Source organism: Bubalus kerabau, chromosome 10 (genome assembly GCF_029407905.1).
Source record: "Bubalus kerabau isolate K-KA32 ecotype Philippines breed swamp buffalo chromosome 10, PCC_UOA_SB_1v2, whole genome shotgun sequence".
In the NCBI taxonomy this organism is placed as follows: Eukaryota; Metazoa; Chordata; class Mammalia; order Artiodactyla; family Bovidae; genus Bubalus; species Bubalus kerabau.
In genome coordinates, this window is record NC_073633.1 from 48,743,989 (window position 1) to 48,888,167 (window position 144,179).

The 144,179-nt window shown below is 40.7% G+C and overlaps 1 protein-coding gene across 20 annotated transcripts; it reads right to left on the reverse strand.

The window, feature by feature from the left end:
• Positions 1–2,633: 2,633 nt before the first annotated feature.
• On the reverse strand, positions 2,634–120,069 carry TRIM9 (tripartite motif containing 9). 20 transcript variants are annotated; one of them, XM_055537617.1, is made up of 13 exons: positions 119,248–120,069; positions 57,362–57,457; positions 54,796–54,918; positions 39,273–39,383; positions 38,003–38,156; positions 28,827–28,984; positions 27,022–27,160; positions 14,928–15,116; positions 12,398–12,439; positions 11,952–11,975; positions 10,896–11,145; positions 7,557–7,719; positions 2,634–5,311 (listed from the first exon to the last, which is right to left on the reverse strand). In XM_055537617.1, the coding sequence occupies exons 1-13, from the start codon at positions 120,067–120,069 to the stop codon at positions 5,249–5,251; spliced, it is 2,334 nt and encodes a 777-aa protein (XP_055393592.1). In that variant the 3' UTR covers positions 2,634–5,248. The 20 variants fall into 20 exon arrangements, with proteins under 20 accessions (XP_055393592.1, XP_055393588.1, XP_055393589.1 ...); XM_055537613.1 differs by having other exon boundaries at positions 2,635–5,311; positions 10,842–11,145; positions 28,827–28,972; XM_055537614.1 differs by having other exon boundaries at positions 2,635–5,311; positions 10,842–11,145; positions 14,928–15,080.
• Between the last annotated feature and the right edge of the window lie 24,110 nt (positions 120,070–144,179).

Consider the following 144,179-nt stretch of genomic DNA (forward strand, 5'->3'; position numbering starts at 1 on the left):
GATGCTCAGAATCTTACAGAAGAGACAGAACTGACATCACCACAGAATACGTGACACTTGAGTAGAAAAGTGTTCTTCATAACACTCCACATGAAAAGACCTTCATAACACGCAACAGGGGACACGCACAGTTTGGAGTGTTTTACCTTAAATTTTTGCTTTAACTCTCAAAACAATGTTTCTATTTCCACTTTAGAGACATGGAAACTGTGGGTGAGTTTTCAGTTTGCTCCAGGGCACGCAGCTGGCACACCTGGGAACCAGGACCAAGGGCCAGAATTCAGACAGTAACTGCCAGATGCTGTGCTTTCAGTCACTATGCCTGACCACTCTCAGGTGGTCTGACGGTGCAGAGGGTAGAGGTAACTTAATAATTCTATTTAACATGTCTTTCATCTCTATTGCACATAGCACTCTTACATAGTTTGCCTCGTTCGTGCTCCTTTCTTTGTTCAGAACATACATAGACGCATAGTTGGACATGCTGTTTGTTTATTTGGCTGTCCTTGGTCTTAGTTGTGGCAGGCAGGATCTTTAGTTGCAGCGTGTAAACTCTTAGCTGTGGCATGTGGGATCTAGTTCCCTGACCAGAGACCGAACCCTCCCCACTTACGGAATCTTAGCCACTGGACCACCAGGGAAGTCCCTGGACATATTGTTCTTACTGGAGAATTTAAGCCAGGGTGGAGAACAACGCACTGGTTTATATCTTCATGAAGTTTCTCTCATCATGGTGGTTTCTTTAGCTTTATGGTTTCCTTCATCATACACATTAAAAATTGTGGCCATATATCAAAAGGCAGTTTGTAAGTTGTTAATAGGTAATTGAAGTTGAACATTATTCAGCCATGCTTGCTAATGAAATTCTAATTTATCCTCATTACTTAGAGAATTTTATAAAAAAAATATTGGGGGGGGGAGGGCAAGAACACCAACCAAAACATTAACCCTTTCATATTTCACCGTAAATGCTTATTTCTACCTGGTGGGAGAAGGTAAAAAGCAACGTGGGCAAGATTCATACCCACGGGGGCTATGTGAGAGCTACTTGGAATTGTTGCCTTAGTGGCAGCCAGGTTTTCTACTCTCCCCAGCACTGTGGTCCTCAGGAAGGGAGCTGGTTAAAGTCCATGGTAGGAGGTCCAAGAGCAACATGTACAGGCAATCTTCACCTCATAGCAAGGGGAAGCAAACCAAAGCCCTTCCACTGACTAAGGGAATATGGGAAGAGGAAGAAAAAGTCAGGCCAGGAGTTTGGCTTCTCAGTCCTCGATGACCCTCCGCTTCTGCGCTGGGCTTTATTCCAGAGGACAGGTTTGGGGAGATAGGAACCTGGGCTGTTAGGTAGTGAGGGAGGCTGTAAGGAGAGTCCAGGTCATGTCCAACATGGCCTCTCACCCCTCTAGAGTGTACAACTCAGTGATTTTTAATATGTTTATAAGGCTATGCAACCATTAGCACTATCTAATTCTGTGGTATCTGATTCTGTACCTGTAGCTTTTCTTAGCACATCTGTAGCAGAACAGAGCTATTAGTTCAAAGGACCAGGCTGATGTTTCTGCATGTGTAATTAGGAACTTCCAGTGTTCACTCTGTTTTGATACTCCAAATTCTGCGTGTATCCAAAAAGCTGGTTCCTCAGAAAGACACGATTTAGGTAGCCTCAGTTATATGTGATGTAGCATGTCAGACCCCAGGTTCCCTAACCACCAGTCTCAGTGGAAGTAGCTGGCTCCTATATTTGAAGAATATATGCAGATATCTTCAGCATATTCATATAAATTATAAGGTAGTGTGATCCAAGCCCTTCTTTAATTACTATAGTTTCTTTGATTCATAATCAGATTATGACTCAGTAGAAAAGCCCTTCTTTCTCATCAGTGAGTTAAGTAGATGGGCAAAAGATAGGCACACACAGTAGAGACAGAAAAAGAGGATCTCATTTCCAGAAAATAGGGTAATTTCTTGCAAATCACTTAATCACTCCTATGAGGAAATAGGCAGGGGATCAGAAGTTCTATTAACCTTAGCACCAGGGAAAAATTAAAACATGGCTAAAGCATCCCAGTAGTTAGAGGAGAGAAAGGCAGAAAACCAGAAGATAGGGCCAATAGAGGAACAAAAACAAAGTAACAGGGTAGAGAGTGAGGAAAGAAGAGAGCAGAAACCTGGATGGATACAGAGCAGAAGCTCCAACAACTGTCAGAGGTTACACTCAGAGATTATAATCTGGACCGGATTGTTATGAAACCAGGTTCATCTTGCCTGAAGCACAGTGAACCAAAATGCTGAGGCTTTGGGCAAAGCAAACAGGGAAACAAATCTTAAACCCGTCTCCCAACTGAAGGCAAGGGGCTTGGGATATTTAGGGGATAAGGAAGGAGGCTGGGCTGAGGCATAGGGCTTGAGGGGCACGGGGAGGGGCACGTGGAGGGTATGGGGCACATGGAGGGGTGTAGGGGGGAAAGGTGATTGCCAAAAGGTGTGATAACGGTCATTCTGCCCAGGTGTAATGAATTTCAGCCCTCTGTTGTCAAAAGGTCACCAAGGGGGACACCTGCCTGCGCATGCCCAGTTGAGGGGTTGGTCGGTGGTCCCATCCAGTCTTAATAAGCTCAGTTCCAACTCGACACAGCTGATGCCAAGCTCCTGGAAAATGACTGCCACAAACATATTGCAGTTTAGGCTGCTCACTGCTTGGAAGATTTGCAAGTCTTAGAACAACAATCTAGATTAGTGAAGGCAGGTGAAATGGATTTAAGCCATGCTTTCAATATGTTTTTAGATCATGTTTTTCTTTTAATATAAACCCAAGGCAGTTCATTTCAAAAGGCTAATAAACAAGGGAGATGAACAATGTTGTAATTATTTAAAAACAATCGTATTGCTTAGCCACTCTAAGAAATGGTGAAGGAACCAAGTTAGAAAAAGTCAGTGACACTCTATCTTGCAGGACAAGTTTGCGGCTCTTCTAGGAGCAAGTTTGTTAAAGTAAGTCCCCAGTGTTTGGAGGCATACCCTTAACGGCATCAACTATTAATATGTTATATGAAGTTAAGGCTGAGGAGGTCAGTACCACCAGGAGACAATGCCAGGCTCCTGAGGAGATGGGATGAAGTACATATGCTTTCCCCAGTCCTGGCGGACCTTCCAATGACACTTTGCTGAAGAAATATTGCTCTGACAAAGGTGAACTGTCATCCCAAATAGGCAAAAAAACTGTGATATTCTAAAGAGACATAAAATGTTCTCTCATAAAAATCATTTATTGGTACACCAGAAATATCCATTTTTTTTCTAGTACAGGAGCTATATGCTCTATAATTGCAATTCTGTGTAAACTACGTGTTACCAGTCACTAGAAATCTAATTAGCAGGATGGATTTAATAAAGAACAAGAGTAACTATGAGTCTACAGCGGCCCAGCCATCAAGTCTCATTGGAGAGTAAATCAAATATCAAATTAGTGTTGGCCTGCAACAGAGTGGTTCTGTAGCCAAGAAAAACCAAGGTGGACGCAAACAGGATAGCACCCATTCAATAAATTAGGTACACTTAATTAGAAAAACACCACAGCAGATAGAAATAATCTAAATAAAGCACAAAAGTAAACTATTAGCTATTTACATATATTACTTGTTGCCCAAAACTTTAATTTGCTAGCTTTCCCATCCTACTGCTTTCCTTTTGTTACTTTTTTCTTTTTTTCATGGTGAATTTCTTGACCCCCTGGCAAATATTTAGACAACTAATCAGAACTTCTTTCAAGGTCCAACATTTTCTAAAACTTCATGTCAAACAAAAGAATCTGAAAGGAAGCTTATATAGGTCTATCTCTACATGGAAGTAATACGTTTATTATTCTGCTATTTTGCTATTCTCTCTGTTAAGAGCAGAGCAGTGACCTACAATTTCATTTTCCTTCCAAACATTATTTGAACTAGTCCAGAAAGGTGGGTTGTGAATGGCAGCTGAGTGAATGGACAGTTCACCTGTGACAGGCACAGAAAGTGAGTCTAAACGGAGACAAGAGCATTAATCCTGAGAATGGAATGCTGTGAGCTGCAACTTAAGATCCCCCATTACAGAGAATGAGAACTCCTCCTTCTGGTTGTTACTTTTTTTTTTCACATTAGGTTTTTAAGGCTTAGTATCACTGCAGCATTAACAAATACGAAAGCTGACATCATTTCTACTAAAGAAGGGTTTTGTGATGAATGGCAGCAGGTACCATAATTAAAATAGCACAGTTGGAAAGGCATTGAGTTGGTATGTTTCTGGTGCTATGGCCAGACTGTATGGATTTCTAGCATCATTCTGGGGGATCTGAAAGATCTTTGTCAATGAGCATCTTTGGCCCTTTTTATTTCCTTTCTAGTACTAGTAACAGTTTGCAATAATTTTATTTTTGGTTTGTTCTCCTAGGACAATATAAGCTCCAGGAGGGCAGAGACTACACCTGTGTATTCACTATTGTGTCTCCAGCATCTAGAACAGTGTCTGGTCCATAATAGGTTCTCAATTAAAAACTTGTGATAAATAAATGAACCAAATCATGACGTCCCCTGGCCTGCCTATGTTTAGAGACTTTCCAGTTTCAATCAGTGACCAGGGTTTCTGACCCGTCCTAAGGACCCAGATGGCCTTTGAGCCTACACTGCTATGAACCTCTATGCAGTTGTGTAGCTATCATTTTTGTGCTTCAATGGATAGTAAAACTTTTCATTGCTGAAAAGACTAGCTATGCAGAGGTAACACTGCATGAGAGGTCACAGGGCAAGAACACTCAAGAACATTCTAAATGGCAAGCTCCAAGTTCAGCTCATTCTTCCCTACCTCTTCCTACCACCTACCTCTTTGACAGAGAGCTTAAGAAAAAAGTTATTAGGAGAATTTTCTCTTGGCAGTGCCAGTTCATAACTCACCAATGACACAATCAGAAGAAAAACAAAAGATAACTCACCTACATAAAAATTAATGTAAATAAAAGCAAAATCTGGGTTTGGAAACAAAGTGACATGGTGGGCTGTCTAGGTCCTCTGTTGGTTAGAACTGCTGACTATGGAAGAGAAGCAGGCTTTACAGCAGTAGAGAGGCTGGGGGGAAGGGTGTGCGTGGAGGCGCTGTGGGTATGAGGACCAGCGTTTCTCCTCCTCTCTCTCCCTCCAGGTCTGGCTGAGCTGAGCTCCTTGCGGTCACTCTCAGGCGGGAGGTAAGAACAGGCAGCTGGCGCCTCCACGGCACATTCTTAGGCTATTGATGCTCTGCTGGAGTAGAAGTCGGGGACTTGGAGCCCCGTGTGAAGCGTGACCTAGGGGAAGAGACTGTGAGTCCTGGAGGCACTTTAGGAGCTCCCCCCCCACCCAACACACTGCACCCTCTCCCCACTTAGGAACAAGTGGGCTTGTTCCTAACTCAGAAAGGGATCTGTTCACTTTTCTGTAACATCTGTTCTAGTAGACATCACAGAGATCTCCAGCAGAATTCAGCCTGTGCTAAGAACCTGGCCACCATGCTGGGCTCCCTGATCCTGGAGACACTTGATAATATGATTCGAATCTACCTGCCTCTTCAAAGAATTCTGGGGAGATTGCGTTCCTTATGACTGAAGAATGAGGCATTGATTTGCAGGTGGCAAACCCTTTTGGCCGCATTGCAATGGTCACTGCCATATCCATGGATAGAGAACAGATGAGCAGACAACCCTTCCCCTATTATTTGTCCCCTAGTTATTTCAATTAGGATAAGCCTTTCACTTTGGGATGGTTGCCACTAGATGATTGCCAAGAATGAGGAGACATGGGCACTTAAACTATTTCACTGATTTCTATCTAACCTCAGACCTCAGTGGATGGCTGCACCAATTAGGCCAGAACCATTTCTTGCAGTGCTGTCTGTCATCTCTCTCCACCTTGTCCCTGTCTTCCCCAGTCTAAGAGTCTTTCTCTGAAGATACTCAGAACATCCCAGAAACCTCTAAAGATCATTGAGTACAATAGTCTTTGCAAGGGAAACAGCTAAAAAAGCAGAAAACTTTGAATGAGTGTCTTCCAAAACACACTTCTAGGGAAAGCTATGGCTTTCTTTGGTCCAATGTAGAGCCAAACTCTTGATGGATTAGATTTCAGCCTTCCAGAAAAACCCATCAAGTTGCAGCAAGAGAGAAGGGCAGAGGTCACTGGGTTGCAATCACTTCTACTGCACATACTTATAAACAACGATGGCTTTTTAAAATAGCTCCCAAGATGGTAGTTCTGTATACAACAAAAATCATGAGCACTGTGTTGATACTTAGGCCCTATCTATTTTTCGGCAGCCATTTGCTGAGTAAAGTTCACAGCCAATGTCAAGTTCCAGCTCAAGACGGAAGTGAGCGCTCCCATCTCAGCAGTGGCTGGTAGGGCATGCTCTCGCATGCCCTGATCTGTTCTCCCACGCCCCCCATCTGCCCCAGCTGTGGTTTGCTGGCCCTTCTTTGCCCTGGCTGTTCCCTCTGCCTGGAAAGCCTTACCCAGCTCACTCCCTCACTTCCTTCAAGGCTCAGCTTACCTGTGACTGCAATAAGGCCCACCTATGCTGACCACCCTGCTTAAGACTGCCACTGCCCTCTTTACCCTGGCACTCTTGGTCCCCTACCCTTTCCTTGTCTTCTTTCCACTGCATATTGCCTTGCTGTTGTTGTTGTTTAGTCGCTAAGTTGCGTCTGCCTCTTTGCGACCCCATGAACTGCAGCACGCCAGGCTTCCCTGTCCTTCATTAACTCCCTGAGTTTGCTCAAACTCATGTCTACTGAGTCAGTGATGCCATCCAACCATCTCATCCTCTGTCGCCCCCTTCCCTTTTGCCCTCAATCACTCCCAGCATCAGGGTCTTTTCCAATACTGCCTTCTAATATACTATATAATTAACACAGCAATTGTGTATTATTTACTGTTTCTCTTGTAACTCGAATGCAAGCTCTAAGAGGGCAAGATTTTCATTTTTGTGTTTTCACTGATAAACAACAATACTTACAATACTTCAGTAGTGCCTGACATATGAAAGGTACTCAGTAGACATTTATTGGATGAACAAATAAGAAAACCCTGTTGTTTATATTTACAAAGAACCATTACTAACTTGCAGGCAGGGACAATGTTTTCTCTCCCTAACAGAAGTGATAAGACTGCAGTGGAGAAGCTCCAGATTTCTAAGCATCCTGTTAGCACCTCAGGCTCACACTTTCACTTCTCAGGCACTCCTGGGGCTTTGCTGCAGTCATTTCATTCGCTTTCAGGCCAGCGGGTTCAAGAGTTTCCTTTCCACTAGAGAGGAATCTAGGGCTCAGGAGGACAGTCATTAGCCTGCCACAAGAGAATCCCAGTTTCCCCCGCTGCTGTTCACCAAACTGTGTCTAAATATAACAAAGGGGCTTATGCTGGTCTGGAATTATCTCCCTTGTCACGTCCGACCTGTCCCGCAATCCCCTCTCCTCCGCGTCTTGGTCTGGGCCCTCCAAGGTGGGGGACTAAGCTCACCACCCCGCGGGCAGCCTCACAAATGGAGCAGCCGCTCACCTGCACGTTCCTGTTCAGGCTGACTGCCGGGAAGAACAGGCCCTCCACGTTCTCAAACGCAATGGGACCTTGCTGTTCGTCGTTGATAAAAAACGTCAAGGTTTTTCTATTGAAGTCGAGGAGGACCCCAATCGTGGCCCCCTTTGTGATCCCTCCCTCAGTTCTGTGGAAAAAGAAAACATGGGGTTTAATTTGCCCATCCTCCTTCTAGAAGCTCCCTGTTTGTATGGTTAAACCAGTATTTCTTAATCTGTTTAAAATTATCATTCCCTACCCCCGAAGCCTTTTAACACATTTTTCCTCTTAGTGACCCCTCCTCACATACAATTTTAATGCCACAGATATACTGTTTATCTGCTTATGAGCTGTATGTATAGGTGTGTTGTGCCCTGCTCAGTCGCTTTAGTCATGTCTGACTCTTTGTGACCCTATGGATCATAGCCCTTCAGGCTCCTCTGTCCACGGGATTCTGGATTCTCCAGGCAAGAATAATGGAGTTGCTTGCCAGGCCCTCCTTCAGGGGATCTTCCCACCCAAGGATCAAACCCACGTCTCTTATGTCTCCTGCTTTATATAAAAAGTCTCCTGCATTGGCAGGTGGATTCTTTACCACTCACGCCACCTGGGAAGCCCATGTATATAAAAAAGTAAGATCTGCTTGCCCGCTGAACCAATTCTCATGGCCCTGTTGAGAATGCACAGGTTCACTGTGCTGCTCTGCTGTTGCTAAGAGAGAACCCCTTCACACAGTCTCCACATAGAGACACAAGCATCAAAGGCCGGGAACAACAACAAAAAAAAAAGCCTTTAGGCTATCAGAACTTTGCCTAGAGCTGTGTCTCAAGTTGTGAATTAAGCGTCATTCAATCCAAAATGATTTAATTTGAAAGTCAAAGTAAAGAGGCACTTAAGCTGAACCTAGAACACATGCATGAAAAATTAGATTTGGGGCCTCATGCTATCCATTAATCAGAAAAACTCATCCCAGAAAGATGGGAATTTGGGGCATACTGAAATTGAATTGAGAAGCTGGAGGCTCTCCATAAAATGGCAACATTGAAGAAGAGGAATCTCCTCTCCGTAAGGTGAAATAATTATACTCTAGGAGCTGGAGTGATTGTCATTGGAAACAAATTGTGTCTTATGCTTTAACTGATGGTTTCACAAAAGCCATTAAGCCTAGACAATCAGATCTGTCCTTTTCCTCCTCACTGAGATCCAGCAGTACTGAACTTCAGCCTCACAGACATGTGAGAGTGTTCTTCTTTTCCCCTTGGGATGCAGATCACAGACTGTGCACAGTCGTTAAAAATGCCAGGGTATCAACGGTGTCTTGGCAATTTCTCAGTTTCAGCAGTGACGGCCCTGGTGCCATGCAGTTTACATGCAAGGGGACGTGTTCTGCTTTAAGAAACTGTTTCTCTGTATAGTATGGCAGTTGCGTTATTACCCCTTCATTCCAAAATAAAGAAGTTGAAAGGGAAAGGTAAGTGGGGTACATGGGTGATGGCATCAGGGAGCTGGCGACAGAGGGTCCCTCAAATGTGAATCCCTGAAGGTAACAGCTTCTCTACACATAGTAGGATTCGAGACCAGGCTGGAATGGCATGTGTGTGTTGCAAGTGAAAAGGGAAAAAATGAGGAGTCTTTTTCTTTCCTGTTCCTGAGAAGCAGGAAGATAAAGAGAACAGTGAGCAGGCCTGAGCAGGCCTGAACAATCCTAGCTTTTTTTTCACTTTAACTGCTCCTAACTCTGTAACTAAGTTTGCTTCTTTTGCCCCCTAACTCTGCAGGAGCTACACTTCACACCTATTTTTCCTTTGACTGTATGCTAGATATATCCCCTATCTGGTGTTTACCCTTATAACACCCTTCCTGTTGTAGTTACACATCAGAAAGAAGGCCACAGAGCCATGGAACTGCCAGACTCAGGTACTGGGTAACTGACACCAGCCAGTATGACTGCCTTTGAAACAATGCAAGAGGAAGAAATCAAGATCCTAACACCTTTGTTCCCCATCTTATAGAAGCCCCTAGACTCCCCATGGTGGGGGAGGCATAAGCCTACTGTGTTCCCCTTTCCACTGGCTGAGAATTTGGACCCACCTTTCTATTTCTTCCAAACTCTGTCTCTGTATTTTTCATCTGGCTTTGGTGGGCAGAGAAGGCCATAATTTTGGCCAGCAACATGTGCTCACTTCAAGGGACAGTGAACGAAGCACGACTGAATGCAGATGTAGAGAAACTACCCAAGGAAAGAAGTGGAGGCCCTAGGAGACCTACTTGCTAGAAGAGAGGCAGTGATGAGCACACAGAAGAAGCCGAGACAGTGGAGCCCACTGCCTACCACTGCACGACTCACTTTCCTTCTGACTGAATATAGCTGTAGACCCCCACACCCCCATTCCAGACACCAATAAGAATGTAACTTGGGGATGTATTTGAGAATAAGGTGGACCAGGTTCCTAAAAGACACTTCTCTACCTAGGAAATTTGTGAAAAATACATTTGAGGAAGAAAACACAAACCAAATGAAAAAGGAAGTCTAGAGAAAATATTATAGGTATAAGTTAAATTATAATTGCCTAGATTTTGGTGGTAAAGGAAAACTGAAAACAATTCCTGTGTTCTTTTTCCCCAGCAAACTGGGTGCTCTGAATCCATATAATAATAAGAGGGTTCTTTAACTATAAAACTATCCAAACTGGCATCCATAAGATTTAAATATATCATAAATTTAAACAAACCCATAAGATTTAGTTTAAATTAAAGTGCTCAATACCACTTAACTGTGGCACTGATAATGATAAGAACAGTGGCTTCTATTTTCAGATGCCTCTGATGGGAGGCATTTTTGCATGTTTCATTTAATCATGGGAACATTTCTGCATGGAAAAATATGATTTTCCTAATTGGTGGATTTGGAAACTGATGTTCAGAAAAACTGAGTATCTTGTATACAAGTGCTTTTCTGGTAAGTTTTAAGACTGTGTTTTAGAATCCTGGAATGTTTTTCTGTAATGGATATTCATGAGGATTCTTAGTTTGCAGCCCTAAGTGGACTACAGCAATGAGGGGTCTAAGAAAGTGCTCATGTCCCTATCATTATGCAAAAAGCAAAACACCAGGATGGACTTGGCTAAGAGCAGTAGAAGGTCTACTTAATAAAGATGGCCTGCCCGACTTCCTTCATGTTGTCTATTTAACAGGTCTCTGAACTTGGACTATCGTTCTGGACCAGAAGCCAACATGAAGAAGGCTTGCTTGCAGGGGGCTGCAGGGTACCTGTTGGTGTGCGAGTTGTTGTGCATGAACCAGCTCCGGTTATTGTCCACATACATTGCCCAAGCTTTGTCGTCCTTTCCTAACATCACATCCTTCATCACGTCGATGCGAGCCACACCGAAGGCAGGGTCGGGGTGGTTGTCGTAGCGATCCACTGTCAGCTCCCAGTAGTGGACGCCCTTGGAGAAACCGGTCTTCCCCAGCACCACGCGGTCATCATAGCTACTGCAGGTCACAGTCAGGTTGTCATTGGAGAAGATGATGTCAGAGTGTGCCGAGCCAGGGTCGAAAGCAAACCAGGCCACTGGGGACAACAGAGGGGAGGGTGGTTGGTTACTAAGACGGACCCAACGAGTTCACACCGTAATTTACTCCTGGGCAGGAGAGGAGTGTTTTGTCCCATTTTCATGCTTCCATGCGGGAAGGAAGTGTCCAGAGCCAGAAGGGGCCATGAGTGAGCAGACAGGGGGCACGTCCTGGGACCTGGGGCTCTCTGCACCCAGAAACAGATGGATGACACACGACCGATTCAGCAGGGGTTACCTGGCTCAGACTGCACTCCCAACCAGGTGATCCGGGAGTGAAGTGGCATCAAGTCCCTTCACCCAGTGACTGGCAGAACAGTACACCAGAGACATAAGGGAAGAGGGATGCACTAAGAAGCCTGTGTAACCCTGAGACGGGAAGGCTAGTAACTAGAGTCCTAGATGGAGGAGGGATAAAACACACTCAGTGAAATACGGAAATACTTCCACAGAAGTGCTCAATTTAGTTGTTTTGAAAATTTCCTCAGTGTTAGTGAAAACTCAGAAGCTTTGGAGCTATTAGCAACAGAAACTAATTCTCACGAGTGATTGAGACTTGGATGTAAGACTGGTTGCTTCCTTCATCACAGATACAGTGTGAGTGTTATTCTTAAAACGTAAAAACTATTGGTGATTAGGTGCAGATGGAATGATGTCTTTATATACAGTGCTGTGCCCAGGTTCTAAATGCTACCTACCAAGAACCTCCTCCAGACAGACGGAATTGCTGATTTATCAAACCTGTGAACCACCTCACATGCATTTTGGTCTTTGCTATTGGTAACAGAGTAAGGTTATTCCATACCTGCCAACAGCTTTTTAATGTCAACTGTTGTCATTCCAAGTGAAAAGCATGGGAGAGAGAAATAGGAGGCAAAATTGACACTGATAAGAATACATGTCTCTTTTGATAGACTAACACCAAAAAAGGGCTAAGTTTAAAACTGCATACACTACAGCCATTGGTCTGATTAGTACCTTTTGCCCACAAGTTTTCTGCTTATAATGAGTGCTTGCATTGTTGTACAAGAAATCTGGGGGAAAAGTAATCTTCTTTGAGGTACAAAATTTAAAAATACAGGCATCTTTTTTCATTTTTTCTAAGTATGAGAGAAATTGCTATAATGGGATTTGAATGACAATTCAACAATTTTATTGACATAGAATAAGCTGCTACCATTTATTTTGTGAAGGGAATGGAGCATACCAAGCACATAAGTAAAAGATAACAATTACAATAGGTATACTTGCCTAATTGAGAGTAAGATGCAGATTGTGTCTCAAAATTGCATCCTATAAAGAAATACTACACATCAAAGCTATGAAACAACAGCCAATTCAATAAAGATTATTTGTATACACGTAAAAAGCACCAGCTGAGTAGTTACCAGAGACCTGATTCATGAAAAACCAAAGCCCTTTTTATGTTAGTTTACTTGCTGGAGTAAAAACTGCTTCTCTGCTCTTTCAAAATGAATAGTAGATTTTTTTTTAATTTAATAAAGTCTCCAATTGTTTCTAAACTGCAGAGCTTAAATTTTTTATCATCTTCTAAGTCTAACCTTTTCCATTAAAGTTTTCATATTCAGAAGAAAACGAGAAAAATTCATCCAGTTGAAGTGGAGAAACCACTGGATCTTGATAAAGCTCCATTCTACATCACTATTTCATGTTCTTCTAACTCTGGTTGTGCCAAAAGGCCTTTACTGTGACTTGGGCCTGAGTCAAATGATAATTATAGAATTAAATATGTGATGTAATCCATATGTTATTAAAGACATCTGGTAATTATTAATAACGACATGAAATAAATGTAGTAAAAACAAAAATGACCTCCTCTCTTTTGTAGATTGTTTTACTACATCATCCTTTTCACCTAAGGGAGGGGAGCCAGCATGATGGCTGATGGGGGTGGAGTGACCTCAGAGATACATTAGAGTCACCTGTGCAACTCTTGCACCCACCTTCCCCTTCCTTAATATTTGGATACTCTTACCTCTTCCATGAGAGGCTTCATCAGGGTGGATGAAGCATTCTAGTCTTAAAATGTTCAAAGGCGTGTGAGCTACAATTTAAAGTGGTGTCAGTGACTGAAATGTGTTTTTGATGAGCACTAGGATATCTCCTAGAAAGGATCATTTAATTTTTTTTTCAACTCAGGCCTTTATGTGCTAAATGAAGGATAATACACTGAATGAAAAGAATTTTAAAAGAATTAAGAAAGCACCTTAGAAGGGACTAATGATTGAATTAAAAGCAAAATGTAAAGATTATGACCTTACTTTTGGTTACTTTATTTTTCTCTGAAATGGATTCATTTGCAAAAATGGTGGACAACTTGTTTAGTTTCTATCAATTATCATCTCAGTTCCTATTCACAGGTGAGAACTTAGTGAATATGGAACACATGGAGTTTTAAAACTGTAGCTCATCCAGCTTTGGAAATAAATCTGCAGAATGTGAATAGGGCTTTTAAATTTTTTAAATGAATCATGCCTTGTGCAAATCTTTGTCAAAACAAGCTTTCTGAAATCTTTTTACACGACTTTAAATACACCATCGTACATTTAAGGTTCAACGATACAACAATGGTGTCAAATACAGCCATCAAATATCCCCAAACCCACATTTCATTTTATTCTTGAGACAATATACATTACAAAGACTATAACAATATTTCAGTACATTAGACACAAGTGGAGAGAGTTCCATAACAAAGCATGTTTAAAAGCCAATAGTGCACAGAGAAACAAGAAGAAACATAAAAGCACAAAGAAAAACAGTCATTTTAAAGAGAGCTTGAAGTCCCTGCATCCTTTTTGCACTGTCATGCTGTGGCCTTCTTCATTCCAGGATGTGGGATGAGCAAACAGAATAAAATAACAAACAAAAGAAGCCTCTGGAAATGTAAAATGTGCATCATGTGTAGCCCTGATTACAATATAGTCCTGAAGAGATCAAATAGGTCTGCGTCTTAGATATTTTAAGATTCTATTTTCTACACAGAGTTCACGGAATAGTATCACCAGTGCAACTTGAAAACTGAAACCCTGTCACAACCCTCTCAGCTGTGGGAAACTTCCGGAGGCCTAACTTCTCAGTAACTCCCATCTTTGGGCCTTAGGCTAGTTAAGGCTTTCTGATTTAGCTGGTGATTGTCCCTTCCCTTTGTTTAGAAAAAAAATCAGCCTTGAGTACACTGTCTGACCAGTGAGCAAGGCTTTTGCAGAAAATACTTTCACTTTCTGCTCTCTGGTTTGCCTGCTTTGCATGATGCATTCTGCTGTTGGCAAGTTTTTTACTTTTTTCAGTAAAGATCTCTTGAGTCTATGTTTAATCAGACCACTCCAGGCTGGATGCACTGATCCAGTCTCCCAGACATAGCTGGTTTCCTGGATACAGCAGGGTTGCAAACCTCCAAACTAAGGCCACAGCCTCCCCTCAGCCAGCACCTGTGCGTGCTACGCCATGGCATGTGATGACAGAGCAGGGTTCCCACGGTGGTGGTGCCAGCTTGTGCAAGAAGAACCACTTCACTCATCGCTTTTCAATGCCATTATATACACTGACCACAGCTCGATGTTAATCCTCACAGCACACAAACATGAATGCCACAAATCTCCCATCATCCAAATGCTCCTCATACCGGAAGCAGGCCACAGACATAGAGATTAGCTCACTGCCCTCCGCACGCACATGAACAGCAAGAACAAAACAGGTATTTCCGAGATGCCTTCAAGGCACAGAGATCAAGAGGAAAGGTCAGACGAGCTCGGCTCACCCGGTGCATTGAGAGACTGTAAAGAGGAATGCAAGCTCAGCTGGTGGGGTGAGGATCGGAAATCAAAGTAGGCTCTCCCGGGGAAGCTGGGTTGTAGATTAAGGGTGGAGGAGAAAGGACTCATTCTACGGAGCGGCAATCTTTCCGAAGGCACTGGAAAAGGGACTGTCTGTTCTTCTGAGTCTGTGTCTAAACGTAAGATCAATGCAAACTAGAGATCAGAAATCTGCCTCCTGCCGTGCACGCTTCCCCAAGACCTGCCTCACGAATGCATTTTCACAAAGCCTCATCCACCCCATCGAGGCCAATGTGGTTTAGGGAATTCTCGGCAGGACAGAACTCAAACCAGAGGATACTTCAAACATCACAAACGATTGTCTTCATTTTCCCTTGATTTTTACGGATACAGAAAGTATTGGAAGTTTCCTTTTAATTAAATATCTTTAGAGCTGAACTTAGAAACTTTAAATTAACCCATTAAAAAAAATAAATTAACCCATTGATGACCAAGAGATCCATACTTTACCCTCTTCACATTTGCTGGGTATTACTATTTGTACAACAATAGTCTCTGAAAAGGTTTCTATTTAGGAGGTGATGGTTTTTACTAACTCTGTGCTGTTCCATATGTTCCCTTTTCTCTCTTAATATATATATTTCTGTTTCTAAATGGACAAAATGGTTTTTCTACACCAGCATACTCAAGACTTGCTCTTTAAATCAGAGAAGGACAGTGGGCTGAACAAGTAACCAGGGAAGGAGCCTTACCTTTGTTTCTGAATTAAGATCAGCCCTTAGGGGTGCCCTTGAATATCTCTGGTTCTCTAAGAATAAACGACCACGGGCAGTGGTGAGGTACATTGGTCTTTATTGGCAAAAATGTCTCTATTTTCAGATAGTCAGGTCTGGAATGAAGATGGCTATTATACCATAGTAAGGACATATCAATTGCTTCATCTAGTTTTAGAATTTAAAGTAATTTAGAGGTAGTTTCTCACCTCTAAATTACTGAAATCATTCCTTTCTCGTTTGTTAATAGGTGGTTGTAGGCTGTAGAGTGATCTAGTCAGAGACACGTTTTACCAACTGGGGACATCTTAGAACTCAATTTGATAGTAACAATTCAGGAAATACAGATAGCATGATGGTAGTATTCTAGTTCCAAAACCACAAAGGAAATTTCTTCTCATTGAAACAATAATTTTGTTTTGGTGGCTAAAGTGTTCCTGGGAATATTTTTCTGGTTTGAGTCTATTAGCATGTTCCTCTGTACCAAACATATCCTTATTCTATCAAAATTCTATTCCATGCATGCTCAATGTAGCATATGTGTGCAGAATGGGATCCTATTTGAGAAGCTCAGAGCAGGGCATTGGCAGGTTTCAGTTCAATACTGCCAACCCAGCCTCATTTTCATTTTTGAACTTATAACATTAAAATTAGCTTTTCAGGCTACTTTTTTTTAGTTTGGGGGAAATTTTTTTTCTTTTCTTTAATAAGAAAAGTACAAACAAGGTTTTCAGGGAAAAGGAACTGCTATTTATGGAGCTGAGGCATTGTGTTCCCAATAATACATTCCAATTTTCTTCTACCTAAACTTCACATGGATGGAGTAAATTGGCATGTGTGACTATTTCTTGTTAAGAAATGATTTATGATATAATTATCTCAAAGGAGAATTAGTCTTTTAGTTTAATAGAAAAAGTTGAAAGACAATTGCACAACACCACAAACTAATATGGGCATCTTTTAGGGGGAGAATTTACAACTGTATTTATCACAGTAAAATACTTTTAACAAGAATTTTCTTAGAAATGTATCTTTCACCAGGTGATAACAATTAATTCATTATATTTAAAATACTTGTTGCTCCAATAATTAAGGAAAAGGACATATATAATAAAATGAATTCTGGAGTATACTGAACCCCCGAGTAATCATCTGAAAACCAGTGAAGAAACGTGTACTATATCCAGACTCAGGAAGCAAATCCAACCCCATCATACTCACCTCTTCTATTCTCAGCACCAGGAAGAAGCACCTAGAGTTGGTGATGGGACCACTCTGCAGGATGGGGGCTGAGGGCAGCTATGGTTATTCATGGGGTTAGTAACTGAACACTAGAATGGTTAGTTTTTCTATCCTTTTATGTGAACCATTATTGATGACCCAATTTTCCTTGAGTCCTCTTAGTCTTGAGCCATGTTCTCTATTCAGGCAAGCTTACTTAATATCCATGTTACCCAATCACTCCATCTCTGCTCTGAGTTTTTCTTACCTGTGGTCTCCCATACCCTACCAGCTGGGCTCTTACCTTGTACTCCTACCCCATTTTCTCTAAGAAGTTTAAAAAAAAAATGTCCTACTGCTTCATGAAAACTGTCCAAATGAAGCATGAGAGAGAGAAAGAGAGAGAGAGAGAGCACTTGATCCCAGCAAGACGCTTTGTGCCTTTCTCCCTCGGCATAGGGTGCAAATGTCAGGTCAGTTGCCTATAGGTCATCTAAACCACTTGATAATACCTTAGGTTGCAGGAGTCTTAGAGGGAAGACACTTATCTTGATATCATCTGAGCAGCAATAATAAGCTTCCCCTTGAAATCCTCTAGGTTAGGGATCTCATGGCCTCTGGGCAGCCCCCTCCTGTTGTAGTTACTGCTTACATTGTTCTGGATATACCACTTTGGGAGCCCTACTTCTCAAGTGTAGCATTACTGAGGCCATATTCAAGAGCAGTCACGGTTCCCTTTAAAAAGAATCACTTTTCTGGGATAAACAGAGTTGATTTCCAATCTTTCTTCTAAGGTATGGATCTCAAATCTTTACTCTCCTCATCACGCCCCTCTGGACATGTTTAAAGACATGAACCAAAGACAATAAGACAATATTGAGAACAGTAATGCTACACCCATGTTTAGCCAAATCACACAACTCACACTGAGCATACACACAGCTATGGTGTGTATTCTGTTTTATACCCTGGGATGCAGAAAGGATGTAAACCGACTTCCTTACCTTCCCTCAAAGCACAACTACTGAGATCTGGAGAAGGCTTTTCAGCTATTAATATTCTATTAGTCATGACAAAGAGGAATTGGGTTAGTGTTTTTTTTTTTTTTTTTTTTCAGAATACATGATATGAGGCTATGTTTTAGGTCATAGCTAATATTCAGGATAATTATTATTAATTTTTAATACATTGGTCACTAGAGAAAGACAAATAGCTCCTTAAGTATTTTAAATTTCTTATGTTTCATCACATGTAGTGATCCTGTCTGCTTTGCTTTGGTAAGCAAAAGCAATTTAGCCAAAAGAGCAAGGGAAAACAGAATGCCAGCTGAATACTGGTGTAGCAATTTTGAGCATATCAGTAACTCTGGGAGAGGGACTGTGTTTATAATGGGAATGTGTCAGGACACACTTTCCCTCAACTTGGTCAATGAGCATCATTCTCCTCTGGTCTTTGCCTGGACTGTTTTCTCTTTCCATCTGGAACTGGCTGATTCTGGAGTTGGGGCCTCTGCTTGAAAGAAACAATCAAGAATTATCAAAGCAAAGATTGGGGATCAAACTTATTATTTACTGAGTTTTGGGTTTGAGGCAAAAAAAGGATATTTAAGTGGTGTATCTCTTTTTGACTTACTGAATATTTATTTTATTTTTTCATTAGCAGACACTGTATTAGAACTGAGTAACTAAATGGGAAACATTTAGAGAAAATCTCTTATACTATTGATTTTTACACTTTTGAAGACAGAATTTCTTGACTGATTTCAACATATACAGTGCACTAGAGATTTCTATGGATGTTGCAGACTCTTTGGAAATGTGTAGTCTTTGAGGTGTTAATTTTGGAATTCAAAGAGGAAAAGCAAATTGACAGGGGTTCCTTATGACAATGTACATTAACCCAGCTTCCTTCATGCTCTTGTAGAATTCTTGGTTATCGTCCTGTCTGGTATGAAAAGCTTCATAACTTACGCAGCCTTTGGATACTAGTTCAACAAAATGGTGGTATTTCAGAGCTAAATAAGGCAAAATATGTCACTACGAGTTGCACAAGCGGCATTCAAGATGAGTTCCAGTTCAATTATAAACAAGCTGTAAAATAATTTGTTTTTTTTGGGAGGAATTTAAAGAGACCAAGAAATGAATGAAGAAGGCGAAGTTTCCTTAAATGATCTAATAAGCACCCCAAGTCACAGTTATGTCCCACTGGTACATAATTTACAATGAAAGGTGGTATTTTAATCTTAAGTGTGGCATTAATTGCAGTTGAGAAGTGAGAAACAAATCTGTTTAGAAAAGCTCCTTTTAAAAGAAGAAATGAAACACCCTCTTTCCACCCTGGGACAGTTGCACACTCTGTCACCAAGTCCTCCATTCCAATTTAGAACATCAGGTCATTATTTATAAGGAAACTATTAATACAAAAGAGTGGATGCAGAAGATTCCAAAGGACTAAACTGCTCCCCAGATGGTCAGATACAAAGTGCATTCCCCAGAAGCAAAAATAGGGTTTGGATCCAATTCAGTTCTATGAAAAATCAGGAAATTCCCTGGATGTCATACATGTTGTCAAAATTAAAAGGAACAAAATCTCTTTTTTCTCCGGGCTTTGAAAGCTATCATTATGCCTCTCACTTTGGATTTTGTAAAATCTACCCAAATTTGTTCAGGTATGATTTACCTACCTTGAAGAATTTGTCCTGGAAATGCATATTCTTCTAAGTAAACACAATTTTGGGGGGAGGTGGTGGGCTGATGCTCAGAGTCAGAAAGAGCAAAGCACAGGCAGACAGGAAATATCTCCAGTGGACCATATACCGTTCTTTATTTGATCCTTTATTAACTATTCCTATTAGTGTTGAATTTTCAGTATCACAGGCAGCCTCTAAGAACCATTATACCCCCTGGAGGATACAGGAGGTGGCTACACTTGTTCATAGCATTTGCTGAAATAATTAACAGCTTTCAGCAGTAATTTTGAAGAAAACCAGGGTGTATTAATTGTAAAGAATTTAGAGATCATCTGTTCTAAGTTTAAAGTGTTAGAGACAAACAACCCCCTGCCCCCCAAACAAAAACAAAACCCTGAAGTCCAGAAAGATTAAGGAACTCATTTAAGTCACACTACCAGCTGTGATGTGATTGGATAAGGACACAGGCAGATCAATTCCTGGTGGATACAATTTTGGGGGTGGTAAGGTCATTGGTCTCTTTTGTGCCTTGGAAATGTATAAAATGTAAGGTTGATGCTATAGGCCATGGGGCATGTGTTGGTGGTCTCAGGGGTGACCCAGCTTTGTGTAGATGATCTAATTATCATTCTCCAAACCCTGCATTATACTGAGGATGAATCTTTCTTATCTATATATAGAGTAGTTCTTGGGACTGTGGTGGATACAGATTGAAAGGCAAACACATTACCCTACCATTTGGGATTCTGGCCACATGGGATGGGTGGGCTGAGAGTAGGTGAGGTTCTTTTTCTCCCACAAGGTTACATTTTCTCTTGTGGGATGGGGGATGTCTTAGTGCAGCAAGGTTTAAGAGTACAGTAGCTACCCCAGCCCCCAATTACTATAAAGTATCTGCAAAGAGGTTGTGAACAAAGGCATCTGGGGTCATGCTGGGCCTACATTCTGCCTACATTCTGCCTGCATCACTGACTATTCTCTGGGTTATTTCCTATGATGTGTGGGAGAAGGTGCTATCACACTTGAAAGGGAACTGTGATGCTGAGAATCTAACGGGGGAGAAAAGGGCATTTTAATCTTTATGAATAACCTCTTCTATGTCCCCTTTTTAGAAAGCAATTTCTAAGATATCATTTCAAGAATCCCAACCCTTTAGTTGTCATTAGATAAAACAATCCTGGAAAGTGCTGGGCAGGTGACTCCTGTGGATGTTCAAGAAAGAGGATGCTTGAGAGCACATTTTCTCTGTGCTCTGAGCTCCTGTATGTGGGCAGTGCTGGAATTTACAGCCTTATCTACAGCCTGATTCTCTCATGATCACTGATTATTCTTCCCACTTGGCCTCACAGTCGAGATCTGGAGGGCTGAGAGCTTCTGTGAATAAGTAGCTCTTTGGTTTCAACCTGAGCAGGGCTCCCAGTTCCAGATCTCACTTGGTGGGGTCCTTCCAGGACCTCAGAGATGCAGCTCTGACATCCTTTTCCTTCCCAGGCAGCAACTGGTCACTGCTAGCTGAAAAACGTCCACAATGGGGAGAATCTCAGCCTGGGCAGGTATGTGTGTGTATGTGTGTGTGTGTGTGTGTGTGTCTGTGTGTGTGCGTGTGTTAAGGAATGACAGCCATTCCCACATCTCTTTCTTAAAGCAGGAATATTATTCTTTAGAACAAAACTCTAATGTGACTCTTTGAAAGTGTTAGAAGTCCTATTTCTGCCTGGGGTTTCTGGATGAATACGTGAAGCAGCTACACAGTACTGCTTCCACAAGCTGTTTTCAGATGTTTAGCAAATAGACTTAGGATAGTTTTCTCTCTTTCCCTCCTATTGGTTGAGTGCAAATAGCACTGTTTTAATGTCAGCATCAAAATGTACTGTGCTGGGCATTGGAGCTGAAAGGCTCAGGCCTGACACATCATTTATCCTCTCCTGGGCTCCATTTTGCCATATGTAGAGTGGGAATAATAAGAATAATATTTTTCTCCCAGTGTGTGGTAGGCAGAATAATGACCTGCCAAAAAAATGTCCATGTCATAATCCCCAGAATCTGTGACTATGTCACCTGATATGGCACAGGGAACTTTACAGATGTGAATAAATTAAGGATCTTGAGATGGGACATTATCCTGGACTACCAAGGTGGGCCCAAGGGATTTAATCACAAGGATCCCTTATAAGAGGAAAACAGGAGGATCAGAGTCAGAAAGAGATTGGAAGATGCTATGCTGCTGGCTTTGAAGATGGAGGAAGGGGGCATGAGTCAAGGAATATAGGTGGTTTCTAGGAGCTGGAAAAAGAAACAGAACAGATTCTTCCCTAGAACCACTTCCAAGGAATGCAGTCCTGCTGATGCTTCACTTCTAGCCCAGTGAAACCCATGTAAGATTCTGACCTCTAGAATTGTAAGGTGAAAAATTTGTGTTGTTTTAAGCTACTAACCTTGTTGTAATCTGTTAAATCAGCAATGAGAAACTAAAACACAGGGTAAATCTGGAATGCTACAGCAAGAGGACAGAAGAGAGGTTTAGACACTAGTGATGGGTACAGAGGTACAAAGTCTATACAGTGGTCTTAGAATAAACAGAAAAGAATCCTTATGTTTTCCTTAGGCCCTTACAGAAAATGGATAGCTTTTATACAATTCCTCTACTGAATTTCAGTATCCTAAAAATATTTGCAGACTTTCATGTTGCTGTCATTTTTACAGAATCTTTTAAAGGATAATGAAGAAAGTTCTTAGAAGCTCTACACAAAATGAAATAGGGCTTATTATCATAGTATTTGGTGAGGGGAGGGGGAAGTACTTATATTCCATAAAGCCTTCTGAGATATACTTGAATACCCTGTTACCAAGAGTTCCAGAATACATACTGACTTTTAAATGTACAATGTGGAAATCATTCTAAAGTACATTACATACTTTCTGGCTTTCTTAATCTGAGCATATGCCCCAAGAACATTCGCTTTTGATTTTTTGGATTTTTCAGTTTTTCCAGTTACTTTCTTTGGTCAAGGCTGCCAATAGCTTCAATTCACTTTTATACCAAATTCTTCTCTCTGCTAATGTGATGCCTCCAATCTGTTGCACTCTTTGCAAATGAGTCAATGAACTCAATGGAATTGTGGGTAAACTAAGAGTAAGTGAGAGCCAAGTGACGCCAAGGGCTCTGCTGTGAGAACATCACAAAAGCTTCTGTATCTTTTCTTTTTTTTTTTTGCCAATCATAGGTCATTGTTGCTTATATCTTGATTCTAAGATGACTACCCACGTTGTAGGGTGGATATCTTAGTTCTGGAGAGACGAGGGGGTACCGTAGTTTTTTGCCACTCTGAGCCAGGTGCCATGAGATTCAGGAAGGAGGAAGAATAAAGCCCATAAGCTCTAGGGCAGGGCCATGCTATGTGCATCTCTGTGATCATGAAATCGACATGCTCAGTTAATGTTTTTGAGTGAATGAGGATTCCTTTGCAAAGTCAGCTCAAGGCATATTTTGAAGTCTTTGCCTTGCGTACAGTTATTCCTTCTGTTTAGATTTCACTCTCTCTCTCTCTGAGAAGTCTTTCCTTCCCTTTATATCATATTCATTTTCCCTTCAGTATGTTGTATTTCATGTCACTATTAGATGCAAGACAATCATATTTTCTATGAAAATATGAATTAAAAACCTTCTCTTAGAAACGTTTTTACTTTTAGAAGCTGCTTGTTAGTTGAAATTAAACTCTAAATACTAGAATTAAGGTGATATTAAAAATGGAATAGCTCATACATTTCTTGTGTAAAATCTGGAAGCAATTTGCAAACAGATCAAGAGTCTTTAAAATGTTCATATTCTTTAGTAATTCTTAGAATGTGTCCAAGGAAAATGATCTTTTTATGCAAAGGGTTGTATTTTTTGCACAGAAGGTGCAACTCTCTGTGCTTTAATTTCTTGAAGGATTGGTGAGCTGCAGCTTCTTTTCTGCTGAGAAGGCTGCATGAAGTGGCCCCCTGGCTCTGAGAGCTGAGGAGAGTCAGGGAAAGATCTTTTACCAGCCAGATAATAGTATTAGTGAACTACTTGAGTGCTAGGAATATTATCTTTGGTCTATCTTATTTTTTTCTCCAGATTTTAAACAAAGGGGAAAAAAGTACAGTCTGTTTAGATAGGTAGGAGAAAAGTAGGGGGAAATAAACAAAAATTTTCTGTCCTATTCTCACCCACGTCTAAATTCTTTTTGGCAGGAGAATAGACTTCAAGACACAGAATAAGCCTGAGGACTTTATTAACGGAGCCTTGTTATATAATATTTTAAACAAATAATCTTTGCAGATGGTTTCAGAGACTGTGACATAGCCATCATGGATATTAAATGAATCATTTAGAAATACATATATAACCAGGCTATGGGCCTTATTTTAAAATTTCATTAAAATTCTTAACTGCCTACAGTTAAGCTTATTCTTCAGTCAGGGTACTTTGGTTTGGATCTGCAGCTGGCCTTATTCTCATGGCAGTTTTAAGTCCATTCCCAAGAGCTTTGCTTTCAGGGAACTAACTAAGCTTGAATTCATGTAATAATGTGTTTTCCTTTCCTTGTCTCTTTTGATTACACATTCTTTATAATTTCCATTGCATTAAATTATTTTTCATTGTTTTCCTGATTCCCTTACACAAATCATGTCCTCCTTATGGTCCCTTTTCCTTTTCTCACAGTGTTTATCGTAATTTGTAAATATGCAATATTTGTGTGTCTATTTCTTTAAGGCCTGTCTCTCTTCCTAGACTGTGAACTCCGTGACATCTGGGTGACCTCTGCTCAACATTGTATACCCATATCATAGCATACAGCAGACTCTTATCAAATAATGCCCAACAAATAGACAAATATATTTGCTTTGAAAAAAAAAAAGGTCAGAATTCACAACAAACAATGTGGACATTTACTCTCCCCCACATAATATTTTACCTTTAGGTCAGCAGAAGGTTTTGTGATAGTTCAAAGGGTTAAGTGACAAGTGATTTCAACCTTGGACTAAATGCATGAAAATACAAGTTAGACTTGCTATCACATATGAAATTGTACCCTTCTGTGATACAGACTTTTTATTTTGAACCTTGGAAAGGGGTTAACTCTTGCTAAAAAGAACATAAAAGATTTTGTTAAAGTAGAGAGCAAACCAACCATCGCATCACCCACAATAGCAGCAAAGAAAAAAACCTCCAAAGTGAACCTTTTCAGGAATGGTAGGAAATGAGATTAATAAAGTATAAATTCAGTTAATGTATCGAAACTCTGTTAACAGCATTTTCTCATTGATTTCTAAAAAACAAAAATGAGGTATAATTCTTTAGGTCTATATTTTTCTCAATGGTTACAGACTGATCAAATCTCTCTTTTTTTAACAAGCTATTTGTTTTTTTCTTGCTTTCTAAATCTTGTCTTACTGTCGTAATGAATTAGAATGAGGGAGAAACAAATAGAACAAACCAAAGTTATGGAGAAAGTATGTGTGTGAACTTTATTTCATCATGAGAAAATCACTTCTGTGCAGTAACAGAGAATACTGACATCTACAGGATGATAGGGTGTTCTTTGTATTTAGATACATACCTTATATTTGTACACAATATATAAAATTCATGGAGGAAATTAATTTCTACAGTACAGTTTCTTTGTTGGAAGAGGACTTGTTCCGTTAGTTTCTTTTAGAAAATGACCCCCAGTTCTGTGACTGTGGTACCAAGGATCGCAGTTCCAATCCTGTAATTTATTAGACACCATAATCTTATGAACATTAATCGAAACTTAGAAACTACATCCTCCTGCAGGATGAAAAGAGAGACGTAAGTGCTCAGGCTGCTATGCTATAACTGATTTTAGCAGAATAGTATGACTTCCATGATGCATTATGAATAGAAATAGTTTTCCCTTAGGTCTGGTGAACAAAGATTAACAACATTGCTACAAATTGTCTGCCTGCTCTGATGGCATGCACTTCACTCTTTAATCAAACTGCTGTATACACACATGGGAAACCAGGCCATCCCCCGTGAGGCCCTTTTGCATGGCACCTAGGAAGGCTCCTGGAGGGCTTTAGCACTTAGCTTTGGGAAGGCAATTGCTCTCAAGCTGGTAATTCTCTTCCCAGAGAGAAGCTGCCAAAATGAGGGTCCCAGAGGAGGCTTAGCTACCACATCCCTATAACCCAAGTCAGGGTAGGTCACGTGGGTTTGTCCCTTTCATTGAATTCTTCTCTTTGAGTAGCATCACTCAGACACACAAGTGCTCCCTAAGTGTGGTTTTCACAGCTAGGGGCCTTGCAACCTTACTGTGGGATTTAAGTTGTGCTTGTTTTTAACCATGTGAACCATTTTAGAGGGTGACCGGCACATGCTGAGGTTTGTGGGAAGTGGGAGAAAATGCCACCACAGTTCTTTCAGCTAACATTTTGAATGTGAACAAAATCAACATAATTAGCTCTGCAGAGGGAAGTTATGGAGGATGCCATGGGACGGGGGTGGCTCCTGTGATTAAAATGACACCCAGAAGGTCTGAAAATGCTTTGGCACCGACCACAAATTCCTCACCATAGGTTTAATCTCATGTGTGACGACTGCTTTTAGAGTGAAAATGTGAAGTGGCTCAGAGGTTATACCTGGCCATCAAATCCAAGCCCCTCTCCTGAGATGGGTGGCTTGTTTCTGATGACCAAGATATTTACAGTATAGCCAAGAAGCAAAAGTTCTCTAGAGATGGACCTGTGCAGAGGGCCCAGGCAGGCTAACCAAGCCTAGAGGGACTGGCAGAGGTGAGAATGGCCAGGTAATGCCGAGGTGCTGGTCTCCTCCTGTCTGGTGCCCACAGGGAGCCTGGTCCTGGTGCATGAAGGTTAACTGGAGTGGCCAACAGGCCCTCTTGGCATAGCCCTGGGCCCCATACCCCTTGGAAACACATTCAGTTGGATAAATCCACAGCTGCAAAGGACCTTGGCCCCACCCTCAGATACGAGCAAGTGCTACAAAGCAATTTAGAATCCTCTGGGCAAAACTGGCCAGTGACGTGTGTCGTGGACAATGGGAGCCTGCCCTAGAGCCTAGGTAACATTCGCCTCACACACCGCGGCACATTCAGGCCTTCACTTGTCAGCTTCTTCCGCTGCAGCTTATTTAGAGTGTTATCAAAGGAAGCCGCCGGCCCAGGCCATTGGAACTGCTGCTGTGGACACTTTGGTCTGATCCCGTCCACACACCATGAGCTCTCTAAATGCAGGAGAGAAACAGCGGCTCTGTGCCAGAATGCAGGGCTAGTCATGGAAACACTTGCGAATGTGGGCAGTGGTGGGGTTACCTCCGGGCTTGCCAGCCATTCTAGATGCCTCGCAGTTCTCGCTCTGAGGGATACTGCTGAAGGGCCTTACCCTCGGACGTCTGCAGGACCAGCGTCTTGCTGTACTGGCTGACTCCCGTTTTGTTGAAGGCCTTGATGCGAGCATTGTATGTGCTGTTGAAGTGAAGACCATCCACGGTGCACATGGTCTCCTTTCCAACATACACTTCCTAAGGGTCAGAAAAGAACAGGCCACCATTTAACTCTAAACTGGGCTCAGACAGTAAAGAATCTGCCTGCAATGCAGGAGACCTGGGTTTGATCCTGGGTTGGGAAGATCCCCTGGAGAAGGAAATGGCAACCCACTTCAGTATTCTTGCCTGGAGAATTCCGTGGACAAAGGAGCCTAACAGGCCACAGTCCATGGGGTCACAAAGAGTCAGACATGTCTTAGCGACTAATACAATACTATGTTCTAAGTTATTCAGGAGGCAAGTGTTGCAGGATGGATAAGAGAAGGTGCTTTGGGTTCTGCCTGATCTGACTCATCCTGTGAAATACTGGGCTCTGAACTGACCTCTTTTAGCTTCAGTTTCCTTCTCTGTAAAACTGGGACAAAAATACCTATCTTGTGAGGTTGGTGTGTAGATTATATAAGGTCATATGTGCAAACTGACTAGCGTAGTGCCTTGTATTTAGCATGGGTCTGTCAGCTCACTGAATGCTAGTTATTAGCAAATAGGGCTTCAAAGATTAAAACTGGGTATTTGGGGTCACAGGAGTCAGACAAGACTGAGTGACTAAACCACCACCACCACAGATAGCATTATCCTTATTAAGCTGACATTTATTCAGTATGTTATACCTACTGAGCTCTTTATTCACCAGTATGATTTATATTTAAAAAACAGGTTTGGAAACATGAATGTGGTCTGTCTGGTATGTTTATAAACCACTGACAGCTTCAGGAACTGTCACAAAGATGACATTCAAAGCAAAAGAGTTTCGAAGTGCAGGAAGGGAAATCATGACTTTTCAGATTTTTCCTCATAGTACAGAGGGAAGAGGGAGGAAACAGGGAAGGGAGGAAGAGTGATATTTCAAAAGCTTAAAATAAATCCTAGCATAATGCATCATTAGCATAGGTTAGGTGTTTACCTCCCTCTTTAGCTGTACATGTTGCAACATTATGCTGATGTAATGAGTAAAGATAATTTGAGTCCAAATTTGAGCACAGCCTCAAAATGACATCTCCTTAGGGGGATGCTAGGAAGACTGGTGGCTGGGGCTTCAGTATGCTAAGAATTTTATACGAATGATCCAAGTGGCTCTTAACAACAATGCATGAGGCACACGTTATCATTAAATGGCAATCCACTTCAGTACTATTGCCTGGAAGATCCCATGGACAGAGGAACTTGGTAGGCTACAGTCTATGGGGTCGCAAAGAGTCGGATATGACTGAGCGACTTCACTTTTACAAATGAGGATCTGAAGGCTCAAAGAGGTAAGAAACGGGCACATTCCCACAGCTTTAGGGGTGCGGTTGGGACTGGAAGGCAGGCAGCCTGATTTCAGAGCTTGCAGGACTGTAGGTACTTTCTCTTCCGGAGGGGCAACTGCTGTTCCGGGACTCCTTCATCCTTCTTTGATGGGACAAGGATGAAGGCCTCAGATGAAGGATGTGCAGGCCCTGCTGGGTTGGGTCTGAGGCTCTGAGGTGGGTCCTCTGTGGTCGTCACCAGTTTGGTTAAGAAGAAGTAGGTTTGGCAACCCACTCCAGTATTCTTGCCTGGAAAATGCCATGGACAGAGGAGCCTAGTGGGCTGCAGTCCACGGGGTGGCAAAGAGTCCGACTTTGCGATTAAACCGTCAACCAGCAGGTTCTCCACTTACCCGGAACTGACCGCCATTGCCGTCATCCAGCTCGAGAATGTATCCTTCCGCAGGCACCGTGGACAGAGGCGGCTGTTTCCAAGACAGCGTGGCGCTGTTGTTGTGGGTGCAGCAGTCCTCCAGCTGCAGGATGGGAGTCGCTGGGACTGGAGAGGAAGCTAAACAGAAATTAGTGTAACCCTGACTTCTGTGGAGCTGTCAACACTTCAGCATCTAGGAATTTCACTAGGAATGCTCAACACCCACTTGTAAACAAGTGGCTGGACTAAGTTCCTACCCTGGGGAGCGAGGGGACCTGAATAGGATCTGCCTCACAGAGCCTCCAGGCGTGGCCAGCGTTTCTTCACTGGTGCCTTTTCAAGCTCACAGCAGCGTTTCCTACCTTAACCAGAGGGGAGACGACTGCTGTATTCTCATCCCCTTCAGCATGGAAGGCCTCAGCCCTCAGGGAAATGTTTGCCGAGTAGTCCGGATTTCCCATTTTGCCCACTAAAGCCTAGTTCATCCATAACATGGTTGATACATGTATCGTAAAGTTACTCTGAAACTTAAACTGCATTTAATAAAATGGGGACTGCCTATGCCGAGAAACAACTCTGAAACCAGTACGTACATGTCTAAGTTTCTTTCATTTTTTATTAGTGATTCCACTTAAGATTTTGTGCACATAACTAGCTACAACTGTGGATTTGTGAAAATTTGGTACCAAGGGATACAAAAGTGATTTCTCAGTTTTGAAACTTTTGAGGAATTTGACAGCATTCTTTCCAGGTAGCTATGCCTTGAAACGGAGAAGGCAATGGCACCCCACTCCAGTACCCTTGCCTGGAAAATCCCATGGATGGAGGAGCCTGGTAGGCTGCAGTCCATGGGGTCGCTAAGAGTCGGACACGACTGAGCGACTTCGCTTTCACTTTTCACTTTCATGCATTGGAGAAGGAAATGGCAACCCACTCCAGTGTTCTTGCCTGGAGAATCCCAGGGACAGGGGAGCCTGGTGGCTGCCGTCTATGGGGTCACACGGAGTCGGACACGACTGAAGTGACTTAGCATAGCATATGCCTTGAAAATAGCACTAGCCCAAGTCTGTTTTTGTGTTGGTGTTTAGCAGTCAACTGTGAGCCGGAGAATACTATGGGAACAGATGGGGGCTAGCAGGGAGGGTCAGAGTGTCCTCCTGACCTTGTGAAAATCTGTCACAGTGTTACTAGTCTCAATACCCCCTCCCGCTTCTGTGCTGAGTCTTGTATGAAAACTGCAGATTAATAGAGCCTTCAATCACATAGACATACAAATATCAGGGAATGAATAATCCTAGTTCCTAAGGTATGAACTCAATTGATGAATCTGGGAGCAGTGTTTTCACTAACTGCTTAAAAATTGTTTTCAGCACTAAAACATGATTTTATTTTTGTAGCACTTTTAACATGGGAAAGAATGATTTGGACCACATCCAGGGACATTCAGATGAACAAATGTTAATTGTGGAATACCTGGTATGCTGTACCAAAACTGAACTCAGAGTGTCATGCCCTAAATTAAATCTGTTCCTTGCCAGTCACCCCAACTAAGAAGAAAGTTACTTTAACAGCGGCTTAGAAAAAGGTTTTATGGTGGATAACCTAGAAAACAAAAGTAGGGACTAGAATATAAGAGATGTAAAGGTGAAGCAGGTCTATTATACTTAAGAAGGCTGATACATTACAAGAAAACCATGTCTAAGTTAACACATCAAACATAATTAAATCAAAATTATGACCAGTGAATTGGAGGTAATCAGTTTATGAAAGGGAATCCTGTTTCGAGTTTCAATGGCACAAGAATGGAATCTTATCAGAGAACAATGGCTTTGCAGCTTCAGAGGTCCCAGAACATCTAGACTTGGAGGAAATGCACTGCTTTGGGCTTCCCTGGTGGCTCAGACGGTAGAGAATCTGCCTGTAATGCAGGACACCCAGGTTCAATCCCTGAGTCGGGAAGATCCCCCGGAGAAGGGAATTGCTACCCGCTCCAGTATTCTTGCCTGAAGAATTCCATGGACAGAGGAGTCTGGTAGGCTACAGTTATGCGGTGGCAAAGACTGACTAACACGACTAACACTTTCACTTTCATTCACTAAATAGACTACAGGACTGGCTGGAAAGAAGAGGCAGAAGACAGAACTCCTTTGAATGATTCTAGTGACTTTCTGTGCATAATAGATATCATCTAGGAACCTGTTCCCCTGGAGGAGGGCATGGCAACCTACTCTGGTAGTCTTGCCTAGAGAATCCTCATGGACAGAGGAGCCTGGTGGGCTACAGGCCATGGGTCTCAAAGAGCTGGATATGACTGAGCGACTAAGCACATCACAGGAACCTGTTACTTAACTAGAGGTTAATTTAAGGTCACTATTTCAGTTAGAAACTTACTTTGTCATTTAAATTTTTTCTGTAGTAAAAGAATACCTCTTAACATAGTAACAGTGGAGTAAAATCTGACCCTGAATACTCTTTGGAAGGACTGATGCTGAAGCTAAAGCTCCCATACTTTGGCCACCTCATGTGAAGAGCTGACTCAGTGGAAAAGACCTGATCCTGGGAAAAATTGAAGGCAGAAGAGGGTGAGAGACGATGAGATGGTTAGATGGCATCACGGATTCAATGGACATGAACTTGGGCAAATGCTGGGAGATGGTGAGGGACAGGGAAGCCTGGTATGCTGCAGTCCATGGGGTCATGAAGAGTCAGACACGACTTTTTGACTGAACAGTAACAACAACAAAATCTGACAAATTTAAGCAAACTGTTCTTCAAAGGGTTTCTAGAGACAGGCAGTGAGTCTCCCTGGGAAATATTTGCTCTTAACTGTTGGTATTGGTTAGGGCCTTCCATAAAATAACAAGTCCTCGGACTTTCTTTATTTCATTATCTGCCTTATTAGTCTTCATTTTCCCTTTTTTCATGTTTCAGGCAAGTCTACATTTCACCAGTTTTAAAATCAACAAATAAGATCCAGAAAATGATTTCAACTTGAATCACACAAATACTTTCAATGTCTCTGATAAGAAACTCAAATTTCCCACATAGTCATAGATATAATTAAAAGATGCATTGAAATATATAGTGTCATGTGTAATTAAAACATGTGAACTTCATTTGTAAGTACTCAGTGGGATACACTTTCAAAGGCCAAGGAGCTAGAAAAAAGTCTAACCAGTCTCTAATCTTCAGATCTTAACACTATCCCAAATTTAAACAAATGAACAAAAAAAAAAAAAAAAAAAAGGCAAATTAAGAGAGAGAGAGGAAGAGAGAGAGACGGAAGGAACCGGGGAACATCTGCATGTGTCTAAATCTATTTCTCAATGTGCTGAGAATTATTTTTTCCTTTTCCTTATTTACCCCAAAGTGACATTGCATATAAAAGGAAATGTGATAAAATTACAGTCTTGTTAAAAAATACTTAAGGCTGGCATTTCAGAACAACAGATTTTATACTGGGTGTTGTATCTTTATTACCCCTCTTCAATTTATTAGGTATAAAATAAATGGCCTACAAGAATCCAGAGTATTTTCAAATTGATTTATCTCTTATGCTTTGGAAATGGATAGCATTATAGTTGCTGGGCTGAACTCTGAGAGAAAAGGTTTTGTTTTATTGAAATTCCTATAATTGGAGCTACAATAACTATCTTAACACATTGATGATCATTCCTGGATATCTTTATTTTTCCTAAATAACTAGCTTCCCCTGACCTGATGAGAATTCTAGTATTCAGTATCCTCTTAGCCTGTAAAATCAAGCTTTGGGCTCAAAATTCTCTTAGATACAGAATGGTAGCTGTTCTTACTGACTTCCTTGGGGTCTGGTGGAGCCTCATCTCAAAATTAAATTCTGCCGCTGTGGCCTGTTAATACCAAGGTTTTCAAAAGTCTTACCTTTTTAAGGTCATTCTAGTTCAAATTATCTCTCATGATTTTCATATTTACTTACTTTTCTCTCTAATCCTTCAGACTGACAGCCCTCACACCATCCAGAATTCCTCTGTGTGGGTTCACAAGAGTGTGGTGAGGACAAGGGAGAACAGGGAGCTGTGAGGAAGCCACGAGAACACGTGTGAGGTGGAAACACTGCTGAGGCCCAGACTGTGGGGAGGGGCTTACATGTGTCCATTCAGTTGATTTTCAACACCAGCCCACAAGGTAGGTACTGTGATGATCTCTATTTGTAGACAAGGGAACTGAAACACAGGAAGGATTCAGGGCGAGGCAGTGGCAGAGCTGGGTTTTGACCCCCAGCAGGTTGGCTCCCCGGGCTGGATGTTTACATCACTGCCTCTCCAGTCAGGGGCTCAGTAATAGTGAATTAGAGGGAGAGTGCAGGCCTAATTCCAAGAGCAGTGTTTCTTCTTAGTTCCTAGAATGTGAACGATAAAGCTTCTCAAGAATTGCTGGTATAGATTATAATAGTTCACCTTAAGAGCTGTAGCGGCTGGGAGAGCAATTTTACTGTCATCGTCTCTGAAGGTTCCTTTGTGGACTGTCATTCCTTTTTATGATGGTTGAACAATACAAATAGCATCTGAGGAAAGTTTAGACTTCAGCAGAAGAATGGGCTGTTTCTGGAAAGCTGGCATTAGTACTTTGCTGAGGATAAACTTGCACACAAGGCTTTGAGGACACGAATTCCAGGCCCCCAGAGCATGAACAGATTTCATGCAAGTTCCCACATGTGGGGGCTTCCCTGGTGGTTCAGTGGCAAAGAATCTGCTTGCAGTTCAGGAGATGCAAGTTCAATCCCTGAATTGGGAAGATCCCCTGGAGAAGGGAATGGCCACCCTTTCCAGCATTCCTGCCTGGGAAATCCCATGGACAGAGGAGCCTAGTAGGCCACAGTCCATGGGGTTGCAAGAGTTGGGCATGACTTAGCAATTAAACCACCACCCCCCCCTCCATGTATGCTCATTCCCATCTCTGCCAAACCTCTGGGTGTTTTTTTTTTCCATAATCTATAGGAGAATCTGTTTAGATCACATTGTCCTTGCCCATAACCTTGGTGCATATTCAGGGCTTTTTAACATTCAACATGAGTTAATGGAGATAAATGTGTCCTTAGGTGAGTAGAGGCACTCAAGAGATTAATATCTGTTGGTCTATGTGTTAAAAAGGCTTGATGGACTGTCAGGTCAATGTTTCACCCTGGGTCAGAATGAACACCCCGACATCTGGTGTTTTATTTCAGCACTAACTCATGAACCTTGGGATACTTTGTGTCCTTAAACAATTCTGGGGTGATAATATTTTTCTGGGAGAGAGTATGTATCTGGAATCTATTCTGAGCCAAGCAACAGAGCCCCTGATAGACTGGCAAAAAAGATATTAAAATATCCTTCCCATGACCAGGTAAAAGTTGAAAATAGCAATTTAGGATTAAGGAAAAATGTATCTATTACTCTATAATAAAAACAGAAAACAAAGTTTAATTGGTTGTTGTCTACAAAAGAAAAGCCTGAGAGATCAAACACCACTCCCAGTAGTCTGGAAAGAGGGTAAGATGATTTTCTAATCAAAATGCAACTGGAGAAATGCCCTTACATTTTGTGATGTTTGAACAGAGAGGGTACCAACATTCTTCACTCAGATCTCAATTGCTTGAGGGTGATATGGAATCCAAAAGAGCAGATCAGTTAAATCCTTAGCTAATAAGAGACTAATTTTAGACAATGCATTTTAGTTGAGTAGCAGATGCTGTGAGAATATTTTAAAATGAGCAAGAGACCTATCTTCTCTGATGTTAAAAAAAAAGGCATCTGAGATAAAATTTCAAAACCGGAGAGATTCTCAAATTTTGAGTCAGGAAGTAGACAGATATTTTAGCTGTAAGTTTGAGTCAGACTTACATGCCTATTTCAAGTAACTTTGAAAATATTTTAAACTTTCTACTAATCCACTTAGCACAATTAGAAATTATATATTGAAACCAACATATTGTTAGTCTTACAATGGGAGAGTCCCTTGGACTGCAAGGAGATCCAACTAGTCCATTCTGAAGGAAATCAGCCCTGGGATTTCTTTGGAAGGAATGATGCTAAAGCTGAAACTCCAGTACTTTGGCCACCTCATGCGAAGAGTTGACTCATTGGAAAAGACTCTGATGCCGGGAGGGATTGGGGGCAGGAGGAGAAGGGGACAACAGAGGATGAGATGGCTGGATGGCATCACTGACTTGATGGACGTGAGTCTGAGTGAACTCCGGGAGTTGGTGATGGACAGGGAGGCCTGGCGTGCTGCGATTCATGGGGTCACAAAGAGTCAGACACGACTGAGCGACTGATCTGAACTGAACACCATTTCAAGTGCTATTTAAATTTAGCTATTACTACATGGACATGAGGGTGCAATTTCTTGAGAGATTTTTCCTGACTGTGAAGCTCAGTTTGCTAAACTGACTATGAATATCCTAAGAAAATACAAAGACCAACAACGCACTAGGCATGGTTGTGTATATGCTAACAGACATCAAAGGGGCAAGCAAGAGAAGTCTTAACTGCAGGTAACTGAGTTCTGGGTCATGACCTTTCAGCTTTTTCTCTCCTTTAAAAGTGTGACAGATAAAAATTATTCAGATTTTAAGGAGGACTGGGCTCTTACTGAATTAATTAAATTTAGTGAACACAACACACACACACACATAAACATATAAATTAACTCCTCAGAGGGATACTTATCAGAAGTAAATTGACATGAAGTATTAAAAAGAAATGGAAAAGGGAACAATCCAGTCTCATACCAAGTGGTCTACTGTATTAACATTATAAATAATGGTTTTGGATAATTTTGTATTCTAGGTTTTTGCTGTAAGAGTGTTCTGCACTTTGGCTCTTCACATGCGTGGCATTCTCTGCTGTGTGTCCAGTCATGTCCACAGTTACGCTTGTGTGCAGCCAAGTGGCCAAGTGATAATGCTTTAGGAGTGTGGTCTGTGTTGCTACTTCCAAGGAAGCCCGTCTACTGCAAGCCAGTTGTCACCACTGTGTCAACTGGCCTGGACTGCACCATGGCAGATGGACATCTCTCAGAATGGACGCGGGAGGAGAGGGCTTTCAGCCGATTAAAGCATCTGAAAGCCCTGAGGCCTCGATGCTCTACCTGCCCCTCCTCCTGCCCCTTCACCAAGGCTAATTGGATTGACTCTTTTTTATTTTTCTTCTCTCTTTCACCAAAAGCCCTTACATTGCCCTTTTGTGACACATTTTCTCCTCTGAGCTACTTGTGACATAACCTTTCAATGGTTCTACCTTGTTGAAGGAACTGGGGACAAAAAGAGGCTGATCAGGGGGCTCTGCACATTATTGGGATGGTGACGCACCACAGGCTACCATGTAGGTGTTACATTTTTTTTTAAAGCCTGAAAGCATTGCTTGAACAAAAAAAAATTTTAATTTCTCAAGATTAAGAGAAGAATTCAGTTACTTCTTGAAGAAGTGGCTTAGTAAGGCACTAACGTTACAGCACAAACTGGAAGTTGTAGGTGTGAGTTCTGGAACCATGCTCCATGGGTTTGAATTCCGGCCCTGTCAGTCACTAGCTGGGTGAGCCCAGGCAAGTAACCCAGTCTTCCTGCACCTCAGTGTCCTCAGCTGCTTACTAGGATTGGGAGAATAAAATGAGTTAATCCATGGAAAGCATTTTGTAATCCATGGAAAGAGTATGTCTGATTTGGTAGGCAGCCAGTAAAAGCTAAATGTTTTTGTTACTACAACACAGCATTTTTATTTACAATCTATACACTAGTTACTTTGAAAATTAATAAAGGCATTATCCCAAAGCAATACATATTAAACAAAAAGATGAGGAAACTGAAGATGAAAGAGGACAAAAACTCATTAAGAGGATGAGAGAAGTACTGTGCATTACCTGGGACAGGAATGTGTGTAACTGCATGTGTAGTATAAACCCCTAACACCTGCGGGGTTATATGGTTCTAATAAAAGGATGTATGCGGATTTTTCTTAAGACACAAAAATTCTAAACCATTGGATTCTAAGTTATTTATTACAGGGATGCTTAAGTTGGGAGAAGCACAGAGCAAATCAATTACTTTAGTTTTAAAAAAGATCAGAAAATGACAAAGTTATGGAGATGGAAGCCAGATCAGTGGGGATGGGAGACTAAGAGGGGCAGATGAGGGAAAGCATTGATGGAGTAGTTCTGTATCTGGACTGCAGAGGTGGTTACACATGTGATGTGACGGCACGGAACTACACATACACACACCCTGTACTGACGTCAGTTTCCTGGTTTTGATGTTATGTGACAGTTACGTCAGATGTAACCATGAATGGAAACTGGATGAAGGGTATAGGGGACCTCTCCTTACTATTGTTGCAACTTACTCTGAATGTATAAGTTATTTCACCATAAAAAGGTTTTAAAAAATCAGAAATATTTTTCAAATGGGATATTACTTACACTGCCATAAAAATATTATTGCATGGTTGGCTTGAGTTTTTACTTTTTCTTCAAAGAGCTATATTCCTTAAGATAATTTTAAGTACTTATATGTCCCCTCAGCAGATACTACAAATCTCGAGATCTTGCCATACCCCTTAATTTAATATACCAAAAAATTTAAAATGTTAAAGTTTTTATTACATACTTTCATTTTCCTTCTGTACCCAGGCTCTCATTTTCCTGACCAGTATAAGCAAGCCAATTCTGATCCTCTCAAATTCCTGCTAATCCACAATCAACTGTCTGCCACTATCTCTATCCCTGTAGAAGCAGTTTCAATGCTGAACTCCCTTGATTTATATCAGTATATCAGAGTTACCGTCTGTAACAAGATGTTATTTATGTACAGTGATGTTCTCTCTCTTTCTTCCTGTAATGCTGAGCATGTGAAATCTCTTATGTCTCTCAAAGGCGAGCATTGAGTCCTTCTGATTTATCTGACATTCCAGCTACAAGGATATACATTTCCATTACACAATAAGATGGGAGCTATTCCAGATTTTTGTAACACTAACCAAAGGGGTGTGTGTGTGTGTGTGTGTGTGTGTGTGTGTGGACTTTCTCACCTCTCAGCTGATTTATAAACCTGGTGGCTGCCTTTCGTTTGCTGCAATCTGCAAGCTGCCTTTACCCTGCTTCCAGCAGGGAGTTGCTCTGACTGGGTGGGGCACAGGCACGCACCTTTCATCTGCACGAAGTCGAGCTGGTGGATGGACTGCAGCAGAGGGCTGTTGTCCAGACTCAAGTCGAAGTCCGTGGTCATCCTGGGAGTGAGCGTGCCTTTCCCCCACTGATCCTCAGTCAGGTGCACTCTCCTTATGAGGGCGTCAGAAATCTATTCAAACAAAGAGCATAGCCTAAGAAATACAACCCCACACTGGGCACCCAAACTGCTCTTTGGCTCTCCAGTGTGCCCCACCAAGCGCCTTGGGACCCACATCCTTCCTGTCTCTATGCAGGCAGAGAGGAACTTCTGATGATGAGAGTAACCTGTGATTTATCATGAAAATCTGAATATTTCTGGGACTCAGAGGGATCACTATATATAACTAGAAGCTGTTAATTTCTCTATTATATCATCTGGATACATGATCATGCTATTTATGACTGATTAGCTAAAAGCCAACAACATTCAGTAGTGATATGTTAGCAATTAGTGAAATCCACTAGCACCAACAATCATAGGTTTCTGATATGAGCTATGGGTATCACGTCAAGACCTAAGACCTAATGACTTTTATTAAGTGGTTCAGAGAGGTTGCATATTATCATCTGTAAGATAAGATTTCCTATACATCATCTTCATGCATGATCTGATTCTTTGGTAGAGGACTTTTTCATTTCTTATATTTAGGGCCCCCCCCCTCCATCATTCTTGGCCAGTTTGGTAGAATGTTAGTTGAAAGGAAGCTACATGTTCCTTAATCAGAGGTCCATTAATCACTGGGATCAAAAGTTAAGTAAAATTTAGCTGACATCACAGCATGTCATTAAAACAACACTAAAGAAATCATGAGACATCCAAACAATGAAAAAATTTCACTCTGTTTGGAAAATCACTGACTTGCCAGAAGGAGGTGTAAAGAAGGTAGAAACATGTGTATACTTACATTTCTGACAAAACTGTCCAAGATATTAGTAAAGGGACCCAGTTCTTACACAAGGTAATAAGTTTGCTTTGGAGGAACTTGGAGGGAATTATGTTTTCATGATCAAACATAAACAAAAACAAGTTTAAAAAGCCTTTTCAGTCTTGTAGCCCATGATGGTAGAGTCTTCTGAGAAGCCAGTGAAGTTCCAAAGGCACCCACATCCATATGGCAACACAAAGGTGGGTTCCATTGTGGAATGCCCCATATCCAGCTAGGTCTGTTGGGAGTCTGGCCTTGGCATCATAGAGTCAGTCTCATGGAACATTGAGAATCTGAAGCAGAAACTAGTTGACATTTACCTGCAAAAAGCCACTAGGATCATTTTCCTTAATCACCTCCAGGCAGTATTCCATGAGACCTGTGGTCTGGCGCAATTTCACTGTGCAGTGAGAGATCTGATCTCGAACCACCTAGGATTGATGAGACAACAGAATGGTCCAAAGTGGCAGAGTGTAGAAAAGAAAGCAAACTAGGACTTTGGAAAACTTCTTCAAACCAGAATCCAAGAGCATCATGGAGTAGAACTCAATTTATGAGAATATTTTGTGGCAGTGTCTGCTGGGAACAATGGCTCTGGAAGACAGATTGGATAATGTCTCTTATGGGGATGGATTTGTAACAACTGGAGCCATCAGAAAGGCACACGGTTGTTGGACCTCTGGGAAGCTGGTTACCTTGGTGCCTCAAGGGACATCTTGGTTCCATCACAGGTCTCCATCACTCCCCTCTCTGGGAGCTGCTCTAAGTGGGAGGTCATGGGAGGGTCTGTTAAATGACTGAGTGGCTGGAGGTGCAGCTGCAGCGTCTGTTCCGTGACACAGACACCCACCATCTTTGCTTGCCCTCTATTTGTCCCTTCTAAAGAGCAGATATCACCATCTGAACCCAGATCCTCTCTTGTTCTGATTCTCTTTTCCCTGAGTGGGTGGTAGGATAAGCCTAGAAGTGGTTGCTGAAAGACAATGAGCTAATGACAGCAAGTATGCCAGACAAAGATAGATACAGAATCAAGTTATAATCGACTTAGCATCACTCATTGCCTCATTTGGGAAAGCAGTTTTAAAGGCTATTTGCTCAGCGATGAGTCTGCCTGACCTAGAGAGGTATCTCTCTGAACATGCAGGTTCTGCCGCTGGGAAGTTATCTTTGCCGTGTCAAGTGTATGACACTCCTTGAAAAATTTCTTTCTTTAGAAATGCTTGTCCTCTGTGTCCCTGCTCAGTGACCCAAATCCTGAAGCAGATTTTGAAGCACAGAATTGAACACGGGCTTTCTAGGAAACTATTACTCACCTTCTGTATTTGTACTATTTTGCAAAAGCCTCAAACCTCCCCCCCCAATCCCCCCAGCATTCTGGATTTTATGGGTAATAACTAAAATGGGTTTTAATAATAATTATTTAAAAACTTTCCCTTATTCCTTGTTCAGTTTTGATGATAAATTTATTTTCCATGAAAGATGATTACATCCTGTTTCAAAAACAACAGGAAAATAGGTTTAAGAAAAGCAAATAGTCTCACTACTCCAATGCAAATTTTTAAAGAATTCTGATGTTTCCTTTTAGTTTTTCTCCCTTGAGCTAGATTTAGTTATAGTTGCAATTATAGTATGTGACAATTTCACCTCTTTCCCATTTACCCCCATATCACGGGCGTTTTCTGTGTTGCCACCATCAATAAATGTTACTGACTACAAAAATACTCTATTGGGTGGGTTCAATTTATTTAACCTATTTTTGACAAAGTTCTTTCCAATTTTTTGACAGTTAATTCATTCAATATTGTTGATCTCATTATTTTATTGTAATAAAATATATATAACATATAACTTAAACCATTTTAACTATTTTTAATTGGAGAATTCTGTGGCACTAAATAAGTTCACATTGTTATACAACCATTACCACCAACCATCTCCAAAACTTTTTCTTCTTCCCAAACTGAAGCTCTGGACTTATTAAACAGTAACTCTGCATTCACCCCTCCTCCCAGCCTCTGGCAACCACCATTCTACTTTCTGTCTCTGTCAACCTGACTACTCTAGGTACCTCATACACGTGGAATCATACAGTATTTGTCCTTTTGTGACTAGTTTATTTCTTTTACGTAATGTCTTCAAGGTTTATCCGTTTTGTAGCTTGTGTCAACACTTTTGTCAAGACTGAATAATATTCCATTATATGTATATACTACATTTTGTTTATCCATTCATCTGCTGATGGACATCTGTGTTTCTTCCACCTTTTGGCTATTTTGAATAAACTTATGAACATAAGAACACAAATATCTGTGTGACTGTCTGTTTCACTTTTTTTTTTTTTTTTTAGGGAGGGGGTGGTTCATATACCCTGAAGTGGAATTACTGACTTGTATTGTGACTCGATTTTAATTTTTTTTTTTTGAGAAATCACCATACTACTTTCCACAGTAGCTGTATCATTTACATTCTCACCAACAATGCACAAGGGTTCCAATTTCTTTACATTCTCACCAATACTTATCAGTCTGTTTTTTTTTTTTTTTCAAATAGTAGCCATTCCCTCATGGCTCAGTTGGTAAAGAATCCACTTGCAATGTAGGACACCCCGGTTTGATTCCTGGGTCGGGAAGATCTGCTAGAGAAGGGATAGGTTACCCACTCCAGTATTCTTGGACTTCCCTTGTGGCTCAGCTGGTAAAGAATCTGTCTGCAATGTGGAAGACCTGGGTTCAATCCCTGGGTTGAGAAGATCCCCTGGAGACGGGAAAGGCTACCCACTCCAGTATTCTGGCCTAGAGAATTCCATGGGGTCGCAGAGAGTCAGACGCAACTGAGCAACTTTTACTCTCTTTCCCATCCTAGTGGGTGTGAAGTGGTATTTCATTGTGGTTTTGATTTGCATTTCCCTAATGACTCATAGGGCTTACCTGGTGGCTCAGAAGGTAAAAAAACTGCCTGCAATGTGGGAGAACTGGGTTTGATCCCTGGGTTGGGAAGATCCCCTGGAGAAGGCAGGGGAACCTATTCCAGTATTCTTGCCTGGAGAATCTGCACGGACAGAGGAGCCTGGCAGTCTGCAGTCCATGGGGTTGCAAAGAGTCAGATATGACTGAATGACTAAGCACAGCACAATGACTCATAATCTTGAGCATCTTTTCATGTACTTATTGTATACCTTCTTTGGTAAAAAGTCTGTTCAAGTCATTTGCCCATTTTGAAATTGGGTTGGTTGTTTTTGTTGTCTTTTGACAACAAGAATTTGCAAATTTTCATGAAGTCCAATTTGTCTACTTTTTCTTTTGTTGCCTATGTCTTTGATGCCATATCCAAGAAATCTTTGCCAAACCCAGTGTCATGAAGCATTTGCCCTATGTTTTCATCTAAGAGTTTCATAGTTCCAGTTCTTACTTTTCAGTCTTTGATTTACTTCAGGTTAATTTTTGTACATGGCTTTCAGTAACTGTCTAATTTAATTCTTTTGCATGAAGATAGTTTCCCACCATCATTTGCTACTAAAACTACCTTTTCCCCATTGCATAGTCTTGGAACCTTTGTCAAAAATCACTTGACCATGTATGTGAGAATTTACTTCTGGGCTTTATTCAATTTCCAGTGGTCTTCTGTCTATCTTTATGCTAGTACAGTTCTTTTTGTACTTTTGTAGCTTTGTAGTGCATTTTGTAATCAGGAAGTGTAAGAACTCCAATTCTGCCCTTCTTTTTCAAGCTTGTTTTGGCTATTTGGAGTCTCCTAATATTTTGACAGATGATTTGTTATTGCTTTTTAAAATAAAAAATAAAATGTAGGATTTAAAATCTCTTTATTGGAATCTGTGAAAGAAACCAACTTTGATGTGAAGATTGTTTTGTGATTTTGATTGGGGGGAAAGATCACTTTTAAATTCACTGGTTGATTTATTTTCTCCTAACATCTAGTATGTTTCTGTCAAACTAACACCACTGTCTGTTGGTCTGGGCTCAAATGATACAAATTATTATATTATATTTTCATTTTATTATTTTACTTTAATATCAGGAGGTAAAGAAAAGTTAAGTTTCTGCTTCTGGGGGAAAAAGAAAACATCCGTAAGTTAAGCACTTAAAAAAATGCAATGCAGGGGACCTACAGCTATTACACTACTCATCTCTGCTATATGACGCTGGACTAAATTGTTCCCAGAAAGTGTTTTTACATTTCAGCAGCCAGTGCCTCAATGCTGCTAGGTAGCAGAAACCTCAGCAGTCACCTTGCCCTAGGACTATATAGGAGTGACTGGTACTAAAATTCCGAATAACAAGCACAGGCTGGATCTGAGCACTGCAACCCAAAGTAAGCCTCCTTTTGAGGCAAAAAAGACTGAACTGTGTTTACTTGCCAGAACATTCAGCTCAATGATAATTTTATGATCAAAATGTGCTGAAATAAATATATTACTCAGGTCTCGTAAAATTCTATGTCTGCCTCTATAAATTTCCTTCTCAAGTAAAGGTTTATTTGGTGCCAAAGGAGCTGTGGGAGTGTTGGGGGCTCTGATTACTCTTAAGAAGCTTCATTGTTGTGCTGCCAAAGAGCCTGTGAGTTTCAGGGGTGTTTGCTGTTGGCTCCTGTATTCCGTGGTTCAAGCTTCTTGGAAGGACTCAATATCCTGCTTGGCTCGCAACTCCCCTGTTGCTACAGTGCATGCAGGTCCATTTTTAAAACATTTTAATCAAACATTTTGCTATGATCACAGTAACCTGTGATAAAATCCACTGTTAAAAATGAATCAGTGGGGTTCCCAGAAGTAGCATTTTTGGGTGTTTTATAATTAACTTTTAGTTTCTCAATTAATCTAGCAAGATTTACCATATTATGGAAATCAGCCAGATAATTAAATCTTTTAAGAGTATAAATATTTTTTTCTGTGAGTGTCTTCATTCAGCTTTCTTACTTGCTACCTTCTTCACTCTGTGTTATTTCTATTCCTTATTAGTACTATTTACTCCTATATTATATATTTTTTAATGAAAAACAATTTGTAGGAAGTCAGGCCATGTCACTTTTTCTTTGAGTTCTATATTTCTTTGTAGTGGCTCTGATGCTCTGGAGAAACCCTTGGAACCGTGTTTTCAGCCGGCTGGATTTGAGGAGTTTCTAAGGAAATGTATATGTTGCAGGAGTGACATGAATCAGTTCAGTTCAGTTCAGTTGCTCAGTCGTGTCTGACTCTTTGCGACCCCATGAATCGCAGCACGCCAGGCCTCCCTGTCCATCACCAACTCTTGGAGTTCACACAAACTCATGTGCATTGAGTTGGTGATGCCATCCAGCCGTCTCATCCTCTGTCGTCCTCTTCTCCTCCTGCCCCCAATCCCTCCCAGAATCAGAGTCTTTTCCAATGAGTCAACTCTTCCCATGAGGTGGACAAAGTACTGGAGTTTCAGCCTCAGCATCAGTCCTTCCAATGAACACCCAGGACTGGTCTCCTTTAGAATGGACTGGTTGGATCTCCTTGCAGTCCAAGGGACTCTCAAGAGTATTCTCCAACACCACAGTTCAAAAGCATCAGTTCTTCAGCGCTCAGCTTTCTTCACAGTCCAACTCTCACATCCATACATGACCACTGGAAAAACCATAGCCTTGACTAGATGGACCTTTGTTGGCAAAGTAATGTCTCTGCTTTTTAATATGCCGTCTAGGTTGGTCATAAGTTTCCTTCCAAGGAGTAAGCGTCTTTTAATTTCATGGCTGCAATCACCATCTGCAGTGATTTTGGAACCCAGAAAAATAAAGTCAGCCACTGTCTCCCTATCTCTTTCCCATGAAGTGATGGGACCAGATGCCATGATCTTAGTTTTCTGAATGTTGAGCTTTAAGCCAACTTTTTCCCTCTCGTCTTTCATTTTCATCAAGAGGCTCTTTAGTTCTTCACTTTCTGCTATAAGGGTGGTATCATCTGCATATCTGAGGTTACTGATATTTCTCCCAGCAATCTTGATTCCAGCTTGTGCTTCATCCAGCCCAGCATTTCTCATTATGTACTCTGCATTGACATACTCCTTTTCCTATTTGGAACCAGTCTATTGTTCCATGTCCAGTTCTAACTATTGCTTCCTGACCTGCATATAGGTTTCTCAAGAGGCTGGTCAGGTGGTCTGGTATTCCCATCTCTTTCAGAATTTTCCACAGTTTATTGTGATCCACACAGTCAAAGGCTTTGGCATAGTCAATAAAGCAGAAATAGGAACTAGGAGATAGTCTTCCAGTCTTCATGTGTATTAAGGCCTAAACCAGCTCTTAGAGGACAGTTAATTAATCTGTGGTCCATAGTTTCAGAGGCCTTCAAAATTTTATCAGCAGTCACCATCTGTTTTGGATGGCAAATCCTATTGATCACTTGCAGAGTTTTATTTTGTTAAGTGGCAAATTTATAAAGGTCATTTTTGGGGGGTCAGGATATGATACTGTACCTATTTGGAAAAGGAGAATTTGAGAACAGACTGTACGTATCTTTGAATGCTTAGACTTTTTAGTAGCAGAGAGTAACCCATGACAGCTTATATAGTACAAATGTGAAATTTTGTTCAGTCTGTCTACAACTGTATTTTCCACTGCATCTTGAACATGTCAGTCTCCCATCACTCAGCTCAGGTGATACAAAGAGCAGCTAGAACTGAGATTAATTAAGGGGAATTTCATTATTTTATCCAAATTTCATCTGTCCATCTTACATGTGGCTCTTTAAAATTTTTCCTTCAAATCTTTTTAATAAATACTTTTCTCATAGTATTTTCTCTTATCATGGGGTCTGCAGAGAGATCACTGATGAATTTTTACTCTAAGTAAATACTAACATTCTCTCAATATTTCAAGACATTCTTTCTTAATATATATTTCCACCACTGTTTAAAACAATTTCCTCTAAGTATAATGCAATTCTTTTTTGTTTTTCTAAGATATAAGTACTTTCAAGAAACAAACTGGAAGAATTTATTCTACACAGGTCCCTTTGGTCAGTGGGGATAGTTTTCTCTGTGTTCCATAAGGTCCTGTCGCAAGATGACTAACTGATACTTGCAATTGACTCACAGGTGATTTTTGGTGAAGTACTTTGACCAATAGATTCATCTAGTAAAATAAATAATTCTCTTGATTTTCCCCTAGAGTAAAATATTATCTCCTATATTATCATTACGTTCATTGAAACTTACGGACACTTAAATTAATGAAGAGCATTTTAAATTTCTTACACGCCACCATTCTCCCACATGGCTTATGGAAATATGCAAAGATTTCCTCCATTCTCTTGATAACCATCTTCTGTAGTAGTATTATTAATTTAACCACCTCAGCGACTAGTCATTTCAAAGACAAATCTGATGCTTTGAGTTTTAATCCACAAAAGGATCATTAGGCCTATTAAGCAAATAAAACACATGCCTGTTTTTTGTAAGGCTTGAGATTTTAACAGTAAAACTGTGAGCTTTCTGTCTCAAAAGTGTGAATGGCAATAACCTCATCAATAAGCATTGAGTGGAATATCCAAAGCATGCTCTTAGTGCATAGAATACTGTATCCTTGTACAGAGAAGTTAATGAAGGAAGAAATACAAGCCATTTGGAGAGAGAAGCATCCTGATGTGGCCCCACCCACACAGGAGAACATTTATCATTTACCGCGTCCCACAATACAAGTGTTGCATCCAGTATGGTGGTGTTTTGTAGGATGTGAGAAACGGTGGATTAGTCCATCATCTGTGAAGTATGCTTTAAGTGTCTTCTGGAGCTAAGTGTGTCTTTCATATATGGACTCAGGCAAAGTACATTGCAGAAGTTCTGTGACTGCCCTTCACTGTCATTACCAGAGTGGGTCAAGGGTGTTCAAAGGCATGTCCTGAACCGTGGTGAGCTCCAGGTGTATGCAGTGGCATTCTGGTGATTCCACGGGCAACTTGGGCACTCTGTTTCTTACAGGCCCTCTACAGCTTTTGTTTCTACATGTGGGAAGCAGAGGACCATGGAATTCGCCAAATGAATTCCCAATTAATGATAGGCTTATCATCAATAATAACTGTGGTTAAATTATTAGAGTTGGCCCCAAAAAAACTTCTGCTGAGGGCAGTCAAAAATTTTAAGTGTTCCAGTATGCCTAAATTTTTTCAAAGTCTTCACTGTAAAGAACTAATGGAACGTCTTGCCAGTAGTTTTATTGTAACTGAGTGGACTTTTTAGTTTGTTGCTTTTCTTTCTAGTAATGACTATAACAGTCAAATCCTACCTAATTATTTTTAAATTCTTTGTGAGCTTGGGCAGACCTTTCCTTCCCTCCTACCCCTCTTCTTCCCGCCTCCCTCCCGTCTTCCTTTCCTTCCTTCCTCCTTCTCTCTCTCTCTCTCTAAACCTGATCAAAGGATTATTTACCTATTATGAAGCATTGACAAAATGGCTAAAGTAAGCCGATAATATCCCTAGTGTAAATCTGTACTCTTAATAATATGCCCATACGATTAATTCTTTTCTTTTTTTGCTAACATAATGGGAACAAACAGCCAATACATGGTAAATAATAACGAAGATAATAATGACAATCATGATAATGAGTCTAACAAAACCCAATTGGATTCAAAATCAAGCATTCTATAGACAATTACAATTGGGACATGAAGTTCCTCTATAAAAGTGGAAGCTCTAATAAGCAGTCAGTTTTATCATTTTTATCATTATCCCTCAGCATTCTCACTGAGTAATGTCACTGGTATGTTAACTTACCAACCACACATGGAAATTAAAGATTAGATTTTTTTCAGAATGTATTTGAATAACTATAACTATTTTTTTTTTTCTTTAAGAGGATCTAGACTTGCAAGGGACCAAGAAGACATCCATCACTTAGTACTATTCAACACACAAATTCATTCCAAAATATTGGAGAAAGAACACTTGTAAGATGATTGTGGAGTTATTTCAAATCTGAATGTTACATAAATAAAAATAATTCTCAGATATTTCTTTGGGCTTATCAAAAGGAAAATGACATTTGTAAAGTTCCTGAAAAGAGCACAGATCCCATTAATGGCACTTTTAAAATGTTGACACAAATTCCCTGTGAGGATCACAGACAATGAGGATATTTTAAAGCCTTATTTAGCCAAGGAAGACCTGGGAAGGATGTTGACACAACACACACAGTTCAGACATGAAACCTAGGGGCCCAGCTGCCTCTGCTGATAGAGGGAATATTGTCCAAGGCATTAAATGTGATTTAGTAATAGTTTTTGAAAGCTCAAAAAGCATTTTTTCCCTCCAGTAGCTTTCTGACATTTGATTAGTTTATCATATCCTGAAAATTTAGGTATTTGGCCCCCAGTGTTTTTTCAAACCACAGAATAGTATTACTGTAATTTAGACAGTGTTCCTAATATAAGGTCACATTTGTATATGCCTCAAAGTCTTGTTTTTAGCTTTTAAAAATAGCTAACTTAGTGCACTATTTTGTGTGGTAATGAATTATACTCAAGTCACCATTCCTAGGTTCAGAGATAATTAATCACACTAGGTTAATCCTGCAATAGGAACTCTGGTATTATGGAAAATACCAGGAGCACTTACTTCCTCCGTGTTCTGAGTAAGACTATATTTCCCGTCTTCCAGTGACTGCTGTTCAGTTTCTAAGTCGTGTCCAACTCTTTGAGACCCCATGGACTGCAGCACATCAGGCTTCCCTGTCCTTCACTATCTCCCGGAATTTGTTCAAACTTATGTCCACTGAGCTGATGATGCCATACAACCATCTCATCCTCCATTGCCCCTTTCTCCTCCTGCCCTCAGTCTTTCCCATCATCGGAGTCTTTTCTGGGAAAGATATCCAGAGATAACAACAACAATAAAGCTCACATTCTGATGACTGTGTTTTAAGGGCTTTACAATGCCCTAGGTGGTGCTGACCACGTCTAGTCCTATTTTCCACACAGGTGGAAGAAATGGAGCTGTAGACGTGTCCATGGTTAGAGACCCAGCAAGTGATACAGTGTTCACACCCCGTTCTCTTATGACCCAGAATCTGGGCTCCTCACCACACGGCTCCATCTTGCCTCAGAACCAGAACTGCTCCATCTGCTCAAGCAATCGGTTCTTTCAGAGAGGAGCCTGAGTGGATTATAAAGACTGTCTTTATGCACATGGCTTTCCAGCTCCCCTAGCCTTTTGGATGGCTCAAGAAGAGAAAGTTGCCAGAAAAACACACACACAACTCTCCTCTTTGTCAGCAAAAAGCAGGCCCCCAGAGAACTCTGCCAAAGGGAAGCGGAAGACCATAAGATTATCCCCTCCGGACTGTGAGTGATGGGCTAGCCAACAAAGACAGAAAGAAGTACTGTGCCTGGCAAGTGATGTCTATAAAAGGCCAGTCTTTTCTCACAAATCTGAGTAGCAACTGAAGTGACAAGAAAGGAAAGAGGCAGGAGGAGAAAAGCAGAGGGAGGGAGATGTGGAGGCTGGCATCAGCAGTCACGGTGACGGCCGCACTGCCTGTTTTTAGAAGCAGTGACAGATACAATCAGCTGAAAACAGCAGAGAAACAAATCACAGAAGGCAGAATACAGAACAGCTTTGCTGCCGTGGGAGACAACCAGCCACCTGTCTCTGGTTTCTGTCGCCCTTTGGGATCTAGGGCAGGGAACTCCACCCTAGGCAGGGTGGAATGAGGGCAGGCAGCTGCCTCTGCTCAGAGGTCCCTGACCATGCAGGCCACCAGCACTGATGGACCGAAACTGGCCACGGGGTCCCTGCAATGCGCTACAGCTGTCCCTGAATCATCTCCACCTGCATCCACGGCACAGCCTAGGCCGGTGGCTTTCACGCCCCTCTGTACTTTTTGATTGGGATAAATGGCGTTCCCTCAGTCCTGGCCCCCCGCGTCTATCCAGATGGTCGCCCTTACATCTCTCCTGCAGAGAAAACCAGGAGTCACCACTATGGTCACCCTTGACTTAACACAAACTGCTAACCGTGTCCTGTTTAAAGATGTCAGGGAAGCATCTGCCGTGCTTCACAAAAGAGATGCCCTTTAAGGAAAAAGTTAAAACTTTATGGCTACACATTAAAACGGCTGGTCCACTATCAGAGGGAAAATCCCAGCTGTCCGGCTCATTACCCGTAGACAGCTGTGAGTTTAGATACTCTCTGTGGTTCAAATGACATTTTAAGTTCCACTATAACAATAAAGATTCTGGCTTTCTGAAAGGTGCTAAAATGAAGGGCTGTAGTGATCATCTTTTTAGTAATGTCAGAGCAGGTGATGGAAACAGAAAACATCCATCGGTCCCTATGACTAACTGCATAGAGCAAGACTAGGGTGCACAGTGCTGACCACCCTCTCCTTCCCTCATAGCCTGGCCACTTCCCGCAGGCAAGCATGCACACCACCATCAACACATGTCTCCCAAAGTTTGGGTTCCTCCAATGCCTGCTTTTCCATGACGCTCTCTGTGAAGCCGGGGTCCAGCCCCGGTGGATCCAGGGAATTCGAAACAGGGACGGCGTCGGCGAGGATCAGGAAACAACTGCTTAATTAAACTTTAATTAAGGATATAAAGAGTAATAGAATAAGGATAGCTCAGTGAGGAAATTCAGTGGAGAAAAGAGGCTGAATAATTCAGCCAGAAGATGAGAGAAAGAACGACATGGGGGAGACCAAGTTTCGGTGAACAAGGCCCGCACCTTATTTTCCAAAGTAGTTTTTATACCTTAAGTTATGCATAGAGGATAATGGGGGAAGGGGTAGAGTCATGCAGTAAGCCAGGCTTTCTTCCTGCAAACTTATCATATGCAAAAGTTTAGGTGATTTGCATCATCTTCTGGCCCAGAGGCCTGTTAACATTTTCAGACCCTTTCTTCAGAAAACTTATTTTTCTCTAAAGGTGATTAGTCAAGCGCCACCCTCCAAAAGCATTAGATAAAGTTGCATTCCTACAGAGCAAAGGTGTGGTGGGCTATAATAAGAAAAAGAATTAACTCAAGGGTCCCAGGTTGCAAACATTAAAGTTACTACTTACACCAATTATATTAATCAATACACTGCCAGGGACACAGCAGGTAAGGGATATGGAGACTTAGCAGCAAACATTGGCCCAACAAGTGAAAAACCCTTCACCAATACAATTTCTAATCAATCTTTTAACTGCTCAAAGGAATCTGTATTTAGACAGTTTAGAACATCTCATGCCTCTCACAGTTGGGAGGCTCTGAGCAATCACATATGGCCGGAAAAACCTATTCAGGCAGGCTAGAGGATTTCCAAAGGAGTTTGTAGGTTGAAACACTGTCACATCCAGGAATTATTAACTGGAGCTGTAAGCTAACTCTTTTTTCAGAGAGAGGTAGTGGGGGACAGCCCCCCGTAGTAAAGTCAGAGGTGTAGGTGAAAGCACAAAGCAGAAAGTAGGCAGACTCTGGTTTTAGGGGCAGATGCTCAAGAATTTCCAGGGAGACTCCTGAGGCTTGATCCCGCCTTTGCGTATGCCAAGCCTCCTTCCTCATGACCTTTGCCATGGGCAGAGCTCGCTCCCCGCACTGTGACCCCTTCAGCTGGAAGTAACTTTGCCCTTCTCACAGCTCTAATGACATGGGCAACCTTCTCCTGGAAACTTGCTCTCTATCTGTGCTGGAGTCATTTGTGGGTGTGACTGATCTCATCCACAGGACTGTTGCTGCTGCTGCTTCTAAGTCACTTCAGTCGTGTCCGACTCTGTGCAACCCCATAGACGGCAGCCCACCAGGCTCCCCCCGTCCCTGGGATTCCCCAGGCAAGAACACTGGAGAGGGTTGCCATTTCCTTCTCCAATGCATGAAAATGAAAAGTGAAAGTGAAGTTGCTCAGTCGTGTCTGACTCTTAGCGACCCCTTGGACTGCAGCCTACCAGGCTCCTCTGTCCATGGGATTTTCCAGGCAAGAGTACTGGAGTGGGGTGCCATTGCCTTTTCCCATCCACAGGACTGGAAGCCCCTAATTCTGAGTCATCTTCGTGTCCTTCTTCCCCTAAGCCCAGCACTTGGCTCCTAGCAGGTGTGCATTACGTAGGTGCTGGCTGACTGGGGACAGGATTAGGCATGTCCCCACGTGCCTTCTCTCTGCACTGTACTACCCTACAGCTGTAGGGTGCCACGGTCCAGAATCTGGACTCTGCTGCCAGGTTAACAGGACAGGAATTCTGGATCCCAGGACCAGTTCTCAATAGCATGGTGCCATGGTTTCCTCATCTCTAGAGTGTTAATAGCAGTAATAATGACCTCCCAGAGTGGGGAGGAACAGAGGAGTTGATCCCTATAACACAACTAGTATATTGCTGCTGCAAAGCAAGTATCCCCAAATGTTAGCTCTTACTGCTATGAAAGCCAGGGCTTGGTCACCAAGGATGCTCATTCTGTGTTGCTACCTGGTTAACTACAGAATCACAGTCCACAGTACTTCCAGATTTTAATTCAGATAAAAAATGGTGACTTCAGAAGAATTTTTCATTCAAGCCTCATCTGACTATCTTAGATAAATAGGCTTATGGCTTTAAATCTATCTCCCAGGTTGTTACAGCTAAATGTAACATCCACATAGCACAGCCTTCAGAAAACGTTTTTTTCTGAAGTATCTTTAATACTGCCTTACTTATCTCTCTCACATTTTAGGAATGACTATGTATGTTACCATGAAACACATCCCATGGCCCTTTATAGAATTCAAAAGAAAATAACTTGATCATAGACCCTAAGGGACAGGAGCCTGGAAATTGATAAGCTAGAGAAAATCATTCAAGTAAAACTTGGCCTCATTCAGTACTTTATGAGACAAGTACCACACAGGTCATTGGAAGGGGCGGGGAGGCTCCTGAGGAAAGCCCAGTGCTCCCTCCATTATCTGAAGTTCAGTGTGAAGCCTTCATGGGGCTGGGGTTGGTGTGATAACCCTTGGGGGCTTGTGTTCATTCTAAGACAAACCTGAGAAGGTCTTCCAGTTAGATTCACCATCAGGAAACAGCGACTGCCTCCCTGGAAGGAGCAGTAAGATCCCTAGCTTTGGTTCACTGTTCAAGCCCACGAACTAAGGCTCTCTCAATGTTCACTCCCTGGGTACTTTTCTTTCCTAACTTCTGGTTCAGATTCCAACTTCAAGACATGCAATTTTCCTTGACAAAGAATCTGCTGAGCCTCTCCATGATGCAACCGCTCTGTTTTGTCACATCAGGAACGCTCAAAGGGACATGGCCCCAATACAGCACGAACGAGGTCAAGCCGACCAATGATACAGCACCAACAACGTCAGGCTGGCCAACATGGCCCCGTACAGCACCAGCGAGGTCAGGCTGGCCAAATTCACTGTAGGGCCCAGCTCTCATGAGTCCATTCTGGCTTGGACCCCATGGTCACAGGTCAGCCTCCTGTCTGCCTCCATGACACAGGTAAATTCAGAGTGCCAGGTAGGTAAGTCACAAAGGCAGTGGAGAAAGGTTTCTATTCCAGCCACATTGCCCTGGTTTTGGGGAAGGGAAGAAGCCTGTATGTAGATCCAAATGTGTACTGGGGAACTGCGGGTGAGGAGCAGCAGACGAGGGAACCTAAAGAAGTAAACTAGTGTTGGGGTTTCCCTTGCCTTTGGATAGAACTGTTAAGCTTCCTTGGGGAAATGCTTCTCTTTTCATGCTGCCTGGCTCCCCATCTTCACAGTGGAGTTCTCTGGGTCCTGAGTCTTGGAGCATGGTGGGCACAGATTAAGGACTAGGGAACTCCACTGCTCAGGACTCAACACTGCCATTTGCTGCACGTCTTGCTGAGCTCTCATGCCCCAGATAGCAACTGGTTTCTTGCCTTATTTCTAGTAACCATGAACTGGGCACTGGCCCGGTCACCAAGCTTTAGCCCCAAATCTTGTAATGTCTGTTCTCTTAGTTTTTCATTTTGAAACTCTCCCTTGGTTCTCCTACTGGAATTCCACACTTTTAGAATGGGACCTCTTCTTTTTCTCCAGGGACTAAAGCCTGCTCCAAGCCTGCTGGGGATATCTGCTACCTCCTGGGCTGCTCACCAGCCACCAGCTCCTCCAAGGCTGTGTCCACTCTAAGCTGTACAGTATTGAAGCTCCCTGACACTGGTTGCCTGACCCCAGCAGAGAACCTAAGGTCAGACCTCACTTCTGCCTCCACCCCAACCACAGGCCAGCACGGCACACTACCCACCCTCCACCCACTGGCAGCCACCCTGAAGCTTGTTGGGCATGCATGTGTTCCTGCTGGCTACTTCTTGCTTCCTTCTGCTGGGTGCTGCCCATCTATGTCTATCCAGCCTGCTCTTATGTGTTGTTGCCCTGCTCCAAGGGGGCAATAGATGGGGAAGCAGATGTCTCCGGGAGGACCAGTCCTCCTGCCAATAGGACCCCAGACCTGTGATCAATTGATTCACTGTGTGATGACCAAAGTCTGTACAGCTGTTCAGTTACATAGTTTGCTTCACAAGTGAAGACAAATCTTGTTTGTTTTCTGAAAAGTACAGATTCCATTTCCCAATTGAAAAAATTGCCTCTGCATCATCATTCTGGTCATTCTGTTTAAAATTTCAACCCCCATTTACTTACTTATCTTGCCTTCTGTTTATTCCTTCTAGTAGAATATAAGCCCCATGAAAGCAGGGATTTGGATTTGTTTATTATGTTTGTACCCAGGATAATTTCTGGCCTATAAAAGTCACTCAGTGAGTATCAGTGATGTAAAGAAAGGAGTGAGTGCCGAGTGAAGGGGCCTGCCTGCTCCTCATTGGCCACCCAAGGCTGTGGGCATTCACCCGGAAGCCTGGCCTCCCGCCCCCCACAGGGTGCAGCGCTCACCTTTAGCTTATGCTCATGCTCCTTGTTGACGCGGGCAAGCAGCTGGGCTTTCCTCCTGTTGAGGGCATCAATGAGAGCATCACACTGCGCCACCAGGCAGGCCTCGAACTCCACGCTGTTCTCCTGTGTGAGAAAGCACAGTATTCAGCGGCGAAGTGACCGCGTGCCTCGGGCTGCCAGAGACAGCAGAGCCCCAGTCCACTTGTGGGGGGAAGGCCCCACTGAAGGGAAGGAAGAGGAGCCCTGCCCACAGTGCACACATGCATTTTATAAATAACAAAATAAACTTTATTCTGTAGTGGTAGTGTTTCACTTTAGATTCAAAGAGGTAACTGTTACTTAATACATTTGTTTTTAGCAAGAGGAAATCATCTCTGCAATTTGAATTATATGAAGTAAAATAAAGTTTTAGTTTGTAGAGTTGAACATGAATTGCTTTGAGGGCTGGCATATGGCCAGCTGTGCATGGTGGAAGGTGGCATTCACAAAGGCTGGTTGCCGGAGGGAGTCGGGTACTGTTGAGGCATGAGAGGGAAAGAATCACTGAATTTAGAGGCAGAAAGAAGAAAGCAGATGGCAATAGTCTTCAATATTAAACAATAATACAATGACAACAGAAGTTTAGACGAATAGTCATGGGCAAAACACTTGCTCATTTCATTAAAAAGAGCAAGTAATAAGTTTAGGTAGGCAGTGAAGAATCACTGGTATATGTAACAGGCATCAGCCTGCTGTGAAAGTCAGCTTGTGGGAGAACAGTAACCATGCTCTAAATGGATCATAACTTTCCCACGATGTTTAAATTGAAGGCTGGATCTAAATTTTTTTTACGTGCGTGTGCAGTCGCTCAGTCGTGTCCAACAGAGTGACCCTTTGGACTGAAGCCTGCCAGACTCCTCTGTTCATAGGATTTTTCAGGCAAGAATACTGGAGTGGGTTTCCATTTTCCTCCTCCAAGGGATCTTCTGGACCGAGGGATTGAACCCGATCTCCTGTGTCTCCTGTACTGCAGGCAGGTTCTTTCTCCACTGAGCCATGCTACAGACATTTTTAAAAGCAATTCTCTCATTAAATTATAAGCATTCATTAGAGGTAATCCTTTCAATAAGTTATATATGTAGCTTTGATTCTCAAACCATAATCTGGAAAACAATTATAATTTACAGCCAATGAGAGCTAAATACTTGTTACATGTACAGTAATAGCATTGAAAAAATAGTACTCAACTGAGTAAGCTGTAAAATTTGGGGGGTTAGAAATGAAGGAACAGCTTAGCCTATCAAATTTAAATTAATTCTCAGTCATCCAGAACTGTGTCTCCTAATATAAGGATCAGTAGTTAGGTATTAGGTCACTGTTTCAAATGCAAGGTCTTCTTTGTATAAGGCATGCATTTACAACTGCTTGAGCAATCACTTCTACAAATATTAAGTTTTGGCTTTCATAGTAATTTGCTTTCGAGTTCTCACAGAAGACCCCTGGAAATCATCACTGCAGAGCTCTCTAACCAAGCAGGTTATTATTGGTAGGGAGGGGGAAGCTGTTTCAGTAAAGGCTCTGATAGAGTAAAAGAAAGCTCTGCTCTAATGAAGAGGTGACGTGCAGGGGTGAGCCTGGGGCTGCACACTTTATGCCAAAAGGAGCAAAGAAGAGACCAATTGATAAACTTTGTTGTTTTGGAAAGCAGAAGGAAATATACAACTGTTAGGTTGTTAACAGGGGCTTGCACGTCAACAAAGGGCGAAAAAAATCAGTGTGAGGTGCTCTAGAAGGCTGGCTTACATTTAAAAAGCCATTTCTGCCTTGACATAGGTTAGATATTAACTCAGAAAGTCAAGCTACTGGAGGCCAGCGCTCAGGTTATTTGTGTGAGGCAAACCTGAAAATGTAAGAACATTAAACAGTGCAGAAGGTCATTATTTTAGCATTTCATGCAATTTAATGGTTTCTCCCCTTCAGCTCTAGTAGGAGTTCACAGGCTCTCAAATGCCAAGTGATTTGTTGGTTACTGTGTCCACATAAAGCAATCTGAAATTATAGTTACCATGGGATCATGGTTGAAAAATATTTAAGTATCTAGGTAGAGGAGAAGCATTATTATGGGATAGGAAGGAAGGAAAGAAAGACATAAAAAAGAGAAAATGTGACCTGTTTGTTACTATTAGATAAGATATAATTTTTGCAAGGTGCTTTGGGAACATATAGATTTAGAAAACTCAACAATAACGACTGAATCCACAAAGAAATAGACATCTTTCTGAATGCATGGCAGCAAAGAATTAGGAGCTCAGTGTGGAAGATGGGAACCTCTTGGAAACTGGAGTTATGTCCTTGGCTTGTTGGAGAAATGTATCCATCTTGAGAAGGGGTATATTTGAAGTTGGTCTGTATGTGTGTTTGCATATATTAGAACAGAAAGAGCAGAAAAAAAATAGGTAGGAAATTTCCTAGGAAACATGAAAATAAAAGATAAGACAAGTAAACACCCGCCCCCGCCACCACATTCCAGGTACACAGTTACATCTTAGCACATGGCTTGGCTTTCTGCCTTGGTTGCTGCCAATACCTGGATCTGCTGGACCATGTTGCGCAGCTGTACCAGGAACTCCTTGGCTTCTTTGGCCCTGTCTGACAGCCCGTTCAGCGCCTGGGAGAGCTGGCTCTGCAAGAGACAAAGAAGGAAACCATAGAGTCCTCATTGCAGGAGGCAGCCATACAGGGTGGTTTTCATCCAAGAGCCCTCACCCTTTCAGATTCCTCTTGTCTCAGCTGGGCCACTGAGCCAACACCTGTAACCTGAAGATTCTGGAAATAGCAGCATCCCTACTCCTTCTAGAGGCCCTTGAGGAGTGTTTCCTCTGAGGCAGTGAAAACTTCTGGCCGCTATAGTCAAAGGCCCTTACCAGCTGATATCTTCCTAGAAGCCCCTCATCTTATTATTACTTAATTAATTCAATAATGGTTTATTTAACTTTAAATTAAAAAAAAATAGTGATTCAGGTGATCTGATACTTATCAACGCTATTTAGCCCAAAGTGCTACTGGGATGAAAGCAGAAAAAATGAAGAGTTAACAGGATGAGGGAAGGAAGGGTGAGAGCACCTGTGATGCCCGGGGTCACTTATATGTAATGGTGAATTCAAAGGGCAGGATGAGGCTCCTTCTCATCAACCTTCTCCCAAGCACATCTTCCTTCTCCCAAGCACAGCCCACCCCAGCTCCTCTCCACACTAGCCTCCTAAAGTAAGGTGTACTTTCTTCTTCCTTTACACACTGTACAGGGGACCCACAGCTGCTTGATGAGATCTAAGTGGAAGCTGGCTGGAGGCTGGAGGGCTGAGAAAGCTTCTGCTTTTCTGCTGACATGGGACCAGTGTGGCTGGTGCAGCCTCTTCCCTTTTGTTCCCAACTTTATGGCAGATGCTTTGGAACTCTCAAGAAGTGAAGATCAACATGGGAAGGGAGGATGGTGAAAGGAGACAGTGCCAGGTTCCATCGGCATCTTTTAGCATCTGAACCAACACTTGAAGTGTCCTACCACCAGGCCTCTTGTTATGTGGGGGACAAGTTACCTCCTATAGTTTAATCCTTATACAGGAGCTCACCATTACTTGCAGTCATTACCACTGTACTTGATACAAAATTCTTCCCCTAGCAGCTGGGGCAACATCCCTCCTGGAAATTGCAAACTCCTTTCCCCACATCACCTTCTTTGAAAACTAATGCCTTTTCTCCTCCTTGCTAACACGATGCATTATCCACTCATCTTTTTAGTAAAAGGGTGGAATCTTAAAATTGTATTTCTTGGTCATGTGGTGGTTTTTTGCTTATATGTGCATGACTAAATAGGAAGTCAGTCATTGAATCTCTTTAAAAATGTGCATGCTGCATGTCACTGTGGGGTGGGAGAGCACAGGCTTCAGAAGGGTTCAGATACTGTCCTTCCCTAAGCATGACCTTGAGGAAGTGACCTCTGTCAGAGTTACTCCAATGGAAAAAGTGGGAAAAATAATGTTTAGTGGTTGGATTATCGTGAGGGCTGATTACATTCATCAATTTGACGGCTCCTGCTAACAAAGAATCATGGTAAGGGAAACCACTTCAAACTCATAAATGGTGCCAGTGACTGGCTGTTCATATCTCACACATAGCTCTACCTCATCCATAAATAAGAATACTATGGTTTTTGGTGCTGTGGGCATTGCATGAGGTACTGTATATAAGCCCAGAACCCTGCTGGGACATGGTGCATGCTTAATAAATGATGGCTGTTATTAACTCTTATTCATTTGTTCCTTCCTGCCCATAACCCTCTGTGGACTGACTAGGGTGGGATTTGCAGGGCAGATTCCTGGAACAGGATCTGTTGGAGGATACCCTTCATTGCTTGTACTTTGATTGAGGTACTCAGACTCTAGGAGTCTAAACCAAGACAGCCTAGGAAGAAAAGGAACAAAGTGAGCTTACAGTTGCTGAAAGGGCTACTCAGTAATTGAATATTAGGTCTCAGCTGCACAATGTGCTGTGCTGTGTTTAGTCATGTCTGACTCTTTGCAACCCCATGGACTGTAGCCCGCCAGACTCCTCTGTCCATGGGGATTCTCCAGGCAAGAATACTGGACTGGGTTGCCATGCCCTCCTCCAAGGATCTTCCCAACCCAGGGATTGAATCCTGGTCTCCTGCACTGCAAGCTGATTCTTTTATCATCTGAGCTACCAGGGAAGCCCACGAATACTGGAGTGGCTATCCCTTCTCCAGGGGATTTTCCTGACCCAGGAATCGAACTGGGGTCTCCTGCACTGCAGATGGATTCTTTACCAGTAGAGCTACCAGGGAGGCCCCAGCTACACTATAACTTGGGGTAAAAATTTTCTTCTCAAGAACTTCAGGAGCCCAAGGGATGAAGAGAGTTTCATTTGGAACAGAGGGCAATAGAATGACAATCATGTTCTAAAGGAGACATAATGTTACTGTGACTTTAGAATTCATATTCCCTCTTTTCCTGAATGAGTCAGAGTTTGCTGGGCTACCACAGTTTTCTTCTCCCTTTATTGTAACCTATGCCTTAGTTATCACATTTGGAGGTTTGAGTAGAGAAGTCAAATTCATTCAACTACACAAAATTAGAGCCACCTGGTTTCTTATAGTCCAGCCTTGTAATTCAAGCCATCTGTATAATATAAGTTAGACCTGATGCCCAATAAGAATTGTTGATCAGGTGCGGGTACATATTTAGAAAAAAATTATACTATAGTACAAAATTATACTATAGTAGACAAAGAGTGCTGGCCTCACCTACTCCCTGGATTTTATATAGCAAAGCAGTACGTAAACTGCAAAACTCAGATTTCCTCCCTTTGTGTCTATATTCAGGCCTTCTTCCTGGTTAATGATTGTTCTGGTATTTGATCTGCATTATAAGATAAATATCTAGAAACTTTTCTCTAGCTTTGCCACCCTGTAGAAATGGAGCAAAAGACAACGAAAAATCCTGGAAACTATTTATCACTAGAAAATGCTCTTCTTCTAAGGATTTATATGTGTATTGCTTTTATAGGACAGTCTTTTGATCATGTTTATAAGCCACATCTGATGTAAAAGAACATTATTTATTTATTTTGTTTCTCAGGAGCATTTAAATTCCTGCTCTATGCTAACAGAGATGTTCTGTACTCAGGACCACAGAGCAGCCCTGTAAATTTATACCAGAACACAGAAGATGCAAATATTTAGTGTGTGTTTTTGGCTGTATATGTAGCCATCAGAAGCTATCTGTAATGCCTAAGCAATAACATTCTGGTGTCTTGGATATTTGTTTTCTGATTTACTGAAAAGGTATCATGATCAGAAAGTGAATAGGAGTGGGAAAATGATGTAGCCAAAGAAGCACTGACAGATTTCCAGTCCAGAGCTCTGAGCATGCTTGGAAGAACCAAGATCGCCCAGAAAGATGGCAAGTTGTTCTGAGCTTGGAAGAGAGAAACAAAGAACTCCACCCCTTCCCTCCTTCTCTCCTGCTTTCCCCTTCCAACTTCTTCTCTGACTGGCTAGCCTAGCCTCCCAAAGGAGTATATGTTAAAAGAGATTGGAGCTCAACCTGGGAGCCCCTGTGGAGCACGTCTCAGGACCACAATCACTTAGGCTCAGGAAACAGGTAATGAATTCAGTGCATGTGCCCAGCTGCCAAGCTTTCCCAGACAGAAAACCACGTCTTCTTTCCTTTTCCTGCTGTGAACATTATTCATGTAATTTCCCCCCTCAGTTTATTAATACTATGAATACTGGATGGAGACAAATTAGAACAAATGAAAGGAAACTTCAGATCCTAGCTGTCTAGGATCTGAAACTACAGGCACGAGATGGGTCACAAAGAGTCAATCAAGAATCATACAAAATAGGTGAGGTGGCAAACACACAAAGGCAGCTTGGTGGCCCCCAAAACAACCTTACTCCTTCCCTGGGCACCTCCGACGTAGTACACCCTGCTGCAGACTGTGGCCCAGCCTCCTGCTTCCTGGGTACCAAGGTCAACACAAAACACAAAAATGAGGATCAATGCAATGCTATTCTGAAGGAAAGTACTCCCTCCCAGAAAATAACAATTCTTCTTGAAGAATACTGATTTTTGAGTCTTACTATATTATTGATATTATATAATTAAAAAGTAAAAACAAGAAACTCAAATGTTGTTAACATATTGGTCATTTCTTAGATACCAGGGATCTTGATGAGTGCTTTTAACAGATGTCCTATTCAACTCCAATCACTCCCCTGCCAGTTTGCAGAGGCTCAGAGGTCTAGATACTCCTGAGTTAGGGTTTTGCTACTCACATATGGAAGAGCCAGAACTCCATGATTGGAGACTGGCTGGGACCCTCTTGCCTTGATTTGAGAACAATCCCGAAAGGTCATCCCTGCTCCAGAACTCCCTGCAGGAATTGGCTGAGGCCCTGCAGGTCAACTCCTCCCTCTGCTCAGTTCTGGCCATCTCACTTCCTTGTAGATGGATCTATGGAGACCACTGAGCAACTAACCATCGCTATTCAACTCTCCGAATCTGTGTCCAGGGCATCCCATCTGATAAACAATTTTCTAGCCTTCAGTTTCTTCATCTGCAATATGTGGTTAATAGCAGTATCCGTATCATAGGATGGGGGAGATTGGTGAGACTTATGTACTATATAAAGTTCTATACAACACGTGGCATATTGTAAGCATTTAATAAGTAGTAAGTTTTTACAATGAGAATTATGTTAAAATACACATACATAAGTCATTAAAATACTTAGTCATGTCACATGTCCCAGTTTGGGGTTTGGCCAATTACAGTTATCCAGACAGCCGGGTATATTGTAGCATCCACAGTTGTTTGTTCCCTGCGCATCCTTGCCATGGGCCTTGGAGGACCTCCTGTAGATGGAGCATGTGTCCTGCATGTGTCCCTGCCTTACTGTCACCCTTGGCCATGTGATTTACGTTAACCTGAAGAGGCCTTGTGAATTTCTGCCAGCTTTTTTCCTCTTCCTCTTTGTCACACAGACCCAGGGGTACACTGATGAACTGGCCCTCATCAAACAAAAACAACAAAAGAATTTTGATTTGTAGTGTCTGCCAATACCCATGGTTCATATACATAGTTGATTTTAGGTCACCAACATGGCATCACTGAACAGAGCTGGGGAGAGATGTGCATCATCAACTCTTTAGAGCTGGGGCTGTTATGAGCCAGGTCAGAATGCCACAGGGCACATCCCATATGGTGGCTGGGGGCCTTAGAAAGAAGACATGTAGAATGGAACTTGAGACTATTTCCCATGATATAATATGAGCAAGAAATCAACCTTTGGTTTATAAGCCACTGAGATTTGGGGACTTGTTTGTTATTGCAGCAAAACTAACTAATACAGATAGCAATTATAATTTTCCATTCATGATTTTAATTTAATCAACCTCCCATTTTACCATGGACCAGTCACAGTGATTCATGCCAGGAAAATGATGATAAAGGAGACAAAATCCCTCCTTCAAGGAACTGGCACTGCATTGCAAATACCACCATTCTGATCTTAATAATATTACATTTAAAGGTTCTCTCCCATAGGCTTTCTAATGAAGCAGAGGAAGACTAGAATATTCTAACGACTAACAACAGAAGTGTAGCCTTTTCACTTATAAGGGAAAATGAAAAGCGTCTGCTTTCCTAGCAAGACTCAGCCAGTTCTGGCCGGAGTTTGAATTTCAGAGATAATCTACACGGACTCTATCCACCAAACTTCAAATATTTCTCCATCTTAGACAGAAAACTCTCAAAATGGAGATGCAAATCAACATGGCAGGTTTTTTCAGCAATGAAATAGAGGAGCCATTTTTTGCCTCAGAGCAGAGCAAAATAAACTGTTGCCTCACCCCAGTGTTCATAGTTTCTTGGTGGAAATTGATTTGCCACATCTCTATGGTTTTTGCTTAGAGTGCTGGAAGCTGTGAAAGAATTCATGCAGCAACTACTGTGACTGAAGGCTTGAAACTTTAATCAAGTGGCAGGCACACAGGCTGGAAGGTCAACACCACTCTGCTCACGGCTGAGCACGCCTTTCTGTGGATACTCTAACCCGCCACAGGCGTGTTGTCAGGCAGTTACTAGGTATTTACACCCGAGGATCAAAAATATGCCTTCCTTGGGCTAAGTCTTTGTGCAAATATTGGATTTTACATCCTGGAGATAGATTATAGGACAGCTCTCCTTTGTGTGTGTGTTGCCTTTTCTCCTAGGTAAATTCTAGGGCCCCAAACAGCAGACTCTGAGCCCTTTTCTGGAAAGCTGTATGGATCCCCCAGCTGTCTTCACATTCACTCTGTTCTGCTGTGTTCTTCCAAGTGGTGTTACAGCATTCTGCTTTGTCTGATACCACCAGGGAACAGCTGAAGCAAAACACATCGAGATCTATAAGTTGTCAGTTCTTAATAGTATTTAAATGTTCCAGATAGAAACTCTCAGTTCTACAATAAGGACTTTTCACTAAACAGTTTAAAACATGGTCTTAGAAATATATATGAAAAGGTAAAAAAAAAAAAACCACTAAACTATTTTTCATATAGAAATGCTTTGTGCTTTTCAGAGACTGAATTGTTAGGTGCTCAAAAGAGGAATGACTTATTCTTTCAAGTTTCTTGGCAAGAGTAAGACTTTTATTTAAGAAATAGCTTTTCCCACCTTATTTTAAAGGCAGAACATGTTCATTTCACAAAAATAAGAAAAAAAGAAAAATCAGAAAATTAAGAGACTTAGAAGAAGAAAAGGAAAACTTCAGTCACCAGAGACACACTACTTATTAATAGCCTTGATAATAAACTCTTGATATTTATCTTTTAAAATTTTATACTCTCATAATCAAATATGTATGTCTCCATACAGTGTATATCAACAAAATGGACATCAGGTCATATACTCACTGATATCTTGAAATCTGTCCTTTTCATTTAATATGATATAAATATTTTTGCATCTGACTAAGTAGTCTACTGCATATCTGACTAATAGCTGCTGCTATTAGTCACGCTAATCGCTAAAAAACACAAAACACTTTGGTAACATTTACTACATGGCAGGTAAAGCTTTATACATCTTAACTCATCTTTTTTAACAAAACAGCCCAGCAAAGGTAGATACTATTATTATTCATATTTTTTATAGGTGAGAGAATGAAGGCAAGGGAGGTTAATTGTCCAATGTCATAAAGTTGCTAAGAAGCAGAGCAGGGATTCAAACCTAGGAAGCCTGCAGCCAGAATCTGTGCTATTCACTGATAAACTGTAGGATAACCCAGGGTGTAGGTACATCACAATTTATTTAAAGAATCTCCTATTTTAGCATACTTAGTTTGTTTCCATCTTGTTGCAAAGGGCTAAATGAAATTCATGCAGGAAATATGTGAATACATTCTTGATTATCCCCATTTCCAAAAGTGAAACTGCTTGATCTGCAAACTTTCCTAGAGAGTTTTAAAAGTCATTTTATCAAAATGTCCCTTTATATAATCATCTAACTTACATTCCTGCTGAAGGTGATATATAGGCAGATATTCTTGCCTATATATCTCACTCCAAATATATAATTTGTATTTACCTTTGTAATCTGGTAGGCAAATAATGGAATCTCATTTTTTTAATCTGCATTTAAAAATTACCAGGATGGATGGGTGAGTTTTTTTTTTTTTTCCTTAAAAAGCTTCTTATTGATATTTTCCTACTTAAGGTGTAAATTCCCACCGGTATTATTTGTGAAGCCCTTAGTAGAGGTCCTAACCTATGGGGTGCTACCTAAGTATGTATTACATAAACTAGTTTCTTTCCATTGCTGATGACTAGGCAAGGCTGGCCTCACTGCACGTATTTGCTTACCTATAAAGCCTTAGGGATCCAACTGGACAGTGATCTGGAAAATTCAGGTGGTCCATTGAATAGGAAGTGAAATCATAGATTGTTATTAATAACTTGAGTAGATTATGGTCAGAATGTCTGATTCATAAGATCTCTACTGTTTTACATGTATAATTATTATTTTGTGGACAGATACAAGTACATGATAGCTTCTGGTAAACAGGCAATGAGCATAAGAGAAGAATATATTCTCTTTTTGTGGGAGAGAATATATATAATACAAAAATGATGTGTATAATATAAAAATTTGCAACATATTTATAAACAATTTAACTTGTTAATTGCATTATTCAGATATCCTAAATTTTTGTTATTTGTCTACTTGACTTACAATATTCTAAAACAAACAGGTAATCAAATTTCCCACAAAGATTGTCTTTGATCCCGTTCTCCTTTAGTATTGCTTTCTGTATTTGTGGCTCTGTTGTTTGTTAAATCATATTTATACCTTTTAACATTAGAGCTTATCCTTCCATGTTTCACTTAGTTCTTTTGATCTTGAATTCCATTTCATCTGATATTGCTATATTTATACCCTCCTCTCTCTCATACAACTTTGCTCTTCTTTTATTTCAAAACTATATTACTCAGCCATTAAAAAGAATACATTTGAATCAGTTCTAATGAGGTGGATGAAACTGGAGCCTATTATACAGAGTGAAGTAAGCCAGAAAGAAAAACACCAATACAGTATACTAATGCATATATATGGAATTTAGAAAGATGTCTGTGTACGAGACAGCAAAAGAGACACTGATGTATAGATCAGTCTTATGGACTCTGTGGGAGAGGGAGAGGGTGGGGAGATTTGGGAGAATGGCATTGAAACATGTATACTATCATGTATGAAACGAGTCACCAGTCCAGGTTCGATGCACGATACTAGATGCTTGGGGCTGGTGCACTGGGATGACCCAGAGGGAGGGTATGGGGAGGGAGGAGGGAAGAGGGTTCAGGATGGGGAACACAGGTATACCTGTGGCGGATTCATTTCAATATTTGGCAAAACTAATACAATATTGTAAAGTTTAAAAATAAAATTAAAAAAAAAACTATATTGGTTTTTAACTCAATCTAATTTTTTTTTCACTGTCATTGGGAAATTTGAGCTATTTACATTTATTGTATTCATTGATATAGTTGGCTTTATTCCACCAACATTATTTATATTTCTGTTTGTTATAATGTATTTTTCCTTTTTAAAAAATTTGTGGTTTTATCACATTTCTTTTAATATCTTAATCCCACTCACCAATTACTTTGGATGGTTTGCTGTGCTTTTCCATGTTACCTTCCCATCTTGTCATCACATGTCAACCTATATTTGTCCATTACTGAGTCAAAATTAACTAATAACTTTGATTCACCTTTCCTACTACAGTCCCCCAAATGCTTCGCTTAATGTATCTCTCATAAATTAAGAAATGCCATTCTAAAACCCCTTGGATGAAACTGATAATTGAAACTGAATTTATAAATTATATAGATATTAAGGAGATATAGTTTATGAAAATATATTACATTTAAAAATATGATTATTTGGAAGAGTTAGGAAACCCTAATAATACTCGTTTTAACAAGGTTCCTACTAGAAATATTATTCTTAGATGGAACTTGGAAAACCAGCAACATTTTTTCCCTTCTCCCTATCCTGACCTCCTAGACCCAGAATAGAATCTTTTCCATCTCTGATACACTTTCAAAGGTAAGTCACAGTGGTAGCCAGACCATAAAAGAAAGAAAAGGCTTTTTTTGCACATAAGTGCTTATAGTAAGGATGGCTTGGGCAGCTGTTCTTATGTTCTGAACATTCGATTTCAGTGTCTTTTTTTGCTAGTATTACGAGTTGCATGGGAGGATACAGCAGTCTCTATCTCTTTTTAAAAGTTTTTTTTTTTTTTGGTACAACATCAAAGAATAGCTAAGCTAAGCAAACCTATAAATGAGGTTGAAGTCACAAGTTTCCTTTAAACGTTACTGGTAAACTAATACAGCTGGTGGCATTCCCATCTACCCCTCAGCCTTTGTGACCCTTTGGGAGGAATAAAAGCCACACTGTGTCATCTATACCACTGAGCAGCATTGGGGAATGTTCACTCCAGGGGAGTACCTGTGCCTCGTAGTGTCGCTGAGAGCAGGGCTCAGCCACCAGATTCCAGGTGAGCTGGTTCAATCTGTGGATATCAATCCTATTTCTTGATGTTGTAGGCAGAATCATGGCTCCCTAAATGTCCACACCCAAATCCTTGAAACCTGGGTTATCTTATCTCACAAAAAGAACTCAGCAGATGGGATTAAGGTTTCGGATCTTGATTCTAAGAGATCATTCTAGATTATCTTGCTGAACCAGCCTAATCACACAAGGCCTAAAAAGTAGAGGATCTTCTGGGCTACAGTCAATGAGAGAGTTGTGACTATAGAAGAATCAGGTGTACCTTTCTACTTCAACCCGTTACGATCATCAGTTTATAAGTACCCTGAAGTCTCAGTGCCCCTGAACTTTTACTTATCTTGGAAAATCTACATTTCCCAGTAGGGTCATTGGGAGGTTGGGAAATGTTAATCACAATATCTGAATTTTTATTCTGACCATAGGACCCCATGACAACATTGAGGCAGATATTAACACAGCTTCTTTAAAAAGCTTCTTTAGAAAAAAGGGTGCACAAGGAGAGACCACTGCACATCCACTGGAATGACAAAACTAGGTGCTGGTGAGGATGGAGCCTCACACATGCTATTGAGAGTTACAATGGCAAAACCACCTGGGAAAACCGATGCTTTCTAGGAAAGTTAAATATACAGCTACCCGACATGACAGCATATGTCCACAAAAAAACTTCGATACAAATGTTCATAGCAGCTTTATTTATAACAGCCTCAAGTTGGAAACTGCCCAAATGTCTATCAACAGTAACATGGATAAATAAATTCTGTATATTCATACAATAGAACACTGCTTAGCAATGAATACATTCAAGCTAATGATATACATGAAACATAAATGAGTTTTAAAACATTATGTTGATTAAAAGAAGTGAGACAAAAAGATACATATTGTTATTTACGCAAAGTTCAAGAACAGAAAGAACTAATCTATGATGATGGAAGTCAGGAAAATGGTGACCTTGGTAGGTAGGAAGATTAGAAAAGTATTTTGTGAAATTCTTTAAGGGAAGACTATGTTTTATATCTTGATCTGGGTGCTAGATATATATATACACACACACACATATATATTAATAGGTGTAAAATTTATAAATATAAATATAAATAAATATAAAAAATTCATTGAGCTATAAATTTAAGGTTTGTATATTTTACTGGAGATATTTTATGCTTTTTATTTTAAAATGAATTTTTTCCCCAAGGATAAATACATCTTGTATATAATTAATCTGTTTACTAAGACCCCATGATGTGGGATAACATTTTTTTCCTAAAAAAAATTTAGTGTTTTTTCAACTGAATCTCTGAATTTAAATAGACACCTATCAAATCCTCAAGAATCTTATAACTGACTACTAAAAATATTTCACTCAATTTTCTGTAATACTTGATATTGGGAGCTGTTGCTGCCTTGGATGAAGACTGTCATCTCTCAGCCTTGCCTCTGACCATGTTGTCACTTCTCTTCTGTTGCAGATACCCAGCAGCACCTGAAATCTAGTCACATGGCATCCACTAACTCTGGTGTGTATTCCACTCACAATGGTGCCACTTTAATTTAAAAGATGTATCTGGTTTGATAGTAAGGTCCTACTGTATAGCACAGGGAACTAAATTTTGATAGTTCCTCTGATAAATCATAATGGAAAAGACTGTAAAAAGGAACATATATATATGTATAATTGAATCACTTTGCTGTATAGCACAAATTAACACAACTGTACTTCAGTAAAAAATAAAAAGATGTGTCTGGTTGAAGGTCCTTTAAGACGAAACGTGTGCCTAATCTGAAATGTGGTAATTTCTTACAGGGAGCAGGAATGACGGGCTATGGAGCAAAAAATGGAATGGCTTACACCATCTCTGTTGGTATCTCCACCAACACTCAGAAATGTTCTATCTTTTTAGGAAGGCACAAGTACCGTAAAGCTTGAAATACACATGTTCTTTATGGTCAACTTATGATGCCATAAGTTTGTGGGAATAAGAACTTGTGAACAGACATGCTTGGTTTGACTATGAGTTTGAGATGCACACGATCCTTTCATTTTGATGACAAATCCACATATTACTTCTCTGACAATCTTAACATTTAACTTATAAAGCTTAAATATAAAGAAATTGAATTACCCTTAATATAACTACTATGGCTTCAGTTATTCTGGAACAAATAAAACACAATCTTACTGGTCTAATAAATGATCCTCGTCATTGGCAAGAGAGAAACTCTTTGGGCTATCTTAAATAGCTTCTAAAACATACTTTGGTTGTTTCCCCCCAGTACTGAAAGGTTTGTTAGGATCCAGTATAGGTCAGTTTTCCATCCAAAGTAAAATCAATAGTGATCATCAATACTGTTCAGAAAAATAGATTTAAGCCATGTCTGATTTCTTTTCACCCTTTTCCTCGGCATCTTTGTCAATCCATCTCCAGGCAAGTGAATTGAAGCTCCAGCCTAGTGAAATGGGAATGGTTTCCATGACAACAGATTTTTGCTCTGCTAGTTAGAATCTAAGATTTGACTCCCACAGAAATAAATCTCACTATGGGAATTGGTTGATTTTATAAATGACTAAATAACTGTGCAATCATTTCCAAAGAAAAGCCTGTTAAAAGCAGTTAAAAGCTTGGGCGAGCAAGGGTGGGTTATGTGAGGTGACTGCTGAATCTGCCACTGGCATCACACAGACAGAGCAACGTGCACGGAAAAACCTATTCAGAGCTGCAGTTTGCTCCATTCTGTACCCGCCAAGTGTGGGCTGCACAGCCTGGCCCTCCTGTGAATTTCAATGATGTTTTCATCTGAGGTAGAGGGAACAGATTTGAGAGCACCTCACAGCAAATGACAAGTGTTCACCCCTAAATGTCTTTCCTTTTTTTCCCAGAAACTATTAGTTCCTTGAAAAGAAGAGATTTCCAGAGCTGTTCTTAAGTATAATATGAATTTAATTGCTTCTTATCTATTTCTCTGTTAAAATTAGGTGCTGCTTTTGTCTAAGAATACGCTTTTCTCTTTTACCATGGTTTCCCCTTCTTAGTAATATCATTTTATCAATTAAAAATAACTTAAATATATTACTTATTATATATATTAGAAATGTAAAGAAACATTCTTAGGTTTTTAATTTTCATTTCAATACTTAACATGACGTTATGTGTTTCAAATAAGGTTTTATAAACATATTTCCTAATAACGTTTATATAAATCATAATGGTTAATTCTGATCTGTAAGAAAAAATTATTATCAATCTCATTAGTTGCTCAGTCTTGTCTGATTCTTTGTGACCCTCAGGCTCCTCTGTCCAAGGGATTTTTCAGCCAAGACTACTGGAGTGCGTTGCCATTTTCCTCCTCCAGGGGACTATCCTGACCTAGGGATAGAACTCATGTCTCCTGTTGCAGGAGGATTCTTTACCTGCTGAGCCATGGGGGAGGCAGTATATAATTAACAAAGTGAATTTCATTCCTGAGCCTGCTAAGCCACATTTCCTTCTGAACAAAGGGACTTACTGCTGGAGCAGCAAGTTCTGTTGGAATGAGGTGGTGTCCTCAGCATAGAACTGAAGAGGGAATGGGTATGTGGCTTTGAATAAGGCTGCTGATTGTTCAAGACTGTGATGAGAATCCTCTGCAGAGTGAGAATTTGATAGCTTAATCAACCCCTCTCTCCCCAGCCTGTGATGCACGATGCTAAGCGGGCTAAGCGCCATTGAAAGTATCCTATAGCAACTCCTCAGTGCCCCACCTTGTCACTGTCCCCACCCAGCAGAAGACAGTGATGGCTAAATCTGGTAAAGTCTGCCTCTATGTGTTGTGCATCTTCCTGGTCCCCCTAGCCTACCCCCTGATGCCACAACTTCTCCTTTCTCCTCTGAAAGCCAGGAAGGATTAGACACCAGTCTGATCCTTGAGAGTGATAGGCCAAATACCCCATTATCCTTTCATTGAAATTCATTCACATTAAAATTTTATCTAAACTAAAGATTTCCATTTTAAATCTTTTATTTCTGGTTGTCAAATGAAAGATTTGTAGTTAAGGAAATTTTTGGTAATGTTGAGAAAAGCGGGAATAATTTTGGTGAGCAAAAGGGACCTTGAAATTAGTTTTACAGATGTGCTTGGCCACAAAGGCAAACCTAAAATGATCTTTATAGGATAAAATTTCTCTCCTCCCACCCCTCCCATTGGACAACTTCCTCCTTAGGGTGAGTGCAGCTCTCTGAGGCCTTTGGAGGCCTGTTCCTAAGGCAGGTACAGATGGAGGAACTGATGTCCCTTCATCTTGAACCTTTCCCAGGAGCTGAGACTGCTCTGCTACAGTCCTGCCTGCTTCTTCTAGACCTGGCTTTAACCTTCTCGGGGTGAACACAGGACTAGCCTCCTCCTCTGCCACTTTTAATTATGTAAATATCACACCTATATATTCCTGGCACAAAACATTTAGCTCATTGTTAATAAGGTTAATGGCTTAACTTGCTGATATGAGGTCCCAACATGCATGCATTATATCTCCTATAACGTTTCTATCTCTGAATTTCTAAGAATGTGATTACTTAAGATTTCCCAGGTGGCTCAGCGGTAAAGAACCTACCTGCAAAGCAGGAGACACAGGAGATACAGATTCAATCCCTGAGTTGGGAAGATCCCCTGGAGGAGGGCGTGGCAACCCACTCCAGTATTCTTGCCTAGGAAATCCCATGGACAGAGGAGCTTGGTGGGCTGCAGTCCTTGGGGTCCCAAAGAGTTGGACACAACTTAGTGACTAAGCACACACACTCCTGAGACTGCACACCTCAGGTGGGACTTGAACCCAGCCAGAACTCAGCTTGGGACTTGAACCCATGGGCTGGGACTCAAACCCACTGCCTTTTAATTGATATCACATACCTGGTCTTAGGACTTAATGAAGATAAGATTCTTTATGTCTCAGTACAGAAAGAATTCAGAATGTCATTACAGAATGTCCCATAAAAAATCAGTTTTATGGGAATTGTCTTCTTAATGTCTTCTATATAGAATATCATCTTCTGCCTATTTCCAGTTATATATTTAAAATGACAGAACTCCAGTAGGCTGATGGCTAATAGATTTAAGTATGGAGAGAGGAGAGGTATTGGGGAAGAAAGAAATCAGATGGAGTAGAAAATGTGGTCTCAAAAAAAAAAAAAAAAAGAAAGAAAAGAAAATGTGGTTTCATGGGCAGAGCACAGCAGAGACATCAAACTGATGCCAGGGGTATCCAAGAGGGGAAGGCAGAGAATGGTGGGGCCAATGGAGAGAAGAGAAAGGTAAAGCCTTGTGGAGAAAAGATAGAGAACAAGCTAGAATCAAAACACCAGACCATCTGGGGCCATGCTGAAATGCTTGTTAACTCATAAGCTTTCTTGGCCAATTCCATCTATAGCAGTTTTATGCAAAATTTGGGCAGGAAAGCAAATATTAAGATTTATACCTTTTATCTGTTTGTATTAGATGTGCATACAGAATTAGTAGAACTCCAACTACTTCTATGACTGCTTTTCAGTTCTCTGCTTGTAGAATGAAACTGAGAAGAGGTGGTGGCTCTGAAATGTGTCAAGGAAGGTAGAATGACATTCTCTAGAATTCCCTTCCCTGGACGTCCAGTTAGAGTGGGCCACAGGGAGATCCTTGAAGGAGATTTGGAAGAGGGAGGGAACTGTCATTTCATAATATTAGCACAGTGAATATCTAGCTCTGCCGAGTTGGATTCCCCAGTCATTGCACATTAAGAGCTTTTCAGGGTTCAACTGGATGTCTGGCAACTTACAGAAGGATCATCACATAGGCTGTCCCTGCCGTGTGAATGTTTGACTGCAGAGGTCAGGTTGGATACCACGCCTGTCCTGAGAATTCTCAGCTCACAGACTTTACGGACAGGGGTCATGTGCACTGTGATAGCCCAGGAAGAGAGTCACTAGTGCTCTTCCCCAGTGAGAATCATAGCGGGGTGCTGAGCGTGTCTCCCCCCATATTTTTAAGCGATCTTCTCAACAGAGCACTGATAAGACAGTTCACACATTAGTCTGTCTGCCTGTCCATCCATCAAATCCTTCTATTCAGTGTGTCCTATGTCAAGGTCATTGAGTATTTAGTAAGGACACAAACACCAACATGACCCCAGACTCTGCCCTGGAGAAGCTGGTGATCTAGGATAGTGGCAGTGAAGTGAAGTGAAAGTCACTCAGTCGTGTTCGAGTCTTTGCAACCCCATGGACTATATAGTTCATGGAATTCTCCAGGCCAGAATACTGGAGTCAGTAGTCAGTCCCTTCTCCAGAGGATCTTCCCAACTCAGGGATTGAACCCAGGTCTCCCACATTGCAGGTGGATTCTTTGCCAGCTTGGACACCAGGGTAGCCCCTAGGACAGGGGGCAGGCATGCAAACTTACATAAATGCCAAAAAATGTTATGGTGCTGTGAGCGGTGTACCATGGACTTAACAGAATGCAGCGCTTGGTTCTCCTGTGGCAGGTGTGGGTTAAGAGAGCACCAGGAGGTAAAAGCTCAAGAGTGTAGCATTCCCAGCAAGCAGGGCCGTGGAGGGGTAAGACGGCCTGGTTTGATTGGGAACTGTGAGTTGCTCAGCATGGCTGTAGCACAGCAGTTAGGAGGCGTGTTCCAGAGATGTCTTGATGTTTTTCTCTGCTTTCTGTAGAAGCAGAGCCATCACTGCTCATGTTGTTGCTAAATTTCTTAAATGAGTAAGCATAGGCATTTCTTGATTTTATTCTGCTGGCTTTCAGAAAAGGTCTGAAGTCTCATCTCCTTAGCAGTACAATTTCTCTTGAACCCAGTAATATGTAAGGCAAGCTGTCCTTTAAAATCCATTATAAGATTTCCCTGGTGGTCCAGTGGTTGAGAATCTGCCTGCCAATTCAGGGGATACAGGTTCAATCCCTGGTCCATGAAGATCCCACATGCAGTGAGGCGACTAGGCCCATGGGCAACAACGACCAGACCTGCGCACTGGGACTCGCCAGCCACAACTACCAAGCCTGCGCGCTGCAACGGCTGAAGCTTACACGTGCTGGAGCCTGAGCTCTGCGACAAAAGGAGCTACTGCAGTAAGAAGCCCCTGCACTGCAATGACAGCAGACCCGGCAGACCAGCATAGCCAAAAAAAAAAAATTCTTTTAAATCCATTACAGAATCCTATTTACCCTTAAGTTTTAACTGTTTGATATATCATTATTAAGGCAATGCTCCACTATTTCAGAAAGCCTCAAGGATTATTGATTTTGGCACCATCAACCAACAAAGGCAAAGAAGGGCTGGGCTGGACTCTTGAATTCACAAATCACACCAAACTCTACCTAGTTTAGCTAAGTACTATGATAGGCTTTTCTTATTCTTTTTTTTTTTTTTTTTTTTTTTTTCACTATTATCAAAAGGGATTTATTCCAGGGATACAAAGATTGTTCAACATCCTCAAGATAAACATTGTGATACACTACATTGATTAGATGAAGTATAAAAGTCATATGATCATCTCACTAGATGCGTAAAAAGCAATGGACAAAATTCAACATCGTTTTATGATTAAAAACTCTCAACAAAGTAAGTATAGAGGGAACGTGCATCAACATAATAAGGGCCATTATGGCAAACACACAGTTAATATCATACTCAACAGTGCAAAACTGAAAGCTTTTCCTCTAAGACAAGAAATAAGACAAAGATGCCCATTCTTACCACTTTTATTCAACATTGTATAGGAAGTCCCAGCCAGAGCAGTTAGGTAAGAAAAAGAAATAGAAGTTATTCAAATTTAAAGTAGTAAAACTGTTTCCATTTGCAGATGACATGATATAGAAAACCCTAAGTTCAGTTCAGTTCAGTCACTCAGTCGTGTTTGATGCTTTGCGACCCCATGAACCGCAGCACGCCAGGCCTCCCTGTCCATCACCAACTCCTGGAGTCCACCCAAACCCATGTGCATCGAGTCGGTGATGCCATCCAACCATCTCATCCTCTGTTGTCCCCTTCTCCTCCTGCCCTCAATCTTTCCCAGCATCAGGGTCTTTTCAAATGAGTCAGCTCTTCTTATTCTTTCATCAAGATTGAAAAGATTGATTATACTGGGTCTCATTGTGACTTAGCGGTTAGCAGGTATTCATGTTGTGGAGTCCTGCCCTTCCTAATCTTCCCAGACACGCGCATTACAGTGCTGCCAACACTGGTCAGAACAACTTGGGAACGGCCTTCAGGAAGAGGTAATATCCCTTTGTTTTTTTCATTTGCTCATTCAACACACACATACACAGAGTAGCACTTACTCTAGGGTAGACACTGTTCTGTCTATTGGAGACAGCTGGTGAACAAAATGAGTTACTGCCCTCATAGAATTCATATACTGCTGAGAGCAAAAGAGCAAAGCTCTATATCTGTATCTAATATATGACATTATATATATGGTCCATCTAGTCAAGGCTATGGTTTTTCTGGTGGTCATGTATGGATGTGAGAGTTGGACTATAAAGAAAGCTGAGTGCAGAAGAATTGATGCTTTTGAACTGTGGTGTTGGAGAAGACTCCTGAGAGCCCCTTGGACTGCAAGGAGATCCAACCAGTCCAGCCTAAAGGAGATCAGTCCTGAGTGTTCGTTGGAAGGACTGATGTTGGAGGTGAAACTCCAGTACTTTGGCCACCTGATGCGAAGAGCTAACTCATTTGAAAAGACCCTGATGCTGGGAAAGATTGGGGGTGGGAGGAGAAGGGGAGGATAGAGGGTGAGATGGTTGGATGGCATCACTGACTCAATGGAGATGAGTTTGGGTAAAACTCCAGGAGTTGGTGATGGACAGGGAGGCCTGGTGTGCTGCAGTCCATGGGGTCCCAAAGAGTCGGACACGACTGAGCGACTGAACTGAACTGAACTGATGGTCTCCATCTCTTTCTACCCATCTATCCATCCACCCAGCTATCCATCTATCTCTCTACCCATGATGTCAGGTGGTGACAAGAGCCTTGAAGAAAAACAAAGTGAGGTAGCGAGGACAGAGAGAAAGTGAGTTTGTCCATGGGCAAGCAGTGAGGACTCACAGGGAGAGCCTTTCTCAGAAGGTGCTCTTTCAGTAGAAACCTGAATAAAACACGAAAGCAAATCAGGTGACTATCTCGGAGAAAACTGATCCATGCAGAGGGAATGTGCTTAGTAGGTTTGAGAAGTGGCAAAAAGATGAGTGTGGGGGTTGGAGAGGGGTTCACAGGGAAGGGCTCGGTCACATAAGGCTTTAAAAGTAAGGAATTCTTGAAAGTAACTGATGGAAAGCCATTAGACAAATTGATATTCCTTATCAATTACATAAAATAGTTATTATAATCACAGGAAATTCTCCCCACAGAAGACAGTATTTTCCAAAGATGGCCATGTCTATATATTTGTCTCTTCCTAGATGTACTTCTAACAGTGTGACCCACCAAGAGAGGTGGTCTATGTTCGCTCTCCTTAGAGTTGGAGAGGGTCTTGGGATTGTCCCAGTCACTGGAGTATGACAGAGGGAACTTATATACCTTCCAAGGCTAGGTCATAAAGAGGATAAAGCTTCCTTCTGTGTGGTTTCCAATCTCTCTCTCCCTTTTCCTCCCTTGCTCTCTCCATGGATAATCACCATAGGAACTCACCTGCCAGGCTGTGAGGAAGCCCAGACCACTTTGAGAAGCTGATGCTGAGAGGCTTCCTGCAAACAACCAGTCATATGAGTAAGCCTCCTGGGATAGCATTCTCCAAACCTGCACAAGCCTTCAGATGACTTTGACATCAGCTAACATGTGACCGCAACCTCACGAGAGACCCTGAGCCAGAATCACCAAGCCAAGCCACTCCTGATTCCTGACCCATAGAAACTGCAAGAGATGATGAATTGTTTTTAGTCACTAAGGGGTGTCAGTAAGGGCTAGATCATGTAGGGCTTTGTAGGTCATCGCAAAGAGCCTGGATTTAGTTCTAAGCCTGATGGAAAGTCATTGGAGAGTTTTTAGTAAGGAAATGATAGGCTCTGATTTACCAGTTTCAATAACTATTATCATAACCAGATAACTACAGGAAACCCTCTTTGTCTCTGAACATTATATCTATCTTTTCTCCTTCTTCCTACCTCTTCACCTCATCTCTCTTACTCAGTTTCTCCTTAATGTCCCTCTCCCTTGCTGTTGCTCCTTTCCTTTCTCTCCATTACTCACATTCCTTCCCTCCATGGCCTCCTCAGAGCCACTCAGAGGAGCTGCGATTCAGCCAAACCACTGCTCTGGAGCAAGTAGTGAAGAAGAATTTGGCGTGGGTGAGGTGAAGGCAGGCAGGGCTTACCTGGCAGGCCTCTGCTGCACATCGAGGTTGAGATTCTTACACAAAACACCCAGGAAAAGATGCAGTCACCTAACTTGCCAGTGTGGGTGTAATTAGCAGAGGAGTATAGTGCAAATAGCTAAATCATACTAAACTTGGACTTTAGTAAAGTGTAAATGTAGGATCGCTGAAGAAAAGATGGAGCAATCAAACAATCCATACTTTTCATACAACAGGCATAATGATCCAGCTACTGAATTCTACTAATACTTTATCTGGCGTGTCATTAAATTAATTCTCTCAACATATATTTCCTCCAAATCATTAGGTGGAAAAAAGACCTATAAATGTTGTAAAGCAAATTGCCAACTTTCTAACACTTGAGGAGACCCTTTGCAAATAACAAAAGGGCCAAGGTTTATAAGAAAGATTAAGAATTGCTTTTTAGTTAATAAAGACTCTTTAAAACCTTTTTACTCCCTGTTGTGTGTCTGCTGGAATTTCTCTTCTCAGGGGAATTAAATTTGATCAACAGCCCAGTCCCTTAGTGTTTTAGCTATTGTTGTTATTAGCAACATTTAATTTGTGTTTAATCCCTATGGGTTTGATTTTGAATGGGAAGGAGACAGTGATTCCGTTACCTGAAGCAGCACAATCTGACATCTCATCACTCTTAAATTGATACGAGTCCTTGTTTTCAAAGGAGAGTTTTGATGTAGGCACAGAGGTTGCCAAGATTCTCTAATTCAGTTTAGCTACTGTCACTATGCACTCAGAGTCTATTACTTAAGCAGATTCCTCTTCAACCCTCATTTTTGCCTCCAGATACAGACATCATTGGCTATAAATCTCTAAGTGTTGAGAGTTTGGGTTTGGCGGTCACATCACTTTATTATCTACCTGCAATGCAGGAGATCCCAATTTGATTTCTGGGTCTGGAAGATCCACTGGAGAAGGGATAGGCTACCTGCTCCAGTATTCTTGGGGTTCCCTTGTAGCTCAGCTGGTAAAGAATCCACCTGTAATGCAGGAGACCTGGGTTCGATCCCTGGGTTGGGAAGATCCCCTGAAGAAGGGAAACGCTAATCACTCCAGTGTTCTGGCTTGGAGAATTCCATGGACTGTTTAGTCCATGGGGTCACAAAGACTTGGAGGTGACTGAGTGACTTTAACTTTCACTTTCCCTCATGGCTCAGCCAGTAAAGAATCCGCTGCATTGCAGGAGATGTAGGAGATGTAGGTTCAATCCCTCGGTCAGGAAGATCCCCCAGAGGAGGAAATGGCAACCCATTCTAGTATTCTTGCCTGAAAAATCCCATGGACAGAGGAGCCTGGTGGGCTACTGTCCAAAGGGTCGCAGAGAGTCAGACACAACTGAGTGACTTAAACACACATATCACGTTATTAGTGCACAATATAAACCCCATGGGCTTCCCTGATGGGTCAGATGTAAAGAATCCACTGCCAAAGTAGGAGATGTGGATTTGATCCCTGGGTTAAGAAGATCCCCTGGAGAAGGAAATGGCAATCCACTCCAGTATTCCTGCCTAGAGAGTCTCATGGACAGAGGAGTCTGGCAGTCTACAGTCCAGGGAGTCACAAAAAGACTGACACGACTTAGCGATTAAACAACAGCGACAATAAACCCCTAACTTCTCCCTGACACTGATGGAGAGAACTTGTCATTTATCTGTAGACTAAACAAACCAACAAAAAACTCAGAATTGAAAAGAATCTTGAAAAATATTTTGCACAAAGCACTGTTATTGCATATGTATGAAATGTTTTATTAATGATATTAAGATGAACTTTATTTTAGATATTCTCACAGTATTTATCAGACTCTTAAGGGCTCCAAGGTGAGTCAAGTTGTCAAGCCCATTTCCTCCCAAAGTCCTGAGGGGGATCCTCTGTTTTTTTCTGGTAATATCTTTTAAAGAGCTTAGTCTTTATGGAGGGGTGTGTGTGTGTGTGTGTGGTGGGGGGCTCTTATTGATGGGAAGCAATGCCCTGTGCACAATGACAATAGAGTATGAAGCTTCAATGAAAATGCAGTAAAGTTCATTTGACACAATCTGTAGTTCATAGTTTACACTCTTCAGGAGTGTTTCAGACAAACAAGCTCAACTGCAAAATTGATTAAAACAAGTATTCTTAGGGATGAGAGGGGTTATAGATTATCACCCAAAGATAAAGACTAATATTTAAGGGCAAAGCTGAATCTACAAGGGTCTGTTGTTTTAAAATCTTTAATAAAGGAAGCTGTCAATTTAGTCAGCCATGATCTTTAAAGATAGATGAGTGGTCAACCTGAATTTTATTTTATTTTTTTTTCAAGGAGTTTTTAAAATTAAAATTTAATTAAAAAAACTTTGTATTTTGTATTGGGGTATAGCTGATTAACAATGTTGTGATAGTTTCAGGTGAACAGCCAAGACTCAGCCATACATGTATCCATTCTTCCCTCAAATCCCCTCCCATCCAGGCTGCCATGTAACACTGAGTAGGTCCTTGTTTGTCATCCATTTTAAATATAGTAGTGTGCCATTATTTAAAAGTGGACATTTAATTTCCAAATATATGGGGTTTTATGGCATCTTTGATATTATTAATATTTCTTATTTAGATATTAATTTCTTATTTAAATACTTTCTTCTCTACAATCATCTTCTGTGTTTTTTCAGTCTTTTGACTTCATTGAGGCTTTCAATGACTAAGTCAAAGATCTCTCTTGGTAAATGTCACATTGTACTTGAATATGTGGGTTATTCCCAAATATCTTTTGATATTGATTTCTAATATAATTTTACAGTGATAAGAGAACATACCCTGTATGATTTCAATACCTTTAGACCATGAAATTTCTGTGCCTTGTTTTATGTCCCTGGATATGTTCCAGTTGATTTATAGTCTATAGGAATTTGAATAGAATTTGTGTCCTGCTGTTTTGTGAAAACTGTATAATTCTTAATTATGTTGAATTGGTCCACAGTGCTTTTAAGGTCTACTATATCCTTCTACTTTTCTGTCTATTCATGCTATTAATCTATGAGAGTTTGATATTGAAATGCCAACTAAAAATAATTTACTTACTTAAAAAAATAATTGTAATATATAGTAGGGTCTGTATTTTCCAAGTCTCTTGTAAATGTGTTATCATATGTTCACAATTCAAAAAATAAAGAAGAAAAAATATAGATCAGTGTTTACAGGCAACCATAAGTTTGTTCTCTAAGTCTGTGAGTTTCTCTCTGTTCTGTAAGTTTGTTTGTATCATTTCTTCTTAGATTCCACATATAAGGGATGTCACATGATATTTCTCCTTCTCTGTCTTACTTCACTCAGTGTGACAATCTCTAGGTCCATCCATGTTGTTACAAATGGCAGTATTTCATTTTTTTAACAGCTGAGTAATATTCCATTGTGTATCGGTACCACATCTTTATCCAGTCCTCTGTCAGTGGGCTTTTAGGTTGCTTCCATGTCTTGGCTATTGTAAACAATGCTGCAGTGAACACTGAGGGGCATGGATCCTTTTGGATCATGTTTATCTCTGGATTTATATGCCCAAGAGTGGAACTACAGGGTCATATGGTAGCTCTATTTTTAGTTTTTAAAAGAACCTCCATACTGTTCTCCATAGTGGCTGTATCAATTTACACTCTCACCAACAGTGTAGGAGAGGTCCCTTCTCTCCACACCCTCTTCAGTATTTATTGTTTATGGATTTTTTGATGATAGCCATTCTGGCTGGTGTGAGGTGATAGCTCATTTTAGTTTTGATTTGCATTTCTCTAATAATTAGTGATTCAACCTGAATTGTAAAAATTCATTATCTTAAAATTTAGTAATTGAAGTTCAGGGAGCATCTCAGAGTTAGTTAATCTTTCTTTAGAAATAATTTTGACATCGTTTTGAGAATATGATTTACGACACACAGAAGAGACTTTATTCATTTGGCTTATTACTTTGAAGTTACCTTAAGTTATTCCATTAGGTTTAAATGTCATCAATCCTAGGAAGCACCATCATTTTATGTTCCAAGAAGGAAGAAAAGCATTGCCAGTTAAACTATGAAGCAGTTTTTTTTTTCCAATGGCATTGATTGTAAGTCATATCCTGATTGTGGAAATGGAAAAATATGTGTGGTAGGCAGAATAATGGCTCCCAAGCATGTCCGCATTCTGATTCTTATATGAATATGTTAGGTATTCGTATAGATGAATACATGCAGATGGAATTAACATTGTTAATCAGAAGATGGGGAGATTATTCTGGATTATAATCACTAAGGTCTTTGCAGTAGAAGACAGAGGCAGAAGAGTCAGAGGGAGATGTGACTTCAGAAGAATTGTCAGAGGGGAGCAAGGTTGTTTTGAGAAAGGAGAAAGGGACATTAAGTCAAGCAGTGTGGTGGCCTCTAGAGGTTAGAAAAGGCAAGAAGATAGATTCTCCTCTAGAGCCTCCATAAGGAATGCAACCCTGCTGACACCTTGGTTTTAGGTGGGAGAGATCTGTATTGGATTTCTAACCCACAGAATTGTAGCAGGCAATAAATCTGTGATGGTTCAACTCATAAACTTTGCATAATTTTTTTATGGCAGGGATAGGTAGCTAATACAATGTACATCTTCTTGTACAAATTTGAAGATTATAATATTTATATTTTACTAGATATATAAATTTATGAGACTTATTCAATTAGTATTAATAAAACAACTTTAGACAAGACTGAAAAATTTAATTATGCACTCCTCTGCCATAGGGGACAACCTTCATTAGAGTGTATAAATTCAGATAAATATGTCCAGAAACCAATTTCATTACTGTGCATTCCACTTTATGTCTCTGACGTTTTGCTCACTTCTATTTATTACAGACATGAAACAGCAAACTTTTACAATGGGACAAAATAATGCCTATGCATTCATAATCCCTGATCCAGCTGAAAAATTAGAATATTTCAGAGTATTGAAACCTCTCTAACCAGATCAGAAATTAGTTTTTAGTCAGCAAATCTTTATTATATAATGGAATGAAAAACATTAATTTATATTTATTTGATTTCAACATTTTAAAATAAAATTTTTTGTGTTAGCCTTCAGTCTATCACATAATACATTCATTCTATACAAATGCATAGTTTGCAATGGTACTACTAATCCAAAGCTGAATTTCTAAAAACAAAACAAAATAAACAAATATATCTTTGAATAATCCCCAGTACCAGATATACTATACTCCAGATCCCAGATCTCATAATCTCATGTAAAAAACTTGACATTAAACAAATGAGTCCAACATTTACCTGGCAGTTTGAAAATGTCACCTCACATGGGCACAGCGAGCTAGCCTTCAGAGGGCACGGTACTCTGAATACAAAATAGATGACCTAGGCATTGGTTTAGAGCAACAGCTCAGCAAACTACCAAAGAAAATTATTGTTTTGTATCCTTATGCCACTATCCTTCTTTCTGGTTTCATAATCCCAGGTTCTTAATTGTATGTAGCTGGTCCAAGAGATTGTTTTTTCCTGGCCAATAGTGTTTTCTTCTTATTTCTTTGTTTCCTCTATCATTGTTGTCTTGTCATACATTATGTAATTTGCCCAAGCCTTTCCCTGATCTCCTTCAAATTGAAAGCCACTGTTCCCAGCTTCTGAGATCAAGAAGCAAATATTATTAAGGTGAAATAGAGATTTAAGGTAATGTTTTCTACCTTAATATTCGCCTGACTTGGCTAAGCTTCTGCCCATCACAGATTAAAAAAAGGAATAAATGAGCCCACCTCCCATTCATTAACAGGATTATTCTGGAGACTTTCACTTTTCAGAGCATTTATTGATAAGGCTCTTTGGGTAGCCAGCATAGTGCTTTAGATGTACTATATCTGCATGGCCATGGATGCTGTGCTCTAAGTCTTCCCATCCTTATTTAATCACCCTAAAACTCCCCATTCTTTGACAGAAATCGCTGCTCAAATTTTCAGTGGGAAGTAAATTGCTTGGGTGGTCTCAACAGCAAATGACTGAACTAATGAATTGTTCTATTATTGTTATTAGCCTGATTATTAGAAGTGGCGCTCATTTTACAGGATTAAGATGTTTCTGTTTTCTAAAAATAACTCAAAGAAATTTACAAATATTCTTTTCATTGTCCTCAAGAAGGTTATCATGCAAATCATATTATTTCCTCTTGAAGATGTAGGAATTTGTTTTCTGGAACTCATCAAAATTAATATTAAAACTTGAGTCACCTAATAGTAATATTCTATGTGCTAAAATCAAATACATTAAATTTAACATAACTTCTTTGTCACATTTAACATTTTTTTCTAAGATTTTATCTTTTAAATCTGCTTGCCAACTGTTCGTTTGTGACCCACTGAAAATATGACATACATGGGGAGAATAGCATTGTATAATATATCAGCATATTTCAGAAGATATGACAATCAAGTTTTATTTTTGTTATAAAATAAAAATCATGGTCTTTTAATCTGAATTTATCTTTCTTCTAGTAATACAATCTGTTGACTAAAAAAATAAATCGCCAAGCTTATAAAATCCAGCCATTAAAAAAACTGCTTTTGAGACCAAAACATGTGTATAAGGCTAAACCATCTCTCTGGAATTCAGTAAGAAGAGGTAGGTGGGAAAGATGTCTACAGAGTCAAGTTGATACACAGGATTATCCACTAAAAGATCAATTCAAGATAATTTGCTTAAAGGGGAGAAATTTGGGCCCTGATTCCAAGACAATTTAGTCTGATTTTAAATTGAATTCTAACAACTTCCATTATTTATTTTCAAAGTCGACAGCTCATTGAAAGTAACATTTTTATAAACAGATTTCAGCAAGAGGCAACAGCTGAGAACCTTTCAGTAAAGAGACTGAAAAGTGAAAATGGAGAAAAGTCCCACAGTAATCTAGGGGCCTGGGCTAGCACTTCTCAACCTCCTTCAGTAGGGCTGAGGGGTCCTTGTACTACAGCACAACACAGTCTTGCACTGGAACTCAGACCCGAAATTGACCTCTAGTCCAGACATAACCATTGATTATCTGTGTCCTGAGCTAGTTACTCAGGTGCTGTGAGCCTCACATGCACAGAATGGGAAGACTTATTCCTGCCTTGACTACTCTATCAATGTACAGGATGGGAAGACTAAATGAGATCACAGTATGTATTAGTGGTAAAGAACCCGCCTGCTAATGCAGAAGATATAATAGATGTGGGTTCAATCCCTGGGTTGGGCAGATTGTCTGGAAAAGGAAATGGCAACCCACTCCAGAATTCTTGCCTGGGAAATCCCATGGACAGGGGACCCTGGCAGACTACAGTCTATAGGATTGCAAAGAGTCGGACACAACTGCAGTGACTTAGCATGCATTGCTTGTATTAGTTAGGTTATTGATTCAGCTGCATGTGGATTCTTTCCACCAGAATAAAGACTGTATTTCTCAGCCTCTCTTGCAGCTGTGTGTAGCCCTAGAACTAACTTCTGGCCATCGCAGTGGTGAGAATGCAGGTGTGATGCTGAGAATGCAGGTGCAGTGATGAGCAAGCCTGGGTCAAGAGGACAATGGCAATAAGACCAAAGGGGCCTGGTTCCTGATGATATGCTCAGATATACTCAGCTCAGACTTCTACGGAAAAGAAGCAAATTTCTATCATGTTTAAATGCCTTCAATTCAGCTGCATGTGGCGTGTCTCTATCACACTAAATCAGGATGACCTGTGAATTCTGGATGGGATTTGCTATTTTTGAAGAATAAGAAAAACATGGCTGTTTCTTAAACTTAAAATTTATAGTCTTATCCCTCCACATACAAGTAAAAATTCTCATGATGGTCTGTATTTTTCTTCAGAGGCTGTAGTAGGAAACAAGGATTTTGGAACCCATGGGCTGACTATATAGGTCTCCAAGTTTTCTAGGGCAGGTCAGAATATGTTTTTAAGGAAGTTATGAGATGGAAGTGTAGTTGGCCAGGCCTGGGACTAGCCCAATATTAGTGCAAAGCCCCCTCCTCCCCATAATGGCTCTTGGGAAATCAGTTCTCTCCTCTAAGGATGGAAACAGTGGAGCACAGAAGATCAGAGAGAGGGAGAGGGCAGAGATTTTTTCATTTTCCCTAAATACCACTTCTGCAACTTCTTCTAATGTTACCATGGTTACCACATGACTTTTGAGTTAATTTCTACAGAAACAGCAATTGTGGACACTGATAAGCATAGCGTTTACCCATGAGCCTTCATTAAGAATAGGAAATACAGGCCAACTGCTAAAAATACACATGATGGGATAGTTTTGTCTTTCAACATTTGCTTTTGATTGTTTACCACAAATTGGGGACACAGAATTGAGGACACAATGAAAAGAAAGGGGAAAATACAGCTATATGAGGGAATTTAATATTTCTCTCCTGTGGCTGTGGACATCTAACCATCAGTATAGCTTCTTTAGAATACTGGTGACTAGCAAGGCCCTAAAACCAGTTCCAAATAATTCACTGAGTGGAAAATGTGGAATAAATTCTGTAAAAAGAAATGTTTTGTCCTAGTTTCAAGATTTTTATGGCTTTCATTAAAAAAAAAAAATTCCACTAAACTGGAATACAAGGATGAATCACCTCCTGCCTGGGAAACTTCAGAATTTGTAATGGGTTTTCTAGCTTCCTGTTTCTTCCTTCTGTAAAAAAAAAAAAAAAAAAAAAAAAAAAAGCACTTGACTGGGGGGATAGTCTTCAGAAAGCATTTATATCATATTATTTATTTGACAAGAGTCTAAATATTATTATTTTGCTTGGTCAATTCTCACTCTCTAGATTACCTTTGAAGTCCTACATTGGCTAATCTTCCTGTTGCCACTCCGCCAACCCTTCATTACTTCTTAGGTCAACATCATAACATTCTTTGCACATATCATACTTATCCTATTTTTATAGAACTATACAGCTGCTTTTATTCAATGTCAAGTTTTTGAGATTCATTCATACTGTTACATTTTCATTCCTTTGTGTTGATGAGTAGTATTCCACTATGTGGATATTCCACAATTGTTTATCCATGCTCCTACTCACAGACATTTGGGCTGTTTACAGTTTTAAGTTATTATGAATATGACTACTATGAATATTATTGCACAACTCTTTTGTAAACATATGCTTTCATTATTCTTGGGTAAATACCCAAGAGTGGTATTTTTGATTCATAGTGTAATAGTGATCAATTCATTATTGATCTGTGTTTAAATCTATGAGAAATTGTCAATTTTCCAGAAATCATTTATTCTCTCCATCAGTGATAGATGAAATTTCTAGTTGCTTCACACCTTTGCTAGTATTTGATACTGTCAGTCTTTTTAATTATATAATGTATAAAATATAATGTAAAAATAATTATAATGTATAATATAAAGTGGGGCTTCCCTAGTGGCTCAGCAGTAAAGAATCCACCTGCAATTCAGGAGATGCAGGATTCATGGGTTTGATTCCTGGGTCAGGAAGATCCCCTGGAAGAGGGCATGGCAACCCACCCCTGTATTCTTGCCTGGAGAAGCCCATGGACAGAGGAGTCTGGTGGTCTATAGTCCATATGGTCACAAAGAGTCGGACAGGACTGAGGCAACCAAGTACATAACATAAAATGATATATTATTGTGGTTTGAACTCATATTTATTTAATGATTAATGATTTTTGAGTACTTTTTCATGTGCTTAGTGACCATTCCTCTGCTTTCTTTGGTAAAGTGTCTGTTCAAGTATTTGTCATCTTAACATTGTTTGCTTTTTATTGCTGGAATATATATACCAGATTCAAGTTCTCTGATATATGTTTTATATCTTGATGCCTTTTGACTTATAAAAAATTTTTAAATTTTGATGAAATTAATTTCTATATTTTTTTTCTTTTAAGGTTAACACTTTCTGTGTCCTCTTTAAGAAATTTTTGCTTTTTCAAAACTGAAAATATACTCTTCCATGTTGCCTTCTAGAAGCTTTATGGTTCCAACTTATACTTTTAGGTCTATGATCCAATTTAAATTACTGGGAATATCCCCAATTCTTTCTGGAACATTCTAGGAAATTTCTTTCTTCTTTCTCATGGGGAAACTTAACTCTCACTCCTGAAATAGTGGTCTTCATACTTTGTCTTATTATATGAGAAAAAAAAATGAAGGAGGATAAAGTAATTAGACTTCTATGACAAATCTTTTTGGTATGTCTGACCCCCATCCAGCCATCCAAGGAAAGTTTCCTAACCTCTGAAATAGTGAACTATTCTTTATAATTTTCTATATGCTTGCCATAGAATCAGTTATGGATTAACAGATTGCACCCCCGTATCTAAATAAGGATTTAAAAAATAAGACAGCTCACCCAGCACATAGGAGGAATTCAATTTTTAGTGGACAAGGTTCTGAAAAAAAAAAACTGCAGATATGGAACAAAGCTTTTCTATGTAGATAATACAAAGAAAAAAGAAGCCTTACCTCTGAAAACTTAAAAAAAATTCATATTTAATACAGAATCAGAATGACTTTTTTCAGGTTACTGAGGTGTCAACTCCTTTCTTTCTTACAGACTATTTGAATAGCTCTTACTCTCATTTAAGAAATAATTGTTCTCTTTTTAAAATGTATTTGCATTTGCATTAAGTGTTTTCTCTTAAAAAGTCCTTCTCCCTAAATTGCTTCCTAATATTGCTAAGCTACACTATGAAATTTGTACAAAATCTGATGACTTGACAGAGAGCAATGTACAGTGTAGAGAAAGCAGAGGTAGCAAAGCTTTTCTAACTAGCACCTCTGGGCCCCAAGGAAAAGTGGCTTATTTCAGAATTCAGATTTTTTAGTATCTATGAGTTAAAAAGGAAGAAGAAATACTTAAAAGACAAGTGAGTAATAAGAAGGCAGATAACTCAAGTGATGAGTGGGCAAATTACTTAGCTGACTACACATAAAAGAGGATACGAAAATGACCAGAAAACATATGAAAATGTTCTCAATACCACTGGCTATTACAACACTGATACCACTATACGTGTGCGCTTAGTTGCTCAGTTGTGTCAAATTTTTGTGACCCCATGGACTGTAGCCCATCACGCTTCTCTGTACATGGGATTCTCCAGGCAGGAATACTGGAATGGGTTGCCATGCCCTCCTCCAGGGGATCTTCCCAACCCAGGGATCAAACTCAGGTCTTCCGCACTGTAGGCAGATTCTTTACCATCTGAGCCATGAGGGAAGCCCAAGAATAATAGAGTAGTAGCCTTTCCCTTCTCCAGGAGATCTTTCCAACTCAGGAATCGAATTGGGGTCTTTTGCATTGCAGGCAGATTCTTTATCATACCTCTATATATCTACCAGCATAACTAAAGTGAAAACATAATTAATAGCAAGTGTGAGTGAGGATGAAGCACAAGCTGGAATCAAGATTGCTGGGAGAAATATCAGTAACCTCAGATATGCAGATGACACCACCCTTATGGCAGAAATCGAAGAAGAACTAGTCTCTTGATGAAAGTGAAAGAGGAGAGTGAAAAAGTTGGCTTAAAGCTCAACATTCAGAAAACTAAGATCATGGCATCCAGGCCCATCACTTCATGGCAAATAGACGGGGAAACAGTGACAGACTTTATTTTTTGGGGCTCCAAAATCACAGCAGATGGTGACTGCAGCCACGAAATTAAAAGACGCTTACTCCTTGGAAGAAAAGTTATGACCCACCCAGACAGCATATTAAAAAGCAGAGTTATTACTTTGCCAACAAAGGTGCCTCTAGTCAAAGCTATGGTTTTTCCAGTAGTCATGTATGGATGTGAGAGTTGGACTATAAAGAAAGCTGAGTGCCAAAGAATTGATGCTTTTGAACTGTGGTGTTGGAGAAGACTCTTGAGAGTCCCTTGGACAGCAAGGAGATCCAACCAGTCCATCCTAAAGGAAATCATTCCTGAATATTCATTGGAAGGATTGATGCTGAAGCTGAAACTCCAATACTTTGGCTACCTGATGTGAAGAACTGACTCATTTGAAAAGACCCTGATGCTGGGAAAGATTGAGGGCAGGAGGATAAGGGGATGACAGAGGATGAGATGGTTGGATGGCATCACTGACTCAGTGGACATGAGTTTGAGTAAACTCCGGGAGTTGGTGATGGACAGGGAGGCCTGTGTGCTGCAATCCATGGGGTCGCAAAGAGTCAGGCATGACTGAGCGACTGAACTGAACTGAACTGTGAGTGAGGATGGGGGGTATTGCTGGTGGGAAGGTACTATGGCACCACCACTTGGGAACACTGCTTGGCAGCATGTGCTAATGGTGAGCTTATGTGTACCTGACCCTGCAGCTCCCCTCTTACAGAGATAACCCATGTAATTGCTCATGTGTGTGCATCCAAAGACATGTACAAAAATGTTTATAGCTGCACTACTAGTAATAGCCAGTACCTGGAAACTGCCCAAATGTCCATCAATGGTAGGATGGATAAATTGTGGAAGATTCCTAAAATGGAATACTATAAAACAATGAAAATGAATGATTTAAAACTGCATGCAACAATATGAATGAATCCAACAAACATAACAATAAGCATAAAAGCCATGCTGGAGTGTGTGCTGTCTGATTATATTCATGTGAAATACAAATCAGGCACAATTAATATGCTATTAGAAGCCAGGATGCTTATTATCCTTGGCAGGGGCAGGTGGAGGCATTGACCGGAAGGGACTACAAGGAGGCCTTCTGGTGGCTGATAATATTGTTTCTTGATTTAGTGCTGATTATACAGGTGTGCTCAGTTTGTGAAAATTCATTGAGCTGTACATTCACGATTTCTACACTAAAAATTTCTGTAACATTTCTTTTTTTGCAGCTGCAGGCCTAAACAATTCTAGAAATAATTTTAGAGAACTTTCAATCTGGTACTTCCTCTGGGGTCTGACATAAGCAGAAGCATTAACAATGAGTGGTGATGTGCTGGAGCTGGCTGTTCTGACTCTCTTCCCAACTCCAAGGTCAGTGCTTTCAACGTTAGGGAAGCTTGAAGTCAGACATAGCATGCTGCACACCAGTGCTTTACATTTTTCCCAGTGCATTACTGAGTCACAGCAATGACCACCACAAAAACCAAATACCTATTTCTTCTGCATAAATAATAACCACTTGAAATTGAAGAAAGTTGGCATCTAAAATGAACATGATCCTTAGAGGATTAGCATCAAACTGGCTCTTGCCCTGAGATAAGGAATCCACATCAAGACTCAAACTTAAAAATCCTCATGATGGAGAAGTGAGAAGGCAAACGCATATTCATCCATTGTTTTCACATTTTATCTCTCTCAATCAAATCTGAACCCTCATTTTAGGAAGTAAATAAAACATCTTTTTTATTCCTTTTAAACTACTCCTCTCCACCCTGTCCTTTTCTTTCTCTGCAAGGAGGCAACAATGAGTGTCATCTGCAGACAAGGGTCATTACAGACCCACCAGTGGGCTGTTCTACCCGGCACAGGGGGGCAGAGGCCAAAACTGGGTGGCATGTACTCCCCTCTCTCCACCTGGAAGCCTTTGCCCATTCCTCCATACACTGCCAGCCTCCCTCTCACAGGGCACTGGAGCCCCTGGGGCACTTCCAAGGCCAGGGTAATAGGAGGGGAACGGAAGATGCTGCAGCTATCCGGTCCATCTTCTTTTGATCCCCAGATATTGAAGCCCCAACTGAGAAACTTGAAACGGTAGGAAAATTAAAGTGTCTCTTCACAAAGCCACAAGCAGCAGGTAGCAGACAGTTTTATCCAAGAAACTCTTGTCACAAACTGAGAGAGAGACATCAATAAATCTAGATCCCAATTAAACTTGACACTGACGGTGACTCTAGCTCTCATCTCATCTTACATCCTTATTCTATACACAGGAAGCTGGATGTCCAGAGAAGCCAAGTGGGTTGCCCAAGAGGTAGACACAAGGTCACAACAGGGGCCTCTATCTCTGTGTCTCTTGCTTTTTCTAATATACTTGGCTGCCACTTTTCTCAATTCCCAGTGGACCCTCTCCCCCACTCTTACTCCATGTTATTATTTCTGAAATTGGATGTACCTTGTAATTCTCTTTAAAATTCTTTTTCTTGTTTATCACTTTTTTTCTAGAAAAAAATTGAAGCCTGTTATTAACGTTGGTGTCCTGGAATCTATGAAACATTTACATTTGAAAAATATATACCAAAGATTTCTTTGTAGGAAATGTCTCTTGTACATTTAAAATATGATTTTGTTTACACGAAGTTTTCAGGAACACATGCCCACTTGGGGCTACATTTTGGAAGCACTCCTTAGCAGCTTTTTGCCTGTCAATCTTTTTTTCCAATTTTGCTGTCCTCCTTGAAGTCATGGCCCAGATTCTTCATTAACACCCAGAGATGAGTGGGAGTCAGGAAGCCTTGGAGCAGCCACTGGGGAACAACAGACAGCAGTGCGATGGCCCAGCTGCCCTTGCTCTCAAGCCTTTTTGAGGGTGGGGTCTCATCTATCTGAATTTCTCATTGCCCGCTCCTGACTAACCCAATGCGATGGTGAATTTTGTGTGTCAGCGTGCCTGGATCACAGATACTTGGCTCCACATTATTTCTGGGTGAGGATTTTTAGGATGAGATTAGCATTTGGATCGGTGGACTGAGAAGCTGATTGCCCTCCCAGTGTGAGCAGGCATCATCCAGTCCACTGCAGACCTGAACGGAACAACAAGGTGGAAGAAGGGAGGGTTTACTCCCTGTGACTGACTGCCCCAGCTGGGACATTGTTCTTCCCCTGCCCTCAGGTTGGGGATTACACCATCCGCTCTCCTGGTCCTAAGGCTTTCAGACTCAGGGTGAACTACATCACCAGCTTGGCCATGTCTCCAGCTTGCAGATGGCAGATCCTAGGACTTGTTAGCCTCTAACTGTGTGAGCCAATTCCTAAAAATAAGTCATATGTATAAATGACTTATTTCCGGTCCCATTTAACAGGAAACAATAGCTCACACTAATCATGCACTTATTCTGGTCAGGTTCTGTTCCAAGGGCTTTGTATCTATCATTCCTTTCATCTTCACAACTGTCCTTGGAGATCAATCTGATTATTATCTGCATTTTACAGATGAGAAAACCAAGGCACAGAGAGGCCAAGTAACTTCCCTAAGTTCACGCAGTTAAATGGTAGAAAATCTAGGGTTTAAACCCAGGTAGTCTGCCTCAAGGTCCAAGTTCTTAAACTCTCCATTGTGCTGCCTGAATAACGGCAGACGAAGGAACAGAACTCAGCTCTTCTGACTCTATACCAGCTCTTCTGGACTTGATGGCAGTTCCACCATAGCTTTTTCATGAAAAGGCCTCTCCAGCTGGGCTCTAGTCCTTTGGCTCCAACTCTCAGTATAGCGCTTGCTATATAAGGGCTTAGGGATTCCCTGGTGGCTCAGATGGTAAAGAATCCTCCTGGAATATAGGTAGACCTGGGTTCAATACCTGAGTTGGGAAGATCTCCTGGAGAAAGGAATGGCAACCCACTCCAGTATTCTTGCCTGGAGAATCCCATGGACAGAGGAACCTGGTGGGCTACAGTCCATGTTGTTGCAAAGAGCTGGACACAACTGAGTAACTAAGCGTGTGCGCGTGTGCGCACGTGCGCGCGCGCGCGCACACACACACACACACACACACACACACACACACGGGCTTAACTAGAGACTAGTTTTTACATTCTGTCAAGCTCATTCTGTTTCCTGTTCCTCCTGACTATTTTATTGTCTGTTACCTGGATTCCCACTGTGCCTCTCAGATTCTTCTAGCTTATATATAGTGTTGAAATGCTTGTCATCATTTGTTCTCAGCCAACGAAGCATTGATGCGGCAACATCACAATGGCACATAGATCAACTGATTTTAGGAGCAGGAAGGAAGGAGTCTCATGTTTCCTGTAGGTGATATGGTGGCCTCAATAGGGTGTTTTAATGTTTGAAGTAAAATGATCATGAGCTGTCAGACTTTAGTCCTGGCCCCAAGTTTCAACTTCAACGTGCATGAAACCCTCCTAAGCCAATTTTAATGATGATCATTGTTAAATATAAGAAACAGTTCCTTGTGGAAAAGACATTGATACGATATTACATCTCATAGCACAGTTCAAACAGCAAATCCTGTTCTAGCAACAACTGTTTCATGATGTTGGTTTTAATACATCACCCAGAACCAGTTCTTCTCAGAGGTGTTTGGGAGTTAAAATGGTCACATACCATTATCTGTATAACCATTACCCAGTCCTCTTTCTGGTGTATAAAAGTGCTTTGTTTATATGATCAAACTGGAAATATCCCTCACTGTATGAATTTTACAAGTTGAGTAGCCGAATAAACCTGGAGCTAGGTGCTGACTAAACAGCCAGTGATCTCATGCTATAACATCAATGCCCTAAACTTGATTCAACAACAGTAAGGTCCTTACTCAGCCCACACTGGGCCTTGAGGAAATTAAGTGACGATGGCACTATGAAAACAGACCATTTAAATTCCTTAACATGGCTGGGAAGACTAAAGAACAGTAGGAACATAGGGGATGTAGCAGACCACTGATAAATATGGTTTAATCCCTGAAGAAAAATCATGTGATATGAACAAATATGAAATGAAATTAATTTTCAAATCTAATATTTATGCAAATTTTATACCAATTGCTTCAGATTGGATTTCTCTAAAATTACTGGGTTAATTTTTGATGGCTATATTTCAGAATAATAACCTCTTGTACATACAGCTTTAAAAAACTTAATAATCAACCATAACCCCAAACCATCATAACACTCAAATTAAATGATGTAAATGGTAAGTTGATGACTTTGTTTTCATAAAAGTAAATAGAAGACCTAAGGGAGTGAAACTATAATATAATTGAACTATTTGTCTCCACTCAGAGGAGAGGAACTGACCTGTCTTTGGCTAGCCTCCAAATTGGGTAATAATCTTCTACCTACTAATTCATTCCTTCCCAGTTTTGCAGATGAAATTTATAAATTATGCTTTAATTCCTGCCTTCAATGTAAGCAGAGCTTCCAGGTTCTACTAAATATCTGCCATATTTCATTTCATTGGTGGCTGTAAGTCAATGAATTCTGTGTTTATACTTAGTTAAATCATTTTATGGCATGTTTCAAAAGAAAAGTGTTATGTGAGTTCATTTTTATACAGCCCAGATGTATATGTCGTAGTCTTATTTTAACATTACAGGTGATCGGCCAAGTACATTACAGTAATCTATTGCTGGGATCGCTGCCAGCCCTGAAGCTGCTATCCATGAGGTATGAGCTGAGGCGCTGTCAGCACTGGGACCTTTACTGGGATGCAAGCCAGGACTGGGAAAGTCAGAGTCAGGCTGGAGGCAGAGGGTGCACAAGCCAGATGGGTTGGTAGAGAGACTCCCTGAAGTTACTGGTCAAGGTGCTGGATGAGCAGACTTGACACACACTGGTCAGAGCAAGGCATGGAGATAACCAGGAAGGAAGGCATAGTCATTGCAACCAAAGCTGGGCCTGCAGACAGGTAGGCAGGAAACCAGCAGATTCACAGGAGAGCACAGCAGGAGGGGAGCAGAGGAGTAGAGAGGGCTGGTGGTCAGTAAGGTGCCAACAAGATGGCAAGCAGTGCACCAGAAGTGGGAGAGGAGCAACAGGAGAATCTTTTGCTGCATCTTATAAACTTCTGTTGTGCTTTTGGCCAGAGGAGGAACCAATCAGGGAACAGCTATGCTGCAATGCAGCAGTTCTCCCTTCTAGGGACAAAGGAAAGCCTGTTTCTACAGATTCTTCCTTTTCCAGCCTTTATGCTGAATTCCTACTATTAGATCCATCCTTTGAGCAAAGGCACTGTGTACTGAAGGCCAAAGTTAAAAAAAAAAAAAAAAAAAAAAAGGACTACCTGGTGGAGGGAGCACACGATGGCGGAGAAGTAAGTGGACGTGGAGTACATCTCCAGCTGTACAAGCTGCAGATTAAATCCACGTGATCAACTAGGAAGACTCTGTGTCTATAGAATATCTAAGAGGTCATTGAGAGCTCCTACAAGAGAAAACACACTAGCTCTGATAGCTCTGAACACTGGAGGCAAGAACACACAGGAGTAGGACCAGATTAGAATCTGAGCTGTCCCCAGAGCAGGTCCAGAGATCAGCACAGGGTTGGAGGACATCCTGGAGGTGAGGTGGACTGTGACTCCCAGTGAGGGAAAGGACTCTGACAGCAGTGACTCAAGAAAAACATTTATTATTCTTATGTTTTGACTTGTTCTGTAGATTCTTTTGGATTATTTTTCTTTTTTTCCCCCTCTGTTGTAGTTGTCGATTTTATTGGCACTATGAAATCTAATTAAGCCTTTGAGCTTTTTTTTTTTCCCCTCAGTCACATTCTTTATAGTTGTTATAAACCTTTGCCTCTACATTGGACTTTTGCAGTTCTGTGGAGTTTTCCTTTTTTTTTCTATTTTTTTTAAATTTTAATTTATTATTATTATTTTTTCTACATTTATTCCCTTGTTTGTTTTTCCTACTGTTCTTTTCCCCTTGCAGTTAATCTTTAATGTATATAAATCTTCTTTATCTACCTCTATTTAACTTTGCATATCTATTCTTTCTTTCTTTACTTTCCTCTCAACATATTTGTTAGTTTTACTTTCATTGCTTTATTCCTCAACTGGTACCTTGCTTTAGTTTTGTTTTCTAGTTTGTGCTTTAGTTAGTTTTGTTCTGGTAGATATAATTTTTGGTTTCCTTTGTTTGCCAGGTCAATTTGTTGTACTTTATTTTTGTTGGACTGACTGTTTTGATTTTGCTTAAGGATGTATATGTATATGTGTATATTCAGTCACACTTTTTATTGTTATTATAAACCTCTGCCTCTATGTTGGGCTTTTGCAGTTCTGTGGAGTTTTCCTTTTCTTTTTTTCCTTTTTTCTTTCTTCTTTTGTTTTCTTTCCTATTTTTCATAATTTTAATTTTTTTAGCCTATTATATTTTTTCTACACTTATTCCTTGTTTGCCTTTCCTACTGTTCTTTTCCCCTCCAGTTAATCTTTAATGTATATAAATCCTATTCATTTACCTCTATTTAACTCTGCATATCTATTCTATCTTTCTTTTATTTCTTTCCTTTCCTCTCAATATTTTGTTAGTTTCATTTTCATTGCTTTATTCCTTAATTGGCACCTTGCTTTAGTTTTGTTTTCCAGTTTGTGCTTTAGTTAGTTCTGTTCTGGTAGATATAGTTTTTGGTTTCCTTTGTTCACCAGGTCAATCTATTGTACTTTATTTTTGTTGGACTGTTTTGATTTTCCTTATGGATGTATATATGTATATTCCATTATTTTAATTACTATTTGCCTGACTTTGTAACTGCCATTTGTCTTGGGTTCATCTTTTGTTTCTGGTTTTTGGATATTTGTTTTAATCTCAATACCATAACAAACCACTTGTGGAATCTTCGTTCCTGACCAGAGAGCAAGCCCTGAGCCTTTGGGGCGGGAGCACTGACTGACTTTAAGAGAACTAATCCTCGTCGTCGTGAAGTTGCTCAGTTGTGTCTGACTCTTTGTGACCCCATGGGAGTATCAGATAGTGAAAACTCACACAAAGGAAATCATTTGAATACAAGACCTGGCCAACCAGGTCGGCCGACCAAGACATCACCCAACCACCAGTAGCACCCTGTGCAGGACTCCTCATTTAAAGTGAAGTGAAGTGAACTGAAGTCGCTCAGTCATGTCCAACTCTTTGTGACCCCATGGACTGTAGCCTACTAGGTTCCTTGGTCCATGGGATTTTCCCAGGCAAGAGTACTGAAGTGGGTTGCCATTTCCTTCTCCAGGGGATCTTCCTGACCAGGGATTGGACCTGGGTCTCCCGCATTGTAGGCAGATGCTTTACTGTCTGAGCTACCAGGGAAGATTCATCTAAACAACAAACAAAACAAAAATACAAACCCAATCATCAGCAGTCAGGATTACCACCTCACTCAGCCTTGCCCATCAGAGGAAAAACAAACAAACAAACAAACAAAAACTCAGCACAAATCTCACCCTATACGAAGCTTACACAAACCACTGGACCAACCTTAGGAGGGCAGAAACCAAAAGGAAGAAAGAATTCAACCTTGAAGCCTGGGAAAAGAGACCTCAAACACAATAAATTAAAAAAAAATGATTAAAAGTCAGAAAAATACTACACAAATGAAGGAACATAAGTCCAAATAAATGAAGAGGAAATAGGCAAACTACCTGAAAAAGAATATACCTAGACTTTAGCTATTACATTTTTTGGCATTTCAAAGTGACTTAGTACCATTATTTATTATAATTATTTGATTGTAAATTTTATTTAATAGAATAATAAATATATATAAGTTTCTTTAATGAACAAAAATATTTACTACCATGTGTAAAATTAATAATTTACACATTAAAAACCTGTGTACATGATTAATTTTAAATTTAAGATAAGAATTAAGCCTTATTATCATTTTCATATTTACCTTTCTTACTTGAAATGTTGCTGATTTTTCTCACTAGAGAGGCTTTGAATATTTATTGTAAGTGTAATTACTTGTTTTATCAAAGTAATTCAATTGGCCTTAAAATATTCTATTCTTTCTAAACAAAGTTCTCTTAAATAAAAGTAGTTATCTCTACCCAAGGGATCTCTGCCACCTAGCACATTTAAATTTCTAATTAAAATCATCACTTTCTGAAAAAAAAAAAAAAGAATTCATAATAATGATAGTAAAGATGATCAAAAACTTTGAAGACAAAATGGAGAAAATGCAAGAATCAATTAACAAAGACCTAGAAGAATTAAAGAATAAACATACAGAGACAAGCAAAACAATTACTGAAATCAAAAATACTCTAGAAGGAATCAGGAGAAGGCAATGGCACCCCATTCCAGTACTTTTGCCTAGAAAATCCCATGGACGGAGGAGCCTGTAGGCTGCAATCCACGGGGTCGCTAGAGTCGGGCATGACTGAGCGACTTCACTTTCACTTTTCACTTTCATGCATTGGAGAAGGAAATGGCAACCCGCTCCTGTGTTCTTGCCTGGAGAATCCCAGGGATAGGAAGCCTGGTGGGCTGCCATCTATGGGGTCACACAGAGTTGGACTTGACTAAAGCGATGCAGCAGCAGCAGAAGGAATCAATAGCAGAATATCTGAAGCAGAAGAACGAATCAGTGCACTGGAAGATAAAATGGTGGAAATAACTTTTGAAGAGCAGATAAAGTAAAAAGAACAAAAAGAACTGAGGACAGTCTCAGAGACCTCTGGGACAATATCAGATGCATCAACATTTGAATTATAGGGGTCCCAGAAGAAGAGAAAAAGAAAGCATATGAGAAAATTTTTTAAGAGATTATAGTTGAAAATTTCCCCAACATGGAAAAGGAAATAGTCAATCAAGTCCAAGAGGCACAAGGAGTCCCATACAGGATAAACTCAAGAAGAAACACACCAAGACACATGCTAATCAAACTAACAAAGACTAAACACAAAGAAAGAACATTAAAAGCAGCAAGGGAGAAGCAACAAGTAACATACACGGGAAACCCCATACACTTAACAGCTGATCTTTCAGCATAAACTCTGCAGGCCAGAAGGAAATAGCAGGGTATATTTAAATTACTGAAAGGGAAAAATCTACAACCAAGATTACTATACCCAGCAAGGATCTCATTCAAAATCGATGGAGAAATAAAAAGCTTTCCAGACAAGCAAAAGTTAAGAGAATTCAATAGCACCAAACCAGCTTTACAACAAATGTTAAAGGGACTTATATAGTCAAGAAATACAAGAGAAGAAAAAAGATCTACAAAATCAACCCCAAACAATTAAGAAAATGGCAATAGGAACATATATATCAACAATTACTTTAAATGTAAATGGATTAAATGCTCCAACCAAAAGACATAGGTTGGCTGAATGGATATAAAACCAAGACCCACATATATGCCGTCCATAAGAAACCCACTTCTGACCTAAAGACACATATAGACTGAAAGTGAGAGGATGGAAAAATATATTCCATGCAAATGGGAAGCAAAAGAAAGCTGGAGTAGCAATCCTCATATCAGACAAAATATACCTTAAAATAAAGATTACAAGAGATAAGGAAGGATACTACATAATGATCGAGGGATCAATCCAAGAGAGAGACATAACAATTGTAAATATGTATGCACCCAACATAGGAGCACCTCAATACATAAGACAGACACTAACAGACATAAAAGGAGAAACTGACAGTAACACAATAATAGTAGGAGACTTTAACACCTCACTCATACCAATGGACAGATCATCAAAACAGAAAATTAATAAGGAAACACAAGTCTTAGATGGTACATTAGATGAGATGGATCTCATTGATATCTTCAGGAAATTCCATCCAAATACAGAATAATACACTTTCTTCCCAAGCACATGGAACATTCTCCAGGATAGACCACATCTTGGGTCACAAATCAAACCTCAGTAAATTTAAGAAAATTGAAACCGTATCAGGCATCTTCTCTGACCACAAGGCTATGAGACTAGATATTAATTACAAGAAGAAAAACTGTAAGAAACACAAACACATGGAGATTAAATAACACATTTCTAAATAACCAACAGGTTATTGAAGAAATCAAAAGGGAAATCAAAAAATTTCTAGAAACAAACAACAATGAAACACGACAACTCAAAACCAGTGGGATGCAGCAAAAGCAGTTCTAAGAGGGAAGTTTACAGCAATACAATCCCATCTCAAGAAACAAGAAAAACATCGAATAACCAACCTAACTTTACACCTAAAACAACTGGAAAAAAAAGAACAAAAAAATCCCCAAAATTAGTAGAAGGAAAGAAATCATAAAGATCCAAGCAGAAATAAATAAAAAAGAAATGAAAGCAACAATAGTAAAGATTAATAAAACTAAAATCTGGTTCTTTGAGAAGATGAACAAAATGACAAACCTTTAGCCCAGACTCATCAAGAAAAAAAGAGAGAAGAATCAAATCCACAAAATTAGAAATGAAAAATGAGAGGTTACAACAGACAATGCAGAAATACAAAAGGATTATAAGAGACTATTGTGAACAATATGGCAATAAAATGGATAACCTGGAAGAAATGGACAGATTGTTTAAAAAGTTCAATCTTCTGAGACTGAACCAGCAAGAAAAAGAAATTATGAACAACCCAGTCACAAGCACTGAAATTGAAGCTGTGATCAAAAATCTCCCCCAAAACAAAATCCCCCAAATCTCCCCCAAAACAGGACCGATTGGCTTCACAGGAGAATTTTATCAAACATTTAGAGAAGACCTAATGCCTATCCTTCTAAAACTCTTTCAAAAAATTGCAGAGGAAGGAACACTTTCAAACTCATTCTACGAGGCCACCATCACCCTGATACCAAAGCCAGACAAAAACAACACACACAAAAAAAACTACTGGCCAATCTCACTGATGAACATAGATGCAAGAATCCTCAACAAAATTTTAGTAAACAGAATTCAGCAACACATCAAAAAGCTCATACACCATGATCAAGTTAGGTTTATCCCACGAATGCAAGGATTCTTCGATACACGTAAATCAATCAATGTGATATACCATATTAACAAATTGAAAGATAAAAACCATATGATCATCTCAATAGATGCAGAAAAAGCCTTTGACAAAATTCAGCACCCATTTATGATTAAAACTCTCCAAAAAATGGGCATAGAAGGAACCTATCTCAACATAGTAAAGGTCATATATGATAAGCCTACAGCAAACATTTTCAATGGTGAAAAACTGAAAGTATTCCCCCTAAGATCAGGAACACGACAAGGGTGTCCACTTTCACCACTATTATTCAACACAGTTCTGGAAGTCCTAACTACAGCAATCAGAGAAGAAAAAGAAACAAAAGGAATCCAAATTGGAAAAGAAGAAGTAAAGCTCTTACTGTTTGCAGATGACATGATACTGTACGTAGAAAACCCAAAAGACAGTATTAGAAAATTACCAGAACTAATCAGTGAATTTAGCAAAGTTACAGGATACAAAATCAATACACAGAAATCACTTGCATTTCTATATACTAACAATAAAAGATCAGAAAGAGAAATTAAGGAATCCATCCCATTCGCCATTGCAACAACAAAAAAAATTAAATATCTAGGAATAAACTTACCTAAGGAGACAAAAGAACTGTACACAGAAAATTATAAGACACTGATGAAAGAAATCAAAGACAACATAAATAGATGGAGAGATATTCCATGTTCCTGGGTAGGAAGAGAATCAATATTGTGAAAATGACTACATTACCAAATGCAATCTACAGATTCAATATAATCCCTATCAAATTACCAATGGCATTTTTCACAGAACTAGAACAAAAAATTTCATAATTCATATGAAAACACAAAAGACCCCAAATAGCCAAAGCAGTCTTGAGAAAGAAGAATGGACTTGGAGGAATCAATCTTCCTGACTTCAGATTATACTACAAAGCTACAGTAATCAAGACAGTATGGTACTGGCAAAAAAAATAGAAATACAGACCAGTGGAACAAGATAGAAAGCCCAAAAATAAACCCATGCACCTATGGGTACCTTACTTTTGAAAAGGAGGCAAGAATATACAATGGGGCAAAGACAGCCTCTTCAATAAATGGTAGAACTGGACAGCTACATGTAAAAGAATGAAATTAGAACACTTCCTAATACCATACACAAAGATAAACTCAAAATGGATTAAAGACCTAAATGTAAGACCGGAACCTATGAAAGTCTTAGAGGATAACATAGGTAGAACACTCAATGATATAAATCAAAGCAAGATATTCTGTGACCCACCTCCTAGAGTAATGGAAATAAAAACAAAAGTAAACAAGTGGGACCTGATTAAACTTAAAAGCTTTTGCGCAGCAAAGAAACTATAAACAAAGTGAAAAGACAACCCTCAGAATGGGAGAAAATAATAGCAAATGAAACAACTGATAAAGGATTAGTTTCCAAAATATACAAGCAGCTCATACAACTCAATGCCAGAAAAAACAAACAACCCAATCAAAAAGTGGGGAAAAGACCTAAACAGACATTTCTCCAAAGAAGACATACAGATGGCTAACAAACACATGAAAAGATGCTCAACATCGCTCATTATTAGAGAAATGCAAATCAAAACTACAATGAGATACCACCTCACACTGGTCAGAAAGGCCCTCATCAAAAACCCTACAAATAATAAATGCTGGAGAGGGTGTGGAGAAAAAGGAACGCTCTTGCACTGTTGGTGAGAATGTAATTGATACAACTACTGTGGAAGACAGTATGGAGATTCCTTTAAAAACTAGGAATAAAACCACCATATGAACCAGCAATCTGACTCCTAGGCATATAGCCTGAGGAAACCAAAAGTGAAAAAGACACATGTATCCCATTGTTCATTGCAGCATTAATTACAATAGCTAGAACATGGAAGCAACCTAGATGTCCATCGACAGACAAATGGATAAAGAAGTTGTGGTACATATACACAGTGGAATATTACCCAGCCATAAAAAGGAACGCATTTGAGTCAGTTCTGATGAGGTGGATGAACTGAGAACTTATTATACAGAGTGAAGTGAGTCAGAAAGAGAAAGATAAATATAGTATTCTAATACCTATATATGGAATCTAGAAAAATGGTCATGAAGAATTTATTTGCAGGGCAGCAATGGAGAAACAGACATAGAGAATAGGTTTATGGATATGGGGAGAGGGGAGGAGAGGGTGCTGCTGCTGCTGCTAAGTCGCTTCAGTCATGTCCAACTCTGTGTGACCCCATAGATGGCAGCCCATCAGGCTCCCCCGTTCCTGGGATTCTCCAGGCAAGAATTCTGGAATGGGTTGCCATTTCCTCTTCCAATGCATGAAAGTGAAAAGTGAAAGTGAAGTCACTCAGTCGTGTCCGACTTGTAGCGACCCCATGGACTGCAGCCCACCAGGCTCCTCCGTCCATGGGATTTTCCAGGCAAGAGTACTGGAGTGGGGTGCCATTGCCTTCTCCGAGAGGGTGAGATGTATGGAAAGCGTAACATGGAAACTTACATTACCATATGTAAAATAGATAGCCAACGGGAATTTGCTGTATGGCTCAGGAAACTCAAACAGGGGCTTTGTATCAATCTAGAGGGGTGGGATGGGGTGGGAGATGGGAGGGAGGTTCAAAAGGGAGGGGATATATGTATACCTATGGCTGATTCATGTTGAAGTTTGACAGAAAACAACAAAATTCTGTAAAGCAATTATCCTTCAATAAAAAAATAAAAAGAATAAAAAAGGACTACCTTATTTATAATGGAGGAACATTATTCAATAGTATAGAAAGACTGATGCTGAAGCTGAAGCTCTAATACTTTGGCCACCTGATGCAAAGAGCTGACTCACTGGAAAAGACCCTGATGGTGGAAAGATTGAGGGCAAGAGGAGAAGGAGGCAACAGAGGATGAGATGGTTGGATGGCATCACTAACTCAATGGATATGAGTTTGAGCAAACTCATGGAGATAGTGAAGGACAGAGAAGCCTGGTGTGCTGCTTTGTGACCATGGGATCACAAAGAGTAGGACATGACTGAGTGACTGAACAACAACAACAACAGACATATAATTTCCCCTTAAAGAGAGAACGAAGATTCCCATGTGGCTCAGGTGATAGAGTCTTTGCCTGAAGTGTGGGTGACCCGGGTTCGATCCCTGAGTTGAGAAGATCCCTGGAGAAGGAAATGGTAAGCCACTCCAGTATTCTTGCCTGGAAAATCCCATGGATGGAAGAACCTGGCAGGCTATATAGTCCAAGGGGTCACAAAGAGTTGGACACAACTGAGAGACTTCAATTCAATTTAAAGAGAGAACAACAAGGTTCAGGTAAACTTTGACAGTTATAGTCATGGAATGTGGAAAAAACTGTGATTATACTTGTCTGAGGGCATGAGAGAGCCTCTAAAAAAGAGGTGTTAGTTGCACAGTCGTGTCTGACTCTTTGTGACCCCATGGACTGTAGCCCACCAGGCTTCTCTGTCCATGGGATTTCCCAGGTAAGAATACTGGAGTGGGCAGACCCAGGGATTGAACCTGGGTCTCCTGCATTTCAGGCAGATTCTTTACTGTCTGAGCCATCAGGGAAGCCCTAAAAGAGAAAAATGGTGTTTCCATACACAGTACACATAGAAGTAACTGAAAATAGGTCCTTGGATGTTCAGAATAATTAATATAGTTCTAAGAAATCAAAGATTTTTTTGGTAACAACTGTGTGATTCTGGTAATTTACTGAAGTGTTCAGGGATTTATTTTTCTGACTTTCGAGGGGGTTAGGCAAATAATCTCTAATACCCGGTATCCCAATTCTACCAATTTATAATTCTCAAATACAGGGGAAGGGCCCACCACTTTGACAGCCTAAGTGTCTTTTTTGAACACCACAATGGTAACCTGCAAGTAACAGAACCACAGCACCACTGAAACTTAGCAATATTTAACTCTAGTACCAAAACTCTAGTACCAGTGAACTCTAGTACCAAAGCCAGGAAGAGTGGAACGTGAGGAAAGAGGAGGCACAGCCACCATATTCAGGGACTCTGATAGTGAAAATGTTTCCTCCTCCTGCTTTTGGATTTTTCCACGTTTCCTATTTGTCATGAGCCAATCCTGGTAGAGCTTATCTGAGCTCTGCTTCAGATTTGGCTGATAGAGCTTACTGGGTGAGGGAGCAGTAGGAGTTTTGGAAGGTCAGTCTTGACCAGTTTTTTCTTCCTCTCATCTCCGTGTTGGCTTTTTATTTCCTGTGTCTCTGAAGAATGAGAGTCTCACGCTTCTATGCTTCTCATTCAAACAGTGGATAAATATCAGAATATAAAGAACTCTTACAACTCAACAATAAAAGAGAAGTTATCCAATTTAAAAATGGGCAAAATCTCTAAAAGTGATATGAAGCTAGCCAATAAACACATGGAGAGATGTTCAACATCACTTGTCATTAGGGAATTGCAAGACAAAACCACAATGAGATACCCTTTCAACATCAGCTTGGATGGCTCTAGTCAAAAAGCCAGATATTAACACGTGTTGAGGATATGGAGAAACTGGAACCCTCATCCATTGCTGGTAGGAACGTAAGATGATGCAACCTCTTTGGAAAACAAGAATCAAGGATACTCTCCATGCAGGAAGCATTAATTTTATCTTTGGCTTGATAATTTTTAAACTTACTATAAAATATTTATGTGATTTGCCAACTAATACCAATATTTATTAGCATGTTTTTACCTACATAACAAGACCTTATATCAAGTCAAACCTTTCTACAAACTTTCTATATGCAGTGACCAGAGCAACCATTCTTTGTTCAGGTGGAGAGGTACCATGTTTGAACGGTAAGGGGATGGTAGTTATGCTCTGTACACTTGCTTATCATGTTTGTTAAAGCTAGCTTGGAAATTTAGTATTCGTACAAGTATATATATTCTATATTTTTTGTTCCTTAAATTATAATGTAGAGAAAATTTTATTAAATTCTGAATAGTGTTTTAGTTCCATCAATGGCAGATTTGCTTCCATAATGGCACAAGGTGGCCAGATAACAGGAGTTGAATGTAAACATGCAGCTTCTTCATACTGCATTGACTGTGTGCTAAAAGCTGTTTATCATATTTGCTTGCTGTCTTGGCCAGATGATTGATAGTCAATAAAATCAATAACAACTGCTTGTTAAAAGCACTATGGATTTATCTGTGCCATGTAAGATTTATTAGATTGAATGGAAATCCAATTCTACATTTGAGTTTTTGTGAATAATGCGCTTGGATAACATTTCATGGATGTGGAGGGGGTGGCATAGCATAAGTAATACCATTTTATCAAGTTCATGAACTGGTGCATCTGGGTGATGGCATAAATATCAGTAGCATAATGCAATGGACTACACACCTTTATAGTAAAGTCAGCTGTTGATTGTTTGCATCAAAAATAGTATATTATGTTATAAAGTCATTTCCCTTCAGCTTTGAGTGAGTTATAATTATAACTGAATCTGTGTATATTTGACCTTCTGAGCATTTGCTCCCTACCAAGTCAAAAAGCCTGTTATGAAGACCTTCCTGGGGTAGAAAAACTGTTTAATCCCCCATATTCACATTTACTTCTCTCTGAAACTGGTTTTGTTCAGAGACTAGATAATGTCTTAGACTGATGAACAGCACAGGTCAGAGCGGCATGACCCTCTCACAGCTCTTCCTGGAGTGTGGCAGAGAGTGATAAGTATTTGGTGTCAAACAGTTGCTTCTTAAAATGCAAGCTGCAAGCAAAGTAAGAAAAAAGAGAGGATGAAGAAAAAGCTCAATAAAGCTGAATAGATGCTATCTGGCTGGAAAGTCAGCTTCAATGAATAAATCAGTGGTAGATGAGGATTAACCATCCACATGTATGGGCTAACGACAGAACGTGTATTCCCACACCAAAGCACAATGTTCAGCATTCTGCTTCCAAAGCTAATTCTCCAAGGAACAGTTTCTTCTTTGATCACAGCTATTAGTATAAAATGTGCAGTGCTGGTTCTATGCAAGGCTTTTGAAAAACAATTTTATTTGGCTGGACTTTATTTTTTTATTTTTTATTTTTTTTAATTTTAATTTTATTTTATTTTTAAACTTTACATAACTGTATTAGTTTTGCCAAATATCAAAATGAATCCGCCACAGGTATACATGTGTTCCCCATCCTGAACCCTCCTCCCTCCTCCCTCTTTAAACCATTCTTAAACAATGGGCTTTCCCAGGTCATATATTCCTTTTAATATTTGTGGTAAAAGGCAGGTCAGGTCTTTTCCTGAATAGGAATATACTTTCTTAAAAAATTTTTTTAATTGAAGGATAATTGCTTTACAGAGTTTTGTGGTTTTCCATCATACATCAACAAGAATCAGCCATAGATACACCTGTGTCCCCTCCCTCCCGAGCCTCCCTCCCATCTCCCTTCCCATCCCACCCTTCTAGATTGTCACAGAGCCCCTGTTTGTGTTCCCTGAGTCACACAGCGAATTCACATTGGCCATCTACTTTACATATGGTATTGTAAATTTCCATGTTACTCTCTCCATACATCTCCCTTTCTCCCTCCTCTCCTCCCCCCATGTTCATAGATCTGTTCTCTACGTCTGTTTCTCCACTGCTGCCCTGCAAATAAATTCATCAGTACCATCTTTCTATATTCCATATATATGTATCAGTATACGATGTTTATATTTCTCTTTCTGACTTACTTTACCCTTATAATAGGCTCTAGATTCATCCACCTCATTAGAACTGACTCAAATGTGTTCCTTTTTATGGCTGTGTGGTATTCCATTATAATATGTACCACAGCTTATATGTCAATGGACATCCAGGGTGCTTCCATGTTCTAGCTATTGTAAATAGTGCTGCAGTAAATACTGAAGTACATGTGTCTTTTTCACTTTTGGTTTCCTCAGGGTATATGCCTAGGAGTTGGATTGCTGGGTCATATGGTGCTTTTATTCCTAGCTTTTTAAGGAATTTCCATACCATCTTCCATAGTGGCTGTATCAGTTTACATTCCCACCAGCAATGTAAGAGTGTTCCCTTTTCTCCGCACCCTCTCCGGCATTTATGGTTTGTAGACTTTTTGATGATGGCCATTCCAACTGGTGTGAGGTGGTGAATACATTTATTTTTTTAAACCATCTCAACAAAAGGTACAAAAAGAGTGAGTTTAAATTGAAAGTCAACATGGAGTTACTGCTTACAGGTTTGAATGCATTTTTATGTTTCCAACAGGATAGACTTATAAATCTTTTAGATTTATAGAAATATACTTAACATGCCAAAGAAATCTGCTTCTTGTTTTATATCACTTTTGCCTATAAATTTTAAGATGATTATTTTATTAGAAGAGGACAGTGAATCCCTGGCCGAGCTGATAGAACCTTACTGCCTACCTGTTGCTTGCTTGGTTCTGACAAGAAGACAGAGGTACCCAGCACACTTCTGAGGATCTGGTCTAAGGAATACTCAACATACATGTCTCTCCCTTCCCTCCACCCTGTATTTTCCTCATTAAATTTATTTTGTCATAGGAAAACTTAGGAGACAAATTACTTTTAATTTCTCACTGATTTTCATACATGAGAACTAAAAGATCTCAGTTATTTGTTATGTCCTTGAATTTATAAGACTGCAAATTGTGCTTTGCAGATCATGTTTCCTGTGATTACCAGAAGGTAGGACAGAATAGCAGTTCCACACAGGAGCCTGGATTCAAACTCTGGCTTTGCCTCTTAAAATCGGAATGACTTTATAACCTTTTTGTGCAGGAAGATATGTGAATCCTGAAGATTAACTGAAAAAGTGGCTGGAAAGGGCTTAGAACCGTAGCTGGCATGCAGTAGGTGCTCAGTATGTTTTTAATAAAAGGTGTGAAATACAGGTTTTCAAATTTAATTCTTAGTGTCAGGCTCATAGGAGAAACTTAAAATATTGGGATATATATTGTGTGTGTGTTAGTCACTCATTCGTGTCTGACTCTTTGCAATCCCGTGGACTGTACCCACTGGGCTCCTCTGTCCACGGAATTCTCCAGGCAAGAATACTGGAATGGGTAGCCATTCCCTTCTCCAGGGGGATCTTCCTAGCCAGGGGATCGAACCCAGGTCTCCTGCATTGCAGGCAGATTCTTTCCCATGTGAGCCACCAGGGAAGCCAATATATTTGCTAATCATTAATCTTCTGATTCTTTTTTTCCATCAAACAAACCTTCTAAAAATATCTTCTGAGCGTAGAAAATGGGGCAAGGCTGTGGAGGCAGGCTCCCAGGAGCTGGGCCTGCCAAGCTTAGTGGGGGTGAGGTGATGATCTAGTCTAAGAAAATGGTGGAGGGAGGCTTGGTGGACAGGGAGAGGGCTGGTGAGGAAGCTGGAAGGCCAGGAAGGTCAAGAAGGAAGAGGTAACTTAGGTAGGCAGACAGGACCATGGCTGGATCTGCAACATAAACCAGAAAAGTTCAAAAAATGGCAAAGTCAGAGTCAAACAGAAGTGAAATGAAATGACAACTTCGCTGGTGATGTCAAGTATATTCTGTGAATTCTGCTTGGGTTTTCTGGGTAACCTTACTCTGAGATAATTCTTTCTTTAAGACAGGGACCCAGTTTCAGGTTAGGATAAAACTGCTGTGAGAACACCTCAGTACAATGGTTTTTTTGCTTTGAGATGTCTTTCGGGATGAATTAGACATGCTGTTGACAAAACCTAGAGGGTCTCTGATAATCTGGGTTCACTGATGGTAGCCATTTTATACCAACTTCTCTTCCAAGGTTAAAAATTGATCCTGAAGGTCAGTGTGGTAATATTAGAAAGCCTAGGATGTAACAGGCAATGTATTACTCTTTTGACACGTTGTTCTGCTCTGGTGTCACAAAAGCAGCATTAGTTTTGACCTTTTAATATTGTCCTTTTTTTTTTTCTGGTTTTGTAAAAGGACTCAAAACAATCTGTTTCTATTTATCACAATTTAGTGAAAAACTCAATCAAGCCAGTCATTTGGCATCATGTATATAAAACCTAGCAGTAGTCAGAAGTAAATCAAAGCAGTAGTTTTCAATTATATTATATTGGTATTACTGATGTTCAAAATCATCTTTCAGTTATTTATAATAGAAAGAGAAGCAACTTATAGTAAATATATGGACATAAATACTACAAAATTTATATTAATTGCTTTACCTCTTTGTCTTTGACTTTAATATTTTAAAAATAAGATAAATGTAACTTTTAATATTTTATCAAAAGGTTTAACATAAGATTTAAGGATAGGCTGAGTAGGGACATTTATCCACAGGCTGGAGTTCTAGAGTAGTCTACCCTGCACACATAAGAAATGAAGAAAACCGACCTCCTTACTGACTTTTGGCTAGTCACTGCCTAGAATGGTGTTTCCCAAACTTGTGTTGAAGCAAAAAGAACTTCTACAACCTAAATGTCCATCAATAGATGAATGAATAAAGCAAATGAGATATATATGTGTGTGTGTGTGTGTGTGTGTGTGTATATACACACACATACACATATATGTCATCATCAACTCTGTTGCTCTGCGTTTAAAGCATCTCAAGCAATTAGTTCTGTAGTTAAGATGCAAAAGATCCAGGGAGAGCATACAATGGAATATTATTCAGTAACCTCAGATACAATTGTTTATATGTGATAAATCTCAGTTGCAAATGGCAGAAAACCAATACAAATGAGCTAAAGCAGAAAGAAGGGGAAGTTTGTTGATTGACAAAACTGGAAAGGCAGGAGTGGGTAGCTGGCCTTGGTTATGAAGGCCAGGGGTTCAAACAGTTTTTTCCGAATTCTCTGTTTCTTCCTGCTGTATCTCTGTGGGTTGCCTTACTTTCTTCTACTAAAATAGGAGGAAGAGGAAGAGGCAGGGATACGGACAGCCCCTGTCTTTTCTTCTAGCTGCAGCAAGTCAGAGGAAAGCAAGGCTTTTCTGTCCCTGATTCTATTATCTATATATGGTATCTATAAACCTCAGAAGAGGATTCTCACTGGATGGGCTCATGTCATATGCTCATTCTTTGAATTATCAATTGGCCAGAGGGGTAGGGTGTGACGGCTTGCCAGGCCCATGTGACACGCTCTCCCACGTGGCCAGGTAAGGCAGAGCCCTGGATTGGCAGCCTCACAGAGTCACAAGGACTAGGCTGAGGCAAGAATTGATGGTGAGGAGAAGCACTTAACTAAGAAGAACACTACTGTTATGAGACCAAAATATAAAAATCACAAAACACTAAATTCCATGGTTACCATAAGCTCTTTCTAAACAGATGGAATTATTAAATGAAACTATACAGTTCCTTCAGAGAAGGCAATGGCACCCCACTCCAGTACTCTTGCCTGGAAAATCCCACGGATGGAGGAGCCTGGTAGGCTGCAGTCCATGCGGTCGCTGAGGGTCGGACATGACTGAGCGACTTCACTTTCACTTTTCACTTTCATGCATTGGAGAAGGAAATGGCAACCCACTCCAGTGTTCTTGCCTGGAGAATCCTAGGGACGGCAGAGCCTGGTGGGCTGCCATCTCTGGGGTCACACAGAGTCGGACACGACTGAAGTGACTTAGCAGCAGCAGCATACAGTTCCTTACACTCTCAACCCAACCACATACTTTAAAAGAGACACCTGAAGTGAATGCAAAATCATATTTTGGCACCTTTTACCATCCTCCTTCCATTCATGACCCCTCGGGGCCAGGACTAGGGTGAGGGGAGTGAGGCACTTTCCTCAGGTGTGGAATTGAAAGGGGTGCCAAAACCTCAGTAGTCAACATAAATAATATTTTAATGTGATATTTTTAAAAAATAAAAATGAATGCCAAAAAAAATCTATGATGAACAAAAGATCAAAATCTTAAAGACAGGATCAATACTACTGATTTTCCCTTTTGACTTAGGCTCCAATATGGCTCAGCACGGCACTGTCATTGATCAACATTTTAAAATGTTGATATTCTGCTCATTGTGAATTTTTTTGCATTCATCTTTGTTTTTTAAGATACTGCCTTACAGGACTTTCCTGGTGGTCCAGTGGCTAAGGCTCTGTGCTCCCAATGCAGGGGGCCCAGATTCAATCCCTGGTCAGGGAACCAGATCACACATGTCGCAGAGAAGAGTTCGCAGGCTGCAACTAAAGATCCCCCATTCCACAACTAAGACCTGGTACAGCCAAGTAAATAATTGCCTTTTTTTTTTTTTTAAAAGAAACAAAGATATCACCTTATAATATTTTTATCCTGATTACTGAGTTTCTGGCACACCCTTATGTTTTTCACCCAAGGTGAGTGCCTTACTTGTCTCATTCATGTCTTCTGCATCCACCTCACCAAAGGGGTAGGCAGTCATCAGTAAACCCTTCACTCAAGCTGAGTCAATCACATTCTTTCTCTAAACTTGAAAATGTGGCCTAAGAGACACAGAGACACTGGTTTGATGAGAGTGGACACCTGAACTGAAAGTGATGCTGCATTGGAGCTGGAGGAGTCATGTTGGGCCTTGTGCAGGCCAAGGAAGCCCATTCAGAGACAGAAGCGAGCATGAGAGAATTAGGCATGTGCCACGTTGTATTATTTGATCAAAATATTTTCTGCCGTCTTCTACAAGGCCCTGCTCTGGCACCTCTCTATTGAAAGAGTGTATTTCCTACAGCACGGATGTTGATCTTGGCCACATGGCTTGTTTTAGCCAATGGAATGTAAGCAGAAGTGACATGCCATGCCTGAATGGAAACTTTTAAGTGCCATTGAGTGGATCTGCTTTGCTCCCTTCTCTCTGCCATAAGGCTGGCATGTTCCAAACATATTTTTTCAGCCTAAGTTCAAGAAGTTGAAATTGAAGCTGTGCATCTGAAAAAAATGAGTCATATCACTTATCATTTTAGCTTTGTAACTGAAAAACAAAATACCTTTGTTTATACACAAATAAATCTTTGTCTAATGTTCTGCTCCTTGGGTTTAATTCAACTGACTATTCTCTCAGGACCCATTAGGATCTGGCTCACTCTTTGAGATCATCTTTAAGAATAGTCTTTATACTGCACCCTGTGCTCTTTAAGGAGCAAGCAAAGTATCCCAAATTGGAGGATAGGATTTCTATGCAGTAATAACTCAGAGCTTCCCTGGTGGGTCAGATGGTAAGGAATATTCCTGCAATGAGGGAGACCTGGCTTCAGTCCCTGGGTCAGGGAAGATCCCTTGGAGAAGGGAATGGCTACCCACTCCATTATTCTTGCCTGGAGAATTTCATGGACAGAGGAGCCTGGCGGGCTACAGTCCATGGCATTGCAAAGAATGGGACACAACTTGGTGACTAACACACATACACAACAACAGTTGACTAATGAGACAATAACTTCTGTTTTATGCAAAAACTTTCTATTTTGGCAAACTAAAATTACTAAGTTACAAACATTATAATTATTTTTTTCAAAATACTGTCATAAATATACTTTTAGTTGCTTTACATCCTGTGGGTAGGAAGCACAGAGAGGTTATATATTTGCCTAAAGTTACCAGCAGGTAAGTGGAAAAATCAGGTCTGGAAGCCAGAACTTCATCTAGCTCTTTCTGTTCTTGCCTCAGTACAATGAGAAACAATTTATTCCTTTGTAACATTCTCCTTAATACTTGTAAGAATGTTTATGTTGCTCACAGAATGTTCTCATTATACATGAAGTAAACTTTTAAAAATTTAAGAACATGGACGTATGTTACCTGTTGCATTTACCATAGGAACATCTAGGTTATACTATGTTTATTGCTGATGTATATATCTAACTGAACACCATTTTAGTTACATTAAATAACACATTTATCATGCAAATATTTGATGAGATGCTACCACACTACAAAGCAGGTATTTCTTTCCCAGAATGCCTTGAAGATGAATGCATAATAACTGATGGTTTATTTTAAAATGCTTAAATTACAAATCTTTATTTAAGAAAAAGAAGCTAAGAAAGAAATAACATTTGAGACAAAATTGAGAATGAACAGTGATTAGGGTAGAAAGGAAAAGAAAATTCTTGCTCAACAGTAAAAACACAAAAGAATTTACAAATATATTACTGATTCAGTGATTGATAAAATACATCAGGAATTCAAGAATAATGTTAGATTTAGAAATATGAACTGCTAAAATTACAAAGTAATAATAACGGTTCCAGTTGCCTATAGTAAAGTACCTACAAAATCTTGTTTTGTGTGCACAGCATTTCTTTATACCAACCTAAGTTAGATAAGGAATAGAGAAAGTACTGACACTAAATAAAAAATGTCACCAGATATTTTTCCTACAAGGACACTTACTGTATTATTATTTTTCATGGATTTTGAAGACCATAGATATCTGAAAAGTAAATCAATTTAGTCAATTGACAACTAATGAGTTTCAACTAGTTGTTTTTAAAAGCACTTAAAAGATAAACTTCACCCATTTTGTCTTGTTTCCTGAGGGAAACACTTATTCACACAGTTTTATCACTGCTGCTACTGCTAAGTCGCTTCAGTCGTGTCCGACTCTGTGTGACCCCATAGACGGCAGCCCACCAGGCTCCCCCGTCCCTGGGATTCTCCAGGCAAGAACACTGGAGTGGGTTGCCATTTCCTTCTCCAATGCATGAAAGTGAAAAGTGAAAGTGAAGTCGCTCAGTCGTGTCCGACCCTTAGTGACCCCATGGACTGCAGCCTGCCAGGACCCTCCATCCATGGAATTTTCCAGGCAAGAATACTGGAGTGGGGTGCCATTGCCTTCTCTGATTTTCAACTCTAGACTAGGAATTGGCAAACATTTCCTATAAAAGGTCAGCGAGTAAATATTTTAGGCTTTGTTGATCACACATGGTGTCTCTGTCCCATGTAATTCTTTTGTTCATTTGTTTTTTACAATCCTCTAAAAATGCTAAAACCTTTTTTAGCCCACAGACAGTACAAAATCAGGCTTCAGCCTGTGACTAGTAGCTTGAAGACCCCTGCTGTAGACCATTATCCAACTCATCCTATGGTACTATCTGGAAATGACTAAATATTAATGAAAACTTTCAGATCTAGTGATAACCTGTGTTGATAACTAACTGTCCAAATTTGGGAGAACTACTTAGGATAGTTCTTTGCTCTCCTATATTCTGAAGGACTTAGGAATTCTGGCTCATGAGTTTTTTGTGATGATGGAAGATAGACTATATGAGAAAATCGAACGTTAACACATTAACTATCTTACTAAGCAGACATGGTGAGGGAATAATGTTTGTTGTTCATCTAACAGTTGATAAATGAATGTTAGAATCTGTCATCCTCCTGCCTTATATTTCTTGGCAGTTTAATCATTGTGATATTGACAGACCAAAAACTGTATTTACTATTTTGAATAAATATACAAAAGATCAGATAAGAAAAAATTTTTAAATGAACCAATATTCCCTTCCTAGTCTACTTATGTCATGTCTTAAGGGCTTTACATTATTCTTTTATAGCAAAATCCAAATTTCAACTCTGTCTACACCACAGTGTCTACTCACAGCCTCCATTACTGATAAAACAAATGATTTAACATTTCTTTTTTTTTTTAATATAAATTTATTTATTTTAATTGGAGGCTAATTACTTTACAATATTGTAGTGGTTTTTGCCATACATTGACATGAATCTGCCACGGGTGTACATGTGTTCCCCATCCTGAACACCCCTCCCACCTCCCTCCCCATCCCATCCCTCTGGGTCATCCCAGTGCACCAGCCCTGAGCACCCTGTCTCATGTATCGAACTTGGACTGGCGATCCATTTCACATATGATAATATACATGTTTCAATGCCACTCTCCCAAATCATCCCACCCTCGCCCTTTGCCACGGAGTCCAAAAGACTGTTCTACACATCTGTGTCTCTTTTCCTGTCTTTCATATAGGGTTATTGTTACTATCTTTCTAAATTCCATATATATGCATTAGTATACTGTATTGGTGTTTTTCTTTTTTTTTTTCTTTTCTTTTTTTTAATTTTTATTATTATTATTTTTTTTTACTTTACAATATTGTATTGGTTTTGCCATACATCAACATGCATCTGCCTCGGGTGTACACGTGTTCCCCATCCTGAACCCCCCTCCCACCTCCCTCCCCATACCATCCCTCTGGGTCATCCCAGTGCACCAGCCCTAAGCTTCCTGTATCCTGCATTGAACCTGGACTGGCGATTCGTTTCTTATATGATATTATACATGTTTTAATGCCATTCTCCCAAATCATCCCCCCTTCCCTCTCCCAGAGAGTCCAAAAGACTGTTCTATACATCTGTGTCTCTTTTGCTGCCTCACATACAGGGTTGTTGTTACCATCTTTCTAAATTCCATATATATGCGTTAGTATACTGTATTGGTGTTTTTCTTTCTGGCTTACTTCATTCTGTATAATAGGCTCCAGTTTCATCCACCTCATTAGAACTGATTCAAATATATTCTTTTTAATGGCTGAGTAATATTCCATTGTGTATAGGTACCACCACTTTCTTATCCATTCGTCTGCTGATGGACATCTAGGTTGCTTCCATGTCCTGGCTATTATAAACAGTGCTGTGACGAACATTGGGGTACATGTGTCTTTTTCAATTCTGGTTTTGATTTAACATTTCAAATCTACATGGGGCTTGATGGAGATTTAAAGGCTGCCTTTGGTCTTAATGGATAAAGTATAGGTTCTTCTTCATAGAAAAATAATGCTGTAGTTTGACCATCCTAATTAGTGTATGCCTGTAAGTCCTTTTTCCCAGACAGGGTGATTAATTTCTTAGCCCCAATGATATGCTAATTTGTAGGGCAATTCAACGTAGGCTATAGTTAGCAGTTTAGGAGTGAAATCATAATAGGAAGAAAATATTGGCCATGAATTAAAGTTTTTAAAACTTTCAAAATTAAACATTATTTAAACAACTTAAATTGGAATGTTTAAAAAGTGGCATGTGCCTGGGGTGCGGCGGAGCTCAAATTTGTGCTGAATTGTCTCCATCAGTACTAATACAGTTCAGTAGGCTATATGCGAGAACACAAATAACTGTAAATGTGGATCACGTTCAATCAGTACTGAGTTGAGCTCCCTGACTGCTGAAAATGGTGATGCTTTATTTTTTCTTGCTTTAAATAAATTATCAATATTTCTCCCCTTAACCCGAGGGCCTTTCTCAAAGGCTAGCTTTTCTGGTCTCCAGGGAGTGCCAAGAAACCCTGAGCTGGGGGGCCCACAGCTGATGCCTGAGGACATCTCTACTGCCCTGCCTCATTCTTGAGCTTGCAACTCAATGGTGTAAAGAAAACCTCCCTATAACAGTCCTGGACCCCTGCCTTGACCTTTGCACTCCTGACTAAGTGGATTTTTTAAAAAAGTAAAAGTCAGATTCATGTACATCTCAAGAGTGGTTCCCTTCCTCCTAATCAGTGTGGGCAATATTATAAAGATCTCTTTCCTCCTGAAGCTTATTTGTGTGTGTGTTGGGGGAGCAATAGATAAACACAAAAGTAACATGTTAATTAAAATATATAGCATGCCAGTTAGTGGTAAGTACTACTGGGAAAAATAAAGCAGAGAGGGAACTAAAGGAATCAGAAAGGCTCACTGCAACGGCGAGATCTGAGTAATGATCTGAAGGAGGCAAGAGAATGAACTATTAAGATACAGGGTATTTGGTCTGGAGCTGAAGGAATATCAGATGCATAGGCCCTGGGGTCAGGGGGGCCTGGTGTTTGTGGAGGAACAGCAAGAGGGACAGCTGGCTCAAGCAGAGGGAGTGGGAGGAAATAAGGTCGGTGAGGCTAAAGGAAACAGGTCATGTGAGGTCCTGGCGGACCTTCCTAAGGACTAAGAAACGTGGGGGCAACAGAAGGACTTTGAACAGGGGAGTGGCATGACCTAACAAGTGGTTAAAGACCCTGTTCTTGAGGCTAGCTTTGGCAGCGGTACCACCAAAAGACATCCGAAAGATAAATTTGGTAACAGGTGTTTCAAAGTTTGCACAGACAACTACTGATAAAGGAAAACGGTTGCATTCTGGACAAACGGGTGCGTAGGTGGTCAATAGGAGGGGTTACTCTGAGAAACTGGAAGATGCACCTGCCTAGTTTTCAGGCCGCGACCGCGCAGAAACCTCCAGTCCTGCTCCTCCAGCCCATGTCCTCTCCGCGAGGGTCAGGGCCTCAGCCTCTGGCCGTGTTGCCATGGCGACTACAGGATTTTATTTTATTTTTTTCTTACTTCTTCCACCCTACTTCCCACTCATACACCTCCTGAGCGCAAAGCACCCGGATCCGCATCCTTTCAGCGCGGACGTTGGGTTTGGGCCAGCGCCTACTAATCAGTATTCCGCTCCCGGGGTGTTCCCCGCCCCCGCCGCGACTCCAGGCGCCAGCCTATTCAGCAGCCCGGCACCCAGTGGTCCGCGCCACCCAACCGCCCCCACCTTCTCCCCGGGGATCACGGCCGGAGCCCCACACCGGCTCTGCCCTGGAACGTCCCTGGCGGCCCTGAGAATAGCCATGGGTCGGCCCAGTAACGCATTGCTTTCCCACTCGCTGGTGATGGCCCAGAGTTGCACGTATGCGGCGGGGAGGGGGCGCTCTGCGCCTGGCTCGTAGGCAGCGTGCCCGGGGAGACCCGCTCTACGCATCCCCGAAACAACTCTCTGAAGAGGTTCAACTCCCCTGTGAGCCGTTTAAGGTCCCCCTGCGCTTCCTGCAATGCACCAGACGGGGGAAGCAGATATCGGAGGCACCTGCATTGCGCCCCCGTTGGGATGCACTGTGCGCAAAAGAGGCGGGGTGGGGGTGGGGGGGGGGGTGGTCATCTGCTGCAAAACTGGAGGATCGGAGGCGCGGGGAGTTAGGGGTGGGTTTTCTTAGGACTTACCTTGTGCAGTTTCCACATGGCCCCTAGAGCCTTGACTTCGTGGCTGGAGTGTTTGCCCTCCTCCAAGCACTGGTAGCACACGGGCATCTTGCACTGCACGCAGTACATGCTGTGGTTCTCCAGCTCGTGGTCTGTGCAAGTGGAGACCTTTCGTGGGCTTAGCCGCCGGCTCACGCGGCCCTGCGCCGGGGGTACCAGGCGATGCTTGGCCAGAGGACCCCGGGGCGGGTGGCAGCGCAGGCGGCACGGGTCACAGTAGAAGACATCGCACTGTTCACACATGACGGTGGCTTCCTTGGGTGCCTTCTCGCAGAGCTGGCATTTAAGGGCAGCCGCTTTGCTCTGCTGGTAGCGGTCAATTACCCCTTCCAGGACGCGGTTCTTGGGGAAGCCGCGGAGCCCCCGGTCATCCAAGATGAGGCTGCGGTGGCACTGGGGGCAGGTGATACAGGAGTTGCGGGGCACAGAGGCCAAGGCCGGTGACAGGTGGGTGGCCGGTGGCGGCATAGCCGGGGGGAACACACGGACGCCGTTGGGGGACTTCTGGCACGGTGTAGTAGGGGCGCTGGCGAACCCCCCGTAGGAGCCATAGCCGCTGTCCGCCTCGCTGTACAGGCTCATCTTGTCCAGATCCAGATAGTCATAATCAGAGACCCCGGAGCCCGAGGCCCGTCGGCTCTGGGGGGACTCTGACTCCGGGGTCTGTACCAGGATGTTGCGGGCGCACGCCTGACATATATTGTGAGAGCAGGGTAAGATGATCGGCTCGCGATAGAACGAGCCGCACACTGGGCATTTTAACTCTTCTTCCATCTCTTCCATGGGGACCCGGCTGGGAGCGAAGCAGCTGCGGCTGCAACGGGCGCCTGAGCTGACGAGGTGGCCGGCTGGCCTGTCGTGTCCAGCACCTTGGCCAGCAGTGCCGGCGGTGGTTTTGGCAGTGGCGCCTTCCCGCGTCGCTTAGGCGCCGACTCCCTGCGAGGCGCTCTCTCTATGAGCCACCGAACCTCGGAGCCCAGAGCCAGCCTGGGACCGCCCCCTCCTCGCCCCCTAGTCCCGCCCCAGCCTGTAAACAGCGGCCGATTGGACGGAGAGCGAGAGAGCGAAGCTCTCATTGGCTATATGCCCCATCCTTCTCCTCTCCTCTGCAGGTCACAGGGGGTTTGGTGGAGGATTCTGAGGATGAGGGGAGTCTTCATTCCCGGCTGCATGATCTCGGGAGGCGGCCGGCATGCGGAGGCGAAGGGACCGGGAAGGAGGAATTAGGCAGGATGACTCATCCCTCGCCCCGCTTCCTTCCGACCTCCGGCTCAGTCTCCCGAGAACTGAGCGTGAGAAACCCCTCCTCGCAGCCAGGGGGCTGATAGAGGGGTTGATGCCTATCGCCGGCGTTTGCGTTTGGCTTTCAGCTATGGTCTCCGCGCCGACCTCCCCTCGGCGAGTGCTGCACCACAGAGGAGACGGCCCTTCTCCTTCCGCTGCTGGCGCCTCACCCAGACCTCGGTTTCTGTACCGCAGCGGGGACTTTCTCCCCAGCTCAGGAACCCGCGGAAGCTGGTCCCTGCACTCCAGCTTCCGGGGACCCGATGGTGCAGGCCGTGAGCCCTGGCAGGAGTCAACTCTTTGTCTTTTTTCTGTCCCAGTTCCTGCTGTCTAAAAGGGGACTGACAATATCGATTTCCTAGTGTTGCAGTGTGACTTAAACTAGGGACTTACGTAAAGCTCAGTATACTAGTTAAAATCTATGCCCCCTTCATTTCACGCTTTCAGTACAAACGGCCCAGAGGCTTCTTACCGTGTGATGTGAAAGTGTCCCTATATCCCCACTTCAGTCCCCGTTCCCTAAAAGCTGTCCTCTCACCAGGCTGTCCGCACCTGGCTGAGATTCCTCAAGAGCAGCAGAATCTTTGGTTCAGTTGAGGCAGGATTGGGTTGCTTAATTCTGAGTGCCCACAGTTCAGTAAATGGATCACTGTGTCAATGCAGAGTCTCAAGTGTGTGACACCAAATAGCGTCTACCACAGCTTCCAGGATGGTGGGTTCTTCCTGTTTCTTCTAATGAAGTGCATGAGGTGATGGTGATGGGGCGTAGGGACAGGGTAGTTCTAGTGTCAGTCCTTAAATATTAATCACTCTTCTCTCTCTCCCCAGTCATCGCTGGAGATAACTGGTCCTGTCCCTTGCTTGCAGAACTGCTGATTTGATGATGGAGAACAAAAAAATAAAAAATAAAAAAATCCAAAAACACCCCCAAATCCACCTTTAGGTTAAGTGACATGGTGATATTCTGAGGTAGTAACTTATTTCAAGTAGCACATGGCTGCCTTTTGCTGAATGATTCCTGAAGTAAATGACAAAATTTCTTTCCAAGTTTTAACAAATCTTCCAATTTTCCATCTTCCAAAAAGATCGCTTGATTGCAGCTCATTTAAACCACTCTACTGTGCCGGGGGTGGGGGTTGGGGGGTGGAGGGAAGAGGAGTTTTTATAATCCTGCCTATGGGGAAATAGTCCAATAAGCTAGGTTATCTTTTCAACACCTTTCTTCAATTGCAGTAAAAACAGCACCTGATCATTGTTTTGGGGGGAAAAGTTCTCATTGTTATTTAAAGTTATGTTAACTACAAATGCTATGTGATTTAATTGGAGTATAGTTGATTTCTATGTGATTTATTTTTAGCTTTTAATTAGTTGAGTCCAGAGCATCCAAAGGCCTACTTACTCTGTTTACAGAAATTTAAAGTTTTCATGTGAGTTTGGAACATCATCTATTTGCAGGATACATCTAATTTATAAGTTCCAAGAGAATTTGCTAATAACAAATAGTTCAGTTCAGTTCAGTTCAGTCGCTCAGCTGTGTCCGACTCTTTGCGACCCCGTGAATCACAGCACGCCAGGCCTCCCTGTCCATCACCAACTCCCGGAGTTCACTTAGACTCACGTCCATCAAGTCAGTGATGCCATCCAGCCATCTCATCCTCTGTCATCCCCTTCTCCTCCTGCCCCCAATCCCTCCCAGCATCAGAGTCTTTTCTAATGAGTCAACTCTTCGCATGAGGTGGCCAAAGTACTGGACTTTCAGCTTTAGCATCATTCCTTCCAAAGAAATCCCAGGACTGATCTCCTTCAGAATGGACTGGTTGGACCTCCTTGCAGTCCAAGAGACTCTCAAGAGTCTTCTCCAACACCACAGTTCAAAAGCATCAATTCTTTGGCACTCAGCCTTCTTCACAGTCCAACTCTCACATCCATACATGACCACAGGAAAAACCATAGCCTTGACTAGATGGACCTTTGTTGCCAAAGTAATGTCTCTGCTTTTGAATATGCTATCTAGGTTGGTCATAACTTTCCTTCCAAGGAGTAAGTGTCTTTTAATTTCATGGCTGCAGTCACCATCTGCAGTGATTTTGGAGCCCAGAAAAATAAAGTCTGACACTGTTTCCACTGTTTCCCCATCTATTTCCCATGAAGTGATGGGACCTGATGCCATGATCTTCATTTTCTGAATGTTGAGCTTTAAGCCAACTTTTTCACTCTCCACTTTCACTTTCATCAAGAGGCTTTTTAGTTGCTCTTCACTTTCTGCAATAAGGGTGGTGTCATCTGCATGTCTGAGGTTATTGATATTTCTCCCGGCAATCTTGATTCCAGCTTATGTTTCTTCTAGTCCAGCGTTTCTCATGATGTACTCTGCATAGAAGTTAAATAATCAGGGTGACAAAATACAGGCTTGATGTACCTTTTCCTATTTCCTATTTCCTATATCCAGTTCTAACTGTTTCTTCCTGACCTGCATACAGATTTCTCAAGAGGCAGGTCAGGTGGTCTGGTATTCCCATTTCTTTCAGAATTTTCCACTGTTCTAACTGTTGCTTCCTGACCTGCATATAGATTCTCAAGAGGCAGGTCAGGTGGTCTGGTATTCCCATCTCTTTCAGAATTTTCCACAGTTTATTATGATCCACACAGTCAAAGGCTTTGGCCAGTCAATAAAGCAGAAATAGATGTTTTTCTGGAGCTCTCTTGCTTTTTCTATGATCCAGCGGATGTTGGCAATTTGATCTCTGGTTCCTCTGCCTTTTCTAAAACCAGCTTGAACATCAGGAAGTTCACGGTTCATGTATTGCTGAAGCCTGGCTTGGAGAATTTTGAGCATTACTTTACTAGCATGTGAGATGAGTGCAATTGTGCGGTAGTTTGAGCATTCTTTGGCATTGCCTTTCTTTGGGATTGTAATGAAATATCACAGTAATCCACATCTATGCCCCAATCAGTAACGCTGAAGAAGCAGAAGTTGAACGGTTCTATGAAGACCTACAAGACCTTTTAGAACTAACACCCAAAAAAGATGTCCTTTTCATTATAGGGGACTGGAATGCAAAAGTAGGAAATCAAGAAACACCTGGAGTAACAGGCAAATTTGGCCTTGGAATACAGAATGAAGCAGGGCAAAGACTAATAGAGTTTTGCCAAGAAAATGTACTGGTCATAGCAAACACCCTCTTCCAACAACACAAGAGAAGACTCTGCATATGGACATCACCAGATGGTCAACACCGAAATCAGACTGATTATATTCTTTGCAGCCAAAGATGGAGAAGCTCTATACAGTCAACAAAAACAAGACCAGGATCTGACTGTGGCTCAGATCATGAACTCCTTATTACCAAATTCAGATTTATATTGAAGAAAGTAGGGAAAACCACTAGACCATTCAGATATGACCTAAATCAAATCCCTTATGATTATACAGTGGAAGTGAGAAATAGATTTAAGGGCCTAGATCTGATAGATAGAGTGCCTGATGAACTATGGAATGAGGTTCATGACATTGTACAGGAGACAGGGATCAAGACCATCCCCATGGAAAAGAAATGCAAAAAAAGCAAAATGGCTGCCTGGGGAGGCCTTACAAATAGCTGTGAAAAGAAGAGAAGCAAAAAGCAAAGGAGAAAAGGAAAGATATAAGCATCGAAATGCAGAGTTCCAAAGAATAGCAAGAAGAGATAAGAAAGCCTTCCTTAGCCATCAATGCAAAGAAATAGAGGAAAACAACAGAATGGGAAAGACTAGAGATCTCTTCAAGAAAATTAGAGATACCAAGGGAACATTTCATGCAAAGATGGGCTCGATAAAGGACAGAAATGGTATGGACCTAACAGAAGCAGAAGATATTAAGAAGAGGTGGCAAGAATACACAGAAGAACTGTACAAAAAAGATCTTCACGACCCAGATAATCACAATGGTGTGATCACTTATCTAGAGCCAGACTTCCTGGAATGTGAAGTCAAGTGGGCCTTAGGAAGCATCACTAGGAACAAAGCTAGTGGAGGTGATGGAATTCCAGTTGAGCTATTCCAAATCCTGAAAGATGATGCTGTGAAAGTGCTGCACTCAATATGCCAGCAAATTTGGAAAACTCAGCAGTGGCCACAGGACTGGAAAAGGTCAGTTTTCATTCCAATCCCAAAGAAAGGCAAAAAGGAGTGTTAGTGCCACTCATAATTAACAGCCTTTCAAATGACTTTTATATGGATTTGGTAAATTGTAGCAGCCTTAGCCCAGTGCTTCTGACATTTCAAGGTAAGCAGCTGTTATTCTTTTTATGAGTTTGAACTTTCTTATCACAGATCACCATTTGCTATGGATTGAATGTATCTCAGATGATGGTATCCAGGGGTGTGGCCCTTGGCAGAGCCTTCATGAATGGGATTGCTGCTGCTGCTGCTGCTAAGTCGCTTCATTCGTGTCTGACTCTGTGCGACCCCAAAGACGGCAGCCCACTAGGCTCCTCTATCCCTGGGATTCTCCAGGCAAGAATACTGGAGTGGGTTGCCACTTCCTTCTCCAATAGTGCTCTTAAAAAAGTAGCCCAAGAGAGCTCCCTTGCCCTCTCCCATCTGGTGAAGAAGCAGATCTTCACCAGTTACCAAATTTGCCAATACCTTGATCTTGTACTTCCCAGTCTTCAGACCTGTGAGAGATATACATGAAATATATCAAGATTTCATTGCTAGAAATATTGATTATGTATCAATGATTTGTTATGTCTATTTGGTCAGGACTAGCTTAGTCAAACCCAGGAGATTTAAATGACTATCATTTTTTAAATTTTCATGCTGTTCCAGGCAGTGAGTTAATAACTGATGGCTTATTTTTAAATGTTTAAATTGGAAATCTTTGTTTAAGAAGAGGTAAGAGAGAAATAACATTTGAGACAAGATTCAGAATGAACAGTCAGTAATTTGAGTAGAAAGGAAAAGAAAATTCTTATTCAACAGCACAAACACAAAAGAATTTACGAATACATTACAAATATATACTACAAATATATTACTGACTCAGTGATTGATTAACTCACATCAGTGAGTTAATTTATTTACATATATTATCTACTTCAATCTCTGTGATAACAAGAAGAGATGGGTATAAATATCCCCATTTTAAAGATGAGTAAACTGAGGATAAGCGAAGTACTGAAGGTCAAATATTGGTGAGGCTAGGATTTCTTTCTTTCTTTGTTCATTCATTCGTTCAACAAATGCTGAGCTTCACTCTCTGTCAGGCCCAGTGTGTAATAGATACCAAAAATGACCTTTTCTAAAAAAAAAAAAAACTTCTATGCTTATTCTCCCTGGAGAAGCAAATGGCAACCCACTTTAGTATTCTTGCCTGGAAAATTCCATGGACAGAGGAAACTGGTGGACTACAGTTCACGGGGTTGAAAGAATCAGACACAACTGGGCAATGAACACACATGCTTATTCTGCTTACCTTCCCTGATAATTTATCATTTTCTTGAATTTTTTCTCTAAAATATTATATGTATTTCCCCTCATGTTGCAGTATTTGGCCATAATGTACTTACAGCCCTCTGTTGAATTGTGTTTAAAGGAAATAAAGACCTGATTGTAGTTGATGCTATAGAAGTACTATAGGGAATATCTTCTCTCTTCCAGCTGGTGATCAGCCTATGCCCTGAAGCACAAGGATTGATAGGGTTGACTGTAGATGTTCTCATTTGTGTAAAATGCCTCTGAAACTTACTAAATTCTTCACCCAAATGATGTTCCTTAGCGATAAGTCAAGCAAATTAAGCTGAACTAGTGGCTTTTCCATTTTTTTTAAAGACAAAGGTTTTTCAATGAAAAATTTAGGTGCTTTCCGGTTTACTTTTGACTACTGCTGCTGCTGCTGCTAAGTCTCTTCAGTCGTGTCCGACTCTGTGCGACCCCAGAGATGGCAGGCCACCAGGCTCCCCTGTCCCTGGGATTCTCCAGGCAAGAACACTGGAGTGGGTTGCCATTTCCTTCTCCAAAGGATGAAAGTGAAAAGTGAAAGTGAAGTCTCAGTCGTGTTCGACTCTTAGCAACCCCATGGACTGCAGCCCACCAGGCTCCTCCATCCATGGGATTTTCCAGGCAAGAGTACTGGAGTGGGGTGCCATTGCCTTCTCTGACTTTAGACTACAGTGCTTGATAATTAACACAAAAGTCTCTGATTCTAAAGAATGAATACTCAGAGGAGAAAGAATTCTCTCTTCTCCCCACATTCTGTTCTAGAGTCATCAATCCTTAGTTACAGGGGCAAAATTCCCTCTTTTGGCCATATGAGAATAATCCTTCCATAAATGCCTAAAAAGCAGGATTAACTATAGGAATCAACTATGGTCCGACCCTAGATAACAGACAGTGTAGGACTATAATTCCTGAGAGAAGGCAAACAAAAAGGTAAGCCCTACCTTCAATCAGGCTTTCTACCAGATTGTAAGTTCCAGATTGACACAAGGAGGAGGAATTCTAACAAAGCCCATCAATCTCCCTGAATTGAGAAAACAAGAGATTGGATTTTTAAGAAGGTGAAGGAAGCTAGACTTTGGAGAGAGGAAAGAGCTAGACAAAGTTTCAAGGGATCTGAATGGGGATTTGCTTGGTGTTTGGATACCCTATGTGCATGTACAGGGTGAATCTCTACCAGGTGGGCAATGACAACTTCTGAGGAAAGACCAATTATTTGAGTTGTAATATAAACAATTCTCAGAGCACACACAGAACCAGGTATCATTCATATTCTCTTCAGCCAGAATGAAGAGAACTCATTGAATATACAAAAAATCAGTTGTATCTCTATATATTAGCAGTGCACAATTAGTAATTGATATTAAAACTATACTATTTATAACAGCATCAAAAATCATGAATTTGAATTTTGAAATGTATAAGATCTATCCACTGACAACTACAAAACATTTCAGAGAGAAATTAAAAGCAACTTTAATAAATGATGAGATACACCATGTTCATAGATTGGCAGATTCAATAGTGTTAAGATGACAGTTTACCCCAAATTGATCTATAGAGTCAATGCAATTCCAATGAAAATTTTCAGAAGACCTTTTTTGGGGTAAGAGACTGACAAGCTGATTGTAAAATCTACTTGAAGATATAAAGAAGTTAGAACAGCCAAAAGTATTTTGAAAAAGATACAACTTGAAGATTTATATTAACTGATTGTAAGACTTACTATGACGCTACAGTAATTAACTGTTGTGTTAATGGCTTAAGGATAGAAATATATATCAATGAAACAGAATAGAGTTTAGAAATAGATTCATAGGTATGGTCAATTAATTTTAAATAAAGATTATAAATAAGCTTATGGAAACATCTATTTAAGTTAAAAACATCAATAAAGTTAAAAAGTTCGAAAAGTGAGGAGAGATGCTAGCTTAGTCTTTATATACTGTTCTAGGTTATTTCACTTTTTATAACAAGCATGTGTTATAACTTGAAAAATATCTAAAAAAATAATTCTTAGAAGTTCAAAATAATTTCTGAAGGAGTGTGGGCACTATTACTTGGAATTCCCTTTTTCCTATCTAGTCTTCATTGTTACATGCCAGAGTTAAAAAAAAAACAACTCATGTTTCTGATCTTAAATTTTGGAATTCTGACTTTATATCATTTACTGTATCCTAATTAGAAATCAGAGCTATTAATACTTTCTCCTAAGTGCCTAATGCAGTTCTAATGCCATTGTTCCCTGTGATGTTCTCTGGAGGTGTCTTCCTGGATAATTTGTCTACCTTCTATAAGTTTTCAAATATTTTACCCCTGTCTTTAAGAAGCAGATAGTTTGCTAGGAAAATTAACTTGTCCATAGAATTTTTCTTTAGGTATTCGTAAACACTGCCCCAAGCTCTTCTCTGTTTAAGCCTCAAAGTCAGAAGTCATTCACAATTTCTTTTACATTTAGCTGTTACCACTTTTGGTAATGCTGGAGGACCAATATAGGAGAATATAGGGTATAGGAATTCTTCTGTTAGGATTTTGAATTTGGGAAACTGAAAGACTGAGTATGTTAATTGACGGTGCTAAACAGAAAGGTCATGAAGTGTACTAGTGGCCAGATTAGCCAATACAGTTATATGGAAGCTAGTTTCAAGGAACTTGTCTAGGGGAGCAGATGTTACCAGTGCTTAGCAATACCTTTTCCTTCCTGGATATAGGGGAGACTATGAAACTTTTTGTTTTTAGGCAAGACTTTTTTGGCCAAAGACATATGTGCAGAAGTGATATGTGTGACTTCCAGACTGAGTTCATGAAAAGCTCCCACACAAAGTTATGGAAAATGTGTTGAGATATTATTGAACCATGGATCAGACTGCCTGGATCACTGAATCTGCATACAGAAAACAGCTGTCAGAATTGGTGATTCACTGCCTAAAGAACAACTAAGGAAAATTAGCTTTTGCTGTGTTAAGCCAGAGATGTGAGAGTTGTGTGTTACTGTCACACAGCACAGCCTAACCTGACTAATACAGCAGTGAAGAGAGATGAATGGAGGAGATAGGCAGAGATGAGTCATGAATATAGCCTTTGAAAGAGACACTTAGTGCAGAAACCTGTGAGTTTTTGAGAGATTTTTTTCTGGCCAAGGGAGCATGATCAGCTGAGACACAGGGGAAGGTTGGGGAATTAATGCTCCTGGAAGCAGCCCCAACAAGTGATGCTGGGTGGGTGAGGGGTTGGTGGATAAATATCTAGGTTCCTCACATCTCTTGGTTGAGATCATTTTGAGACTTGCTTCACACTGTCTCCAAGAGGTCTCCAGTGGGATCAGTTTACCTGCCCAAGTGAAAGTGAAAGTCACTCAGTCGTGTCTGACTCTTTGTGACCCCATAGACTACATAGTCCATGGAATTCTCCAGGCCACAATACTGAAGTGGGTAGCCTTTCCCTTCTCCAGGGGATCTTCCCCACCCAGGGATCGAACCCAGGTCTCCTGCATTTCAGGTGGATTCTTTACCAGCTGACCCACAAGGGAAGCCCAAGAATACCGGAGTGGGTAGCTTATCCCTTCTCCAGCAGATCTTCCCAACCTGGGAATCGAAATGGTATCTCCTGCATTGCAGGAGGATTCTTTACCAACTGAACTATCAAGGAAGCCCTACCTGCCCAAAGTGGCTTAAAAATTCACCCTTTAGTGGGTAGCTTCTTGTCTTCTTACTTCATTTCCTTAACAGTGTTTCTTAGGATCATCCCCTAAATAAAATATTTGCATTTAAATTCATGTCTCCAGATGTGCTTCCAAACCAAAATAACCATTTTGTGTGCATAAGTAGGGAACGAAGGGAAGCCTCATCTCATGAAATTGTCACTTACTTCTTCATTTTTTTGAAGTTAGGCCCATTATTCCTTTTTTATTACCTAATTTCAAACTTTAGTTGGTTCTTCTTTAGTTTCTATCTTTGTTTATGCATCGTTTTGTTCATACATCATTTTTCTGATTTCCTTTGTTTATCTGTGTTCTATGCACAGTGAACTAATTTTGAATTCTTTGTCAGGTAATTCATAGATGTCTGGTTTTTATTTTTTAGGGTTAATTTCTGATGATTTATTTTGTTCTTTTGATTGGACCATATTTCCCCCCCCCCTTTTTTTTGTATGTCATGTAATTTTTTTTCCCTCTGAGAGTTGGATATTTGAAAAAACAGCCACCTCTCCTAATCTCTATAGAACAGTTTTGTACAAGGCAAAAACTTTCCAATCAGACTGACCAGAGATTCTGGGAACCTCTCAAACATTTCCCAGGAATTCATGTTCTGTGGGCTTATGCAGGTATTTTCCCAATAAGAAAGGTCTGCTGGCTTACTATTTAGGAGCTTGTAATCACTTGCTCAGGCTTCGCAGGTGGCTCAGTGCTAAAGAATCCGCCTGCAGCGCATGAGACACAGGTTGGATCCCTGGGTCAGGAAGATCCCCTGGAGAAGGAAATTGCAACCTATGCCAGTATTCTTGGTTGGGAAATCCTATGGACAGAGAAATCTGGTGGGCTACAGCCCATGGGGTTGCAAAAGAGTTGGACATGACTTAGTGACTAAAGAACAGCAAGAATCTCTTGCTCTGTTTGTGGTACTGCAGGTCTGGTGCTGCAACAAGTCCCAGAGTTCTCTTTTGTTCTCCATGAGCCCCAGGCATAAAAAATATCAGGACAACAGAGCCAGTCCCTTGGGCAGCCTTAAGAACTCAGAATGTTAGATGTACATTCCATGCCTTTCTTTCCCTCCCAAGGAGAAGCCACGAGTTTGGAGTTTCCTCCCTACTGAGCTAAAGCTGTGCCAGATGAAGTGAGGTGAGACCGCAGAAAGAATGCAATGGCTTTCCTTACCCATTTCAACATGGCTGTTCTTGACTTCGCACTCACCCGGAGTACTGCAACTTCTTAACTGGTTTCTGGAGTTTTCATGAAGGCATTTGAATCCATATATTGTTGTTGGTCATAACTTTCCTTCCAAGGAGTAAGTGTCTTTTAATTTCATGGCTGCAGTCACCATCTGCAGTGATTTTGGAGCCAAAAAAAATAAAGCCTGACACTGTTTCCCCATCTATTTCCCATGAAGTGATGGGACCGGATGCCATGATCTTCGTTTTCTGAATGTTGAGCTTTTTTTTTTTTTTTTTTTGAATGTTGAGCTTTAAGCCAACTTTTTCCACTCTCCACTTTCACTTTCATCAAGAGGCTTTTTAGTTGCTCTTCACTTTCTGCAATAAGGGTGGTGTCATCTGCATATCTGAGGTTATTGATATTTCTCCCGGCAATCTTGATTCCAGCTTGCGTTTCTTCTAGTCCAGCGTTTCTCATGATGTACTCTGCATAGAAGTTAAATAAGCAGGGTGACAACATATAGCCTTGACGTACTCCTTTTCCTATTTGGAACCAGGCTGTTGTTCCATGTCCAGTTCTAACTGTTGCTTCCTGAACTGCATACAGATTTCTCAAGAGGCAGGTCAGGTGGTCTGGTATTCCCATCTCTTTCAGAATTTTCCACAATTTATTGTGATCCACACAGTCAAAGGCTTTGGCATAGTCAATAAAGCAGAAACAGATGTTTTTCTGGAGCTCTCTTGCTTTTTGCATGATCCAGCAGATGTTGGCAATTTCATCTCTGGTTCCTCTGCCTTTTCTAAAACCAGCTTGAACATCAGGAAGTTCACGGTTCACATATTGCTGAAGCCTGGCTTGGAGAATTTTGAGCATTACTTTACTAGCGTGTGAGATGAGTGCAATTGTGCGGTAGTTTGAGCATTCTTTGGCATTGCCTTTCTTTGGGATTGGAATGAAAACTGACCTTTTCCAGTCCTGTGGCCACTGCTGAGTTTTCCAAATTTGCTGGCATATTGAGTGCAGCACTTTCACAGCATCATCTTTCAGGATTTGGAATAGCTCAACTGGAATTCCATCACCTCCACTAGCTTTGTTCCTAGTGATGCTTCCTAAGGCCCACTTGACTTCACATTCCAGGATGTCTGGCTCTAGGTCAGTGATCACACCATCGTGATTATCTGGGTCGTGAAGATCTTTTTTGTACAGTTCTTCTGTGTATTCTTGCCACCTCTTCTTAATATCTTCTGCTTCTGTTAGGTCCATACCATTTCTGTCCTTTATCGAGCCCATCTTTGCATGAAGTGTTCCCTTGGTATCTCTAATTTTCTTGAAGAGATCTCTAGTCTCTAGATCTCTAATTAAAAGACACTTACTCCTTGGAAGGAAAGTTATGACCAACCTAGATAGCATATTCAAAAGCAGAGACATTACTTTGTCAGCAAAGGTCCATCTAGTCAAGGCTATGGTTTTTCCTGTGGTCATGTATGGATGTGAGAGTTGGACTGTGAAGAAGGCTGAGTGCCAAAGAATTGATGCTTTTGAACTGTGGTGTTGGAGAAGACTCTTGAGAGTCCCTTGGACTGCAAGGAGATCCAACCAGTCCATTCTGAAGGAGATCAGCCCTGGGATTTCTTTGGAAGGAATGATGCTAAAGCTGAAAGTCCAGTACTTTGGCCACCTCATGCGAAGAGTTGACTCATTGGAAAAGACTCTGATGCTGGGAGGGATTGGGGGCAGGAGGAGAAGGGGATGACAGAGGATGAGATGGCTGGATGGCATCACTGACTCGATGGACGTGAGTCTGAGTGAACTCCGGGAGTTGGTGATGGACAGGGAGGCCTGGCGTGCTGTGATTCATGGGGTCGCAAAGAGTCGGACCCCATGAGCTCAGTTGCACGACTGAGTGACTGAACTGAACTGACTGATTGTTGTTGAGTCAGAGTCTCTGTGTGAGAATGAGAACTGGAGCTTCCTATTCTGTTATCTTTCTGATGTCATTCTTATCTTACGTTTTAAAAATATAATTTAACTGGTTTATATTTCTACCCCATATAATTTTTGCTTTTAATCCTTAAAAACCTTTCAGGAGCTCACAGAATAATAAAAGTGCCGGTTCATTCAGAACTATATGATTTAATAGAAGATATTTACATTCATTATCTAAATTATTAAAATTCTCCAAAGTAATTCAGATAGGCATCTTAATTTTACAAAAACTGGGACTTAAAAAAGTCCTAGTGACTTATCCAAAGTTATAGAGCAGAGTCAGGACGTTAAGTCAGAACTTTTTGCATCTGGTTCAGTTCTCTTTCCCCTACGTTGAGCTAGCAGAAAAGCCAGAATTGTTGTTTGTTGTTTATTTATTTTTTTCATGTTGGTAAGGGAAAGAACAAGGTAAGACAATTTGTAAAGATCTTGGACTTGAATATAAAGACCTAGATGTACTGATTCTTTCAACTTGGTTGCTCCTTAAAGAATAAAGCAGATTACATTTCCAAAATTAGATTTCTCAGGATTGTATGAGCTATATGATCTTGTGCATGTCCTACACTGTGTGGGTCCTAAATTCTCAAGTCTTAAGAATGCCTAGATGGTTCCTTGAAGCTCTATAGAACTCTGGCTTTAGTAACCACATTAAATTTCTGGGAAGAAGAAGGAAGGAAAAGAGAAGGGTATGAAGCAGTAGTATATTGAGGAGGGGTGAAGGAGGAGAGGAGGAGGAGGGGGAGGAGAGAAAGGGGGAGGAGGAAGGGGAGAAAGAGAGGAGGAGTGGGAGGGAGAGAGAGAGAAGGGGGAGGAGGAGTGGGGGGAGGGGAGGAGGAAGAAGGGGAGGAGGAGCACATGCCCTGTAGTCTTCAAGGAAAAAATGTTTCAGATCATTTTCTCCTCAGGCTGAATGATAACAAGAATAGGATCTGGGGGACACTTAATACTCAAAGCATCCTGTACAAGTCTGTGCAATAAGTGAAAAGTAAGAAGCGGATGACAGAGGATGAGATGGCTGGATGGCATCACTGACTCGATGGACGTGAGTCTGAGTGAACTGGAGTTGGTGATGGACAGGGAGGCCTGGTGTGCTGCGGTTCATGGGTTGGACCATGCGCAAAGAGTTGGACACGACTGAGTGACTGAACTGAACTGAAGAACCACTTGTTACATGATAACATCTTAATAAGATAAAATAGAGTTCAAACTTATTTGGTAGAAGAAAGTTGCTAAAATATGGCTGTAGTACTAAGACATTTCATTATTAATTTCTGTTCTTTGATATGAAGTTTTACTCAAATGTCGAGAAGAAAATATTTATGCCTTAAAATAAAATACAAGTTTAATATAATAACCATATTGATTTAGTATTTAAGCAGAGAATAAAACAGAATAATACATATGGTATGGTACCTATTTTGTTTACCAACACTGTATTGTCCACCTGCCAATGCAGGAGATGCGAGAGACCTGGGTTTGATCTCTAGGTTAGGAAGATCCCCTGGAGAAGGAAATGGCATCCCACTCCAGTATTCTTGCCTGGGAAATCTCATGGACAGAAGAGCCTGGCGGGTTAGCCCATGGGGTTGCAAAGAGTCAGACATGATTGAGCACAACCCTGGTAAGTGACTTTATAGACACAGAGATGCTTAAAGTTTAAGTGGTGTGCCCAAGTTCATGAAGATGGTTTTGGGGTATAGTTCAGTTCATATAAAGGAGTAGCCAAGCAAACTGGTAAGATAATATTTTGTTGTTCTAATTTCTAATAGCATTCTACTATGCAACATTTTCTTAGCTTCAGTAACATTTATAGGGTAGTCACATTGAGATGCCAGTTTTTATGAAATGGTTCTTTGATGCTGCCAATGAATACTATGTTAGAAGACTTTTATGTAGATTCTGGGATAGTTCTACTTACTGCTGGGTTTTGAGCCCTGGATTTTCCAGTTTTACTGATCTACTTCTGAGGAGAGCCTGAATGAGCAAGATCATTTTTCTTGCTCCAAATCCATGATTCCAATCTCTTTGAATTGCTTGAAATCACCTCTTAATTTATTGGCTGTTAAATTATTTTATAACACTTCACAAATTTGTATGTACATTTGGTTCTTCACTGCGACCTCCAATTATCCTGGAATAATTATTTGTGCAGTGTAGATGACAAATAATTATCTATGGGTTGAATGAAAGCCCTCTTTTACATTCTTACAGATTCAATAACTGTAATACAGGCTTTTATTTGAGTGGCATGTTTCTTTGTGGTTTTGAAAATAGCTGATTCTCTGAAATGACAGTTAAAAAAAATCTGAGTGGAGATAATTATGGGCTTAATTTTTTAAAATAACACAATCAATTAAAATATTTATTGCTCATTTGCTGATTATGGGAGACAAAAGAAAGACATCCCTGCCCTTTCAGAGTGAATGTTTACTAGAGAATAAGACAAAAATCACTCAAGATCACTGTATGAGACTATGAGTGCTGTGAAAGGGTTCCATAGTGTCATGGGGGTCAAAGGAGGGAGCATGTGTAGGTGAGGTTATGAAGCCTTCATGGGTTGGATTTCAGAAGAAACAGCTAGGATGGGGAAGAACATTAAGCAGGGAACATAGTAAGCAGAGAAGTTGGAGTTTGGGGCTTTTGAAGATAAAATCTGTAGTGAAGGGGATCAACCCAGAGTCATTATCTTAGTGTATAGGTCACAGAAACATACAAATGAAAGAAGGAGAGGGACTTTTCTGAAAGGGCAGAAGCATGGCCATGAGTCTCAGCAACCTCTGAAAGACTCAGAATAATTCCTTGCTAGCTAACAAAAATCTGATTATCTCCAGAGTCTAGACAGGGAAAGTGGAATTTATTTTAAGTAAAAAATAATATAGGTTAATTGCTTAAAGGAATAAATAACTTAGAACCAAGAATTGAAGTACTCTTACTTTTGGGGTTCCCTTTCCCTTTTATTGTAGGGCCAAGGCAGGGTCACATAGCATTTATTCAAGTTATTCAAATATTGTAGTCTTTTCTATTTGAGTATCTCCACTCCACCTGCCATGTGTGGTGAAAAAAAACCCATGAATATTGGGATCAGGTGGATACAGATTTAGACCCACTTACTAGCTAAAAGAAAATAGGCATAAATTCCATGAGGACACTGTTTTTCTCATTGCTATATCTCCCCAGCATGAGAACAATGCTTGGGATATAATGTGTGCTTCATAAATATTTGTTGGATAAATTAATGATCTTTTTGAACCTCAGTTTCCTTATTAATATATTGGGAAACACAATACCTAACTCAAGGAATTGTATTAAGAAATTAAACAAGAAAACGTAGGAGAAATTCTCTAATACAGTATATATTTCATGTACCGGGTTTCTAAACATGACTTTCTCTTCATCTTCAGATCAAGAAGCACTAACTGTATCTTTCATTAATTAATTGCTTTTTGATTTTTATGACTGTATATCTGGTTTTTAAAAATATGTGGTTTTCAATGACATGACTGACAAATTTAGTTTTACAAAAATGAAAGCAGGCCAAAGATCTAGACTTTGTCCATTAATGCAGCTCAAGTTAGACATAAGTCACTTAAAGGACTAGCTCCTTTTATTCAATATAGATAAGACTCTTATACTAATAATTCCATTGAATTTTACAAAAATTCAATCCTATAAAATGTGGGCTAAGAACTATGCTAGATGCTGGGATACAAAGACAAATAAGAAACTTCATTCTGTTTTTAGATTCAGGATAAGATTGGCAAGTGACAAAGAAGAAATAGCGAGGCTTTGCCTGTGGGTCAAACGACCTTTGAGAATAGTTAAGATATGCCCACAAAAGTGGCTACAGTTAGGCCCATGACTGGATAGGCCTCTGAGTAGTAATAATTTGGCTCAAACTTAAAAATTAAAATCTCTATCACCATACCTTAGATGATCAGGTCAACCTCTGGCTCTAGAGAAAGGAGAAGCCCTTCTGCACGCTTATTGCAAGAACCGCCTCCACTCGTATTCAAAGATGCTTGGCAGTGAGCTCTTCTTTCCTGTCTCTAGGGACTGACGGGGAAGCAGCCATTCCCTTTAGGCATAAATAGGAAAAAAAAAAATTCTTCTCCTGCTATTAAGGACAAAGATAGACCCAATACATTATTAAACCGAACACTGAACATCGCATTTGGAATCACGTGCATTCTAGTTAATGCTGACAAGGTGGTTTTCTACCAAACAAAGATGAGTATTTGCTTAGTTTGGAGAATTTCATGAAAAAAAATCTGTTCCATGGCTAAAGAAAAAAGAACTGTCCCTCTTAAGTGATACTTCCCTAGTTTAAGTCTTCATCACCTGCTGCGGAAACTGATTAAGCCGGGCATCATAAATGTCTGTGGTTTGTCAGTGACTGCGCATCTGTGAAGGTGCAAACCAGAGTCACATTTTGGTATCTCCCTTGTCTCATAGTCTGTTAATGAGTATCTACTAATTGCTTATGGGGAGCATTACATTATATTCATTGTTTTTAATTTCATGTTATTCCTTTAGTTATTATTCTAAGGGAATTCTGTGATTGAGCTAGTCATAATTATATTCTCTGGTGGGTTCTTTTGCGTGTATAATATAATAGATCTGCTTGTGAGAGCATATGAAGATTTTATCAGGTCCTGCAAGAGACAGCGCAGGGCATTCATGGCAGCTGTCATATCCAGTTATATCAATCCAGATTCCTCTGGGAATCACTAAAAAATTCAGAGGATTACATCACTATCAGCTTTTGTCTTCTTTCATTAGTATAACCTAAAAGGATTTAAAAAATAAAAACACACTCAATGATTGATAAAATTGACTGATAAATTACAATGTGATGAAAGGAGAGCCAGTCAGTACAGAATAACACACAAAATCAGCGATGTAGGGAATCACTGAATCAAAGACTATGGGTGTGCACTTGCAAACCAAATTTACCCATGCATATGGCAACCCACTCCAGTACTCTTGCCTGGAAAATCCCATGGACAGAGGAGCCTGGTAGGCTGCAGTCCATGGGGTTGCTAAGAGTCGGATACGACTGAGCGACTTCACTTCCATTTTTCACTTTCACGCATTGGAGGAGGAAATGGCAACCCACTCCAGTGTTCTTGCCTGGAGAATCCCAGGGACGGTGGCGCCTGGTGGGCTGCCGTCTATGGGGTCACACAGAGTCGGACACGAGTGAAGTGACTTAGTAGTAGTAGTAGCTGAGGTAGTCTAGGGAGTGAGGTCACTCAAATGATCAGGGAAGCTTCTTAGAGACTGAAGGATGTAACACAAAGAAAATCAAGCGTGGTCCTGTCTTCCACCCTCATGTTTCACTATAAGATTTAAACGTAGAGAGGTTGAGCTAAATGGACCTATTGATTCATCATTACTTAAGAAAAGCAGAAAACAAATACACCTTTACTGACTTCAGCAATTGAGTGAAAATATATATGCAATAAGATTTCAGTTATAGCATTTATAAAAACTACAAGTCAATTTTTCTTCACTCTTCTGCTAGACAAGGGGGGAGATGTCGGGCTAACAGGAGCTTAGGGAACATGTCGTTGTGGTAATTTCTGTTCCAGTTGAAATGTTGAGAAATGGTTTTCTGTGAGGCTCATGTAAAGAATTATTTACAACAGAGAATTTCACTTGAATTCAAAGGAGGTTACTGGCTTAGCCTCTTCTTGAGGAGAAAATAGAAGTCTAGAATATAAAATCTTTCTCTATTTTTTCTTTTGTTAGGTTACTTCTTCCAGGATTTTAAGGTAAATTTATTTTGGGTGAATTTTGTTACTATTATTGTTTTGGCTGCTCTGAGTCTTGATTGCTGAACTCTGACTTTCTCTTGTTGCCGTGAGTGGGGGCTACTCTCTAGTTATGGTACGCAGGCTTCTCATTGAGGTGGCTTCTCTTGTTGCGGGCTTTGGGTTGCGGTGTTCAGGCTTCATTGGCTCGCAGTATGTGGGATCTTCCTGGACCAGGGATTGAACCTGTGTCCCCTGCATTGGCAGGTGTATTCTGAACCAATGGGCTGCTAGGCAAGCCCCATTTTGGGTGAATTTTAGATTTGGGGAGATGCTAAATTATCAGGCTAATGATACACTCAATAGCCAGGCTCCAGAGGTCTGATATTAAGAATGGGACCTGGTTCTCCCCTCCTTTCAGCCTCTGTACTCAGTATTTCTTGTGTCTGTTGCACAATGTGATCAGCTGTATTACACAGGGAAATAGATGAGAGACAGATAACTCATTGAGGAGGGGAGGTGTAGTGGGCCCGGTCCCTGGGTACCAGAGAACAGATGAGTGAGCCTTGCAAGAGGAATGAGGAGGGCAAAACAGAACCCAGAACTGTGGGACTGGTAGCATTATGGACTCAAGATTAATGAAAAGAGATATCTTGTACCCGAGTTGGGGTAGAGAGACAAAAAAGGACAGATCTCTGCTGTTGAGAAGGAACGGCCAGCATAGACTGTGAACACTGGGAACAAGACTCAGAAGAAGGTTACCCCTGGTTTTATATTTTGGCATTATGTACCTGGTGTTTCAACATCAGCTTTATTTCCATTTATAGAGAAAAGCATAGGAAAAGCCTCGAAATATGCAGTAGATGCTAATGTACTTAGATCTAAAATCTGAGAACCCGGAGGTCCAACATAGCTCTATTCCTGCTTCCCTCAGGGATGCCAGGCATCAGAACACATCATAGTGACAGTGTTGATTGCTTTGTGGAAAAATAGTTTTAAGTGACCTGTTTCATTACCTTTTTTTGAAAACTGTGGGGTCAGAGAATGGTATCAATTTTAATGTTGTCTTCCTTCCCTATGTAGGGAGTTTTGATTGCTAGATGAATCATATATACTAAAAATAACTTAAATGTTAAAAGACAGAATGTTTATTTGAAATTTAATGTGCCTGACCTGAAACCAAAGTTATTAAATAACTTTCCTCCAAGTCAAGACATTTACCCAAGACCCTTCACTTAAGAGGCTTTCTCAGAAAATTAGGAACAAGCTACTTCCATATTAGTATAAATTGTGTAATAAACTAGTGGTTTTAGCATAATCACTCAGTTATTGAAGTTTAAATTGTATTTAACTTGTTGGTGCAGACTCTTATCTGTCTCTTTCATTGCAGGATGGATTTTCCTTATATTTTCCCATAATTCTTATCTATATTTTGGAGATTAAGACCATGCCTGTAGCTTCTGATGCCAACTGTATGGGAATTAAGGGCCCCTTAGGAGTGAGAAGCCACCATTGCAGTGTGATCCAGTAACAGATGCTTTTTGAGTATCTGTGGTATAAAGACAAGTGATGTACAGAAGTACCCATTTTGTTCATCTATATTTAGTTAAAATTCTACTTCAATAATAGTAATAATTGTACTGATGAAAGTGCTAAGTGCCAGGTACCATGTAGACACTGTGCTAGCCAATAATGTATATTGTCTCATTTAATTCTTATACCCAAATGTCCTTTGATAGAGGAACAGATAAAGCATCTGTGTTTACATACATACACTGGAATATTGGCTATAAAAAAAGAACAAAATAATGCCATTTGCAGCAACATGGATGGGCCTAGAGACTGTCATATTGAATGAAGTAATTTAGAGAAAGACAAATATCATGTTATCGCTTATATGTGGAATCTAAAAAAATGGTACAAATGAACTTATTTACACAACAGAAATAGAGTCACAGATGTAGAAAAACAAATGTTCAGCTACCAGGGGGAAAAAGGAGAGAAGGGGTAAATTGGAAAATTGGGATTGACATATACATCTACTACTATGTATAAAATGGAGAGTTTCCCAGGTGGCAAAGTGGTAAAGAATCTGCCTGCGATGCAGGAGACCCAGGTTCGATCCCTGGGTCAGGAAGATCCCCTGGAGTAGGAAATGGCAACCCACTCCAGAATTCTTGCCTGGAGAATTCCATAGACTGAGGAGCCTGGTGGGCTACAGTCCATGGGGTTGCAAAGAGCTGGACACTACTGAGCAAAAGAGCAAGCATCTATAAAATAGATAACCAATAAGATGTATGTATAGCACAGGGAACTCTATTCAGTGCTCTGTAATGGCCTATGATGGGAAAAGAATCTTAAAAAGAGTGGATATATGTATGTGTATAACCGATTAACTTTCCTGTACACCGGAAACATTGTAAATGACACTGTAAACCAACTATACTCCAATACTACTTGTATTGGTCTGCTCGGGCTGCCATAACAATATACCATACACTGGATGGCTTACACAACAGAAATTTATTTCCTCACAGTTCTGGAGGCTGGACGTCAAAGATCAAAGTGTCAACAGAACTGGTTTCTTCTGAGACTTCTCTCCTTGGCTTGTAGAAAGCTGTTTTCTCCTTGTATCTTCACAGTCTTCCCTCAGAACCTGTCTGTGTCCTAACCGCCTCTTCTTATGAGGACATCTGTCACATTGATTAAGATCCATCCCAATGATGTCATATAACTTTAATTACTTCTTTAGAGGCCCTATCTCAAAATACAGTCATATTCTGAGTTATTGGGGGTCAGGACTTCAACATATGAATTTGGGGGGAACACAATTCAGCTCATCTCTTTTTAAGTCGTAAAGACTATGCATTGCCTATAAGAGGAAATATTAAGCCACTAATCATTGATACATATGAACTTGTTTTTCCAGCTAATTTCCTGCAGAAAGATTTTGATGATGAAAATAACGGAGAAAGTTGGGGCACTGGATCCTTTTAAGAAAGAAGAAAAATGAGCAAGAAAGGGATATTAGAAAGCTGGCATCTCCTAATTTGTTATTTTTGGTAGGGCCAGATTTATGGAAATAAATTAAACACAAGTGTTACTTTCTGTTTTTATTTCTATATTTCATCTTTCTAGCTTCTTAACATTTATTTTTTCTGAAAGTGTCACTGCTATCCATCCAAGCCAGCAGGCTCTTCAGCTCTTGGAAAGGCTTCTCAATAACCTCATTGTCACTTCTAAAATAGTGTACACACACACACCAGTTACAATCTGCTAGATTCTCTAACATTTAAAAGTAAATTATTAAAAAATTATAGTCCTCCATTGATCTGATTGCAATTCAGAAGTTGTTAGGACATATTTGGAATAGTTAATATAAATTTAAAGGGAGCCAATCGGGAGGGATGAGTTTTTCCTGGTGAGTTCTCAGTTTCCATCAGAGCTGTTTCATGGAAAAGAATATATCAGAGGGTAAATCTTAGCACTGCTCACATCCTGCCTTCCAGAAGCCCTGATTTCTATTAGTGTAACCTCCTGGGAGCCAAGCCTAATGGTAGGGGGCAGGGCCTTCCCTCTACCCTCATCTATCAAGAGCAGGTTCTCCCATGGCTCCCTCTTCTCCCACATTAGTGAGTTTGCCTATGGATGCATCCTGCTGAAACTGCCACTTTTCCAGAGGCAAAATTAACTACCAGTTTACTTTTGGACACCAAGTTCAGTGTTAATAACCCTGCCTGACAGCCTGTTAAGAGCTTCCTGAGTCAGGAAGGACTAATAGGTTTCAGTTTGCATGCCAACTCCAGATGATTGATTGTTACTGTCTAGGAGAGGATGGTGTTATATGAAGGTTGTGAGGCCATTTTTAAAAAGAAAGAAAGGCTTAATCAATTAGTGAGGTTTACTATTGGGAGAGAGACTAGTGGCACAAATATAAATACATTTCCATCATTAATCAATTCAGAGCTGCAATTTACCGAGAGCTTACCCTGTGCCAGGCACCGGGCTCAGCCCAGTACATTCATCATCTCAGTGAATCTTCACAGCTCTGCAGGATAGGTGATATATATCCTCTTTGTAAGGGTAAAGAAATGTAGGCATAGTGAAATCAAGTAATGAGCCCAGGATCACCAGGCTAGGTAGAACCAGAGCAGGAATTAGCACCCTGGCAGTCATAACATAGACTCCCTGAAACAATACACCAAATGTGTGGATTTGGATTTGAGCTGAGGTTGCCACAAGCAGAGGTGCTCCAATCATCACCAGACAATCACCAGCAAGGGCCAGGGAGTGTCATTTCCTTACATATGTCCTCTATACAGCCTTCCTGGTTTGTAGATGGATATGGAGGTAAAGGTGGGGTTTGGGAGAGAAAGACTTGTCTTTCTTTAGTTAAGTCCACACATATTTGCTGAGCACCTACTCGGTGGCAAGAATTTGGGGATACAACAATTTCCTGCCTTCGAGGAGGTTATGCCCAAGTGGAGAGAGACAGCCAATAAACTTAAATAACTTTAGACCCTGATAACTGTGATGGAGATGCTTAAACAGGGTTACAGGGTGGGACTGAGTAGGGGATTACTTTAGCCAGGGATGAAGGCCTCTTGAGAAAGGGGAAGAAGACAGCTAACGGAAATGTAGGGACAAGCACCCCTAAACAGAAGAAACAGAAATTGCAAGGCCCTGACATGTAAGGAACTTGCCATGTTCGAAAGAAAAAGGCTCAGCTATTTGCTATTACCTCATTCAAGACTAAAGGTATGGCCATGCTACAAGAATTGTCTGGAGTTCCCCTGCACAAAACCGCTTGATAGGGGAGACAGAGGCAAGTGATTTGCCTTCTCTTTTCTCCCTTTCACTCTCTAAATGTGTTGTGTTGATAAATCAGTGAGAGGTCACACATGCCAAAACCTTCAGCTTTGGGAGGGATTAAATTCATTTGCTGGGAAAAGAATATGAATTACTGTATGCCTTGCCTGTAGTTCCTAGTTCATTTTCACATACTTTCCTTTGTTTTACCCTTGCACTGGTCTTTTGAGATAGTTATTGGTGGTATCCCCATTTCACAGATAAGGAAACTGAGGCTGGGAGAGATCCAATACTCAAGACAACTAGTAAGGGGCAGAAGTAGAGTAGGTTGTAGTTAAGACCTTGGACTTGAGTCAGACAGACTGGGTTTTTATTTTTGGTTTCAACTCTTACTAGTTTTGTAAACTTGGGCAAGTTCCTTACCCCTTCTAAGCCTCAGTTTCCCCATCTGTAAGGATAACAACAGTGCCTTCCTCCCACAGGTTTTGTGTTAAATTAGAAATGTACGGAAGATGCTTAGCCCAGGGCTGGGACCACAGCATACACTGGGTGAACATATCCTTTGCTATGAGGAGGCAGCGAGCTGGGACTGAATTCAGGCATTTCCAGCCCCTCAGTACAAGCTCCTTCGTGTGTGACATTCTGAATGAGTTATTCAACTGCTCTGTGTTTCTGTTGCCTCATTTGTAAAGGAGGGATAATATAGTGGTTAC

Bases quoted from the DNA above. Each gene is read 5' to 3' on its own strand.
- TRIM9 (XM_055537612.1), bottom strand. From the start codon at position 120,069: ATGGAAGAGATGGAAGAAGAGTTAAAATGCCCAGTGTGCGGCTCGTTC. The intron at 38,157-39,272 runs GTAAATGTCAAC...TTGTTTGAATAG, and splicing joins ATCCTAGTGGCTTTTTGCAG to ATTTCTGACGCCCTCATAAG. The intron at 15,117-27,021 runs GTAAGGCCCTTC...TCTTACGTTTAG, and splicing joins GGTCCTGCAGACGTCCGAGG to ACACAGACTCAGAAGAACAG.